This window comes from Candoia aspera, chromosome 3, assembly GCF_035149785.1.
Source record: "Candoia aspera isolate rCanAsp1 chromosome 3, rCanAsp1.hap2, whole genome shotgun sequence".
Classification (NCBI taxonomy): Eukaryota; Metazoa; Chordata; class Lepidosauria; order Squamata; family Boidae; genus Candoia; species Candoia aspera.
In genome coordinates this window covers 201567583-201711761 of record NC_086155.1, presented here as the reverse complement: position 1 = coordinate 201711761, position 144179 = coordinate 201567583, and the positions used below count along the sequence as shown (strand labels likewise).

The 144179-nt window shown below is 42.0% G+C and overlaps 1 protein-coding gene across 1 annotated transcript; it reads left to right on the top strand.

Annotated features, from left to right (window-relative positions):
• Positions 1-33783: 33783 nt before the first annotated feature.
• ZFAT (zinc finger and AT-hook domain containing) lies at positions 33784-133561 on the top strand. Its single transcript, XM_063299701.1, has 16 exons — positions 33784-34109; positions 44998-45168; positions 51546-51827; positions 61283-61456; positions 67323-67476; positions 68486-69939; positions 74851-75083; positions 85879-85966; positions 87885-88034; positions 90121-90294; positions 92642-92730; positions 102479-102617; positions 111515-111633; positions 113585-113708; positions 114525-114658; positions 133089-133561. Exons 1-16 carry the CDS (start codon positions 34091-34093, stop codon positions 133332-133334), a joined length of 3750 nt encoding a protein of 1249 aa, XP_063155771.1. The 5' UTR covers positions 33784-34090; the 3' UTR covers positions 133335-133561.
• The last annotated feature ends 10618 nt before the right edge of the window (positions 133562-144179 follow it).

Below are 144179 nucleotides of genomic sequence, written 5' to 3'. Positions count from 1 at the left end.
CGCTTCGGCAGGAAGGTAACGGCGTTCCGTGAGTCGTGCTGGCCACATGACCCGGAAGTGTCTATGACAACGCCGGCTCCAAGGCTTTGAAACGGAGATGAGCACCGCCCCCTAGAGTCGGACACGACTGGACTTTACGTCAAGGGAAACCTTTACCTTTACCTTATTGGTATTGTAGATTATCATATTTCAGAATTTCAGATCTTATGGCTAACCTTTTTGGCTTCGAAGTCTGCACATAATGCAAATTGGTGGGCTGAGGATTGAACAGGTGGGAGGGTGAGTCTAGAGCCCCCTCCCCAGCCTTAAGGGCCCTCATGAGGCCCATAGCTTTCCCACCAGTCTTAAGGAGTAAGTATCCTAAGATTCACCGTTGAATAGTTGATGAAGTAGGAGTTGGATATGCTTTTTAATTTACAATAAGTTATAATTGTTTTTATCTGTCTCTTGATTTATCTGTCAGCTTGATTGATAACTGGCAAATAGAGGGAGAAAATGTAGAAGCAGTGAAAGACTTTGTATTCCTAGGTGCAAAGATTACTGCAGATGCTGACTGCAGTCAGGAAATCAGAAGACACTTAATCCTTGGGAGAAGAGCAATGACAAATCTCGATAAAATAGTTAAGAGCAGAGACATCACACTGACAACAAAGGCCTGCATAGTTAAAGCAATGGTGTTCCCCGTAGTAACATATGGCTGCGAGAGCTGGACCATAAGGAAAGCTGAGCGAAGGAAGATCAAACCAGTCCATCCTCCAGGAAATAAAGCCAGACTGCTCACTTGAGGGAATGATGTTAAAGGCAAAACTGAAATACTTTGGCCACATAATGAGAAGACAGGACAGCCTGGAGAAGATGTTGATGCTAGGGAGAGTGGAAGGCAAAAGGAAGAGGGGCCGACCAAGGGCAAGATGGATGGATGATATTCTAGAGGTGACGGACTCGTCCCTGGGGGAGCTGGGGGTGTTGACGACCGACAGGAAGCTCTGGCGTAGGCTGGTCCATGAAGTCACGAAGAGTCGGAAGCGACTAAACGAATAAACAAATCTGTCTCTCTAATGTTTGAAGCTGAGAAAATGGACTAAGGTAGATAAAACTGATTAGGAGTGAACTGGACAACTTTTTGAAAGTAGTATTACACATTAATTTTCCTTGGGTAATTTTTCAGAAACCCTGAAAAAGGAAATCTGACATTTTTTTAAAAAAAAGTTGGTGCCTAGGCTATAAGCTCTTGTATTACAGTATTTTCAAAATCACTTTCAGAATTTATAGTAGCACTGATTAGGTATATATAATTTTAAAATATATTTTAAGGTGATGTATGTTTGTTCCTTTTAGGATACATTTCAGCTTCCCTTACTAAAGATTTATCTTGCAACATGTCAAGTTCACTATATATTGATGGAGCTGCTTCTGTTATCTTAGTTCTGACCTTACAGCTTTCTAAAACTTGCCTTTGGAAGATGGCGGTGGGACGTTATTCGAAATTCAGTTTTGAACTTGCATAAGTTGTTTTACTACATCTGCTCTTACCTTAATAAAATGGTAGTTGCTTTATTGGAAACTTAAAGGAAAAAGAGAGAGAAGAACACGTGTCCAGTTGGGATGGGTGACAGAAAGAAGGAGAGATCCCCGTGGCTTCATTTATCCAGGGTTATTTGTCCTAACTTCTGGGTGATACTAGAATGTGTGTTCTCGTAAAGAGATAGAGTAGAATGTCAGTAGGTGGATCACTTTTTCCCTGTTGATAGAACAGGCATTGGGAAGAGATAGATCTTGGCATCATCTTCCCTTGGGGAAGAGAGAGACAGGTGTTTTGGTTTGTTCCACCCTTCCAGGTGTGGCCACTGCCCTGCAAGAAGTGTATGTGTACACCTTTTGCATGAAAATAATTCCTCACAGCACTTTAAGGAATCTGATCTGTAATTTGAGATATTCCAGAAAACACTTTGCTGTGCAACTCCTATAGCCTAATAGCAAGTACTGACATTTTTCCTAGGACCGTTTCTCCCTGCTGAGTTGAAGTCCTCTCCCTCCATCCTTGGAAACCTTTCTGGCATGAACTTTGCTATCCTCATTCCTGATCCGTAACCTGGCTTTGTGGTCTTTCTCTCTAGCTGCCTGACTTGCTTCCATGATAATGGGTGGCAAAGCCTAGGAGCTTTTGTAGAATAGAATAGAGTACTGTGTTTTGTTGCGGGTCTGTGATCATACACTGGAGTTTTTGTGCAGGGTGAGGCTGCCCTTACGTGGTATCAGGATAAGGAGGGGAAAGTACTGTAATATTTCAGCATCAGGGCAGCTAAAGGAGATATTAAGCCTGTCTCACTCATGGGGCAGAGACGATTCAGAGACAGCTTCATAAGAATATGGCAGAACAAATGTCTTGCCAGGGAATAATTGTTCCTTGGTTAGGTGCAAGTGGGGACATGACTATAGTAAATGCTTGAGGACTGCATCATCAAAAGTGCCTATTTCCAGCCGGAGTTGTGCAATAATGAATGCAGGGCCTAAATACGTGAGACGGGTACGTGTGTGCGGGTTCCATTGTTTCTAGTCTAGAATTTACTGTATGGCACTTTAAACTTTACAGTACGTTGCCTACTCCATAAAAAGAAAGGTTATACTAGCAGAATGACAGGGAGACTGAGAAATACCTGGAAGTCTTCTGAGAAAAGAAAGAAAAAATTGACAGTTTCAACACAATTGTTCATTATCTGTTAAATGGAAGTGCTTAGATACTGCAGCAGAACCTAGGAGTGTGGCGTCCTTGGTGCTCTCTGAGCCTTGTTGTTTTCTTGCAGACGTTTCATTGCCAGACTAGGCAACATCTTCAGTGCAAAGAGGGAGTGGGCCTTGCTCTCAGTTTACATACCGTGGCTTGCCCTGCTTGTGTTGATAGGGGTGTTGTTCTCTCCTTGGGAGTTCTTTGATTGGGCTGTTGTTTGCTGCTTGGTTGATTGCCTGAGTTAATAGTTCCTTGATTAAGGGGTATTGTGCTGTTTGGTTGTTCATCTGGTGTTAATCCTAGTGTTGATTTTTGCATATCTGGGTGTTGATTGCTGGCGAGGAGGTGTTCTGGTCTTTTGGTTTTTCTATTGTCTCTTTTGAATGGTATGTAACTCCCTAATCAATTGGGTGTGATTCTGCAGATGATGTCATGAGTACTGATGGTGAGCAGGAGGGGGCCCCTATCCAGGGGGGAAAACACATGCGTAGTAGTGAGGAGTTGAGCAGCCATTCAAAGAGACACAGAACAGACCCGCTTTGACTTTTGGGGTTTATCTGTATGGGTTTTCTCACGCTTCTTCAGTTTGTTAGGATTTTCCGTCTAATGTAGCAGTAATAAAACACTAGAGACTTATTCCTCATCTCAGCGTGGTTCCTGACTGTTAGGACAGAAATCCTGATGCCAAGACCTAAAGGTCTTTATAGGTTAAAACCAGTGCTTGAAATTACACCCAGATGCTGATACAAATATTGGAAGCTTTATTTACTTCACAAAAGTAGCCTTATGAGAGTAACATAACTGTAACTGATTTGATCCAGGTATAAGTTGCTGCAGAAGGTAACAAGGGTGGTATGAAGTTGAATGGGCATAAGTAAAGGAGCCTGTAGATAATAGGATGAAAGAGCGGTTAAGAGGAAGAACCCCAAAGTATTTTACCTATTTTCTATTTTCTAAATAAGAATCTGCCATAAAGAGTGAGCGACCTTGAAAGCTTCTAGGACAATATCTGTACAATCTTGGTTTACCAGACCTCGATGCAGTGGACAATATTCTTGTGGCATTGATGTGATTTGTGTAATGATGACATCATTGGCATAACCCCATCACTGTAAATAATTTAGTCTCCAATTTAATAGACAATTGGAAATAATGAACACCTGTCCTCCCAATTGGTCTGTTAAATCGAAGTTTCTCTTGGGCGTCTCTGTATTGTAAGTGAGATAATAGCAGTTTGAGAAACCTTATTTTACAAAGTGGTGTGGAGAAAAAAAATCTCTGCCTCAAAGAATTTACAGCCTCTGCCAAGAGTGGAGAGAGGTAATACGGGATGGTTTTGAGAAACAGACATTTTTGGTAGAAACTTTGAGATGCTGATCGGCATCTCAGTATTGTCTTCATTTACTGTTTATTAATATTTCATTAAAATCTAATATTGTTCACGTTTGTTGCAGAAGAATCAGGTTCACGTTAGCTGTAAGTGATAACAAACCTATTTGAAATACCCAATTTGCGAAATATATCAATAAAAATCAATAATTTTCCAGTTCTCCCTTCACATTGGAGTAAAATGTAGGACACATTTCAGTATTGATCAAATGTGTGTTTACCTGAGGAGCAACCCTGAATGTAATAACAAATGCTCTGAAACAGATACAGAGTGAATCAGCTAGGCCCAATATTTGTCTAAGTGGAAGTGAAAGTAAGACAATGAAAGGAAAACAAAATATTAACAAGAAGTACCCTAGGTAGCACTTTGGCTGATGAGTCTAAAATTCCCTCAGCTGTTTCTGAATCATCTGGGAGGGAAGAGTCAGTTTGTTTTTGGGTTATTTTTTAAAATCCTGTTGAAGTTTTGAAATGAAACCCAACTGAAATGAAAAAAAAATAGAAAGGAAATTGGTTATTTATTTATTCAAGTTGGAAAATAGGAAGTTTATTTGATTTATACCCTATTTTTCTCTTCTGATGAGGACTCATGATGGCTCAGACTGAACGGCTAAACTTCATTATTTTTGTCATATAGGATAATTGCTTTTCATTGTCATAAATAAGAACAGGTTTATAATAAAGATTGAGAGCATTCATTTTCAGTATGATCTTGGGTATTGTGGGTGAATCATGAACACATTCTAATGTATATAAACTTTGTCCTCTGAGCATCCTGGTTAATTTATAGTATCTATTGTGTCCTTCTCCTTGCTGCTCCTGCATGAAAGTGTGTCAAGCTGCCTTGGAGGAGATAGCAGCAGCAGACCATGACCTGGTTTGTTTGTTTTTAAAGATTGAAGGGTTGGGTGGAGCCCATTTGCCTGTAAGCTTCAAGGTAGTTACCACCTGTGACTTGACTCTGTTTATACCTCTGTAAAGACAAGATGGGTGGCATGGAAAATATTACAATGGAAGGTACAAGATCAGAGGGTTGGGATAGGATTCTTTATTCTAGTATTATTGCCATCTGCAGATATTTCAGGGGTGAAGATGCTCTCTCTGTATCCACTCCCAAAGTGGACTTCTTTTGAAACAGTTATTGGTCCATTGTTCTACTGTTCCTTATCTAATGGTGCTGTTCGGTTTGAATCCTTTCTATATTATTTAACTGTATCAAGAAAGTTTCAAGCATAATAGTTTGGGTTTCATTACTGTATAGAAACATGGGTGCACAACAGGGAACAAATGCTATTATTGATGGTGGACTGTCCCTTAAAAAGGAAAAGGCATAGCCTGTTTGCATTATCTTATACATATTGTCTTGCCTTCTGGTGACTACGTAGACGTAGTTATTCTGGCAACAAAACAAAAGTGATTTGCCATTGCCTTCTTCCATTTTTAATTGACATCCCAGTTTAATTTTAGGAATGTCCTAGTAGTAGATCAAAGTACTACCCAGATCCAGCTGCTCCTTAGCTTTTTTGGAGATTATTAAACATCATCTGAGTGCTGTCATCTGCTATGTCTTGTTAAGGTCCTTATTCCCATGTCTCAGTACTCAGTACTTTAAGTACTCCATAGCCTCCAATAATAATTTATTTCCATTTTGGCACTGCCTGACTCCAGAAGGACTCTAGGTAGCTCACTGTATAGAGCAGAATATAGATACAGCACAGGTTGACGTTGCTTACTGACCTCCTCATTCAGCAACTGTCAAAGTTACGACCGCTGAAAAAATAATGTTATGACCAATGTCTGCATTTGCGACCTGTGCAGCATCCCTCAGTAACATGATCACCATTATACTATGTGCTGTCCTGGGTCTGCCCTGTTGTTTTTCTTTTTCTCTCCCTTTGCAGAGCAGAGAGATTGGAGATGAAGAGATTACAAGAGAGTAAGCTGGCACACAATGGGGAATACACTAGCTGTTTGCATAGCGTGCTTGTGGCTCCCAGCCCCTAGCATGCTCAGTGCTGCCAGTACTAGGACATTGCTTTCAATGCGCATTCCCCATTGTGTGCCTGCTTACTCTCTTGTAATCCCTTCCTCTCCACTGAATGTAAATACAAACATTAATTCCCTTCTTGCTAATTATCCCAGCACTGGGGTGAGCATTCCAAAGGGCGGGGAGTAGGGAAGAAGAAAGCATAGTTGTGGTCACATGATTTCCCACTCAGCGACCACTTCACTTAGTGACAGAGTTGCTGGTCCCAATTGTGATTGCTAAACAAGGACTACCTGTAGCATAAATTTTAAAAATGCAATAAGAGAAATAACACAATGGCAGTCGGGACAATAATACCGACGATAGATAGATAGATAGATAGATAGATAGATCAGTTGTCTCTAACAAAGGAGGGTTGCATGTAGCCTACCCCCAAGGCCTGGGAGAACAACAAGGCCTTCTTGAATGCTATCAGGGTAGGATTTCTGTTTGGATCTCAGGGGGCTTCATTCCAGAGGGAGAGGGCCATGACAGAGAAGGCACACTTTCTGGGTCCTGAAAAATGACACTGTTTATTTGAAGGGGCCTGGAGCACACCCACTCCATTGGCTCTTACTAGCCAGGCAGAAACCACAGGTAGTCCCTCAAATAACAGGGCCCCATGCCATGTAGGGCTTTATAGGTGATAACTAGAACCTTGGATCACACCTGGAAGCAGGAGAGTCACATGGGCATGCTGAGGCAGGCCCACCACCACGTACGTCACTGCCTTCTGGCCAGTTGCAGCTTCCAAGTGGTCTTCAAGGGCAGCCCTGTTTAGGGCACATTGCAATAGTTGAGCCTTAAGATGACAAGGGCATGAGTGACTGTCCTCAGGGCTGCCATTATGTAATTATATAATAATGCCATTGTTTATATAATTATGCCATTGTTTATTGCAAATGAGCTTTATCCAACTTGATATATTGGAATGACAGTTTCAAGGATTCATGGAACATCACAGCTGCTAGCCATGCCACCTGAAATTCTGGAATTTTAGTAGTAGGCCATCAGGTTGGAGAAAGTTGCTGCATAATGCATAATGCAGTTTTCTAATTTGAGAATGTAAATTCCACATGTCATAGCAGGTGGCAGCATCCAGCTGACCTTAGTAAAACTAAGAAGAGACAGGGTTGGTTTGGACTTGGAGAGGAGGTCAACAGGTCTGTGGACAAGACTGAATTCGGAAAAAAACAAAATCCTGGAAGGCGACAAGGACAAACTACCCTCAAATTGTTGCCAAGAGAACATCATGACATCTCCATGAAGTTATTAGGAACTAAGGTTGATTCGATGGAGGTTTAGTTAACTCTTAAATTTTACAAGGCCTGATGTATCCTGCCCTGTCCTATCCATTGATTGATTGATTTTCCCCTGGTGGTAAGTCAAGTCTCTTTGGAAAAGAAAATATCCTTAGGACTTTCTATCTTAATAAGAGTTATGGAGATGAATATCACTGATGCTGAAGACTAGCAAGTTAAAGAGAATTCCACTTTTTGTTTTGTTTGTTTAGAACTGGGATAAGCAATCATTAGCTATGAAGAACATAGGAAACTGCCTTTTCCTATCAATTTGTCAATCTGTCCAGCTCAATCACATTGATTATTAGTGGCTCTTTGTTTTTAACAGCCTGAAGGGTGTATATAGCTGGGATGAGTGTAGATTGATGCTTTTTTGATGGGGCCTGGCTATTTATGAGCAATCTACTTGTGTGTCAAGGTCACTCTTTTGAACAGCTGTCTGGAGAATAGGGCAGCCCTTGAGAATTCAGATGTTGGCCACTGCTATTCAAGAACAGCCACTGTATATTTAGAAGCTACGATGAAGCTGTAGTATGAGTGCATCCTGTATTTGCTATTTCCTTTCCTCTGGCCTAGATTCTGACTGCAACACTGCAGTGTAATAGGCAGTTTGTTTCTAAATAGGACAAGGTTAGTTTTTAAGCAAGCAGTCAATTCACCTAGCCAATTCTGCAGGGATAACCGTTTACTAAGTTGTGCCTGTCTATAAAATCAACTTTTAGATTTTAGCGTCCAGTATTTGGGCTGTGCAGGTTCTAGTGTATTTATTTTTATGTATAAGATAAAACCAACTGGAATGTTGGTTAAATAGATAAACCTATCTGAGATTTTAATTCACCCATCTTCAACCTGCCTCTTTTTAGTTGATGCATCCTTCCTTCAAAGAAGACTCCGTTCACTCTTTTTGCATCACATTCTGCCTGTGTGCCTGTATGCCTGCAAAATTGTACGTGCATCAAGAAAAATGAAAAATGACATGAGCCACTCAGGACGATCTCATAAATACATAACATGTCATTTTTTTATTTGTTTAGCCTGTGTTATAAAGTTCACTTGCACCTCTGTAATAAATGCCTAACTGTTTCCTTAAGTATGTTTATATCAATTTTCAAGGCGGCCTAAATCTGGGCAAAGTAAGGGTTGGAGGACTGAATTATAAACATTTTCCCTGGCCTTTTTCTTTATCATTTCTTGGTTCTTTTAAACTTGACCATCACTGATATGAAATTACTTGGGATAGTACTGCAATGATCTTCTCAGGAGGTGATGGATGGCTTATCCTGCTTTGGCGTATGACCTTGGAGATGCAAAACAAAGATATCCTGTGTTCTCTTAGGGAGATGTTGGATTCAGTGTTGTGCACTTAATTCCCATGAGAGCATTTTTAGAAGCATACAGTCTTTAATATATTACTTTTCTTTATCTGTTCTGTAGGATGCTATTCCTGACTGATACTGTAATTGCTGCTCCCAGCAAGTTCCAGTGGAACAGTCTAATTTTAAACATGTTGCAAGGAAGTGTGTATTTTCCTCAAAGTGTTAGGGCTGCAGTAGAAGAGAAGCTAACAGAAAACATTTGAAGTTCACTGGACCAAGTGGAATTGGGTCAGGAAAGGCCATCTCTGTGCTAATAATTTAGGTCCCTGATCAAAGAATCTAGTTACGTTATCACTGTTTAGTGTCTAACATGACTAAGCACACCCAGGCTCTGGGAATGGTTTGGTCCCATTTAAAGTTTAAATATATCTTAAGAGTATTTCACAATCAGGAAATAGTATTTTAAAAAAACAAACTCTGATTGTCTATGGCAGTGATTCTCAAACTGTGATCTGGGGACCCCGGGGTCCCTGAGACCCTTTCAAGGGGTCTGCGAAGTCAAATATTTTAAAATTTCTCCATTTTAATTTCTAATACAGTAAATATCAACAGATATAACCCACATCATTTAATATATAATTTAATATAATCCACATTATTTTCATCACAGGAGACTGGAATGCTAATCTGGGCAGTCAAATGACACCTGGAATTACAGGTAAGCATGGCCTGGGAGAACAAAACAAGCAGGACATAGGCTGATAGAATTTTGCCAAGACAACTCACTCTGCATAACAAACACTCTCTTCCAACAACCTAAGAGACGGCTTTATACATGGACTTCCCCAGATGGACAACACCGAAATCAGATTGACTACATCCTTTGCAGCCAAAGGTGGCGGACATCTATACAGTCGGTAAAAACAAGACCTGGAGCTGACTGTAGTTCCGATCACGAACTTCTTCTTGCACAATTTAGGATCAGACTAAAGAGATTAGGGAAGACCCACAGATCAGCTAGATATGAGCTCACTAATATTCCTAAGTAATATGCAGTGGAGGTGAAGAATCGATTTAAGGGACTGGACTTAGTAGATAGGGTCCCGGAAGAACTATGGACAGAAGTTCGCAACATTGTTCAGGAGGCGGCAACAAAATACATCCCAAAGAAAGAGAAAACCAAGAAGGCAAAATGGCTGTCTGCTGAGACACTAGAAGTAGCCCAAGAAAGAAGGAAAGCAAAAGGCAACAGTGATAGGGGGAGATATGCCCAATTAAATGCATAATTCCAGAGGTTAGCCAGAAGAGACAAGGAATTATTTTTAAACAAGCAATGTGCGGAAGTGGAAGAAGACAATAGAATAGGAAGGACAAGAGACCTCTTCCAGAAAATTAGAACCATCGGAGGTAAATTCCAGGCCAAAATGGGTATGATCAAAAAAAAGATGGCAAGGACCTAACAGAAGAAGAAGAGATCAAGAAAACGTGGCAAGAATATACAGAAGACCTGTATAGGAAGGATAACAATATCAGGGATAGCTTTGATGGTGTGGTCAGTGAGCTAGAGCCAGACATCCTGAAGAGTGAGGTTGAATGGGCCTTAAGAAGCATTGCTAATAACAAGGCAGCAGGAGACGAAGGCATCCCAGCTGAACTGTTCAAAATCTTGTGAGATGATGCTGTCAAGGTAATGTATGCTATATGCCAGCAAATTTGGAAAGCACAAGAATGGCCATCAGACTGGAAAAAATCAACTTATATCCCCATACCAAAAAAGGGAAACACTAAAGAATGTTCAAACTATCGAACAGTGGCACTCATTTCACATGCCAGTAAGGTAATGCTCAAGATCCTGCAAGGCAGACTTCAGCAATTCATGGAGCGAGAATTGCCAGATGTACAAACTGGGTTTGGAAAAGGCAGAGGAACTAGAGACCAAATTGCCAATATCCGCTGGGTAATGGAAAAAGCCAGGGAGATTCAGAAAAACCTCTATTTCTGTTTTATTGACTATTCTAAAGCCTTTGACTGCATGGACCATAACAAATTGTGGCAAGTTCTTAGTGGTATGGGGATACCAAGTCATCTTGTCTGCCTCCTGAGGAATCTGTATAACAACCAAGTAGCAACAGTAAGAACAGACCATGGAACAATGAACTGGTTTAAGATTGGGAAAGGAGTACGGCAGGGCTGTATACTCTCACCCTGCCTATTCAACTTGTACGCAGAACACATCATGCGACATGCTGGGCTTGAGGAATCCAAGGATGGAGTTAAAATCGCTGGAGGAAACATTAACAATCTCAGATATGCAGATGATAGCACTTTGATGGCTGAAAGTGAAGAGGAACTGAGGAGCCTTATGATCAAGGTGAAAGAAGAAAGTGCAAAAGCTGGCTTGCAGCTAAACCTCAAAAAAACCAAGATTATGGCAACCAGCTTGATTGATAACTGGCAAATAAAGGGAGAAAATGTAGAGGCAGTGAAAGACTTTGTATTTCTGGGTGCAAAGATTACTGCAGATGCTTACTGCAGACAGGAAATGGGAAGATATTTATGTTGGCATTTCTTTGTTTTTGCTTGGACCAAGCCATTAGGTTACCATGGTAATTGAATACTTCCTTAAGTATCAGCAGGGTGAAGAGGTCAAACGTAATTGTCCTCAGTTTGGGTGTTAATAGCTGCATTGCCTGGGGGAGGGCAGCTTGCCTGGGCTTGTTTAGTTTTGCTTTTGTAGCCTGCCACCCCAGTTGCAGCTCAGTCCTCTCTGAGTGTGTGCGAATGCATAGCTTGAAAAATACGTTTTTGTGCTTTCTGTAAATACATTTATTTTTATAGAAATGCCTGGTGTGATCAAATTTTTCTGATCTCTTGGGCCAAACGCTTTCTAGCACTCTGACAGTTTAATCCTTGGGAGAAGAGCAATGACAAATCTTGATAAAATAGTTAAGAGCAGAGACATCACACTGACAACAAAGGTCCGCATAGTTGAAGCAATGGTGTTCCCCGTAGTAACATATGGCTGCGAGAGCTGGACCATAAGGAAGGCTGAGCGAAGGAAGATGGATGCTTTTGAACTGTGGTGCTGGAGGAAAATTCTGAGAGTGCCTTGGACTGCAAGAAGATCAAACCAGCCCATCCTCCAGGAAATCAAGCCAGACTGCTCACTTGAGGGAATGATATTAAAGGCAAAACTGAAATACTTTGGCCACATAATGAGAAGACAGGACACCCTGGAGAAGATGCTGATGCTAGGGAGAGTGGAGGGCAAAAGGAAGAGGGGCCGACCAAGGGCAAGATGGATGGATAACATTCTAGACGTGACGGACTCATCCCTGGGGGAGCTGGGGGTGGCGACGACCAACAGGAAGCTCTGGCGTGGGGGCTGATCCATGAAGTCACGAAGAGTCGGAAGCGACTAAACAAATGAACAAAATAACCCATATAAACGAAAGCTTTTTGGGGTCCTAATCATTTTTAAGAATGTACAGGGGTCCTGAGACCAAAATGTTTGAGAACAGCTGGTCTGTGGAATATTGATCAAATGTTGTTGCTGGCCAATTAGAATACATTAAGAATATGTGAGAATTCTACAGATAACATAAGGATACAAGTTTAGGCATAAGCTAAATCTAACATTGAAGTAGAGGATCTTTGAAAATCCTGAGCTAGTTGGCTACTCTCTGCAGTCACTGGACTGTAGTTGTCATCAGTTCTAACACAAATTTTATTGGTTAGGCACCAAAGGTCTCTTGTTTCCTGACACACCTAGTCCAAAATGTGGCAGTATGGACATTTGCTGTGCTGCTTGACCAAACAAAAAAACCGTACATATATTTTTTCTTCTTCATTAGCTCAAATTGAATCCATATAAGGTCGTCGTGATCTTCCAAATGCTTGGATGTTTCTAAAAATTAACTTTCCAGGCTGCACATGTACAGCTGATTCATCCATCACAGAAGACTTCAACCTCCATGTCCCGAATTGGCTCATCTCTCACCTAAGAACAATACTTGTACGCATCAACGAATTTGCCCTCTACTGTCAGGTGAGGAATCTGTTTATGCTAAATGTCAATAGCATGCAGAGCCAGTGTGGCGAACTTTCACAGCTCTTCTCTCTGAAGGTTAAAAAGAAGATGTCAGAAAACAGAACACAGGATTTTCTGCACATGAATCATCACTCCTGCACCTTGCTGCTGTTTTTCTTTTTTCCTCCTTTGAAGAAATCCTCTGAAAAGTACAGCTTTGAACATTTTAAAGAAACAGTGATTGGAATGTTTGCCAAAGGCAGGTGTGTACAGATCTCATGGCTGTTCAGCTCTTCAGATGACTCAGCGCTCATCTTTGTCAGGTGCTTTTTTTTTTATGTGTGTATGTGTGTGTATGTGTGTGTATTTCTTGTTTGTTGTATTTATATGCTGCTGGGTTCCAAGTTAACTTCCAGCAGTTTACAGGGATAATTTCAAAAATTGGAAAAATATGCAGTGGAAGTCAATTAAAATACACAAGTGAACAATATGTACCATGATGTCCATTCACCTGCCGAATGCCCACTGGAACAACTCAGTAGCTTCTGAAAGACCAACAACGAAGGTCCTTGTATCTATATTCCAGAGGAAATTTCCAGTTGGAAAGGTTTTTTTCCCCTCATTCATCCATAGACATTCTTCCAGTAGCCTTCTGGCTTATCCACATGGTCTTTTACAAACTGTAGATGAGTAGCAATGTCCTTTTTGGAGAGTACTGGCTTTCTCCTTGCAGTCCTGCCATGCACACTATTGTTCAGTGTTCTCCTGATGGTAGCCTGACACTAACATTTGCCAATGCAAGTGGGGCCTTTAGTTCCTCAGATGTTGCCCTGGGGTTCTTTGAGACCTCCTGGAGTATTACACAGCTTCCTCTTGATATGATCTTGTTGGCCGACCACTACTGGGGAGGGTAACAATGCTGTTGAATTGCCTCAATTTGTACCCAATTTGCTTGACAGTGGACCAGTGGAGTCCAAACTCCTTGGAAATAGTTTTGTGACTTTTTCCAGCCTGCTGAGCATCAACACCTGTTTTTTGGAGTTCCTCAGAAATCTCTTTTGTTCAAGCCGTGACACACTCCCACATATCTGTATTGTGAAAATCAGACTTTGATAGTGAATACCCAGAATTCTGTCCTTTGAAAAGACAGGACCTGCCACACTCAACCTGATTATCATCCCATTGATTAAAACACCTGACTCTAATTTCCCCTTCAAATGAACTGATAATCCTAGAGGTTCACATGCTTTTGCCACACACCGATATGTACCTTTGGACCATTTTCCTCAATAAATAAGTGAACAAGTAGAATGTTTTTGACTCATTTCTTTAATTGGGTTCTTTTTGTCTAGTTTAGGACTTGTGTGGAGAACAGATCATGTTTTTGGTCCCAGTTAGGGCTGTAACCTGAGGACCACCTCTATTTTTCATACTAAAGTTTTTATAGTTACCCTGATTTGGCAAAATGCAATAAACTAGAATAAATAAGTATATATTTAAGTTGTATATAATAAATATTTCCACTTGGTGATTTGAAAGGATCTGTGGTCCATTAAGATAATTCAGGAAATACTATTCATCCCCCCCCCCATCCTAGTACACACTAACTGTGTTATCTTATTTCTCAGCTCTTAAATTTTTGCCTAATTGCCGACAAAAAATAGAGACTTAGTTGAAATTTTGCATGAGAAACACAAATGCTTCTGTGGAAAGACTGAAACACATGATCATGACTTGGTTCCTCCTTAGAACTCAGTATCTTTAGAAACAAATAGAATTTTAATTAATATGTTGGGTTATTGTAATATTTTCAACACGTGTACCATGGTATCTCATAGCTCCATATGTATTGATTTTTTTAGAACTTGCATATACATGGTTTATGATGTTGAATTATTAGAAGATTGACCTCTGCTCTATGTTATTTTACTGTTAAGAATTGCTTTTTGACCTGCCAGAATACACAGTTGTTGAGTTATTGCTCAGCTACTACTGGATCAATATCCAGTAAGTGGAACACATTTAACTTGTTCACTTCTAGGACAATTTGAATACTAGTATGTCCTGGCTTTGTCCGAATGATTACTGTTATCTGGTACAGTTATTTTTCCTTCCACAGCTTTGCTAATAAAATCTCAAATCCCATCAAGGGAAACGTTAGCAGATGAGGGACAGCATTCTGACAAAGAGTTCTCCGGTGCTTGAAAACTCAACCAAACTGGTAGAATTCTAGAAATAACTTTCTAGAATAGAAGAGAAAAAATAACTTTCCAGATTTGGATATAAAGAATAAAAACATCATTATTGTTGTTATTATCGTTGTTGTTGTCATTGTCATCATCATCCTCAAGTTGCAGACACTTTTGTTGCCAGCAATCCTTTGGTGGTAGTAAATTATTAGCATTAATTGCAATAATACATCTTTATTAGAAACCAGGACTATGCAGTGCTTTGGGTTCAATGAAGAAGAGGTAGTTGGGAATGCAGAAAAGGGTGAACACAGCCACTCTCTTAACTTATTAAAGCAGCTGTGTCTGTTTCTGGGTTTATGCAGCTGCTTCAAGGAGACTTCTACTACAGCAGTGTAATCCCGGAAACTGACATGGAACTGAACCTGAAGCGTTGCATGGCCCTGTTAAAGATGCTGTCCTCTGCTGGTTCGGGGTCTGTATTGTACTCCAAAGTGGGGTTAGGGTTGCAGTTTATGTAACAAACTTACCCCTTTATGTATAACCAAGTTTTGTTAGAACGTCCTACTGTTACTACCCTGGAGAAGATGCTGATGGTAGGGAGAGTGGAAGGCAAAAGGAAGAGGGGCCGACCAAGGGCAAGATGGATGGATGATATTCTAGAGGTGACGGACTTGTCCCTGGGGGAGCTGGGGGTGTTGACGACCGACAGGAAGCTCTGGCGTGGGCTGGTCCATGAAGTCACGAAGAGTCGGAAGCGACTAAACGAATAAACAACAACAACTGTTACTAAGGGCTTCAAGCTGCAAAGTATATGCAGCTCGGCAATATCTGCAAATATAAACGTGCACTTTTACCTTTAAAAGCACTTTAACATTTAAAGTTGGAATATTTGTTTCTCAAGTTGGCATCTTTTTTTCCCCTTTCTCGGTCAATTAAACTATGATTTTTACTATAACTCGGTTAAAATTGCTTAGTGCTTCCGGCGCTCACATAAAATTGCAACGCTTAATTCTACACTTATTAATATATTTTCTAATCTGAATATTACCGGGCACAATTACTTGTTCCCATTATGTATTAATTTCTGTTCCCAGGAAAATCTTACTCTAAAGCAAAGTTACAGCTATTCAGATCTTTCTGTGAGCCACACGCTTTTACCAGCCAAATCACTCGATGGTGTAACCAGTTCATATATTGTTTCAATTAGTGTGCTAGTGATCCCCAAACACCTGTGGAACAGTAGCTAATTAAATATGGGAGCAAAATGGTATTCTGTTGCCTTAGTGCAATATCCTATATGCTGAATATTGACTGAAGAATGCCCGTAAGCTTCAATTGGTGTAAGTGTGGTGGCTTTGTTACAAGCTGTTCTACAGCCTCTTATTTTGTCCGTGGTGAAAGAATTGCACTGATTACCAGTTGTGTTCCAGGCCGGCGTCAAGGTGTTGTTTTTAATTTTGGAAGACCTGAAGAACTAAATACAGGTAGTCCCTGTTTAGCGACCACAGTTGGGACTGGCAACTCAGTCATTAAGCAAAGCAGTTGCTAAATGAAATGGTGACTGTGCTTATGTTATGCTCAGCTTTCCTTTGCTTTACAGACTTGCAAAGGCTGTAAATGCAAGGACTGGTTGCAAAGTTACTTTCAGCGCTGTTGTAACTGTGAATGGTCTCTAAATGAGGCAATTGGTAAACGAGGACTGCCTGTATGTTACTTTGACCTCACACGGCACTGAAAGATGTACAGAGGAGACCCCCTCAAAGCCATCTTCATTTTCTGAAACTCGTTCAGCAAGCATGTGGGAGGGTCTTCATTTGTTCCCTCAATTTAATATTCCTCCTTATTCTACCTTTGAAACAGAACTAATATGCTTTACTTCAGCCCACCCTTTCGGACTGTTTTTAAGATGATATCAATATCCACCTATGCATGACATTTGAGTTTTACTTCTATTTTATTTCTCTGTCTTGAAATGTGTCCTGTCACCTTCTTTTGTATGTTTGCCTTTGTTAGCTATCTTACCCTACAGTTTAGACCTGAGCACCCTCTCCAAGCACTCATAGCCCATAAAGTATAAAGCATGCTTCATTTTACAAGTGTTCAGTGAGTATGTTCTCCTGTTCAGGTTTCTTATCCTCAGACAGGGAGACCTTAAAAGAATTTGCTGTAGTTACTTGGGTGCGAATTCATTCTTCAGAGCTTGAGCACCGTGCGGTCCTAGAGTTTGATGGGGACTCTATGCCTGTCTGTCATTCTCAGCATGCCCTCTGCTTGTAGAACCAGATGCCTAGAAGTGACTGTCTTTCCCTATTTTTGTACCAGTTTTTTTTTTAAAGAAAAAGAACATTGATTTTTGGAACTCCACTGGAATTGCTTGCCAGTGATCAAAAGCATTTGTCGCCTTGCAACTATCCTTTGAAAGAGTATCTTTGGTTTCTGCCTCACCTCACTTTGTCTGCTGCAGCTGCTCTTGCTGGCTGTCCTAAGCTTTGTCCGTCAGCCTCAGCTGTTTGCGTTGGCATCTTTGTGACCTCCATACGATCCCTTCAGTACATGAATTCAGTTGTAAGAAGACCGCTTGGGTGAACATAACACTGGCCTGAGATATTCAGCTTGGCTCCTTGTAGCTCAGGAGTTTGCCTATATATCAACAATCCTATTGGGGATCTGAGTACCCTTGGAAGCCCTACCTTGGTATCCTCTGTACATAGCTATCATACACTCTCCATGCACTGTGTGCAAAGGTCAGATGTGCTGGGGTGATTAGACTGGTTTCCCCAAGCAGGAAGTTTTACAGCTGTATTTGTCAAGTTTTCCACGGTCGCCAGCCACTCATAGCTGTTGCAGTTGGCCCAACAGGATGTCATGGTCGGTGGGGTCAAAGGCAACCGAGAGATTCAGTGGGACCTGGAGAATTGTATTTCCCCTATCTTGATCTGTCCCAAGAGCGACTAGGGTGGCTTTCCCCTCATCCTGAGCTTGAAATCCAATGAAAAAGGCTCATATTTCCTATTTCCATTTTGGGGGTTGGGGGAGGTTACTTGGCAAGATCTCAGATCCATTTAGCAGAGCACATATGACTTTCTACTTGTCTTGTTAGTACATTTCAAGAAACCGGCTTGCAGCCCCTGGTGGTGCGAACGGAGAGGCAGGGGCTGAGATAATGAGTGGGCCGTGGCCTTTTAATCTGCAGTGGATCGCTTGGTGTGTTTCAGAATCCCTGTTTTGCAGCTGAAATACATTCCCTGAAAAGGCTCTCCCTCCTTTGCAAACTAATTTAGCACATTTGAAATGATGGTAGAACACGGAAGAGACCACCTCCTCCAGTTTATAAGGCATGGGCAGTTTTGTTTGGCAAAGTCTTTGGTGTTACCTGGTCCTGAGTTATTTATGGCTATAATGGTTCAACCATTGGTTTGAACTGGAAACTAATACAGCTAATACAGTATAATAAAAGAATTCCTGTTACCAGGTTCCAGGCAACATTCTACTGTAGATGCAACATTCAGTGATGCTTTAGAAGCAGCCAAATTGGTACCTTCAATAGCCTGCAAAAATAGCAGCTGGTGGGCAGAAAATACAAAGAAGTTTGAACTCTCTGTGCTCGGTTATTTTACAGGGCAACCTTGTGTGTATTTACTCAGACCTAAGAGCTTACTTTCATGTATACATGCAAATATCGCAGACATGGCAACTGGTAGTTCTGTCATTGCTTCTTTTCAATAATATTTTGGTTTTGCAGAAAAAAGTGAAAAGTCTTGTTATAAAAACCCACTAAAGCTTCGTGTTCGGCTGATTTGTTCAATACCATGTGCTTACTCCTACATGAAAAACCCCTTTACTTCCCAGTTTTCCAGTTCTAAAATAGCTTAGGGTTTCTTTTGCAAATCACCATTCTTTGTCCCGAAAAGCAATAAATGTCAGTTTGTTATCCATACTGTGTTCAGTTTCCTCCTTCTAACCACAGCATGGTTTGTTATAAGAACTACATGTGGGAAATGCTTTTAATACAAATGTGTCTTTTTATTAACGGAATGATGTTCTAGGTGACGTCATGTGAGACAATGAAGATGGCTAGCAAAATCTCAGCTTATGTTTCCTGTCTCACATGGCATTACACAGAACACTATTCTACCAATAAATAGAATCTACATTCTATGAGTAAAATCCTTGTTTAAATATACTACCACTCTTTATTATTTATGAAAGAAGGACAAATAATGGTTCTATTCCATAATAATTTCATTCCAGTTTTTAAAATACCAATACCCCTTGTTAGTAAGCGTCCTGTCAATGGAGACGTGTAATGTCACCTCCAAAATGTTTAACCTTCTGTTTTGTTTTTTTAGAGATGTCCTTATGCAAAGTCTCAGCCAACAAGAGCATCTGGCTGATACTGTCTGCAACTTGGAAGCTAAGTAGGGTTGGGCCTGATTAGTAATTGGATGACGACCTCCAGGGAATTTTAGGGCTAAGGGGCAAGACAGGGCAGTCAAAACACATTCCAGAAGAAGGTTGTAACAAACCAGTTCCATATTGTTGCCAAGAAAACTATATGGACATGTTCATGCTGTCACCAGGAGTCAGTCTTGACTCAGAGGAGATGTGTTTTATTAAGTGGTACAGTTTTACAGTAAATGTTGAAAATACGTTTACCATCATGCTTGGAGATGCTGTAAATTGAGCTGAGGACCCCTCACAAGTAGGGCACCAATTACATGATCCTCTCCTGACAACATTTGCTCAGATATTGGGATCCAAGATTTCAAGGTGTAGGTATACCATAGATCTTTGTGCATTGCCTTGCATGTTCCCACATCCTCTACTCCAAGATTGGAGTTGCAGATACAGTTGACCTGGTGCACTCTTAGGTATTTTTCTGAGTGAATAACCTTAGGTATCCTACATATTATATCTGCTTGCTTGATATATTTAGTGTTCCTTCTTCTGACTTATTTAAGACATGGGCCCTTTTCCGATATCAGCTTATTATGTTATTTTAAATTGTTGTGATAAAAGAGTATTGATAACAGCATTCTGTAGAAATAACTTCAGTTGATCAGGGCTTCTGATAGCCAGAAGATCTCTTCAGCTCGCTCTCTCCAGAGTATCCTTTCTCCTCTTGTGCTTTATCTGAAGATTTTGAATAACTATTGGGTGGTTCCTCCAGAAACCTGGGAATAAAATTATATATAGCCATTTATCTCTTCTTGTTTCCTGATGGGAAGGTTCTTACTTCATAGATTTAACTTAAACTTTTTTTATTTTAAACTAATACAGCTCTCCCATTCTTTTTTTTTTTTAAATAACCTCATCTCAAGTACTAAACTTTTGTGAAAACAGCGCACCAGCCAATAATAATTCTACTTGCTTCCAGCTGGAATTTGGGAAGTGTGAAAACCTTTGCAAATTCTCTTGATTCTTGCTTATGCTTTTGACCATGTTACTGCTGGTGCTTGGGAGTCAAAATCCTTTCTGATTGTAATCCCCCAGGTGTTATTTTTGATGGTTCTGGATTATCAGCATTCCTTCCTTTTCTCCCTCTCCCCCCTCCCCCCGAATAAGCAATACGTTCCCAGTAGCTAGAGGTTTCTTGTAAAATTTGGCTGTTTTGGAATATATTTTGGCATTTGTTATGTAAGGGAAGTTGAGTTTTTACATTGGAAAATTAATACATCTAATCTGAGTTCCACCTCTCTTCTTGCATTGGTTTTGTAAGGTACTTACTGGCTCAAGACAGCAGCGGCAACTCATTGAAATTTATTTATTCGATTCAATTTAGGCATCGCCTGACTCCAACCGACACTGGGTGGGTCAAAATATAATACCATAAAACCAATACAAGATGGAATCCAGTCACCAGATGCAGGCAGAAATGGCAGGGTTAAGGTATTTGCAATCATATAGTCCTGATAAAAGCTTTCCAGAAAATATTGAATTTGATTTTTTTTTTCTTGCTCTTCTAAATCATCTGGTGTTATTTGTCTTGTATGTATGAGTTAGTAACAGCAAAGCCTATTGAACGTAATATTGATTTAATGTGCACCATAAAAATCTAATTTAACTGCAATAGTTAAACAGAAACTTTTGATAATGTATCTTTTAATCAAATGTTTTCATTAGCTCAGAGTGAGTGTACTTCTGGTTTTTTGTTTGCCCCAGCTGGAAGGAACTTGGTATTCTATAAAGTACACTGTATGTGGGCTTTAGGAAATGGCAACTCTGAAACTGCTACGTTTGGTCTCTGTTCACTATTTTTCTAACTCTTTTTATGAATCAATGCATGTTGAGTGATAGGGAACAGAAATTTATATTCACCATCTTGACTTCAGTTTGTAGGCAAACAAACCGACAGTCAGTGGATGTATTCAGACGGACAGGCTGGTTGGTAACCAGATTAATGAAGGCCTTATTGTAACCAGTCCAAAGATTGTCCCAAGTCAGTTAAACATTGCCACTGAGGCAAGGCATAAAAATGAGCCCAACTGCTTTCTGTTTGCTGCTGTTGATTCCTGCCTATGTATTCAAATGCATATGCATCCCCGGCAAGTGAGTTGGTTTAGCATGAGCCAGTTCCTTCTCTTCTCCCATGGGGAGCACACCTGTCTTTGAAATGTTCTCCCTGAGTTGCTCTTAGGCAGTGTTTCTCAACCTTGGCAATTTTAAGCTGTGTGGACTTCAACTCCCTGGCTGGGGAATTCTGAGAATTGAAGTCGGCACAGCTTAAAGTTGCCAGGGTTGAGAAACACTGCTCTTAGGCAAGGCCTTTTTTTAAAATCCCTTTGGTTGACATAAGTATATTGGGTGAAATTTTGTAAATTAAATATCAAGCATATCAGCCAAGTCCATGAATTGGTTGATATGGTCAATATCCTATCAATATCAACCAATTTCATGAATTACATATCAACCGCTATGTTCTCTCCTATATAGGGTAGCTGTGTTATATTGTTATGAAAATTTATACTGTAAAATAAAGGAGACGTAGAAACGTGTTTTTTACCAACTTTTAATTTTCTGTCTTTTTCCAGATTGGCCTTCTCTGTTCCCAAAGGATGGTAGTCTGTTGTTGTAAACATCCCCGACTGGAAGCTGGAACATGTAGCTTTCAGTCCGATGTTTGCTGCTGCTGGCTATTCATAAACAACGCTGGAAGGAAAAGATCCATTATAAAGAGACTTTGTTTTAAAGCTGGCAGGTACTGAGGTCTAGCTGTTGCCTCTACAATCTGTAACAAAGGCTTTGGTTGAGATGGAAAAAAAAAATCTGGCAGTAGGGATGATAAAATTCTCAAGTTGACCTTAGAAGGAATGCCACTTTTCTCTGGACAAGTGCCTGAGTGATCAATTTCTAGGGGTGGATTCATTTTGCTTCCCCTGCATTTGCCAATATCAATAAATGAGGTTAACATATATAGAGTCAGATCATTGATCATTATGGGCAGCAATGGCCAACAGCAGTGCTACAAGACTTGAGGCAGAGGTTACTGTAATGTCTATCCACTTGTTTTTTGCTTTAATATATACCCTCTAGGGCTGAACAGGGACGCGGTGGTGCTGCGGGTTAAACCGCTGAGCTGCTGAGCTTGCCGATCGGAAGGTCGGAGGTTCAAATCCGCATGACGGGGTGAGCTCCCGTTGCTAGTCCCAGCTCCTGCCAACCTAGCAGTTCGAAAACATGCAAACGTGAGTAGATTAATAGGTACCACTTCGGCAGGCAGGTAATGGCGTTCCATTTAGTCATGCCGGCCACATGACCATGGAGGAAGTGTCTACGGACAAACGCCGGCTCTTCGGCTTTGAAACGGAGATGAGCACCGCCCCCTAGAGTCCGACACGACTGGACTTAAAGTCAAGGGAAACCTTTACCTTTACCTTTAGGGCTGAATAGTGCTATCTGTTTATTTTCTTAAATAGGAGCTTCTCAGCATTTCTACTTCTTAAGACTAGAGTTTTGGACAACATGAGAAGTGCATACATACATACATACAGTACATTAAGCTTCTTAGAATTCCATTGAGAGCTAAATGATTAAGGACAACAAGTCATAAAAGGGAAAAGATGTCAAGGTGCTTCACTGGCATCTGAAACTTAGAGTAACACTATATGCTACTGAATGTTTGAGTGTGTACTATATTTTGTTCTATTTGTTTTATCAAATTTGTATGCCACCAAATCGTTTATAGATTGACTTTAGTCAACTGTGTTATTGCCAAAATCAGACTAAAGGGATATCGCCTTTGAATCAGTCTCGGCTCAACTTACCCCATTGAGTTTTTGTTGTGGGGAAAAAAAAAAGGTGGCGGCTGCTGTGAGCTCATGGGGGAAAGGTGGGGTATAAATGAACAGATAAACAATGAGCCCTTTGCACACATGTCTGAAGACAACATGTTCTGGTACTAGAAAGGTGAAACTAAGAGGGTCTGAAATCCAGATCTAGGATAAGAGCTTGTAATGACCAATTACAAATCAGATTTTAGTAATTCAACAGGACAATATTTTGGGGCTCCTCCAACATAAGGTAAAGGTAAAGGTTTCCCTTGACATTGAGTCCAGTCGGACTCTAGGGGGCGGTGCTCATCTCCGTTTCAAAGCTGAAGAGCCGGCGTTTGTCCGTAGACACTTCCAGGGTCATGTGGTTGGCATGACTAAACGGAATACCGTTACCTGCCCGCCGAAGAGGTACCTATTAATCTACTCACATTTGCATGTTTTCAAACTGCTAGGTTGGCAGGAGCTGGGACTAGCAACGGGAGCTCACCTTGTCATGCGGATTCGAACCGCCAACCTTCCGATCAGCAGCTCAGCTGTTTAACCCACAGCGCCACCGCGTCCCCTACTCCTCCAACATAGCCTTGCTTAAATACCTTAAGCAAGATTATATTGGAGGGGCCATTACCATTATCATCATCTAGATTGGAAGAACCCCAAATATCATTAATATTATTACTATTATTTAGATTTATAGCCCATCTTTCTGTCTACTGGATACTCATGGTAGCCCAAGGAAGGATCCACTGAGTTACTCATGGCTTGGCTTTTCCTCATGATTTTAGTAGATCTATTATATGTTTGGTTTTCAGGATCCAACTCGTCTGTTTTTATTACCTGAATGCGATTTTTATTCCTTTGTTGTTGCGTTGCTGTTGTTGTTTAAATGTGTTCCTCAGCATTAAAGAATTAATAAATATACAAAAGGGAAAAAAAAGAAGAAAAGGGTTTTCTGTTTTTTCACTGTTTACAAAAATGCATGTTGTTCTAAATGTATTCTGAATGTTACGGTAGCTTGTTAATTGCATTTATGGGAAAGTCCAGGTTTGAAAACGGAGCCTTCATTTTACTTCTATCCATTGTGTTTGGTGTCTCAAAATAGTGAGGCCTAGGCACTGGCTGCCACTGATTCTTAGTTCATGTAAACATCCTACACTCAGCTTTATCACTTGAAATGGCTGGGAGATGGAAGTTTACTTCAACTGATTTGGAAAGACAGCCTTCCTGAACATCCGGTGTTAGGGGCAAGGGAAGCCAATCATCTGCTTGACTCCATTCCATTTAAATGAGGGTAACCCTTCTACAAAAACCAGTGGAAGTGACGTCTCTGGACTGGTTTACCTGGACTGCAGCAATTTTGGTTCTATGGATATCTTTTCTCTATCAACTGAGAGAGTATTATGAAGGGCTTGAAACACTCCCGCTCAATGCAACAGGAAGTTTAGCACGGAATACAGTATTCTGCAGAGCTGCAGAAAGTGACCTTAGGGCTACTGTAACTGGGCTGCAACAACTCAGATGGCCGCTAGATGGCAGTGAAGAGATACAAACATCTCTATACTTTGCTGTGCTTGGTGGCCACCTGAGGTGTTACAGCCCAGATGGTAACCCTTGTCTACCATATCATGAATTTTCATAGTGAAAACATCATGGTCTTCCAGTATTAAGTTTCCATTAATGCTTTGGTATTTTTCCATCTCTTCAAAGATGGAAAAAAATGGATATAGCCTGGATTCTCAAAAGTGTTCCAGTAAGGGGGAAAAAAAAGAAGCTCAAGTCTAGCTTTTATTGAAAGTCAAACAATACAAAGTATGTTCAGAACACTTGTTGAGTAATCTATGGACAATTCTTCCTGCCACTGACCTACCATACTGGTCAGTTTGTCCCCTTTAAAGCTTTTCAAGTAGAATAGATATATTGTCCTTAAAACTTTCAAGTTTTGGCTGAAATAGATGGTGATGGATGATGAATAGCTGAGGGCTGAGTTAGGAGTCAACAGCCACATCCGTGACTGTCTGCATGCTCTGTCTGTGTCAGCAACATGAGCGCTGGTTAATCAGTTATCTACCCTGCATTGAACAAAATGGGGGAGGACTTGGTGGTGCAAAAATATTGGGGTGCACATTTGCAGGCTGTTAATATTTGTATTCCAAAATGGCTTCCCTGGTAATTTCACAGTCATTGAGATGGGTGTGGGAAGTGGTTTGAAATTATGCAAAACATCTTTCCAGCTGAGATTCCTATAAAAATATGACATAATGTCAACCATAATGATAATAACCATAATGTCCTTCACTTGTCTTTGATAAATATAAATAGCCTTGGGTATAAATCCAGTATCGTAGCTTGGTCAGTAAACCAAGGTTAAGCAGACCATGATTCTGGTGATTCAGATAGTCTCTGATGGTGTGTCCTGCTGTGCCAAAGTAGGATCGCAAAGAAGAGATACTTAGTGCTGTGGGAAGGGGGACGTCTGCCCTGCTTGTTGGAGGTGTCTTCTAGAAGCTGTGTAGATCTGCCTAATAAAGGCAAGTGTCTGTACTGACTTCCAGGGAGCAGAGATGTTGTGCAAAGTCCAAGACGCTGAAGAAAAGCCGAGGTAGTTCTCTGCCAAGTACCTTAATCCCAACAGCATGCTTATATTCTTAACACAGGTAATGTGAAGCTCATGATTAAAGTTACACGGGCAGTACAAGCTGAGCAGGGAGGACAAGATAGATCCCTGGAGAGGAAGAAATAATAGCACGGTGAAGGTTAATTAGTGATGTTTGGAATCAGCCGTGGGGGAAAAATGCAAAGGAAGCAAGTCCTGAAAGTCTGCTGAAAAAGCTGCACTTAACCCCATGATGGGTAGACTCCGATGCATCAGAATATAGTTGAGTCTTTGTGAAAGTGGACTCCTGGTAATGTCCCATTTGTCCTAGCACACAGGGCTCGCTCTGCATGGTAGCTAAAGCAACCGAAGAGCTGCCCTCTGGAAGTTAATTACAGCTTGGGGTTGGCTCTAGTATTTCAGGAGCCAGCCTTAATCTCTGCAGACTGAACCTGGGGTGCTTGACACACCACCCTCTGTGCTAAGAGGTGGGACTTGTCAGCTCCAAAGGGTTTTTAACTCTTCACTGTCCTGCTTTCAGCAATATTAGTACACTCGAGTAAAATACCTAGGGATGGGCAAAATGTCGCAGGCACCGACCCTTCTGATTTGGGGGGTGGATTTTGGCCTGAACTAAAGCACACCTCTTTCATAAATGTAATGAAATGAAACTTAAGAAAAAAAACCAAAATCTATTTCATGTAACTTTAAACTGACGAGAGGTAGGTGTCATCTGTTTGGTACTGTGGTTTATCAGCATTGTCACAACAGGCCATTGGTGTATTGCTCCATTTTCCTTGGCAAAGGAGAAATCATGCTGATTTACAGGGAGGCATTGAGAGCAAATGAAAGCATGCTACGTTATCAAATGGTCCTGTATCAGTGATTGCTTGCTCTAAACCCTTGTTTTTTGCTCTTATCTGAGCAGGGGTTTCTCCTGGAACGTGAGAACTGTTTGTCTTGCAGCCTGAAGAGTTTCTTCATCCGCAGGCCTTTTGGTCAGCAGAAACCAGAACCTCCGTGTCTGTGGAGTCCGAAGTCCCTATGAAGTCCGAAGTCCCTATGAAGTCCAAGGGCATACAGTGTATTTTAAGCTGCCTTCCAGCTGTAAGCTCTTACTGGAAGGTTCCTAAACTTGCAGAACAAGTTTAGTCAAACTCTAGAGCAGTGTTTCTCAACCTTGGCAACTTTAAGATGTGTGGACTTCAACTCCCAGTATTCCCCAGCCAGTGTGCTGGGAGTTGAAGTCCGGTCATCTAAAAGTTGCCAGGTTTTAAAAAAACAGCTCTAGAGGAAGGAGCAAAAAGCTCAACCAGCTGACAGTGCTGTTCAGAATTGGGTTTTGTTACTAACGTACAACCTCTATTGCATTCACTGTCCTGATTCTTTGGTGACATTGCAGGTTTCCGTATTCTTAGTGGTATAGAAGTAGCCGCAGTTTGCCGTGGTGGAGCGGTCTGGTTTTGTGATGGTAGAGGCAAAAGTAGATGGCACCCCTCCTCCCTTGAAAAAGATGTGTGTTTATATGTGGTGGTGCCTGTGAGGTCTTGTTTTTTAATCCTGTGCTATTTAGTTTAAATAAATATACAGTACTTTGTGTCATATCATATGGCAATTAAGGGCCTTGAGCAACATGGCAGAGGAGACAATGTTGTAAATGCCTTCTGTGAGATCCAAGACAGTTGGCAAGCTGGCTGGTGAAAGTCTGGGAAAATTTGATAAATTGGGCCTATCTTCGGAATATTTCCTCTATGAAAGGTACATCAACTGCTGCCTTTAATGTTGGCATTTATTTGCTCCAGTGATGCAAGGGAAACCAGCTCTACGTGACAAGTCATACCTAAGATCTCCAAATCCTGCAGTCGTTATCAGCAAAGCCTGTATGGGGAGGTACTGAAATAAATTAATGTTTTATTTTTCCAGTAGAAGAGAATCTCTGTAGCTCAAGGTTGAACTGTAGGGTCCTTGGTGCTTTCTGAGCTTGGTTGTTTCCTTGCAGCTGTTTCATTACCCAACTAGGTAATCCTAGATAGAGTCCCCTTTTCGGGAGAGATGGGCAATGGTAGAAATTTGAAAAACAAATAAATAAATCAGTGCAATGGAGTCCTTGTTTTATCTTTCATAGGGATTTGGGAGTTTCACAAAAATTCAACATCACTTGTGGCAGACGAGTTGTAAGTTGGTGATCCTTGCTTTTAAAGTGTTGGGAGGATAGTCTTTTTAAAAAGAATAAACAATGTGGCCATTTGAATCTGGGAGTAGGTGCTTAGGTAAGGGAGCTTTAGTGAGGTATTAAACTTTTGGGTTTTTGTCATTGGAAGTCATTATTTACTGTTCAGAATCATCTGTAACAGCGACCCAGTTTATAAAGAGGTTCAGACTTGTGAAGGTGGGTGTGCAGTAGATGTGTTAAAGAACAGGGAAGGCCAAGATAATTAATGCTAATTTTGAAAGGTATTATGGAAATGTGAGCTTTATCTAATGTTTCTCTGTGCTCATCACCACTTTGTAAAATATAGTTTCTATCCTCTTTATACCTTTAACTGTAATATCATGTCATTTATGGAAGATACCATCAATGGTGGCTTTTGGTGTGATGGCCTCATCCTACTATAAGTAACTTAATATATGTAGTCCTCGCATTCCTCGAGCTAGTCACTAAGCTGAAAAGACTGGATTTTGAAAACATGGTTCTATGAAATGAAGTGAGATGTGTTTTAAGAAAACTGCACAGGTTGAGGGAGGAGCAGTTTGATCTGGTTTGGAGAAGTGTATGCCATCTATCAAAGCTCGTTTTAATGGGACTTATATATTGTATAGAGAAGGACAATAAAATAAGGTGAGGTAGATTCCTGGAAAGAATCTAAGCTTGAGGACTAAACAGTCACAACCCCAAGGCACTGAAAATGCATGCATTTACAGGAATTCTTTGTAAAACCTTGAGCTTCAGTCTCCGTTATGGTGCTTTGCATTAATATCTGTTGATGGCAGCTGCATATTCTAAACTATTTTCTGAGGCTAATGAAGATCAGGGGTTAAAATTCCCAACTCGACATAGTGAATTTGGAGCCTACAGCCTGTTAAGGAGGAACGTATAATAACGAATGGTGGCGTGATCCTTAAAATGTAGTACAGCGTTTCATTCATGAATGTACAGAAGAACCTGGGATGACACGAGATACCTAAGATTTAGAGATTTGTCATTGCCTGATCCTGCCCTGAAGTAGAGAATCTAATTGGATTTTTAGCCCTTTCTATACAGAAAGCAATTCCACTGCTGGTGGCATGAATTTACTTGGCGTTTTATCTAATCTGAAAAGGTTTCATTAGCTGTCTACCCAATTCGGTCACAACTGCTACTAAGTTTGGAAACCCAAAAATCATCTAGCTCCAGCAAGTGATTGGAACAGACTTCCCCAACCTGGACATCTTCCAGATGTGTAGAGTTTGACTTCTGGAATTCCCAGCTGGCTTGGCCATTATGAAGAATTCTTGGAGTTGAAGGTGCTATCTGAAGGACACACCAGTGGAGGAAAGCTGGAGTTTATTTTAGACCTCCTCTAGGGAATAGGGCAATATTGAGAGCTATTTATTATAAATCTGCTAATTTTAGTGGGGTTATTTAGACCTGAGTCCAATTCCCATTTAGCCACTAAACTCAATAGGTGAACTTGGGCTAGTCAGCAACTCTGACCAGGTAAGATGTAGACCTAAGAAATTCATGAAAATAAATAAATGCAGCTCTAAAGAAATACATGTTAAACCTGGTCTTGTTCGTTTGTACATTGGAATGAGCACTTGTTTACAAAGGAGAAATATACTTCAGATGCTTGGGGCATGATACAATTCTGAACTGCATTTTCTCAAGGCAAATTGACTTTGTATACAGCAAATAGAATTCAAGCAACATAATTTCTAGACATGTACACGTTATCTTAATCAAATTTCCTTCTCAGGTGGATTGTGATGATGTCCATTCCTATAAATACTTGTGACTAAAGCAGAAGCTAGTGCAAGCTTTTAAACTGGCTATTCAGGCAGGTTTCAAGTTGCTGCATTTAGGATCTCATGTGGCAGCGGCATCACACAGGCTGGGAGAGCCTCCTGTAAATTCGTCAGATACCTTGTTAGTAGATCAGCAGGAGCCACAATGGGTTGCTTGGACTTTAATGAAGAAAACTTCATGGTCCTTAACTCCTAGGAGGAAGATTTCCACAATGCTGATAGTTAAGCTTTGGAAAGAGATATGCCTCAGCTGAGAAAGAAGAGCAAACTATCTGGAGGTAGCCTTTGAATCAAGAATAAGAATAGCATGAATCCATGGGAACCTGATACAGGATTTAAAACTACTGAGTCTGTGGGAAAAGCATACCTATTTTTACTAGATTCTTGGGTATTTTTTAATGAAAAAGAAAACAAATACTAAAGAAGCTATCGAAAAATGTCTGAAAGAAAAGGATAGTGCGAACATATACATTACTTGTTTACACACAAGTAAATTAGAACTTCTTGCCAGGTAGGTAAAGTTTAATAGCTCGTGCCTTGTACCACGTGCTCATTTAGGAATTGGCTTCTCAAAATGTGTAGGATTTCCCAAGTACGTCACCCCAAAGACTGAGTGGTTCACAACATAGATGAAAACCAATTATAAAAACCATAAAATCAAGATAATCTTGGGGGGTTTTTTTAGTTGTAAGCTGCTGGGAGTTAGGCGGCCAATAAAATAAGCAAGTAAAACCCATAAAATAGTATATAGAGCAGCATCCTAGCCAAGCACTTGTTCTCCATAAGTCTTCTCTCTTTCCTAAAGGATATTGGTGAAGGGGCCATCCTGACTTGGGAGAAGACAGTATTCCCTAGGTCAGGGCAACCACAGAAAATAACCCTTCTGGCCCTTGACTTCAAGAGTTGGAATCACAACCTTTGCCGCACGGACTCTGGCTGGGGAAGATTGTTCGGTAGGTGGTTGAGGAGCACCACCTACTGAATCTCAACAGCTCAACTTCACTGTGCATAAGGGTGCCTTCTGCTATATGCAACAGTGATACTAGTACGTATTTTCTTAACATGGTTTTTTTGTGGCATGTTTCTTTTCAAGAGGGGGGGGAAAAGTCACTTTTGGAAGCATGCAAACTGTAGGGTTAAATTGAGAGTCTTTACTGGTAGCATGACTTGGGTTGTTGCAAATTAAGCTTACAAGAAGGAAGTTACTGGATCCCATGGGGGAGCCTCTTGAACGGCTTTGCATATTGCTCTTTGTTCCGCAGTGTCAACAGTTTCCATGAGGCGTAGACAGTGTTAAAAGAAGCCACGCTATCAGGAGCAACGGAAGTGTGCCAGAAACCTCCTCTTCTGATTGGTCAAGGGACTGCAGGTGGATTTTGGATAGCACATAAAGGTGAAGATTGTTCTCAGGCACCCAAGAGTCTCCAGGGTAGAATTGGAAGAGAGGTGGTGAGCTGCAGAAGCTTGCAGCAGATACAGGATGGGGACAACATAAGTTCAGCTGAAACTTGCTCTGCAAATGGTCTTAGTTCAGATGAGCTTTAAATTTATTTTCCTATTTTTTGCATCCTGTTTATATCTCCGCTACTAACTGTTCTAAAATCTCTTGTTCCTAAGAAAGCTCCTGGCCAATTTTCAATTTATTTTTTAGCAACAAGGAAATATGGCAGTTCAGTGGTTTGATTTGCTTTACTCTGTACCTCTCTTCACAGGGAATTAGGTTAGTACAAACATCTAGAAAAGAAAACAGCATCAAATGGGGAAAAAGGTCCACTAAACAGAGAAGAGTGTGAAGGGAAGAATAAATGAAATTATGTTGGTATCCTCTCCTCCCCTCCTGCTTCCTCAGCATGATCTGCATCGGACTGTAATTTCCATCATGGCATTGTGGTTTTGCATGTCTGGAAGATACAAAACTCAGCATGTGTGTAATGTAGCACATCTGTTGTGGCAGCCCCATATTCAACTTTTTTTTTTTTTAAAGAGCACATCTTACTTAAACTAGGGAGTGTGGGATGTTAATGCTTACGCATGTGACCTCAATGTAAGGTACTTTGAACACATCTGTCTTCTTACGAGACCCTGCTCTACAACCTAGTAGATGGAACGGTTCATCTTCTTCCTTGCATTCCATCTGCTTTTTGTGGGTCTCTTGCCCCACATCACCTCACATTTCTCATTTCAGTTGTTTTTCCAGTTCTCTTCTAATGGGCTGAGGGTTTCACATAATACAGGTACTCCTCGCTTAATGACCACAATTGGGACCAGAATTTTGGTTGCTAAGCAAAGCAGTCATTAAAGTGAATCCAACCCAATTTTACCTGTTTTGCAGCGGTCTTTAAGCAAACCATGTGGTTGTTAAGCAAATCGCACGGTTCCCGTTTGAATCTGCTTGCCAGAAGCTGGCCAGAAATGATGTCATTTGAAAAATTAACTCCACTCTAAACAAACATCAGTCATGCTGCCCAATCACAGAGATGCTGCTTATGGTAAGAGATTTTGATGGAAATTGTGTTTACCATGTCATCATAGAAGAAGAAAAAAAAACAGGAGGAATTTGATTTGTATTTTGATCTTCAAGTTTCCAAATGACTTGAGCTTCTCAGAAAGCATAACTTCCTTGGTTTTACTCATGACTGATGGCCAGGCACCTGTCTTGCTGCTCACTGTGGTGTCTGCTTGCTGGATTTCCACTTCATACATACCCCATCACTTAGTGGCAAAACAGTAGTGCTGTCTGTGGGGCGTGGAGGGTCACGTCTGTGACCTCGCCTTTCTCTGGTTTTCCTTCTCTCGTAGGAAATACATCTGCCATGGCAAATATGTTTGGTTTGACAAAAGTAAGAAAGGGGAGTGATGCTCCCCTTTCTGGGCCTAGAGAAGAAAAAAATGACATAGGGCCTGCAGACTTACAGGGCTTTCCTGGCTGCTACACTGAACCTTAAGAGACCCCAGTCTTTTTATCAATCCGTAAGGCAAAGAAGCAAGAACGAGAGACTGTATTACGTTTATACTTCTTCCTTCAGCATCTGAAAATGCTAAAAACCGCAGACCCTTCAGGCTTGCACTAAAGCAACTTTGTGCTGGGATTGGCACGCCCAGAATTGCAGCTGAAGGAGCGAAGTAAATTGAATCGTCCCATGAGGCTCTCCTTCCTGCACTGTATCCATCCCATCCTGCAGGGGATTTCCCATTATTAGCCCATATGCAGGAGGATCCCCTTCACAGATTGCAAGTTGCTTTGAGCTTTTTCACTGGAAAGCATATAGGGCAAATTTCAAGTTGAGCTTGACTCCTAGAGAGACACAAGGACATACTTGTGTACATAATACATAGTGTGCTGTGTGTACATAAACCTTTCCAGGGCTGCTCAACTCCTGGAAGTTTGATGAACATGTGCATGTAGGCATTTTTGGCAATACAGAAATGTCAGAATCCAGTCCACTGTGTTTTAATTAAAAATATAGTCCATTTGAGACAAGCTTGACTCCTGATGAAGATATGGGCACTTCCATGCAGTTTTCTTGACATTATAGAAGTGGCTTGACACTGGTTTCTGGGATTTTCTGTTTTTTTCCCCTTCCTGGCCTTTGGATTTCCTGGTGGTCTCCTATCTAAGTGCAAACTAACTTTCTCCTTTTGAGAAACGTGATCAGTTAGCTGCTGCCACCTGTTGTGGTGCCTACACCGTTCCTATGCCTATACCCGTATTACACGGAGCCACATGCACTGCCCAGAGATTTGCGGAGCTCCAGTTCCCGCTCCGCGGAGATCGAGCACCGATTCCCGCCGCCGTGAAATGCTTCTTCGCAACCGCCAGGAGGCGCCATCGCCACGCAGGCGCACCCGGAGCAGGAGCTGGCTCCGCCCAACAGCGCCGGAGTGGTAGCCAAGGCCCCACCCACCCTCTCCGCGCGCAGCTCTGACGTCACTCGAGGAAGAGCAAGCCGCCGCCATGTCGGGTGCCGCAGATTCGCCATAATCCCGTCCGCCTGCTTCGCCCGCCGCCATTCCAGAGCGGCAGTAATTAATATTCACACGGGCCGGGGCTGGCTTCTTTGTCTTCTTTCTTTTTTTAAAGGCGCTTCCTGCCTCTCCAGAGACTCCGGACAGGCGCATCGGCGGACGGCGCTTTCCTGAGGAGACGGAAGTGCGCCGATCTTTTTTTTTTCCCTTCCCCCTTTTCACAATTTAAAAGAAAGTACCCGGATTTTCTTCCCGCTCCGCAGCCCGGGCCGTCATGGAGGCTCCTTCGGCCGGTGAGTGGGGAGGGGGCGGCTCGGGCCCACCTTCGCGGAGAGCCGAGGGAGGAAGGCGCGCGGCGGAGGGATCCCGCGCGGGCCAGTGGGCCATTCTCCACTTCCGGTTCCTTGTCGACCTTGCGGGCAATTGAGTGGCAGGCGAGAAGGTGGCTCGGCCCGCGCCCCGCACGTGTCGAAGGGGAACCGGAAGTCTCGGTGGTGCGCCTCCTTCCGGGTCTCTTTGGGAGGGTAAAACGACTCCCTGAGATTGGGGGGTTCCTCCCCTCGGAAAAGTAGCGCCGGGACTCCCGCCCCCATCATTCCCAGCCTGGGGGCCGGGGGCTGCCCGCCATATTCAGGAGTCCGCCTGCTCCTGCAGACATCCCATGCTCGCCAGGTGGCTGATCGCGCAACGCTTTCCCCTTTAATCCCTGCCTGTTTTATGCAGGACGATACGCGGATAGGTGCCCGTCTGCGTGTGTTTATGTGTTGGTGTGCGTAAACGTGCTTCCACCCCACGCCCAGACGACGCGCAGCAGACGTGCCTTAAGCCCGCCTCCCTCCACCTGCCGCCCTCCTTCGGTGGTCTGGGAGCGCAGCTCGTTCCCCTCGAAGGGGATCCCCACCTGCGGCGCGTGGCCTGCTGGGAGTTGAAGTCCAGCTCACCTGGAGCCACAGGATGCACCGTTCCCTCCCTCCCTCCCTCTGCGATGCCCCTTGGAAAAGTTCAGTCTGCAGCCCTGCGCGACTGTTAGCTCATCTGTTATTACTGTTACTATTATTATTATTATTATCATTATTATTATTATCTGTTACTGTTATTATTTTATCCCACTTTTTAATATATTTTGTTTTATCCCATATCTGTTCAATTGTTCAATCAATCTGTTCAATCGATTCTCGGGGATTACCTGGACGAATCCTTGCAGTTTTCCTAGCAAGGTTTTTCAGAAGTGGTTTGCCATTGCCCCCTTCCTGGGGCTGATGGAGACTGACTGGCCCAAGGTCACCCGGCTGGCGTTGTGCCCCGGGTGGGACTAGAACCCATGGCCTCCTGGTTTCTAGCCTGATGCCTTAACCACTGCACCAAACTGGCTCTCATTCATTCGTATGTATGTACGTACGTCAAGTCCACTGTGTTGAACATACCTAATACTTCCTCCTCCCCCTATTGTTGCCCATCAAACTCAGGCACCCTAGCTGGAAAGACCCTAGTTCCTGAATTTGAGAGAACAATACCCAATGCTTTTGCAAAGTGGCTTTTTGCACCCCCACCATCCCTACCCCCAATACGAACCACAAGTGCTTCAGGCAAAGCAAAAAAGGGTTTATTAAGGGGGTGGTCAAGGAGGGACGCGGTGGCGCTGCGCGTTAAACCGCTGAGCTGCTGAGCTTGCCGATCGGAAGGTCGGCGGTTCGAATCCGCGTGATGGGGTGAGCTCCCATTGCTAGTCCCAGCTCCTGCCAACCTAGCAGTTCGAAAACATGCAAATGTGAGTAGATTAATAGGTACCGCTTCGGCGGGCAGGTAACGGTGTTCCGTGTAGTCATGCCGGCCACATGACCACGGAAGTGTGTATGGACAAACGCCGGCTCTTCGGCTTTGAAACGGAGATGAGCACTGCCCCCTAGAGTCGGACACGACTGGACTTAATGTCAAGGGAAACCTTTACCAAGACTTTATATAGGGTTACGTACGTTCCATAGACGTGAGAAAAGGCAGACACCCTTAAAATACATTGCATCTCCTCCTTTCCCACCTGGGTTGGTTCTTTTTTTCTTAACACTTGCAACTTTAATTGAGGACTTGAATACAGCCTTATTGTTCCTGAAAGGGCTGTTTTTTGCACATCAAAGGAAACGGCTTTGGCTCAAAGGAAAAACATGGTTTCCTGATCTTCATTGATGCCATGCTAAAATGCTAGTATCACCTTTATTAAAATATTAATGTAGTAATAGCCTATAATTCCATGTAACACTATTTTCCCCACAGCAACACCCATCTGAGGTGGGCTGGGCTGAGAGAGAGCGACTGGCCCAAAGCCACCCAGCCGGCTTCCGTGCCTCAGAATCTCCTGGTTTCTAGGCTAGCACCTTCACCGCTGCACCAAACTGGCTCTCGGTTAAGACATAATCAAAAATAGCCAGCGAAAAAATAATAATAATTTATTAAATGTATATGCCCCCTGACTTGCAGTGACTCTGAGTGGTGTTAAAACATTTAAAAGCAAAGAATAATAGAAAACCACAAAAACAGCCCAAGACAAAAGAACAACAGTGGCAAAGAAAACAAACCCAGAAGGGAACAAAAAGGAAGAAAGGGTTGTCTCAGCCAAAGGCCTGGGTGAAGGGCCAGCTCGTTAGGGCTCTTTGAAATACCAGTAGGGTGGGGACTGTTCGAATTTCAGGCAGCTGTTTGAATTAACAATAAATGAATAATTATAATTATAATGAGAGTCAGAATTATTCTCCCTTTCTTGATCGTTTGCACAGACCAGTATTGGCATGTTGGCAAGTACCGTTGGCTTGCTGTGGATAACTTTATCTCATGAAGGGAGAGCAGGCTCATGAGGCTTTTTAGATAAAAATTTATTGAGAACAAGAAATAATTTCATGGGCTCTTGCCAGCTGCCATGGGCACACCTGGCTTTGAAGGGCAGGATGCACATTTTAAAAAGTCAACACATCTAACTTCAAAGCCAACTGTTGTTTTGTTCTAATGGACTCCCCAGAATTACTCCCACGGCTTTTTCCCCATATTGCAGAGGGAATCCTGAACTGCAGGGATGGGGTGGAACAGGCTTTGCCTGATTACGTAGGATTTTTATTTTATTTTATATAGATTGAAATTGGATAAAAATGGCAGTGCATAGGGTTGAGTTGCTTATCATAGCGGTGATAAGATTTGAATTGGGGACTGTTAACGACTTTTGAGTTCACAGGTGGTAAACCAATTGCTTGCTGAAATATGGATTGCTGAATAAACCACAATTGGCTAGTTTATACAGCAACAGCAATAAGCACACTGTTCGGTAGGTCAATCAAATCAAACCAATCAAATCACATTATGGCTTCCTGTGATGAGGAAAAAAATCTTGGAAGTGTTTCTTCAGTCAACTTCCTTTTTTTTTTTTTTTGGCCAGGACAATATGGCCTCTCTCTCTCTATATATATATATATATAAATAAATAAAAATAATCTCTTTGCATAATTCCTTTTTCCTCTAGCATGACTCTTGTATGAATCTACAAGAAAGCAAATAGTGAAATGACTGTGATGTCATCACACACAAATGCAGTGACTGACATCTGTCAGACTTCAGGGGGAAATATGTCAGGATAGCATTTGTGCAATGATGCCACCTTGTACGTGTGGTCATTTTATTACCACCATGGTTTTTTGCGGATGCTTCTGGGTTCTTTCCTGACATTTTGAAATTCAGGTGACGTTATTACTAGTATGAATTCCATACTGGGAGAATTTCCCCTGCTGAATTTCTGTTTGATACACAGTTCTTAAAGATCTGTTTCAAGGTCACATTAAGAATATAGGGTTTCCCTTGGATCCAGACTTGATAGATGCCACTAAGTCCTTGATTTTTTTTTTGTCTTTTTAAAAAATATTAATTTGGCAACATTCTTATTTCATCTGCCCTAGTTTCTTTTTCTTCACTCTGATAATCCTGTGGTTTATCCTCATCCCCACACGCTTAACATGAGCTTTGAAATTTCTTTATTGCAAAAACTCAGCCTTGAGACGTCTGACTGAAGTTATAGAATATTGTATAATGTTAACGTATGCATAAATGCATAAATAAATCCATGCTTGTTTTTTACTGTGATTAATATTGAGCATTTCAAGGAAGAAAGATAGACTCTTGTAAATACTAGTTCCTCACATTTTAGAAATTAGAAATTTTCATGCTTGTTTTTTGTATTCCCCCACATCTTTCTATCTTTTATATAACCTGCTGTCTTTGCCCTGTCTGTCTGTCTATCCACCCATCTCATACAAGTGACTCTGGATGGCTTACAAGATTAAAACAGACAAACCCACCAAACACACTCCCTGGCACCAAAGGATAAACAGTTGACCCTATTCACCTTCAGTCATAACAGCTCATCTATACACCTGACCCAAATTCCTGGGGAAACAGACCCCTTTTTTATAGCTCTTCTTTCCTTACCTTCTCCTGAGTACGTTCTGCTGCCTTGGTCCTACGTGGTATAATCTCTTTTAGATATGTTGGAGACAGTTCTTGTAATTCACACAGAGTTAGAACAAGAGTTCCTAGAAGGTCCCAGGTGCAATTCAAGATGCTGGTTGTTACCTATAACAAGCACAGGGCCAGGTGACTTGTGGGACTACCTGTCTCCAGCCATCCTACCACATCTGGCAGGATGGGCCTGCTGCAGATCCCTTCTGTGAAACAATGTCATCTAGTGGGACCCACAAGAAACATTCCCTCTGCAATTTGGATGGCCCTGACCCTGTTGGCCTTCCAGAAGACCTTCTGGCATTTTCTTCAGGCACCAGGCAAGGATGGTGGTAGAACCTGGTATGGATTGTGATAAGCTGTGAGGTAGTTTATTAGGAGCCTTATATGCCTTGTATTATTGCTTATTTGCATCGGGCTCCTATCTGTTTTATGTACAGAATCACTGGATTGAGATAGGTGGCCATATAAATTGTTCAGATAAATGTTCTCTCTCAGGCCAGTCTACGCTGCAGGGTTGTTATTGTGGGGGAAAAATGGGACGAGGGGGTACCATGGTCCTGAAGGAAAGGTGGGGCATCAATTTAATGAGCAATGCAGTCCACTAAATTACACTGACCATGAGGAGGCTCCATTTGACTGGTTTTGTCCTCTTGGGGCTCATCAGCTATGGATCTGATGACGCCAACAGGTCGCTTGGTACCTCCTGGTGGGCAGTATACCTGGAAACACCACACACTGTCTGAAAACAGAAATGTCCCTCTTCACGGGGTCATGACATCACGGTAACATCTTTGCTCTGGGAGCTTAAGTGGACCCCAAATACCGTTTGGATAGAAGCAAACCAGAGGCAGTTGTGAAAATACTTATTTATTTGTTATTCAAATGATGTTACTGCCCATCTCCCCCAAAGAGGGACGCTGGGCGGTTTACAGTAAAATTTATTTAAAAAATGTTATTTATAAAAACAAAAAGGCGGGATAAAAAACTAAATACATAAATAAAGTACCTGCCTTGAATGTGCAGCCCTTGCTTCTCCCCTCTCTCATATGATAATTCATAGAATCGGAATCCACCAAAGTTGCTTTAAGGCGAGATGCTTTTCAAAGGTTTGATCCTTTCCTCTCTTCTTCCATTTTCATGAGCTCGGTCTAGATCAGTGTTTCTCAACCTTAGTAACTTTAAGAGGTCTGGACTTCAACTCCCAGAATTCCCTAGCCAGCATTGGAGCTGAAGTCCAGACCTCTTAAAGTTTCAGTACCGAGGTTGAAAAACACTGGTCTAGATTATCATTTCCAGCATGTCCCTTTCTTGGGTATTCTGCACAGTGGCCACTAGAGGCCGCTGTTAACATTCTGAAGACAGTTACTTCAAAGGGATCTGCACCACATTTAACTTAAAAATCAAGGCTGTTTAACCAGTTACATTCTTTTAACTGTTTGTCAGCCTATAAGATAGGCCATAAAGAATTATACTTAAAATAAGTTTGCAGTATTCCAGAAATTTCAGGGTAGGTGATTTTTTTTTTTTTTTTAAATTGATGATTCTTGAGAAGGAGTGTGTGTATTCTAGCAATGGCTTCAGCCTATTGTCCAAGGTGGAAATAATCTACTTCATACTTCGGTATATTCGTATGTGTCAAAATAAATCTGCTAGCAGTTAATTGAAGAAAAGAAAGCACAAAGCTGACTTTTATTATCTGTCTGTGAGTAATACGCTAAGATAAAATGTGGTTAGCTTGTTTGTGGGTCAGTGGGCCACATGAAGACCACCAAGTTGGAACCGTGTTAACTTTTCCCCAGCCCAGGGCTAACCATCTGTTGGATGGCCGAAGATAAATTTTAATCATGGCAGGAATGCTTCCTCCATTTCCTTTTACTTTCCTCTTATCCCATAACTAAAATCATGGCTGGGCAAAAAAAAAATAATTAAAATAATTAAAAGCAGTCGGTATAAACAAAATTAAAATAAGAAGCCACAGTCAAACCATAATTCAGGAAACTCCTGTGTGTAGGAGACAGCCTTGAGGAATGCGTTCTCAAACTGGAGGGCCACCTGCCTGATTTGCAAAGCGGGTTGGAAATGGGACAGATGTCGAACAGGCCACATGCATCGCTCATCTAGAGGGTTTTTTTGTTTTTTTTTAATGAAACCTGTATTTATATCTGAATTGGAGAAACTGGAAATCATCTTTCGTTTCTTTGCTCATCTAGAGTTTGATAAGAGACGAGGGTGAAAGAAGAGCTGTACTTAAGGCCAAAAAGAGGGGGGGGCTGTCTCTTGTCTAGCCCCCTAGCCACTGTTTTCAAAGAACACCTCTTTGCCCCTTTCCTTTAGCTACAAATAGTAGAGGGCCACCTTCCAATGGGAAATGCAAAGGATGCTTAGCATTGCTCTCTCCGCTCAGTATTTTAAAAAAATGCTCCACCGTCTGAGACTCTGCGGAGAAGAAGAACTGTTTCTAGATGTAGAAATAACCCCCTTTTTCTCACACACAGTTTGGGTTCACAAAACACAACACATTCCAGCAGGCCGTGATATGTGAACCCCTCCTGGGGTCATCATCGAAGTAAATGGAAACACTTCTTGGTGCTCTGCCGAGGGGAGCTATAAAATTCCCTTCCACCAGATGTGGTCGATAGCCATCAATCTGAACCGGTGTGTGGAAGATAAGGTTGATCAGTTGTTCGATGACAAAGCATCCAAGGCTGCAGGCCCTAAATATTTGTTTATTATATTTGTATCCCACTTGTATTTTTTGTCAACTCAAGGGGGCACACGTGCCTTTCTAACACCCTTGGTTTGCTACTGAATGGTACGGTGCACTAGATTGGGTCGATCTTTGGCCTGATCCAGCAAGACTCCACCTTTTCTGATCTAGCTGTCTTGAGTAAGAATTGCTGCTTTCTGCTCTGGGAGCCACACTCAGGACCATCAGAAACAGGAAGGTCGCATTCTTGTGATTATCATTACGGTTGTTATTACTAACTGTGAAATGAGTCTGAATGATGATAGAAGTTCAGTGGATGCAGCGTCACCGAGGTATGAAATGGACAGGGTCATGGAAGCGAGTCACACTCTGTTCGTTGGCGTTCCTTCTCTACCGTACTAAGTTTGCTACAGACTGCAGCTCTGGGAAGAGAAAATGCTATGATAATACAGATATAATGATAGCAGATAATTAGATTTATTTTCCAAAAGCTTTCATGTCATAAGAAAGTTGTCTGGAATAATAAATTAGGGCTTAGGTTTATAGGGTACAAGGAGAAGATTGTGCGCAGCCAGCTAAAATATTTCACCAGTTCTATGTTCTCCTTAGCATACCTGCATACTTAATTGATTAACAGCTTCTTTGATTCTCTGCATATTTAATGCTTTGTCTAATTAATTGCTCTGTTGACTTCCCTCCTAATTAATTACGGCCCCCTCATCAATTCCGTTCATGCTTAATTTGGAATGCTGCTTATTTGATTCTTTGCCTTTAATTGGCTCTTTCAGTTATTGTCCTGAAGATTCCCAGCCTAATTATCAGCTGATTTATCCATTACATTTTGCATATTTTTTCAGATGCTACGGAGATCACAGCAGCCTTATTATTAGTAGCAGCAGTAATTATTTATACACCGTGAGTCAAGATTTCACTTTTCAGTTACTCTTCTCCCTTGTAGCACATCTTAAAGCATTTCATTTTCTTTTGGGCTTTAGAGGTAGGGCCCTGAGACTGGAGGTGGGAGAAAAATCTGTGGGATAATACGTCAAAACAATAATCTAGTTTTGGCAGGTGATGTTTCCGCATAAGGTCTTGACTCCTTTTCACGCTCTGAAACTGGCTTTCCTTCTATTATTTTTCTTCTGCTTTTTTACTCATCCCTACAGTGTTCAGAATCAGACGCCTGGCAATCAAACTGCTTTATTCTATCATTACACTCCAATAATTGAATAAATAAAGAGAATATATGGCAGCTCAAGGTGAACTGGTGGGTGCTTGGTGTTCTCTGAGCTTGGGGCACTGATGAAATGAAATAGCATGGCTATGAAACGTTTGCAAGAAGGCAGCCAGGCAGACACCAGGAACCCAACAAACCATGTCGTCATTGTCCCATTTTTCTTCCGGTTTAAGAGAGTGTATATATTTCTTTCTCACGACATTTTGTCCTCCCAGCACTATTGTAAGGACGGTTTGATGGGGAGAGAGTGTCAGATTGACGATCACCCAGTACTTTTCATGCCTAGGTAAAGATGAGAACCTGCATCTTCTCAGAGTTATTCAACGCTTGGGTCCAGTAAAGCGACACATAATTCAGCCTTTCTCAACCTTTTGACCCTGCAGGAACCCTTGAAATATTTTTCAGGCCTCGGGGAACCCCTGCACATTCAGGCTCAAATATAGGCCAGAAGTTACAAAATTAGTATGTTCGTTTCATGGGTAGGCCTGTATATATTCATTAGCAGTCTTCTTTAACTGAAAATAAAGAGTAAAACTTACCTCTTTAATGTGAAGTTGCTCGAATTTGAAATAAGTTTTTAACAAAATTGTGATCTCCCATGGAACCCCAGTACCACTCATGGAACCCTGGGGTGCCACAGAACCCTGGTTGAGAAACCCTGGTGTAATTCATATTGGTTGTGGTTTAGATTAGCTAGAAAATTCAGATGACTTTGGAAGAGCGCCTAACCCAAAATAAACATAATAAAAGGGTGTTCAGCATTGAAAGCAAGCTCCATACCCTGAAGTATAATTTTACTGTGTGAAAGGAAGGGACTTAATTATTGAGCCTCTGTATTATTAAAAAGAATGGGTTATGAAGTACATCACAGCAGATAGCAGCACCTAATTAAACTTGGCTAATTGTGAAAAGCTAAACCAGATTAGACTTGGTTAGTACTTAGATGGGAGACCATCAGGAAATCTCAGAGATGTAGGCCAGACTGGGAACTCGGGGAAAAATAAATCGCAAAAGAAGAGCAAAATACTTTCATGTTGTTGCTTTTGGGACTTTTTTCCCCAAGTTCCTAGTTTGGACTACGTCTCTGAGATTTCCTGATGGTCTCCCATCCAAGACACATGCATGGATGTGTCCAGAAAGTCATCAGTAGCTGAACAGGGACTTCCTTTATGTTTTATGGTTAATTTTTAAATTTCTTTTTAACAATTTTTGTTATTTTGGCTATTCATTTGCATGTGTTTTTGGTTTTTGTTGTTTTTAACAATGCGAGCCACCCAGAGTCATGGATGTCAGATGGATAGCTATATAAATTGAACAAATAGTATTTATTTTTTTAAAAAAAATCAAATCAATTGTAACACAATCCTAGAACCCGCAGGAATGCTCTAGTGAGGTCTAAAAAATTAAGAGTTCTATAGCAGATCAGGACAAACTCAGAGGAAATGAAACACTTTCTTCTAATCTTTCTTAGCATCTATTTGGGGAAAGAGTTTTTCTCCTTTCCCTGCTAGGGGGCAGCACTTACTCCCTTTAACTAATTTGCAAAGTGAAGGAGGGTTAGGCTGGGTGGTCTTTGGATAGGAGACTACGAAATCCCAGGGTTTTAGCCTAGACTGCAAGTTGGAAAACTTTCTGGAAGATTGAAGTGGCAAACACCTTCATACATATTCATGAAGTCACCAGGGATTGAGCTCTTTTCTTTTATTATTAAACATCTGGGGAAAGTTTTCATTTAAAAAAAAAGCCTAATGCTATTTTTGTTCTGACCTTATTCTCTTTTTGTCTTCTATCACTTCGGGGTGTGGAGACCCTGGGACACCACTCAGAGGCCCTTCCCCTCCTCCAAAGACCCCTGATGCTTTAGTTTATTTGTGAATTAGAGATCAATGCTTGAAAAGTTGAGGGAAGTCAGTAGATAAGGAGGGTGGAGAGGATCAGAGGGAGGTTCTTAGGTGGAGAAAAGATGGTAAACTTTTTTTCATATAATCACCAGGTGATGACCTCATCTTGTCTGTATCTAACTAACCAATATGTGTCTGTGTGTCCCTTTCCTAGGATGTCATCTACAGCCTGCAGCTCCAAGCGCCTTATTTTGCAGCTCTCAACAAGCCATATATTGTTTTGAGGTTTTTTGAGTCGCTGTAAGCTGAGCTTCCCCATCCTAGTACCTTCTGGATGTGATAGACTTCAGCTCCCATAATTCCTCCCTAGCTTTTGATCATGCTGATGGAAATTTCAGGAAATCCAGCATACCCCGAGGGCCCCAGGTTGGGTAGGATGTCATATAGATTTTACTTTAGTGAGTCCTGCCTGCATCTCTGCCTGACTTTCCATTGTTGGATCCCAGGTTTAATGAGCTGATTTGTTTAAGTTAATGCAACTCTTAAAGCAGCTGCAGCTTTTTTTTTTTTTCAGGCTTGCTCAAAGGCCTGAAATAACAAGACTGCTTTAATAAGTAACTGAGAGGTGCTCTATTCACACAAAGTTGAAAGCCCTCCTTCTGCATCAGTTTCAAAACACACACAGCCTGTGCAAAGATTTGTTCAAGCCTCTCTGTGCAAAAGGTCAGCTGAGCTTCAGCACTTTTCACTGGCGGTCATTCTGTGACCTTCTCAATGTTGGCCCAGTTTGTTATCCAAAAAAAAAGAAAAGAAAGTGAAGGTGAATAACTGTATGGATTTCCAAATGAACTCTCACAATAAAAAAACAATAACCAGTTTTAATTTTCTTCTATGTTTTCCAGGGAACAGATCCATCTTCATGTGCAAGCTCTGTAACTTATTTTCCCCGAACCAGTCAGAACTGCTATCTCATGTCTCCGAGAAGCATTCAGAAGATGGGACAAAGGTGGATGAAATCATCATTCTACTCAGGCCTCTAACAACACCTGCAAATCTGAATAAAAATGGAGAAGGTACCAGCAGAAGTCAGCAAAGATGCAAACCCTTATTGCTGTTGGCCTGGGTTGTCCTAAATTTATAAAACTGCTTCAGCCTTAAAACCACCGGAGCTCCTGCTTAATTCATAGCAGCAGCCAGTCTTTGCGTAATTCATGAAATCCTGAGCATCGTGATTAAATGTCTCTGTGTAAGGCAAAGGCTTTGATGTCTCCTGAGCCTGCCAGAAGATTTGTTTTGTTTCATGCATTATAAGCACGGTTTAATGTCTGCAGTTTCACAAGTTTACTACCCCCATCCTTTAAAGATAGTTGAAGAGATTTAACTATCTTTATAAATTCAGCTGTGCGATAGTGTGGAGGTAACAAAAGATGACCTTTCGTGGCTTCTCCTTTGTGAAACAGGCAGTGTATGAAATGTGCTCAGCCTCACCAGGTTTCCCCATCTCCCCCAGTCCTCTCAACTTCTCATCCATCTGGGGGGCACCACATTGGAGATGTGGGTGCTTCAAGGCCAGGGCCAGCCTTCCTAAAGTATCTCAGAAAAGCAGGGCTTCAACAACACCACTCCTTTGAAATTTGTGCTGATGAATACTCCAGTGGCCAAAAAAACCCAAAAACCCATGCATTCTCCTTTTTCTTTCTTCCTGGAGGAGTCTGTCAAATCTCCCTTTTCTTAGAGCTTGCTTTCTCTTCCCCAAATGTACGTAAATGAAAACAACTGCTTGTGTGGCTGAAATGTATTCTTTATCAATAGCATCTGAACCTTTTTTTTTTCCTCACCACATTTCTGGAAGATCTGTACTGAGTGTCATTAAGTGTCTCATTCTTCTGTGATGGGACTCAGACCACTATAGGGGTCATCTCCCAGTATAGGGTCAGGCAGTGACTAATCCAGTGTTTGTCAACCTTGGCAACTTTAAGATATGTGGACTTCAACTCCCAGAATTCCCCAGCCAGCATGCTGGCTGGGGAATTATGGGAGTTGAAGTCCGCATATCTTAAAGTTGCCAAGGTTGACAAACACTGGACTAGACCATGGAGGCAGCAGAATGTGACTGGTCTTAATTCAGGAAGGATGAAAATGTCCTGGAGGTGATGCAAACTCCATTTCTCTACTTCCAATTTACTGCAGTTTACAAGAAGGCTGTTCCAGCCTGTTCCACGTGGATTTAAGCCCCGGTATTTCTTCTTATAGAAACGCAGCCTTTGAATGTCATTGTTTCTATTATGTACATGCTATTACAGTGGAACAAGTGCACCACATTGTAACTGTACGGTACAAAACAGTGTGCCATGTGGCAGGCTTCCACTGTAGGAGCAGAGCAACATGGAGGCTTTTTTGCAACGATGGCTATCACGTCCAGGAGTGCAATATGTTCCAGAAACGGTTGCTGCTCATTGATTTTGAATATAAGCAGAGCTCTGCTTTCTTTCTAAAACCTTTATGTTGGTGCTCCATGGTTAATTAGCTCTTAGAGATTAGTGAAACTTCCTTTTGGAAAGCAGCCATTGCATCAAATAATAGGAGGCCGCTGTCGTTTGGCAAGACGATTGGCTGAATGCTAACTTGGCATTTGTCAAAAAAACAGTTCTTGTGATTCATTTGAGATAATAGCCCTCATTTTGTGCAAAGGCAGAACTGGGACCATTCAGAATTTATAAGGGAAAATTAACACCAAGGTGATCAGCCGAAAAGCCACCCAGCACAAAGATTGAACGGCTTAGCCGATGATTATTGTCCTACCGAAACAGGATGACAAGTACAAGTTTTCCTTTCATTTTGAAGAATGGGATTGACCCTGCTGCTAAAAAGTTAAGAGGCTTGATGGCACTTGCAAAGCCCTTTTCTGACACTTGGTTTTGATATTGTGGGAGCCGAGTTGAAGGGAACAACAAAACAAAAATAAAAGTTACAGAACTTACAAACAAAGCCTTCTGTGGCCCAGCAGCAGGGAGAGAAACGATCAACTTTGCAAATCGAGCCCTCTGTTATTGTAATAGGCCACATTGTAGGAAGTGGAAAAACAGCATCTAGTATCTATCCTGCCAGTTTTCTAGACTGGCAGAGAGTCATAGGCTTGGGAGGGACCTTGGAGGACTTCTAGCCCAACCCCCTGCCCGGTGCAGAAATCTTCACACTTATCTAAGCAAATTTTATTTGCCGTTTATTGCTAACTTACCACACATTTAGGATATGGATATTTCTAATCTCTAACGACACTTAAACTGGGAGAGGGTGCGGATCACAGGCGCTGTTCCTTATGTCTTCCACACACTGAAGGTTACAGCATTGCTGGGTTCGCACGATATGTAAGATTAGGCTAAAACTGAAACGTTAAAATTGATTAAAAGTGAGAGAAAACAAAACATGTGGAGATATGAGCACTGTTTCTTGCTATTTTCATGACAGCTGAAACACCAGCTTTGCCAATGAACTTTATGCACCATGCGCAGGAGTTGATGCAATAAATCTGGCTGGTCATAGCTATGTTCAGTAGATTAGCTGTTGGGGGACTCATTAATGTATTATAAAACTCTCTGTGGTTTTCTGTATCATTGCACAAATCAAATTGAAATTTCTATACTGAGACCATCCTGGCTGGGCCAAGGCTAGGCTGTGGAAGTGTTTTCAACTTCCGTTCAGTCTTTCTTCATATCTGGTTCCATGTACTCTACACTCATATGCCGAGTGCTGTCCCAGTATGAAAAGCTGTTACTGCTGCCACAAAAAAGTCACATGCTTTCTGTGCGTTCTGACTGCAAAACTTTGCATACGTGATATGTCTTGGACAAGAGTGCATACCAAATAAAAATACTAATAAAATGGGGTGGGGCAATTTAGCTCATTATGTATAGGCTTAAGGCTTGGATACTTATGGGACTGCCCCTCTCTAGTTGGTTCTGCCCAACCATCAAGATGGCATGGTTGGCTCACTTCACTGGTTAAGCTCTGCCATCTTGTGCAGTCTTGGGGACACACCTTTTCTGTGGCCCCTTCAGCCTTTTGGGATAGCATCCCTCTGAAATCCATACAGCCCCAGCCCTGTTGCGTTTTTGTAAAGCCTTGAATGTGGCTTTTTCAGCATGGCCTGGGATGATTGGTTTGTGATCACTCTGTGATGGCTGCTTTGTATCATTTTATAACTAGATATGTCATTTTTCCTGATATGGGTGTTTTATAACTCTTACTGTTATCACTATACTTGTGTGTGTGTGTGTGTGTGTGTACATACATACATACATACATACATACATACATAGTCTGTTTTAATTATTTATACTCTGTAAGCTGTCTAGAGTTGCAAAAGTGATTGAGGCAGCCTCTAAGTTTGATTTAATACATAAATAAAATGAAATCTAGGCATTGTCTAAGTAGGTTGTGTGAACCAGGCCATCACACAAATATGACACATTTGTTTGAGCATATCATGTTATGCGATCACAGCAATTGTGTTTTGCTAATTAGGATTTAGGATTTAGTGTATAGGATCTGTTCTGGCCTACAAAGAAATTGTTAGGTTCATACAACACTCTATCTCTTAAATCCTTAATAACAAAGTACTGTTTCTGTATTTACACAGTTATGCTCCAAGGAATAAATGATATGGTTTAATGCAGTGAGCTTGATTTATACCATATGTTAATTCAATGGGTATCAGCTTCCTTTTAGCCTAGTCTACTGTCTTGTGCAAATTCAGCCAATATGTACCTTCCCAGTCGTAAAGTCAATTCCTGCGAAGTGGCTGCATTAATATGCAACAGTAACATCTTCAGCCAAAACCTTTCTTGATTAGTTTGAAAAAATGAAAAACATGCCTTCCTTTCAGCTGAGAACTGGGGAGACCCACATTCTAATTCACCCTCAGCCATGGAAGTCGCTGAGTTACTTTAGGCTTGGGATGTCGCTGTAGGGAGAAATAGAAGGAAGGATTGCTAGGTAACGTTGCCTGGGCTCTGAGAGGAAATATGGGATGAAAATTGGAACTGGGTTTGGAACTAGCCATCATTGGCTGCAGCCCACAAGTCTGTTGAGCATTCATAAAAACAGCTGAATCTGGTGGGGTTAAGTGTGATTCTCTCTGAAGGGTAACCTCAGAATGGCTCTGGGATGCTCTGAAAGAGCAGCTGGCTAGGCAAACTTCCCTGTTAGAAGGGAATCCAACTGGTTTGCTGTAGCAGCCTTCCCCTGTGTAGCAGCCCTCTCCTGTGTGAGGTCCAGGGGTTGGATGGAACCAAAATTTCCAGCTAAAGGTTGTGCTGCATCAATTCTGGAAGTTGTAGTTCCTGTTCCTCTGGGAATTTCCCAGTTTGTGAAAGTTTTTTAAAGTGTCATCTTGAACCATATGTTTTTCCTCCATATATGTAAATATGTAGTCTTCAGATTATATATGTGGTTAAATCATGTTCCTTAGATTATCATGATTTTGTGTGATGCTTATTCAGGGTAGCATACTACATGTAGTCCTCACTTAACGTCCATTTGTTCAGTGACGGTTCAGACTTACAACAGTGCTGAAAAACTGACTTGAGACCAGTCCTTGCACTTACAACCATTGCAGCATCCCGTGGTCACATAATCGCCATTTTCGACCTTCCCAGCTGGCTTCTGGCAAGCAGAATCAATGGGAACCATGTGAATTGCTTAACGACCACACAGTTCACTTAATGACTGCAGTCATTTGCTTACCGACCGCCACAAAAAAGGTCATAAAATCAGGTTGGATTTGCTTCACTTAGCAACCAAAATTCTGGTCCCAACTGTGGTCATTAAGCAAGGACTACCTGTACTAAGTGTTATAAAAATTACAATCGGTACGCTTACAAACCTAGATGTTAACAAAGCAGGTAAAGTTTTAGTTAGAAGCACAGTCTGCCAGTAATTCAGAAAAACCTGCTATTCTCTGTGAGGGTGTGTGTCTGTATACACACACACACTTCACTCATATATTTTCCCTTATGCTTTCTGAATAAATTGTTAATGAAGTTCAGTATTATAAAAAACAAGCATGTATTAGATAAATCACAAGGGAATAATAAAAGCATAGATAATGCAACCTCCATTATTTTGCAATAACAGCATTTTAATTCCTCACCCTCCCCATCCCTTATCAGTGTGTGCATGCTAAAATAATGTAAGTTATTACAAAATGATTAGATGATGCTTGTATGAAAAAGCGTACTTAGGGTGACTCATTCATTTCTCTGATCCCTTCATAAAAATGTCCTCTCTGTGGGAAGCCCAGTGGGCAGGATGGAATGTTTCCCCCACAGTTGCATTGCTTGGAGCAAGAAGAATAAGTCAGTCAGTTTCCCTAGCAAGGCAGACCAGCTTTGGATGATGGTCCTTACTCATCTTCTAAACCTAGTCATGGACATCAAAAATATTTTTTTAAAAAATGAGGGAGTCAGCTCACATAGTCTTAACTTGCCTGATACTCAAGGGAAGACTGTAGCTCTCTTGAGTTCCAGCCAGGGAAGACATAGGTTGGGATGGAGAAATAGAAAGGCTGAGGCCTCCCTTTTCCATGCACTGGTGGGTTTCATGCAGTGCACCAAGCCTAGCTTTTGGGGGGGGGTTATTTTGCAAGCTCAGTTGGTGTGGTTCACACATAAGTCAAGCTCACAGTTATAGACCGTAGGCTCGGTTAACTCAAGATGCTTAAGCCAACACCAAATAAACCATATTTTGGCTTCCTGCAGTGTGTGTGAATCCAGTTGGTTTGGCTCCCAATTGTAAGACTAAGTTTCTCCATTGAGAAATCCATCCCCTAAAAGAACCTTTAGATGTGTAACTTTGGATTTCGATACTTACCCATCAGAGGAAATGCCAGCCAGCGCCCCAATTCACTCACCGGTCCGTATCGAGTCCGATGATCATTTCTGACCGCGTTTTTCACCCTCTTACAAATCTTCATTCCTTCTGCTATGAGTACCATATTTTTCTTAGCCCCTTTCCGTGTCCACTAGCATTCGAGTCCCCATTCTCTGTTTTCTTTCAAAGTGGTAATTGCTAAACATAACACTGACTCATAAGGGAGAAGCTCAGTTGCTTAGACTTCACTGTGGGTTGCCACTAACACATTGAATGCCTAGAAGGCGCACTGTGCCTTTGAGTTAAGCTGGGAAATGGGTTGGCTGCCCTCGTAATTTAATTGACCGCCCTGTAATAAATACCTCTGAAGATACTTGGATGTATAAAATCATTTGTAGTGAGGATCTCTTGGAAAGCCTTTGCTCTCAGTTTATCCCACGGATACTAAATAAAGCCCAGAATTGTTGAAAACCGCCCAGGGTCCCTCCTTGTGGGGGGAGATGGGCGGTGTTAAAAAACTGATGAAAGAAAGAATAACTCTCTAAAGTTGTCAATGTCTCTCCCATCCCTACCCTGATAGAACTGCTTGTAGTGAAGAGGAAGAGGGGGAGGCCCAAAGGATCCACCAAGAAATGTTACCCCGATGAGGAATCGGCTGAGAACAGTGCCTGTGCTCCAAGTGAAGGTGCTCAGCCAGGGCCTGGAGAAGGAGGAGGAGGAGGAGGAGGGGAGCTGGTGGAAGTTCCAGCAGACAACTTGGAATGCCAGAAGTGCAGCCGGACGTTCTCCAACTCCCGACAGCTGCGGAAGCACATCTGCATTATCGTTAAGCACGAACACTTAGAAGAAGACGGCGACTCAGGTGAGCAGAGGTGTTACTGGGCGTTCTCGAACAAATGGCCAGCGATTCAAAGAAGAGTGAAAAATACACAGATAGAAAGCTGCACAGTTGGAGTTCTTTCTGGTGCGTCAGAGCCGTCATCTGTGCCCGTGCGTGTAGATCTTCTCCCCACTCCTTTGTTTTTTGTTTCACCCCAGAAAGGGGGGGGGGCAGGGGGCGGAGCAGTAGGAAAACTCCAGCTGCAGCGGCCCCTGTTGTGGTCATCTCTATTCCTGTTACCTGGAAGGGCAAATACGTCTTTGATGCACCAGCATCCCCTCTGGGTTTGGATAAAGCCTGGCACTGTGACTTAAAGGAAACGTCGCAGTACGAATTAAACTGCCCTCACCTAAGGTGGAAGCAATCAAGTTGGGCCAGGAGGAGTGTCCTCCCCCATCAGAATCCCACCACAGGATATCGCAAGAACAACCAGTGCTGTTTCCATCCATGCCCCAGGCTTGAACCCAGGGGGAAGGGATCCAGAGAATCCTCACCCAGGGCTCTCTTGAACTGCTGTCCCGCCACCTTCTTAACTATCTTCCCCCAAAAGTAAAAATGAGGACAGGATGGTAATTATCTGCAACAACTGGGTTGAGGGGGGGAGTGTGAGTTCCTTTTTCAAAACTGGCAGCATTTCCCCTCTCTCAAAGAGGTACTCGTTACATCCCTCGTCCAGACCCTTGCCTCCTCCTGGGCAGCCTAAATTGATGGGGGGGGGGAGGATCAAAGGTCCAGCTTCCATGTGGTCAAGCTTCTCTCCCAGGGAACCTAATACTGTTTTCTATAGACTGAAGGATGGGTAGATCTTACTTCAATCCAGCAGCGGGGGAAGGCTCCAAGTTCTCTTTCACTGTCAGTCACTCCAGCCTGCATCCTGTTAACGTATACTTGAAGTTTTGATTTTGTGCATGTCTGTATTAACATAGATCGCTTTGCTGTGTTTATACTAGGCGGCATTTGCCCCTTTGAAGCCCATTCACCTGTTTCAGAGAGATCCTTTTGGAAGTCTCCACAGTTCATTCACACACACACCCCCCATGAACATTTCGGCATAATCAGCAAACGTGGCCACTTCACTGCTTAGTCCTACCTCTAAGCTGCCTTTATGGAAGTTAAAAAGGAGAAGTCTGAATACAGAACTGTGCGGGGAACCCACTGTGCTTCTCTTGCCAGCGTGAGAGTTGCCCATTTCTACTCTTGTTTTTAAACCATTGACAGTCTCCAAGGCCACCGTTTCTCTTATTCTGCTGCATCTGAGTTTGTTCAGGAGCTTTTGGAGACAGACTTTGTCCAAATAGAGGTAGTCCTTGCTTATTGACTGCCTTGTTTAGCGACTGTTCGAAGTTACGACGGTGTAAAAAAACCCCGAACTTTGTGACCCATCCTCGCATTGACGACCAGCGTGGCATCTCACGGTCACGTGATTGCCATTTGTGTGCTTCACAGCCAGCTTCTGACAACAGGGATAATGTAGAATGCAGAAGTAGTAAGTTGCAGTCTTGTGATGATTCGCTTAACAACTGCAGCAGAAATGACATAAGTCCATTGTGGTCACATGATGTCTCACTTAGTGATGGAGTTGCTGCTCCCAATTGTGGTCGCTAAGTGAGGACTACCTGTATGCCATAGCCCTTCGAAATCCCAATGTACAATACAGGATATTGCAGCGCATATATAGTATAGGGTACTGGATATAGTAAGCCATGCTTTGGGTTGATTTCTAAAAGATGCTTTGGAGCATGTGGGTGCATGGATATAATACCAGTCTCCAACTCTTCAGCTACCTCTTTGTCTGGGGTCACCTGGCAGCACAAAGGCAGTCATGTGCCATATTCCTGCCCCCTGTGTGCTCTGAGCACTTTGGGGGAATCAATTCCGAAGCGCCATGCAGCCTCAGTGTATACCGTGTCATCTGGCTTTTTCATCTGTGACAGCTAAGATGCTGTGCCCCTTGTCACTTCTGAATGTTTCCCAGCAGTAACATTTATAATGCTTTAGCTCTAATTGGGCTTAGTACATTCGTTTTAAAAATATTCTCTGCATTACTGGAATTAGGGGTACCTTGTCCTAAGTGCTTGTTAAAAACATAAAATGTGTAAAGTAGTTGCAGGGGGGGGGGTTGTGGGCATTTTGTTTTGTTTTGTTTTTCCTTTGTTTATGTTTTGTTTCAAACATAGATTGTTAGCAGGCTTCTCCAGCCAAAATGACTTTCTCCTTTGCTAAAGGAATCAGCCTCTCTGTTCACTAGTGAAACAGGGAAAACTGTCCATCTGATAAAAGCTTGCCAATCCATTCCGTGCAGGATAGGAAATGATTTTTTTTTGTTCTCTGCAACCCAAAAGAATGTTTTGGCAAGGGACTGAAGGTTGGAAAGAACTGATGTAAAGGGGCTTGGGACTCTGTCCATCAGCAAGATAAACCTCCAGCAACTGAACAGAATGGGGTCAAATTGGGTGTGGGTGGAGAAGCTGACAAAACAAAGATCAGGAGTGAAAATGGGCCAGACCCAGCTGGTTATTGTGGAGAAAGAAAAGAATCCGGGAAAAAAGACATCCCTACAGGGCAGCGGCTTGGAAGGCTGCTGAACCCTCCACTCTAAATCCCTTGTCTTTTCTTCCTGGCCACATGATCCAGAATAGGGCACTTGTTGCTCACTCAGGGCCTCCCAGTGCACTCATACAGATGAACGCACACAGATGTATCCCCAGGGGAGAACAGAAGTACACACAGGGGTGTGTTCCCTTGTAATAATAGAATTCAAGCTGCCATGCTCGGCATGCCTTCCCATATGGTGTTTGGTGCAAACCCCTGGATTTACCTGGTGTTCCAGTCTTAATAACATGGAAGAGCATGCAAAGCATTGGACATTTCATGGGGAAACCAGTGCGGCTGAACTCTCACAATGCCTAGTTAGTGCTTTACGGCTAGGTAGGAAAATCATGCAGAATCTGGCTTCTGAAATTCTTTCCATCCCCTTTACCAGCAGTGGCTATAGGAGGCTGTGTAGTTGCTTCTGCATAACAAAGAACACACACACACACAAACACATACACTTTCTCCCCAGGGACTAATCAGTATGCTAATATGTTGGCTGTGTCTACACATGTGTCTGTGAGAATATAATCAGGGTGAGTGCTGTGTGTGTGTGTGTGTGTGTGTGTGTGTCTTCAGCCAAGTTCTATCCAGGGAGCCTGATGAATAGTATCTCTGGGGAAGAAATGTTCCAGGGAATGCTGAGATTGGTGGCAATAAAAAATGAGAAAATGACAGAGACTGTAGTTCTGCTGGGTGGTCATGCCTTGAGGAAAACGACAAGGCCCTCTTTTCTGACCTGGGGGTGGTGTGTGTGTGTGTTCTGAATATTGTATTCTGGTGTTTTCCTCATCGTTTCCTCATCTGAGTCTGATGCTACATCTGCAAGGTCATGAAAGTGGGTGTGTACATACAGACATTGGCGATGGGGACAGAAAATCTCTGGAAACAATGCGGGATTTAGTGATGAGCTCCCTGCGTTGTAGACTGTTACCTTCAGGAGCATCTTCTTCATGTGGAATCTACCTGACCTCTGAGGTCTGACAGAGAGAGGGCGCTCTGACCACACACCCAGAAGAGATGGAGGGGTGGACTCCAGTGATTAATCTCCTTCCTCTGGAAGAGCTTGCCCCCTAAAACTGGGTGTGCCGCATCTTGATGATATTTTGGAAGATGGCAAAAACAATCCTCTTTAAGCGTTTGGACTTGTTTGATGCCAGCTACAGGTTTATAGTTTTTAAGAGCTTTGTTTTAATTTATTGGTTTTATGTGTGGATTTTGTGATTTTATTGACGTTTTATTTCATATGTTGTAAGCTGCCTAGAATCAGAAGAGTAGGTGGCTTACAAACTTTGCCAAATAAATGAAATAAACACTGTTCACGACTTGTATGTTCCATTACTGAAATCTAAATGAACTATCTTCTCTGATCCAGCAAAGGGCTTCCTACGTTCTCATGACAAGCATAAGTTTTTGCAGTTGTAGATTGAAAGCTGGCATGACTATAGGGTAGAGCAGGAGAACTACCCTTCCCTTAAAGATCTGTAGAACTGTAACTCATTTGTGTTTCATTACTAATTTCCTAGTTGCAAGATTCTGTTGTTATAGCCTATCTCAGTCAAGTATAATTTGGGTCTTCCTGTGAGTCGGTTTCCTGATCTGCTCTGCTTTGTAGGGCAGACATCAATCTTTCAAGTCTGACTGTGCTTCTTTTTCCCTCCCTCTTACATCCCAGGTAGCCAGGGAGGAGCCTGCCTGACTCTCTTCCTATCCATCCATCCATCTCCCTCCCTCCATGGATGGCTGCCCATCTCACAAAAAGGAATATTCTCTCCTTTACCAGGACTTAAGGAATGTTTCTGTCTCCTTTGTTTTGTTGTTGTTCAGTTGTTAAGTCATGTCCGACTCTTCGTGACCCCATGGACCAAAGCATGCCAGGCCTTCCTGTCCTCACCTGTCTCCCGGAGTTTACTCAAATTCATGTTCATTGCATCAGTGATGCCATCTAACCATCTCATCCTCTGCCTCTGCCATCCTCTTTGTTTACATAATGGTTTTCTGAATACTTGCCTCAAGGCCATCTCCCTGGCTCTCTTAAGCGAGTGCCATGCTGTTACCACTTGCATGAATTGAAATGTAATGCATCAGAGTTTAAGGTTCAGAAATGATTGTCTTGAAATACAAAGTTTTTACCACTCATAAAACTCAGTCATGTGTAAAGTGCTTTACGTTCTCATGCCAGTTAGATTTCAGGCACGGTATGAGCATACATGCCGATTTTATAAGTGTGTTATTGGAATTCATAAGCCTTGACCTCCAGAAGCTGACAGCACTTTTCATTCACCTGCAGATGTTGATTACTTTGAAGTTGTTCTTGAATGAAAATGCAGAAATTTAAAAATGGGTTTTATTAATGGACTTTTATTTACTTCTGGGCAATCGTTTGGCTGAGGAGTATTATGTACAATCTGTGTTTGGCTGTGGGAAAGATATGGAGTTAATATATACTTCCTTGACTCTGTTGCTATCAAGCCGTTTCTTTAGAAATACTTGAAATATTCTTTTGAGTCAGGAGTGATTACAGAGAGACATACCTACCTACACTACCCATGGAATGAATTTTTGGGGTGGGAAACCCTCATGTCCAGCCTACAATTCCCTAGCAACATTGAGAACATTGATCTGTTTACAGTCTGGCCAGGCAATTTTAATCTCTTTTCAAAATGTATTGCTTCATTTTTCCTTAATATTTGACAATGATGCTTAGAATTTGCAATCCAATTACGGTTAGAGCCTGGGGAATTTGCACATCACTACTCCAGATTAATTTGGAATATTACGTTTGAACTCTTGATGTTATATTGACTCTCAAGGTGAGCATTTAAAACTTAGGTTTGGAACCTGAGTTTGCTTTTTTGTTCTTTTTTGTCAGCGTTACATTTGGAGCAGGACTGATGCATGTCTGAACTGAAGCTGGGAATATACCTGCATGTAAGATAACATATACAATGGATCCTATATAAGAACTTCTGGGTGAGGGCAGTGCATATCTGTCTGTCCACTCTATGTGCACCATCTCCTAAGTGCAAGCCCACTCTTTCTTCTGGTCACCCACCACTTCCCTTCATGGGATATGTTTTGTTGATTCTAGGCCCCTAATGACTGCTCCCTTTGAACACATCAGAGAGATACCCATTAACATTACCTGGAAGACAGACTTTTTGTGGTAACCATAATTTTGGCTAGATGGTTTGGGAAGTAAGGGTTCTCTCCATGAGAGGTGGTCTGTGAAGTAGGCACTAATATCGGATCCTTGTTCTATGCCCGAGGTCAATTCCAAATTCCACCAAGCATGGGTTTGTGTTCCCCAGTTTTTGCCCTGATCTCCCCTCCAAAACCCACATAGCACAAGATAATGATAATTTAGCAGAGTGCCAAGAATATATATTATCCCTTTCCTGTCAGCTCCATCTTTGGTGACCAAGAATGATAATTGGACTTACCATGAGGTGTCTTTTCAGTCACTGAAAGTTGAACTTGAGAGTCTCACCATACCGAAGGGAACAAAATCAGTTCATGTGCCTAATGGTCAAATCGTTAATACTCTTTCAGTGTTTGCAAACAGTTATACAGGTAGTCCTCGCTTAACGACCCTGATTGGGACTGGGATTTCCATCACTAAGTGAAACAGTTGTTAGGCAAAACATCACATGACCGCATTGCTTAACAATGGAAGTTCCTGTAATGCTGGTCGCGGTTGTTAGGTGAGCACCACACCGTTGTTAGGCAAGGACTTCACGCTTCTCCTGCGAAGGAGCTGGCAGAGGAGGCAGGGTGGTGGTGCAGACAGGTGGCAGCATCCCCGGTGAAGGTGGTGGCTGTTGGCGCTGTACAAGGCCTCGCTGTGGTTGTAAATGCAGGCCAGTTGCCAAGCGCCCAAATTTTGATCATGTGACTGCTAGGGTGCTGCAACAGCCATAACTTTGAGAACTGGTCGTAACTACCATTCATTCAGCACTGTCATAATTTTGAATGGTCGCTGAACAAACACATTATTTTTCCATTATCCTATGTTTTCTTACTTCTGCAAGCTGTTTTGCTGTAGCAATGAATTATTCAAGAAGTTGAACTGCACATTTACCTGAATACCATAGAAGGTGCTGATTTCCACTACTGTACAGGACAAGTAGTAGACTTAAAAGCCACCTTATAGCTAGGCGACGGGAAGTTAACCCTTTCTTCCCAGGTGAACTTTTAATGTCCAGAAAATGTTAGCATTGCAGCAAAAGTTTCAAGATCAAAATATCTTATTCCAACTGCGGGACAGACAGTTCCAAAGTCAGAACAGGCTTTCCAAGTTCAGCGGGTCAATATCAGATTAGACAGTTCCATCTTTATTGGAGGTAGTCCAACCTCAAAACAGGCTCTTCTGTGTTTTGATTTGTAATCTGAATCACACATGTAGAGGTCAAACCACTTCCGATAAGGTTGGAACCTTTTTAATGCGACATCAGACCAATTCTCAAGGTAGGAAAATTTCAGCCTCTAACGTTTTGCACTAAACATCTTAGACAACAGATTTGCAGTTGTTTAGCTATTATACTCTACCCCATGTTCTTTGCTTGCAGGGTCAGCAAAATGATTGAGTTGTCTGATCAGAGTTGAAGCTAGAACAGGAAAAACAGCAACTGTGATCTAGTGCCCAATACCTAGGCAAAAGGTCCATTTAAACCAAACGTCTTGAGTCGTCACTGTGCGTTTAAAGAATCTTTGGGTTTGTGCAAAAATTATCCAAGAACGTTCCCATTTTTAAATTGAGATGATGATCACTATTAAAGCCACTGCCATTTTTTTTTTAAAAATGAAAAACAACAAATGCACCAAGGAAGAGAGAGTTCAAAGCATGACAATTAAGAAACCTACACACACAAACACACACATACACACTAAACATTCACCCAGGACCTTCTCCAATTAAGAATGCACGCTAAGCAGCTGAGTCTCTAATTAGGAACCCCAAAGAGAAAATCTTGATGGCTCGAACAGACTAGCTTGAGATGCTGTTGATCATAGTGATTCATATGTCTTTGACAGCCGCCTTCATCATCAGCAGAGATGCAAACATCCCGTAAATGCCATCTGAATACAGACGCAGCGCAGCATCAAATTACTTTGTGCATGCTGCATTGGATTTAAATCACATAAATCTGGGTACATGAGGTCAGTTTATTAGTTTGCCAAATCAAAGTGCCAGCTGTTCAAACTGATTGCTTAATGTTCCTTTGCAAGAGAGAGCCGAAGTGAAGACTATTCATCTCAATCAGGCCGTTGCAAGAAGAGGAATAAAATGTGACTGCAAAACATTTGTTTTAGTCCAACCTTCCCCATCCCGATGCTGTACAAATGTATTGGGATTTTCCTGGCCATGCTAGCTGGAAATTAGGGGAGTTTAGGACTGTCATAGCCTGTTATCCCAAACAGTTTGCCAGGGAGATGGAAGATAGTAAGGGTACAGTTTTTGATCAACGGTGCTCATTTTCTGGGACGTGGCAATATATGCACATCAGCACCATGATGTTAGATGCGCCTTTCAGCCCAGAGTTCAAGCTGGTTAATAATAGAATAGAAGAACTCTACTTACTACTGAGAATCAATTTTATACTCCCAAAGCTAATCAGACTGCTGAATGCTCATTGTCCAGACTGTAGCCTGATCAGATCGTAACTTGTTGAATGCACAGTAATTCATAATGATAGAATATTCAGATACGCTAAACTATCCCAATACTATTTTTTTCTAGATCAAAAGTTTGTCCAGCTAACTGACAATGGAGATAACAGTTGCAAAGCACTTGCAAATTATTTAGCTTAAATTCTCCTACCTGTAGACCACAGCAACTGGGAGATGGGGCTTTCCTTCCAGCCTCACATATATCTACTCTGTTGTTTGCTTATGAACAGGTTGTTGTTGGGAAAAGCATGCGTTGTTTGATGGTGGGAAAGGGACTCCTGCATTGCTGAACCTTCTGGTGGGATAGGTTGTCCTCAGTTTGTGGACCATTTGTTTCTGAGATGCGTCTTTTCTGCCTCTGAAAGAAGGACATGTCTGTCATTTCGTAAAACCAAACAAATAAGTCACTTGCTTCTGTGCTTAATCTGTACATTTTTTTTTCCTTTCAACCACACTTATTTGGCCCACGCAGAACTATCATGTTGTGAACACCTTCCTGAATCCTGGCAGACTGCGCTTGTTAATTTTCACTTCTGTGAGCTCCATAGCCAAATAGATTTGTTCCATATCTTAAATGAAACCAATTTCTTTACACTTGCACAGCTGATAGACATTTCCTTGGTCTGCCTAAAAAAGCTGCATCTCAGCTCTAGAATGCAGCTTAATATACAAATAACCAATTACTCATCAGAGGTGTCAGGATTCAGCGCTCTCCATTCTGGCCCATTTGTTTCACTTCTCTTAGAAGTACTTAATTAAAAAAGAGTTCAGCAAAGGAATTATGAGAACAACCAGTGAAACCCTTAGCAAAGTAATTGGTTTAATATTGTTGCTTGTTGCAAATAAATGCATTCCACACATTAATGAATTAACATTGTTGACCTTAGTGTCGCTGCAGCATGAACATCTGGGAAGCAAAGAGGGATCGTGTATGTGTTGCTTGTGTATGTGGTGGGCGATCAGAAATGATAGGATGGTCATGTGCATCATGCTCAGAACCTTCTGGCTCCTCCCCTCTCTTGATTTGTCGTAGCAAATGGCTTCTGTGTTCTGCAAGTGTTTTTTTTTTCTTTTTCATCCAAACAATAGTGAACCTCACCATCCTGTGGATGGTAAACATGAAAGAAAACTACTCATCATTCTCTTATGTTCTTTTTTTGATATTTGCTCTTTAGGTAATGATTCTGATGTTGACCTTGACAGGAGGGAAGATGAACAAGAAAAACCAGCCAAGAGGCAGCGGGTACAAAGGACTGAGAAAAGCCTTTTCTCAAAAGAAGCAGACCAGGCCTCGGGAGCTAAGAATCCTATTATAAGTGTGGTTTTGACAGCCCACGAAGCAATTCCAGGTAACCATAACTGTTTATTTCCGGGGGGAAGAAAAAGAGATTTTACCTAAGATAATGGAGCATGGAGCATGGATGTAAAGGACTCTGTATTCCTACAGTTGCCTTTCAGAATACAACATAGCAGGCTTTTGACCCAAGAGTTGGAAGATTTTGCAGAATCATGGAAAAACCGGGGTTCACTTTCCTCTCTGCTCCTTAGAATTGCAAGGTGGAAAATTTGAAATTATGGATGGCAAACTTAGTTGCCTGTAGATAAATAATACAGAATTCTAGATTGCTGAACCTCGGAGCTCACTGTGAGTTGTGAAATAATGGTGTGAAGAACTGAAAGGGTTTTCTAACCCACACAAGCTTCATTTCCCAGATGGCAAAGGTTTATTTTTATTTGTACCTCCAGACCTCCTCCATCATCCTAACCGTCTATGGCATTCACTTGCATAAATATTTGTAGTTCCTTTTCCAAAAGGGTATGTCCTACTGTTGTAACAATAGTATTATTATAATGAATTACTTATTTAGCACCTTTTTCGTTGTCATAGCGGCAAGCAGCTTTCAGGCTTCCTGATGCTTAATCAGAATCAACTTACTTCTACTAATGTGCTCATATGCATTTAGGTTAATTGCGCAGAGCACAGGAAGTCTGCATGGGTGATCTGGGCTAGGCACGGTCTTAAACCTTAGCCAAACTGGAAGGACGGAGTCTGATGCTGCAGCAAATCCTTTCTTTCTGCGTTGTGCAAACTTTGCCTTTTGACTACATGAAATTTATTTACTTATTTATTATTCAAATTTATATCATCGCCCATCTCCCCCAAAAAAGGGAGACTCTGGGCGGTTCACAATAAAATCAACAATTAAAACCACAAAAATATAATTACAATATCAACAACCAATATAAATAAAAAATAAAATAAATACAGAATCCAAGGAGCGAAGATGCCATTCTTGGGGAGGGCTCTGTGATACCAACCAGCCCCAGGAGGAACTATTGCCTCTCCCACCCCAAGTGAGGCAGCAGAACCAGATCTTCAAGTTCTTCTGGAAGGCCGGGAGCGAAGGGGCCTGCCTGCCTCCAGGGGCAGAATGTTCAGAGGGCGGAAAGTGGAATTCCCTTACCGGTGGGATCCACAGCATGCCCTCCCTGCATGACCAGGTGGGACAGGTCGATGTTCTGGGGATGAGACGGTTCCTCAGGTAACCTGGCCCCATGCCATGTAGGGCTTTAAAGGTCATGACCAACACCTTAAATTGGACCCAGAGGCAAACTGGCACCTAGTGCAGCTCGCACAGCAGTGGTGTTACATGTGCTGATCTTGAAATAATAATAATATTTCAGTGCTAGGAACTAAGGTATACTCTGGATTTACTCAGAGTATACCTTAGTTCCTTAGTCAGGTGTACTCTGAATACCGCTCAGAGTCCCTCTGGGGGAAGATGGGCGGTAGTATAAATTTGAGAAATAAATAAATAAAATTGGATTATAGAAATGGGCTTCTTTTTATCAACCATTATTCTACGGATGCAATGGAAAGATCGATGAATATTATTTCATGCGGTCAATGTATAATGATAAAAACTAGGCTGAATGATATTTTTGTATTTGTAATATGTCTGTTGTGGTCCCCCCCCCACCTTCTTTCTCTTTTTATAATAAGAACACATTAAAATACTTCCTTCCATTGGGTTTTGTGCAGTGGCGGGCATTGAGCCTGTTGGTCTGATGCTTGTCGTTTCACCCCAGCAAATTTTTAGCCGACTTTTAGACACATTTTGCTTCCCCTCATGCTGGTCATAGCCTCATAGAGACGTTGCTTAAGTAACTGTTTTCTCTATGGAGCTTCACTAGGTTGCGGGAAGGAAGAACAAGGTTTATTTTATTTCATGTGATTTGGCTGTTAGCCTATATAACTTAAACTCTTGCCTTGCCTTGCCTTTTCCTAGTGTAGGTCATCAGTGCCGCGCGTTGAATAGAAAAGCAGTTCACAGTTATGATGCATGTTTTGCCTTCACATTCAGCAACAACCTTTCAGCGACGTTGGACATACCTCACAAAAGTCACTTCCTTCTGCAGGTCTTCTGTAATAAAATTTTAGTGGAAGATGCCGGGGAGGCTTTTTAGTAGCTGGGAGAACAGGAAAGACACCCATATTAGGAGTATTCAGGGTATTGAGAGGACTGTCTTGCACAGATATCGTGTCTCTTTTTTAAGCGCGATGCTTGAAAAACGCGGACATCGGCTCCTTTGCGTTGGGGTCGCTTCTCTTTCTTGCACCGATTCTTTCCAACAGATGTGGCTGCTTCCCGGGTGGAGAAGTGAGAGGCGCTTTTTTTGTTTTTATTTATTTGTATTTCAAGTTTAGGCAGCGCCCGTCTCACTCAAAGATTTCCACCCGTGAAAGTGAAGCAACCCTTTATTAACAGGGATTCCTCTTAAACTACCTACCTCTGTTGATGTGGAAAGTAGCAGCAGCTAGCCACCCCCCCAAAAAAGCCCCAAACCATGGAAGCATTCTGCACTGAAAGCCATCTATAATGAAGGTAACGGCAGATTGCTGGGAAAGCCTTTGGCCCAGGAGAGATCAGAAAAGTCACACACCAGGCATTTCTATAAAAATAATTTTATTTACAGAAAGCAAAACATATTTAAAAGGTTCTGCATTCTTGCAGGCTCTCAGTGAGAGCAGCTACATGCCTACACAGAAGGGAAACAGAAACTAAAACAAGTCCAGGCAAGTTGTTCCCCCCAGGTGCAAAAAAATGAACATTTGAAAAGGGGACAGTTGAATTCAACCTCTGCACCCGGCCAAAATGATTAGTTACCATAGAAACCTTAATCTGTAGTAGAAAACAATATATTAACAACGTCTCGCTCTTCCCATGTGACACACGATCAACGTTTTATGTGCATCCCATAAGAAATACAGTCCTCCTTTCCTGGGCTTATCTACCCCAGTCCAAAATTCCTGTTTGAGTTGACTTCTTCTGTGGCCTGCCCCAAAATCCATGAACAAAGTTCATCTGTCTCTGGAATTAGAATAACTTTCTGAAATAGATGGGCTATATGAGTGAAGAGGAGGAGGAGGAGGAGGAAGACGTGTTGGTTTGTAACAACTCTGCAAATACATAGTTCAAGCTGCCTAATCCTGCCTTTGCGGCCATTGTACACAACTGACTTCGTTGTGCTGCTCCTTATTTGAGTTGTGCTTTGGGGCTCATGGAAAGTTTCCCCTTTTTTGGGTACAGCAGTGTGATGTTTGCAGGCTTTTAGAATTCTATTTAGCGGGCCTGCAGGTAGGTAAACCTGGCTAGTTTATCCTCCGAACAGAGACCTGGAAAAAGGAAAAAAAATGCACAAGTCCAAGAACACAACAGCAAAAAAAGTTTACCTTTTGGGCCTTAGGTCTGGGTTATGCTGAAGCTTGCAAATGCAACCTCAACGTTCTTCCTGTTGCAAGAAGGAATGTTTTTCCTTCTGTGTATGATTGCTTTAATTTCATACATCTGTACCTTCTTCATTCATGTATCCCAGTGTTTCTCAACCTTGGCCGCTTGAAGATGTGTGGACTTCAGCTCCCAGAATTCCCCAGCCAGCGTGGATCTCCTGATATGCTAATAAGGCTCCCTGATGGAAGGGATTTCTGAAAATTGCATTTCATAGCAACTCCATGCATTAAGAACAGTTCAGTTAGTGGAATACCTTTTAGCAGTGTTTTTTTTTTTTTAATTAGGGACACAGTTACAGAGGAATGTAAGTAAACTATGGCCAGACGAGGTTGCTTTCTTTCAGGAAATACCCAGAATTCTGGGAGTTGAAGTCCTCACGTCTTCAAGAGGCCATGGTCGAGAAACACTGATGTATCCTGTTGTCTGTTTCTTTCTGCATCTAGTTCTCAGCTTGGTGCTTCTCTGGAACAGAAGGTATTCCTTTTTCTCCAGACTCACATTCCCTTTTAACCAGTCCTGTGCTGCTGCTGCTTTCTCTCCAACCAGCCAAGTATCCTCCACTGATTTTTAAAATCTCTAATTTTCAATTTTTTTTTAGTGTGTTAAACAAAAGAAACAACCATTCCCCATATCTGCCCTATACTTCATTGATAACATTGAAAAATTAAATATATGTTCCTTCTCTGAACACATATGGGTGAAGCTAGTGGATGGACAGAAAAGGAAGAAAAAGATGAGATGACCTACAGAGAGAAAGCACTTGCTATTGTTTATCAAACAGCTTCCTATTCTGGTCTAAATGTCAGCTTTCAGCTTTATCTTTTTTTTCCAGGTAGTCTCTTTTTCTCACGTTGACTTCTTAATTGTTTGCTGCTCATTTCTCTCTGCTCTGTTTCTTCTCTGTGGCCTTTGTAGATAAGCTCTGATGCTGAAATTAAAATATGATGCGGTATTGTTCACATTTCAAGATTGATAACCTACTGCAGCCCAAAAATGGCGTTATTCTTCAAGAAAAACGTTGCTCATTAACTAAGATAAGTTGTTACTTGAGCTGAGCTAAAATTCAGCAAAGGCATATTCCAGAATTTGGGTGATAATGTAGAGATGGGACATTAGCAAGAAAGAATTAGCAAACGGATGAAAAGGAGTAACATTTAATCATTCCTTGGCCTGCCATTTCTCACCAGCAAATGTCCTCAAGATTGTCCCTGCATTCTATCTAAGTTAGGTTTGCTTCTAGATTCAGAGTAGGGCTATTTGTAGGGGAGGTGTTAGGGATCAGTCTAGGTCTTCAGATTCAGAAACTGAAGAGTTTGACCAGTTTGAGCCTCAGCTTACACACAGGAATTAGCTAAAGACAGTGTCCTTGAGGAGACGCAGCCATCAGTCAAGCTGATGGGCTATATGAAGAGATGGCTTTTGTGACTGGCTTTTTGTGGCAAACGATGTTCAAATTTCCTCCTTATGGCTCTGTCTCTGTGCTGTTGGATTGCCTGGAACCTTGGACTGGAAGGGGACTATGCTTGGATCTCGACGATCTTGAGATTTGTCTCTTCAGATTCTTTTCCCAAAGTAAGTTTGGGAGCAAGCTTTGAGGGTAGCCTTCAAAAATCAAGTGTGATGAATAGAGTAGAGAGGCCACAGTAGTGAATATAGAGGATGGCCTTGAAGGACAGAGGGAAGATCCATTGCCAAGGCAACAGTCAGATAAACAAGGCTTGAGCCCAGGCCAAGAAAGTGGTTTATGAAAATGCCTTAATTCGCATTAAGGTAAAAGGGGGAGGAAGGGAAGCACATTCAGACTTGCAAGATTTTTTACTATAGTTGATCTAATAAAAGAAGCTTTACGTCTACGTGATGTCTGTTTCTTAGTTTGGTCTATCTGATAGGACTGACACCAATCTTGCAAGTGTGAATGTGCTTCCCTTCCTCCCTCTTTTATCTTAATGTGAATTCTCATAAACCACTTTCTTGGGCTGGTCTCAAGCCTCATTTATCTGATTGTTGCCTTGGCAGTAGATCTTCCCTCTGTCCTTCAAGGCCATCCTCTATACTCCCTGCAGCCTCTGTTTGGCTCTAAATATTGGACAGTGGAAGAGTTCAAATCCTTCATGTACCCATGAGTTACAAAGAAAATTTAGAGTTGGGAACCCCTGTCCAGCAATGGAACAAGTAAAGGAAAAAGTATTTTTGTTTGTGGATACTGCAGTTCTGAAGGCTTAAAAGAGCCTAATAGATTTTGTTGATTTTTTTTTTACTCTTTTTAAAAATAAATACAGTAGACCAGCCAACTGTTATTCAGTAAGACTGTTAGTCAATGATTAATCACTACTTCTTCAACATTACCATATTGTATTTATCCTGTATAGTATTTTAGAGCTTGTTGGCTTTTATGTGATTTGCATTTCTGCTTTTGCTGCAGGAGCTACGAAAATAGTTCCTGTGGAGGCAGCTTCTCCCAAAACTGAGCAGCCAATCAACTCAGAAACCTCTGTGTCAGACTCATCTCAGCGAAGAGGCTATCAGGAATATGCCATTCAGCAAACTCCTTATGAACAGCCAATGAAATCAAGCAGGTAATCTCCATTTACAAACATAAGCTGGGGAGCTTTCTGGGTAGAAACATAACATAACATAAATGACTGAGAAGGAGCAAACACCAGGTTTTTAGAAAGATGCTTTGAGGCTTGTGTTGATGCCAAATATAATACAGGCATCCTTTTAAAATTCCAGGAATTTTGGTACATGTTAGGGATGTTTCACCATCCAGGGGAGTTGCAGCTTTCCTGATCGGTAGCAATTAGCACATGAGAAAGCTGGTATTTGGAACGTTGCATTGCTGTTTTTCCCTAATTAGCTAATGAGGTGTATAAAATGGTGTGCTTGTCATGTGACCCAGCTTATAAGCAATTAGCATGATTGAGGGGAAGCATGATGATGATCTCTGCTGATGTAGTTTGCAGGTAGAAGGCAATGAGGAAGCAAAAGGAAAGAAAGGGATACAAAATAGGGTAGAATGCAGTGGGTAAGTCAGCCATGGCCAGGTGGCATCAAAATGCCAGTTAGATCTCCAGAACACTTTTACCTGTACAAGGAAGGATCGTATAAAGCTCTCAATCAGACGTCTACTGGGGATTTAATTAGGATATCGCTGTGTATATTCTGTCCTTGAATCCATTCCATATTGCCTGAATACCTCTTATTTCTGTTTTAGCCAGTAGGGAGATTTATTGAAAAATGTTGCCTTTAGTGCTTCACTGGCGATGGACCATATTTGAGAAACATCAATATACTATACCCTCTGCAATCACATGTCCATAACTTGAAAGGATGATCTTGATGCTAACATTGTCAGTATTCTATATAATATATTGAGTTCAGCCTGACAATAGATGTTGCCCCCTTGTTTCTTTCCTGTTTCTCAGCTAAGCAGCAGCAGAGCATCAGCCAGCCTGCTGCACTGCTGGAAAGCATGGTCCAGGATAGGCTGGGAGAGTAGCCCTCAGGACCAACCTGGTCTTGCTGGATGGTTCTCATACTCATGTCTGCTTTAGTGATTTATGACTTGATTCTTTTTCTCCTTAGGTTGGGTGCAACTCAGTTGAAAATTTTCACCTGTGAGTATTGCAACAAGGTGTTCAAATTCAAGCACTCGCTTCAGGCCCACCTGAGGATCCACACCAAGGAGAAGCCATACAAATGCTCCTCCTGCAACTACGCCAGTGCCATCAAAGCCAACCTGAATGTCCACCTGAGGAAGCACACGGGAGAGAAGTTCTCTTGTGACTACTGCTCTTTCACCTGCTTGAGCAAAGGCCACCTTAAAGTCCACGTGGAGAGAGTCCACAAGAAAATCAAGCAGCATTGTCGCTTCTGCAAGAAGAAGTATGCTGATGTCAAAAACCTGATCAAGCATATCAAGGAAGCCCATGACTTGCAAGACAAAAAGGTGAAGAATGTCTTTGATGAGCTTCGCTTGATGACCCGGGAAGGCAAGAGGCAGCTTTTATATGACTGTCAAATCTGCGAACGCAAGTTCAAAAATGAATTGGATCGGGACAGGCATATGCTTGTCCATGGGGATGAGAGGCCCTTTGCTTGCGAGCTCTGTGGCCACGGAGCCACCAAGTACCAAGCTCTGGAGCTTCATGTCCGAAAGCACCCATTTGTGTACATTTGCAGCGAGTGTTCAAAGAAATTTGTCAGCTCCATCAGGCTCCGCTCACATATCAAAGATGCACATGGGGAATTGCCAGAGACATCTGTTTTTAATGATTCCATCAATCAGAGCTTTTGTCTACTGGAACCTGGAGGAGATGTCCAGCAGGAAGCCCTTGGAGAGGAACTGTTGCAGACTGCAGCTGAACTGTCACTCTTAAACTCTAAGGCACTTTGTATAGTGAAGTCTGCTTGCACCGGAGAAGTAAATACCACAGAGGGAAACAATAGCCACAACCTTGCTGACAGTTTGGAAACATCTCCTGCTCCACTTTTGGATTTTGAAAGTCCATCAGCAGCAACTGCAACAGATCTGGCTTGTGAGCCGTTAACAGGATTACCGTCCCCACGTGCAAGCCCGGTTAGTGCTTCAGATAGCTTTCTACAGAAAAATGCTTCACCGGGTTCAGATGGAGAAAAGATCCATTCGGTAAAAGCGGCGGCGTCACTCAACTGTTCGGTTAATGTCCAGGGGGAAGTAGAACAGCTTTTGGGAGATGGAAACTCCAGTTTAAACCAGAATTGCGAAGGTCCACAGAGGGTTCTGGATCCTGAAGAAGAGAGCCAGACCATTTGTCTTAATCAGGAGGTAGTCAACAAATCAACACCTGAAAAGACAGGGTCCTCCAGCTCATGCCCCCTTCTAGGATCCAGTACAGTGTCTGACCAGAATTCAGAGTCATGTCCTCCACCTTCAGAGGATCGAACTGGAACTGCAGCCTTTATGCAGATTTTGGACAGTTTACAAAAACAACAAATGAGTACAGCCTTGCGTGAAAAGATCAGGAAGGTCTACGGAGGCTTGGAATGCGAATACTGTGGTGAGCAGGGTGTTGGTGGGTTGTTTTTATTTTGGACCGGGAAGAGCAAAAGTTTGTTTCCATAGTAATCATCAGAACAACAGAATTGAGGATAGGTTTCTTAAGGCCACCCGCAGGAGGGAGTGTTACCCTCCTTTGAGATGAATTACTTTACAGCTTTCTTGACATCAGCTGAAAAAGCAGAATTTTGGCTTTGGCTCTTTCCCAAGTGAGATCATCATCTGCCCTGTGAGAGGAACCTAGAGCGGGATCTTGGACTTAACCCTGACAGTGTTCCTAGTCCTCTCTTAAGTAAGGGGTGAGGGTGTCATGTCTAGAATAAGGGCCAAAAATGCAGGAGCAGGGAAGGTCAGATAGGTAAAGAAAAGTAGGCAGCAAACCTGGCTAGACCGACAGAGCTTAGGAAAAGTATACAGAGCCGAGAAGTGGCAGAAGAGACAAGTGGGGCCTGTAAAGTCATACTCCAAAGGATCTCACTGCATAGCTGAAGACAGGCCATGAGAGATGACTAGCCATGCAGGAGATGACTAACATTCTGAATGGGGTTTGGAAGAAGATTAGTAGTGAATGCAATTACTGAAACAAAGGTGTTATACTGCTAAATTTGCTGCCCTAAGGTAGCAGTTGGACCGCTGCATTTTGGATCAACTATAGCTTCCTAGTCTTGTACAACAGCAACCTGAAACCTAAGGTGATAAGGGCATATGTCACTTGTCTCAGAGCTCCTCGGTTTGGAAAGTTCAGCAACTGCAGTTTCTGCACTTAGAACACCAGTCAAAGTTAGATAAAACATCTGCCCCTCCCCAGGCACAGCCTGCACCTGCTGCTCTGGCAGGGGGGGGTGTGAATTTGAAGGACTCCCAAATTACAGGCCTGCCTCAGAGAAAATGTGCTGCTCCCCAGGGCTGACATTAGAGCAGGAATCAGTCCAGATCAACTAACAGCAGCTCCCATCTTGCAGGGATTTAACCTGAGTTTGTTTGGACACAGCAGCCCAGGTCCTCAGTCTTCAGACTTCCACAGCATCCCTGGCTTGGGGTGGTGACATGCAGCTGAGTATCATTAGCATATTGATGATACCTCACCCCATATTGACAACCCTCACCATTCATGTAGTTGTTAAATAGTGGGGCACGGGGTGAGGTTCATCTATTCCTGCTCTATGCACACTGATAGGAACTGCCCACTCAGGAAGGAGCAGAAGCAGCATAACACACTGCTTCCAATCGCTAAGCTTTGCAAGCAGTGTTAAAGGGTACTATCATCTATGGTAAGCCAAGAAATCTAGTAGAACCTGGAAGGACACACCCCCTCCCTCCAAATACCAACAAAGATCATCATCAGCCAGAATGACCAGTGCTATTTCCACCCTGAACCAGCCCTGAATCCTGGCTTAAAAGGCTCCAGATAATCCAATTCTTTTAGGACACTCTGTAGTTGAAGTGCCACCATTTTTCCAGAACCTCCTCCCAAAAAGAAGGTTAGAGATCTGGTAGAAGTTGTCTAGAATGGCTGGATTGAGAGATCACCTCTTTAGGTAGGGGTGCACCATTGCCTCCTTTCACGCTGACAGCAAGAACTCCTTTCTCAATGGGGCATTAATCATCTGCTGAATCTACTCCCACTCTGCCCCACCACATCCAGTGCACAGATGGAAAGCTCATACATCTGGGAGAACCTCTCTTCAGAAGCTCAAAAGAATCCCCAATAGTCTTGCAAGATGTTGCTGAGTTATCTTGCAAAACTGCCTGGCCCTAAGCAAATGTGAGTGATTTTATTTGTGAAGAAAGTTGCAGATGGATCACAACAGTCTGCAGGACACTCTTCTCTGATTATAGATACTTAAATGTCTTTGGTCACATTCACTCAATGTTTTCTGCTACCTTCATTCTGGGCATCTTTTCACTAGCTTCATCTGGATGTGCAAGAGAAGAGATGCTGCTTGGGAGGATAGTTTCATCCAGTGCTCTTACCATCTCCAAATTCCAGAGACTGACAAGGGATGTGGCAGAGCTGCCTGCAAGAACACCAGAAAATTCCACTAGAACCCTCAAAAACCCTAGTAGATCCATCAGGTGCCTGGGGCTGACCATTCTAATTGATTTTCCTCTGCTGTGGAGATCAGCCATTAAAAATAATGTACGTATGAACCAGAAAGTGATCTGACAACAGCAAAGGACTGATGAGAATGTCTTCCACATTTAGATCATATTGGTTGGGCTCAGAGATAAAAGGCAAGATCTGGTATTTGCCCAGCTCTATGGGCCAGATTGAATATCATCTGGGCAAGCCTATAGCTGCCATGTAGGACATGAACTTCCAAACCCATCCACTTCCCACTGCCAGAAGATTGAGAATGAAACCCCCTTCTGACAGTAGGATGGGAATTTAGACATAGAAATAGCTATATATACATGTACTCAACACCTCAGGCTGCATATATATAGTAGGAAAGTAGTTAACTTTCAAATGCCTAGCAAGCCCCTAGTTTTTACTTCACTGCTAGCTCCCTGCTGTTTGTCACTCAATAGGTTGGAGGAAGGCAGGAATGCAGAGGAGAGGAATTTGATTTATCCAAGTGTAAATAAATCTTGTCTCACTGCTTGCATGCCAGAAAGTGAAGTTAAACTAAACTTCCCTTCCTGTACTAATAAAATCTTGCACATGTATCACCAGCATTCCAGGGGATTCCATCCCCAGTCACCATCCTAGCAATGGAACTCAGGAATTCAGGTGGGGTTGTTGCATGGCAGCAGACAGGTTAGGGCAGACCCAACTTGGCCCTAAGGCCTATAGGAACATATGGTCAATTACACTCAGCCATTTGCATGCAGAGCATCTGGCCATTGTCAAAGTTCCTATACTTTCCAACCACTTACTTGCCCTGGCTCCAACTAAGCCATCCAGATACGTTCACCATGTTGGTGCGTCTGTATATATCTATCATTCGATAGATTGATAGATAGATACCACAAACACAATCAGCCATAAAGGAAGACCTTGGAAAAGATATTCAGATGCCATGATATGTTTGCAGATACAAAGATCAGAATAGTGCCAGCAATGGTATTCTCTGTGGCACTCTGTGGAAGTGAAAACTGGACTTTGAAGAAGCAAGATGGGAAGAGTATTGATGCTTTTGAACTTTGGGGTTGGAGGAGACACATGAGAATACATGGACAGTCAAGATAATTAACAGAAATCTACCTGGACTTGGTAAATTCACCAAGCCCAACAGAAGAGTGCTGTTCCCAGCTACCACTACTGCCTCTGTTCCTGGCAAGACCATGGTTTAAATCCATTCTTACCTTTTATGGGTTCCCCCAGAATCTTTCATTTCTTCAACAGAAGACTCATATGAATAAAGAAAAAAAATGGCAAGATAAAAGTTTCAGGAGGCTGGAAGGACAACCATTCAACCAACCAAAGAATGAAAAGTCTGGCTCTTGATTCCTAAACTTGTGTACATTGTCCTATTCCAGTGCATTGGCTGGGACAGCTTATCTTTGACTGGCATTAGCTGTCAGATGGAGACCCCAAGCTGCTCTGATACCTTTGTTTTGACTGAAGAAGGCAAAATTTCAGCTTTGGGAAATTGTGTTTCTGCTTGTGGCAAACAGTTGAGGAAGCTAGCTAAGAAACTGAACCTACAGATGTTCAATCTTAATATTAAACATCTGTTTGTCCACTAGCCCTGAAATCTTGCTGGCCCTGTCTTGGCATCGCTTGTCTGTTTTCAACTTGCAATGTGCCAGGGAAGACCTGCACGCCCACCTTTCTCATCATATCAGTTTCTTCAACAGTAAACCATGTTTTGTCCCCATTCTTTAACTTCTCATAATGAGTCCAGCATACTACTTTAATTTATCCATTCCCCCTTATATTTAAATCTGAGCCAACTGGACTCCTTGCTCCCTGTAGCCGCTATGGCAAAAATGCTTTCTTGTGGAGCAGTGTTTCTCAACCATGGCAACTTTTAAGATGTGTGGACTTCAACTCCCAGAATTCCCCAGCCAGCATGGATCTCCTGATATGCTAATAAGGCTCCCTGATGGAAGGGCTTTCTGAAAATTGCATTTCATAGCAACTCCATGCATTAGGAATAGTTCAATTAGTGGAATACCTTTTAGCAGTGTTTTTTTTTTTTTAATTAGGGACACCATTATAGAGGAATGTAAGTTAACTATGGCCAGATGCGGTTCCTGTCTTTCAGGAAATACCAATTAAATCCATTTCATCAAGTGTTCTAAATTCATTTACTGCAGAAAAATTATATTTGAAAGGAGTTTTTATACTTTACTTCCAACTGAGCACCCTTAGAGGTTGTGTTCTCTAAACTAGTAGAGCTGCTCTCCAAACCAAATCTCCTTACTAATAGTTCTGGTAGAGCATCTCCCTGTTTTGGGGAATCCAAGAGTCCCTGTCTCTTTTCTCTAGAAAACCACCCTGTTACCTTATAAAGGAGCACTGGCAAGGCTTCACAATGTCACAACCCCCTTTCTCTTTGGCCAGAAATGTAGCAGTATCATGGTTTGGTCACTATAACCAATCAGCATTTGGGAGGTATGTGCTGGGAGCTCAGGCCTTAATCATGAATTCTTGAATGAAGAAGCTTGTTTTTTCAAGCAGTTTTTTTTTAATTCCCAACTTTTTTTGTGGTGGGGAGGACTAGGTATGCCAACACAGGTCAATTCATTGGGATTAGATATTTTAATGATGTGATTAGATGGCATTAGTCTAACCCTGTGTGTGATTAATCTGTTTGGGGCCAATTTAACTCCATGGGGGTTAATGGACTGGGTCTGTTGACACTTACTGGTGTTCTTACAACACGTCAGCCTTATTGTTGAACCACGTTACCGTGTTGTGGGAACAGGGCCATCTACTTAGTTTTTTCTGTATTGTTTTCAGGCAAGTTGTTTTGGTACGAGGCGCATTATGACATGCACGTCCGCACTCACACACGAGAGCATCTTCATTACTGCTCTCAGTGCAGCTATTCCTCCATCACCAAAAACTGTCTTAAACGCCATGTCATCCAGAAGCATAGCAACATTTTGCTGAAATGTCCCACAGCAGACTGCGATTATTCTACCCCGGATAAGTACAAACTCCAGGCCCATCTGAAAGTGCACTCGGAGCTGGTAAGTCTGGAATCCAACAGTACTTTTGTTTAAGCTTCAGTTTGCCACATTTTCTTCAGGGTGAGGCTCAAATTGAAAGGACTACCCTTATTTCTCATTATACCATTTGTATTTGCTCTATAAGTAGATGTTACCAAGCCTTCTAAAATTCTCCAGCTAAATAGTACTCCCAATTTCCAGCTTGGTGTCTTTACCACCACGCCCTACTAGCCCTCTTGTCCTTGCTTGCCTCCCTGAAGTTCCTTGGCTTGTAGGACACACATTCTGCCAACTGCAAGATTCACCAAAACAAAATGGTAGCTTTAGAGCCAAGCAATTGATGAAATAACAGCTTATGGGAAAAAGCTACTCACTGTTAATATCTGCATGCCCTAATGAGCTTTACGCTAGGTGAGATGCCTGTATGGAAATACAAATGATATCTCAGTTATATGCATTAAATTCTACAAAAATGCAGAAAGGTCATGAAAATGAGTCATCTTTTCCTTCCTTCCTTCCTTCCTTCCTTCCTTCCTTCCTTCCTTCCTTCCTTCCTTCCTTCCTTCCTTCCTTCCTTCCTTCCTTCCTTCCTTCCCTCCCAGAAGGAAGCAGTTGAGTTGAGGGGACTTTATTCAGTAATACATATGACCTTCCTCACCTCATTTTCAGAAGGAGAAATGTATATAAAATTGCCTCCTTTGACTGCTAATTTTCTTGCCTGATCTAGGAGCAGAGTGCCTCAAGCCATATCCCCCAGCATCCTTGACTAAATCTCTTCTCCCTCTTGGCACACCAGCCGTGCAGTTCAGTAGTGCTTACTGATGTTCCTCCCCTCCCAGCCTTAATTACCTTTTCACCTTCTCTCCTTGATGCATTGGCCAAAGTCTCAGCAAGCCAATAGACAAAGAAAGGCCTGGAAAATAATGTTTTCTACTGACCTTTGTTGTCTCAAGATGGTCCTTCTCCACTCAGCACATGAGTCTTGTTTGGGATTTGAGCAGAGGGCAAGGTGGCTGGGGGAGCAATGTGTTTGTGCTCTTTGTTTGCAGGGTGAGACACAATCAGTGAAGGAGAGGTGGGAGTCCTGGAAAGTACACTAACACATCCTCTTGCTGCATATATCAAGTGGGGAAAAGCAGAACAGTCATGTCCAAAGGCAGTCAACTGGGAATTTGCAAGAAATATTCTGCCCCCTCCACCTGTCATGTGTTATAGAGAAAAGTCAATTTGGGAGTCTTTTAATCTACTTTACTAGACTGTGTTTTAGTTCTGTCGTATTTTAAAATGGCTGGCTTCTGTTCCAAGGCCTCAAAACAAGGCTGGATCCATATGTTTCCCAATGCTGGCAACTTTAAGAGGTGGCTGGGGAATTCTGGGAGTTGAAGTCCACACCTCTTGGTTGCCAAGATGAGAAACACTGCACTAAGCCAGCATGAGTTCCCTCCTTGTTAGAATTTTTGATGTCTGTATCATAGAAGTGCATGAGGAAACTTCGTCAATATTACTTTTCCCCTCCCTGATTCCTGGCTGTGTTTATGCACTTTTCTTAAAAGGAAGAGTTCAGCATGATGCATCTGCTGTTTTTAGATCTCTTGTATGCTAACAGGAAGTTGGCTATTGGCCAATACCTCCAGCAGGTGGAATTCCTTTGAAAAAATGGGAAAGATCAGAATAGCCGGCTTCCTCCTCTGACTAAGTACCATGTGGTTTTTGAAAACCACAGGGTGGTTTTTCAGAAAGCAGCATGAAACTCCGAGAAAATGGGGCATCCTTCTATAAATGCACAATAGTGTTTACTGGTATTTATTAGGATCGTTGTACCCTGAATTAGGAAAGAACGCTCAGCCAAATTCATTTTGCATCAAAAATCTGGGCTTATTTTTAGATCACTGCCTTGATTTTTGTTTGTAGCAGTTGATTTCTTACAAAGTGCTGTGTTGTGTGTGCGTTTGTGTCTGTCAGAAAGGTACCTACAGTTTTTGCATTACTTAAAAGCTTAGCACATTGGTTGAATAGCAGGTTTTCAACAGATGCCCTAGGAAGAAGAGAAAAAAAACTTAAGTAAAATTTCCAGTTACCTTTTGCCTGAAATGGATGCCACTCACCATCTTCTCTTTCCGCCTGTCTTTTTTCCTTAAAATAAAGTACAATAACTAATTGTGTTTGGAATGACAGCTATTACATGTCATTCTGCTTTTGACAGAAAATGAACTTTTCACACAAAGTCTATGTGGCAACAGCCTCGGGTTGCCACAGGGCTGAGCCTATAGGGTGAAAGGTTGGAGGTCCCAGAATCCTGTGGTCTACTCATCTCCCAGAATCCCTCTGGTTTACTTATCCTAGCCCCACTTTGTTGCCTTGTTGTAATGGCTTGATACTGCTGCTACGATCTATCTTATAGGGAGATGGCTTTAGCACAGTGTTTTTCAAACTTGGCAACTTTAAGATGTGCGGACTTCAACTCCCAGAATTCCCCAGCCAGCCATGGATGGCTGGGGAATTCTGGGAGTTGGTCCACACATCTTAAAAGTTGCCAAGTTTGAAAAACACTGCTTTAGCTGGTGTCTTCTCTCTGATGCCAGGATGTGAGACAGACTGGTATAATACAGCCTGTGCACCTTATTGCAAATAAAAGGAAGCTGATAAAAATAAAATAAATTCTATAGCAGTATATTCAAAGGGAAATCAGGCTCTCGCTCCTTTGGGAGTAAGATCAGACTCATAATTTATAGACAAAATTGTATTTATTATTTTCTTTATAAAACAGGTAAAAGATAAAAGGCAAACTCCTTTTTCACTTTTTTTAATAAGAATTTTATTAAGTTTCAAAAAGAGGTAAAAGCTACAGAAAAACAAAAAAACTACAAAGAAAAAAAGAACTAAAAACCTGTGGAAACACAAGAGAATTTTTTTTAAAAAAAAGTTACAGAAAGAGGTGGCTTCTGATTTTTAACAGAAAGGATATACAACAAGTCCATAATCAATCCCTTATTCAATATTAAACCAAGATCACATTATTTCTATAAATCATACCATTGGCACATTATAAAAATCACTAAGTATAGTTGCTCCCTCCCCTTATATTAAAAGAAAAAATTGTGTGTTTGTGTGTGTGTGTGTGTGTGTATGTGTGTGTGTGTGTATTCCTTCTCACTCCTATGGGTGGTGTGTGTCTTCCTCAACCTCGGGTCCTCTACCTGGGAGTTTGAGGGTTCTGTGCAGTATCTTCGCTGTTCCCAGCACTGCACTCTTCTGGACAGAGAGCTCGGATGTTGCTCCTGGGATCTGCTGGAGCCACTCTCCCAGCTTGGGAGTCACAGCCCCAAGTGCTCCTACCACCACTGGGACCACTTTGGCCTTCACCTTCCACATCCTCTCTAGTTCCTCCTTCAGGCCCTGGGACTTCCCCAGCTTCTCATCCTCCTTCTTCCTGTTGTTGCTGTCACTTGGCACCATATATCTATCACCACCGCTACCTTCTGGTCCTTGTCTGGTTGATTGGCCAGTACCAGCCTGTGTATCCCCTCAATACACACAAAGCTTTTTTCTTAAAGAAATCCAACAGCCCAACTGCCCCCCTCAAATACTCCAACTTCTCTTCAGGAAACCTCCCATACATAGTAACCCCTTCTTTTCCAAGGCATTCTGTCAGAAAGTCAGTTTCACTTATGGCTTATAACTCGATCTCTCCCTTTAATTTCTTCAACTCAACTATCCAATCTTCCTCCAGCATCTCAGTGGAAGTAGAAGAAACATCCCTGAAGCTGTTAAATTCCTCAGTTTCTTCCACAACATCCCTAACCAGATGAGGCATTTTAAAGCTCATATTTTCCACAATATCTTGAATGGCTTGCATAAAAACTTGGTAAGACTCAGAAAAAATCTTCTTGAAGTCTCATTGGAAATCAGACAGTCTGTTTGAGGTCCTCCATGTCTCACGCAGTAGATTATGGCGCTCCCTAGAAGCTTAGCCAGCAAAAGACAAAGATAGGAAGGAATGTATCTACTTAAGAGAGAGAGAGATTGCAGACAATTCCCCAGGGAAAGTAGAAGCAGAAAAATGAAAGTTCAAAACAGCTGATTCAACATGTAGGAAAATGCTAATATCTTCAAATTTAGTACAAAATTAATAACAGGGAGACAATTATTTACTCTCAATCTTCCTTAATATTTGGCTGGAAAACAAGCCAAAACTTAAAAAGAATTTTAAAAAATAATCCCAAAAATAACAATAAGCACCAAGAGAACTGCTTCTCCTTGCTATAGAAAGCCTCTCTTAGGATACATATACTTAAAAAAGAAATAAATTGGGTGATTTAGAAATGGGGTGGCCAGTCTTAATGTCCCTTTAAGGCTACAGCATGGCTTGGAAACGGTGATGCCCCAGCCTCCTGGCAGCTCTTACCAGTTGAGCGCAAACACTGTTTACAATCTTCTAGCTGCAAGCCGCTGTCCTGGAGGACAAATGGGGTGATTCCGAGCATTTTGCTTTCCCGGTAAAATGCTCCTGGGCTTCAGGAAAAACCTGCCTGAGCCCCAAAAAACTGCCACATTGTCAGTTCTGCCTGCTGAGCCTGCAAGCACAGCTGTTCAGTCTGCCATGTCCCCACTGGAAGTCCAAACTCCTTTTTCACTTTAAGTATGTCCATGCAAAACAATCGGTAGAGGAGATAAAAACAGAGCTATAAAATCAGACATTGTCTCAAGAGAATTTCCAGTGGGGGAAAAATACTTTGAGCATAGCATTAGATGGTCTTAGTCCGTTTTCTAAACACCCAGTCACTGAGTTTGCATAGAGAAAAAGCACATCAGAGGCCCTAAAGCTCCATGTTATTCAAATACAAGTAATCTTAAGCAATATCTCTAGCTCAGACTTGTGACATATTCCTTAGAGATAAACAGACCCCAGGAGCAAAGTTTTCTGCTTCCTTCCCCTGGATTTTCCAGATTCCAGTCTTTAATCTTTAAATAATGGTTACTTATTTGGTCAATTTCTAAGGCCACCTGTTGGCCAATGACTGGGTGGTTTACAGAGGATTAAAAACAATAAGTAAGAAATCCAGAATAACAATGACAGACAGCGGCCTTTGGAAAGCAACCAACCGCCATTGCACCACAACTGCAATACCATTAGAGCAGTGTTTCTCAACCTTGGCAACTTTAAGATGTGTGGACTTCAACTCCCAGAATTCCCCAGTCAGCATGGATGGCTGAGGAATTCTGGGAGTTGAAGTCCACACAGCTTAAAGTTGCCAAGGTTGAGAAACACTGCATTAGAGGATCACGCTCCCCGCTTAACCTGTGGGAAAAGCCAGGTCTTTACTGCCCTCCTAAAAACCAGCCGGGGTGGAGTTCCTTAGCTTCTCTTCCTAGCCATAGTATTTTGGTTCTCTTCTGGATTTTTTTTTTAAAAATAAGCTGTACCTCTACAGGAGGGGAAGTCTCGGGGGGTGGGGGATCTATTTTTGCAATGTGCTAAAGTAGACATCTTTCCTCTGGAGGATCTAACTCGGGACTGACAGTTGTCTATCAGGGCGCCTGCAGTCTATATGACATGCGACTAACCATCTGGAATATTGAGAAGACAGGCTGGCATCACATCTGTTTGATTTGCACAGTTTTGTTCCTCAGATACTTCCTAGAGAAAGTGAGTTGTGGAATACCCTAAGTGTTCAAGCCTTGTTTCTTGTGGCTTGGAATTTCTTAAGTATAAGCATCAGTCTTCCCTCCCAGAAGGCCATATCTGAACCTCAGCCTTTCTGGATTGCTTTGTAGTGCATCGTGTTCAGGGATAGATAGCAGGGGTTCTTCCCCCCTAGTTCCACCAAGACCCACACCAGAGAACAATTAGCAGTTAATGCATTTCTGAGCTGCTGAGAGTCCAAACTGAACAACTGGAAGAATTGTGTAGCATGCTTGTATCTGGACTGAACTGTCCTGAACAACCAGGAAGCACCTATCAGGAGGTATGGTGGGAAGTGATGGTCCATCAGCGGAATTTTCTCTAGTATACTCCCCCTCCCCCCCCTTGGAATAGCTTGTCCCTGAGGCAAGGATGCCCCCCTCCCTCGTGAGCTTCGGAAAACAGGCCAAAGCATGGCTGTACCAGAAGGTTGACAGGGCTGAATTATAAGCAGTGGCACCATATTCAAAGAGTTGTTTTTTTTTTTTTTTTAACTTTTAGGATCAGTTGAAACCAAAACTCATTTGGATTATTAAATTCATTATTATACCAACCTGGGTTGCATTTTACGTGTAAGCTAAGGTACGTAAGCCACCTAGAGTCCTTTTTGTTTCAGGCAGTAGCAAATTTTGCATGTGAGTAAGTAAAAAAAAGTTGGGATGAAAAGCTAGTAAACAAAAGAGAAACAGCGACCTGTTCATTTGGTATGCTTCATATTTCTAGTCTCACAGTCTGAAGTGCTAGAGCCCAATAACGCTCTACTCTTATTTTCTTCGGTGTGAGTGTTAATAGGGAAATGCTCATTTCAATTGCTCGGTTTTGCAATCTCATGCAAGAAACTACAGGGCGTATTGGCTGCAGAGCTTCCTTTGTAATGTGAAATGTTTCACATAAGGCATTACTAAATTATATTTTTAATACGGGTGGCATTTGTAAGTGACACTCTGAGCCTCAAAGGCGGTTGTTAGTGTTGCCTGTGTTCAAATATATGGAGGCAAATTTGTTACAGAGAGCTGCAAAACTTGCATCTGCGACATTCCTCATTAGAGTGGCTTATATTGATTTTCTGCTCTGCATTTTCAGAATGCGAAGCGGGAAATATAAAGTCCAAAGTGAGCCTCATTACCACTTTCAGCTTTGTTCCAATGCTGGAGCAACACATTTGCAGAACTGCAAGGCATGTTAGCATTGGCAGAAAGGCATAGAAACCTTGTTCAACCAAACCCAGTAAATGGAGATGCTTCAATAGGTTGGCATGTCTGCCTTTTTTTCTTTTTAGGCTCCTAAGGAACAAACAGAATATTTCAACCCAGAAGAGAAATACATGTGGCAATCAAAGTGAAGGATATTGGATATATAACAGGAGAAACCAGAGTTGGTTTATTCATTTACTTACAGTTCTGCTAGACCAGTCAGCTGACTCTGAGCAATATACGACTCCCCTATATGTAATCGGAAGTAAAAACAGTACAAATCAAATCTAAGAACAAAATTATATGGGACAATAACATAAAACCGGGAGACATTTTCAGAAGATTGAAAGCACTCCATCCTTAGGAGGGAGAGTTACAGTGAACTGGCTCCTATGGCTTGATGAGATGAGGAGGAGGAGGAAGAGGAGGATGGCAATTGCAAATGGAGTTATTTGTTTCTGTCTGAGAGGCTTACTGAAACTAGCGTCTTGGCACCGGCTCAATCCCCTCTTATATGACCATTGCCCTCTTATCTGACTGTTGCCTTGGTGGCGGTTCATCCTCCTGTCCTTCAAGGCCATTCCCTATTCCCTCTACAGCTACAAGGTGCACCACAGCATCTTGAGCCACTGCATTCTGGATCTGTTGTAGCTTCCAAATGCTCTTCAAAAGGACCTCTTTGTTGAGCGCATTGCTGTAGTCCAGGCCTCAGAGACAACTCAAATAGATACGCAACTGATGATATCAAAAGCCACTAAGATCAAATAGGACTAGGAGGGTCACAGTACCACATCAGTTTGATCAGTGCTGTCATTGTGCTAAACCCAGGCCTGAAACCTGACTGAAATGGTCCAGATAATTCATTTATTCCAAGGCTGTTGCAGTTGTAGCCCAACCACTTTATAGAACGTATGACATTCCAGGAGGACTTGTGCCAGAAAGTGTCCAAGCAGGCCGGGTTGGTGGAGTATGCTAAACTCCAAAGAACAGAGTTTTAGAATTGCTATTTGTACTGGAAAATGTGTTCATGTTATGCTTTTTTTTCCTTATAAAAATTCTATCTAATTCTTTTGTATTTGAGCCACATGTCTGGAGGTGCTGAGAGTCAGGTTCCAAATCCTAATCTCCTCTTGACAAAAGGATTGCAGACCCAGAGATACTTTGAAAATGACTGGTTGTCACTGAGATTTGCTCTTGTTAAAGTTCAGCACTGAAATCTTTTTCTAATAAGCGCATATCCCATCAAGATATAAAATTTAAACGCATTCATATTGTACTTATTAACTTGGCACAGTGAAGATCCCACATACAGCCGATAAGAATTTCCTGATTTCTATTTGTGGCAAGAACTTTCCTTTGCACACACCCCTTTCTCTGCAAGAGGGTCTCATTTTTATCTCTGAGCCTCATGTGGCATTTTGCTTTTTCAGAAAGCAAATCTTGGCATTTGTAGAAGTGCAGCGGCTATGTCTCTTCCACTCTGCGGAAGTTCCCAGGAGCCTTTATGGAGCTGGCTGCATATGTTCAGAATTGAGTTAGTGTCTCCAACTCATCGACTTGGCTTCGAAATTATTAGCTTTGGAACGATAATGTACTTGAGGTTCCGCTTATTTATTTTCTGGTTTCTGAACCATTCAATTCCCATTGAGCAGATATTCAAACATAAATAGAAATAATAGTTACGAGGCTTGGAATCCATTCCCATTTAGCTTCTCCTTATTCTCCAAGTGGGATGAAATGGTCCCAAATACCATTTATGCAAAACATTTGCTGGAAGGAAACAATTTCAGTGTAGCACAGGTCGTGCCAGTCCTCTTAAGACCCTCCATTTCTAAAGCCAGTTTTAATTTTGAATCCTATGATCTGTTAAATTCAGCAAGCTCAGTCTGCCACTTTGCGAGGGCTGGTTCGTAATGTTTCTTTTCAGCATTGGTCTCCAAATTTGTGCTCACCAGATGATTCTGAACTCCCAGAATTTCCAGCTTGGCCATGCTTGATTAGAAATATGGGAGTTTATTTGTTTACTTACTTACTAAAGTGTACATGGGCTGCCTCAATCTTTGGACTCTAGGCATGCAGTGCACACAATAAATATAGTGCAAGTAGAATAGATAATGTAACAATGAATATAATACTCCATTGGATCGTTGCAAACTATCCATAACAGTCTAGTACTCATAACAGTCACACCCTCTTTTCAATTACCAAGAAAAGCATTATTCACCTAACCCCCTCTTCTGTCCTGGAGGGCTCACAGAAAAATAGCATTTTAACAGCTTTCCTAAATATTTCCAAGCAAGGTGCCATCCTCATCTCAGAGGACAAGCTGTTCCAAAGAAGGGGAGCCTTGAGAAAGAAAGCTGCTTTCCAGGCTCAGCTTGTTTAATCTTCTTGCAACTGGGAAGTTGTTGGAAGGGTACCTTGGATACATAGAAACCAAGGGCTAGCTGAACCAGAGAGAATCCATGTTTTAAATGGAATGTAACCTCTTTGCGGGCTTCAGCAAATGACCTTTCTAGTGAGCACAATGGATAATGAGCTTAATGAAGCCTACAATGAATATTCAAGCCTGATGAAGTACATACAGTCCATCTAAACACACACAGATGCATGGAAATGCTAGGGTGGACTAAAACAATGATATGCCAAAGACCAGGAGAAGATCAAAGTATGACTGATGGAGAAAAATACCGAGAGTCAGGACATGAACTTCCATGATCAAGAACTGCCGAAGAACAGCTAGACCCCTCTCCCAATTATCTTCTAACTTGTAACAATAGGCCACAGCAAGATTGATGAAAACCAACTGGGAGAAGAATGTGAAGTGCATAAGCATGTGCCTGTAGACAAGAGTGTAAGATCTTCTGTGTTCTACAGCTATTTTATTTGCTGCTTTTTATCTGCCATTTTGCTTTGTGTCTTTTCCACATTGGGAAATCTATCTGGAATCAAGGAGCTACAAGACAACTTTTGGCAAGTGCCTGATTAGTAATTTAGATAACCTGTCTTACATTAACTGGGAAAACAGTATTGATCAACAATGTCCATCTCTTAATTAGGTGTGTTGGAATTGAGAAATGCACTGAAGAGACAAAAGTATCCAAGCCTTGATTCAGGAAACCTGTGCAATTCTGGTACTGCTGGGTGCTGTTGCCTTCTATGAGGATTGTGCCTACTGATGACAAAAATCCCAAGCCAAGAGAAAAAAAGGTCTCTGCTTTCCCCTCCCAAGGTTGGCAGCATGCCCATTCTGCTCATTCGTTACAAGCAGGCAGATTCTACCTGGAGCAGGCAGTCCCGAAGATACTCAGGCCTCAAGTCTTGCAGGGTTTTACAGTTGACCTCCAGCACCTTGAATTGCCTACAGGAACACGCTGGTCATGCAGCTCCCACAAGCAAGGCATTACATGACCTGAATGCAATCAGCTGGTCATAGAAAACTTGCCTATGCATGACTTGCTTCATGACCCTGTGAGCTAGCTTTCAGTTGGTAGTTCCTGCAAGGCTGTTGCCAGTGGACCTGAAGAGCAGAGCCGTTGACATCACTCCCAATCCATCTTATCCATTGGTCCTTCCATCAGTCCCGGCTTCAAGCTCATTGCCCCAGTCCTGCCTGTGAGACCTGGAAGCTGAATCTTGCTGGACACTTCCACTACTGTTCTAAACCAAAGCTGTGAATTTTTCTGAAATCACCTATGTGCTTACAATTCTATTATTATTATTATTATTATTATTATTATTATTATTATTATTTCCTTCTTTATGGCTCATCATGATAATGATAGCTGTTCTGTCTTTTCATACACCAACTAAAATCTTCATCTGAGCCTGCCAGTTATCACTTTGTGGGGAGCCATTATTATTCACTGTGTAATGAGTTTAGCAATCAGTTCAATGAACTGATAACATAATCTTCCTCTCCCTTTTCTTTCCTTTAAAGGACAAAAAGAGTTATTCCTGCCCTGTGTGTGAGAAATCATTTTCTGAAGACCGACTTATAAAAGCTCATATAAAGACAAACCATCCAGGTAAGATAAGCCAGGCTAATGAACGCGGCGTAATAGCAGAGGCAAGGCCCCAGCTAAATAACATACTGCAGTTATATTGTGCCTTATTATTGTTAGGGTTTCATTGTTATTATTATTATCATGATCATCATGGGAAAGATAAAATTTTAAATATCACTTGGATGGTTAAATTGTTTACTGTCCTAGCACCTGTGCTGTTTGTAGCAATTTGCCATGCTGACATCAAGGAGGCATTTTTTTTCTTCTAGGATGGAAGCGGTAGAACATTTCCATATGAGTAGATAACAGTGGCTTGTAAGCGCTTCTGTGGCCTTTCCCTCTCCTACCTGCCAGATTGCTCAGATTACTTCTGGCTTCCAGCAAACAACTGGATAGATTGTGGAGGTGTCAGAAGAGGGGGAAGGAAATCATGACCTGTCAGCTCCTGTCTGCAGAGGGATGATGGCTGCATGAACACATATATTCTCCATGCTCACCTCTCCGGCTGTTCAGAGAACTTTCTGATGAACAGGCATATCTAACAAGTCATGAGGATCCACTCATTGGTCTAGTTGAAATCGTGACACAGAGCTTAGGATGTCAAGCAAATCATACAGGCACGTCATCCCTGAATTATTTGTGTTCCAAGCAGCTACAGCCAGGTCTGCATGGCATACAAAGACATATCTGTGGAAAGGGCTGTAGTATGGTGGAAGGAGGACCTGGACAAGGTCTTCTAAAGTTTAAGGGCCCAATGTCTCACAGTACCTTCAAAGAGCCTGGCCCTCTGCTTCTGCGACCTGTGGCTAACTCAACACTGTGTTGCAGGAACGGTGCTTTCTTAGCAGTCCCCACAGTTTAATCATGTTTTGCCCAAGCTATAAAATGCTACTCCCACCAGCCTCCACACTTCATAGCTATTAACACCAGCATCGACATTTTGGAGGTGTATCTCAGTTGCTGATTGTTGGTGTTTTTTCCCTTGGAACTCAGCCTTTTTTCCCCTGCCTCTTTCCCCTGTCTTCTGATGTGCATGCTTCAGTGTTAGCACTGCTAACAACAATGGAGAAAAAGCTAGCTAATTTGGAGGCTTTGTACCCCTTGCCAACAGCGGGAGCTGACGTTGCCTAGTCTTGTTTCCTTTTATGCCTGTTAATCTCTGAATCCTGGTCACGTACAACTGTCTCTTAGTCCCTGCAGTTCTTCAGTTCAAGTCCTTGTGAGAATTTCCATGCCTTGTATGATATCCCTTAGATTGAAGATGCTCAGTATATGCATTTTTGAAAAGATATGTGCTTATGGTTGGTTATTATACCTGGCTGAGACTGAACAATGCATCCTTCTATTATTTCTAGCAATTATATCATCACATCTGGGTTCTTGGGCCTTCTGCAGTTGTTAACAAGCTGTCTACTTGGAATTCCCAGCTCTTCTGGAAATCCTGGGTGAAGCCTTAAACAAATGTTAGCAGCTCTCAGAGGGTATTAAAGCTCATAAATATTTGGTTAGCGAAGCTGCCCTGTTTAGGTATTCACTGTTTGAGAAGGCTTCCTGTGAGAAAAACACACACAAGCAAAAACCAATTTCTGCACCAACGGCCCAACTGGTCTCTAATTTGTCGCTAAAAGAGTAAGTCCCAGTGAAAGTAGCATAATACACAAATGGAATGACCAGTGCTGGAAAAGCCATAAATTAATGAGGCTATTTCTTTCAGCTGCAAATCTTACCTGGGGGAAAGAAAACATTTGAAAGGAGGACTCCTTAAAAGATTCAAGAACCAGCAGTCAAAACAATCTATATTTTATTGGTTTTTGAAATGTCTTCCCTATAGGCCAGTGCTTAATTTTCTTTTCTTTTCTTTTCATTTTCCTCCCTCCCTCCCTCCCTTCTTTCCTTCCTTCCCCATCCCCACCCCCTCAATCTTACCTCTCAATCTTAGAGGTTTCTATGCACACAATTTCCAAGATTGTTGGCAGGAGAGTTCAGCTAAAAGGACTTATAGGAAAACGAGCTGTGAAGTGCCCTTATTGCAATTTTTATTTCATGAAGAATGGATCGGATCTCCAGCGTCACATTTGGGCTCATGAAGGTAAATGGGGTGTAGGAAAACCTGTCTTTCCATAATTGCGGTAATTTGCTGGTGAGAAAAAAGAAGAAGACAAAAACTCAGGAGGCAAAAATGGCCTCATCTGATACAAATGCGTGTAATGAGCTGTTCATATTTCAGCCCTTTCATTAAAAGGCCTTCTTCAGCACCGATACATAAATGATAAAACAAAACCATATCAACACACAACAGAAAAAGACATGTAACCACACAATTAGAAAAAGCCATTGGACAGGACGGGGGGCTGTCAATTTTGGGAGGGAGGTGAGCAGCCACTGTTTTGCCCTGAGAGAAGATGGAAGCTAGAGAAAAGGTCATTTTTCTCTGTCACAGCATCAGCTTTAGTTAGGTCTCCCCAGCCATTTTTATTTGTGTGTGCACGTGATGTGCAAATTGTTTTGAACTGAACCAGTTCAAGTGCAAAACGCCCCATGTTCATCACTTGAGCTATCGTAATCAGCTGTAATAGCCTGCCATGAACTCATCCATGGGTACTGCTCCGTAGGAAGCATAACTCCTTGGCTAAGGCAGACAGAAGCTTTCCAGTGCCAGAAAACCAATTGGAGCAGGGGGGACTGAATGCACAATTTGGGATTTACTCCGCATCAAGTTTCACTGGGCAACTGTATCATCAGCTGAATTTATTTTACCTTTTCAGTCATATCTTTGGTAAATACCAACACCCCACTTGTAGAGAATGCTTTACTGCAATTAGAATATTTAACCACAACAACACTTCCAAATCATTTGAAAGGCTGTCTCACCTGATCCAAAATCCAGCAGGGAGCCCAGTGGCATAGGGTTATTTTTTTAATTCTTGCTGTTGATGTTGTGTAATGCATTCCTCATTTATAGTGTCTATAATATAACCTCTCCCCTAGTCCCATTTTGTTGCTTTAGTATGTAAAATCAACAATTTTCAGAACTCCCTTCCTGTACCTTATTTTGAAATTAACACTACATAAATCAGTTGTTTGTGCCTCATCTGGTTCAAAGCTATATGTTTTGTGATTTTCTGCCTCAGCAGCTGAAGGCCATAGTTACTCAGTAATCAATATGCTGAATCCCTTTTATTGCTAAATTAATCAGGATTAGTACAGCAAGGAATTCTTTCTTACCTACATGCAAAATGTTATTACTTTATTATTACCATCAGTACCGTTTAGGAAGGATTTTTAATATTCACAAATTTCCAAAGCTACCGGCCACACAAAAAAGGCAACAAAATTCAGTGTGCTATACTATTACCTGTCTCCCTCCCTCCATAAAACTGCATGACATACTACAAGCCTCAAGATGACATACTCCTGCCCGGGGAACTCAAATTCTATAATTAAAGCTCAGAGAAAAAGAGTTAGATGAGTAAGAAAGAACAGTGAACAGGGAAAGAATCACTTGGATTGACACAACATTTAAACTCTAAGCCCAGGTTAACAAAGCAAATTATTTGTTTATTTATTTATCCAATTTATACGGCTGCCCGTGTGAACAAGTGACTCTGGGCGACAAGCAGAATTAAAGTAAAATAAAACTTCCCAGTTCCAGTGTTGACATAAGTTCTGTCCAGAAAAATAAGCCATGGTTGTTAGCTTATGCATTGAGATTTTAGGATGCACCGAACCGTTCAGCCAACTCTAGGGTGTTGTGCAAACCCAGCCATTAAGCATTACTCCAGAATCATTAAAGACTGGCATGACTGGGAGAGAATTGAGCCAGATCAAGATTGTCAAATGAGTGGGTATATATCCCTTGTTTTCGAACAGAATTTTTCCTCCCCTCTTTATCTGCTATTTGCAGTAGTGGGAACATGACCTTATAAATGGCTTATAAACATAACAGACACATGCATACACTAACCTAGAGTTCTACTCTACTATTTTCTTTGTTTGCTTTTTGTAGGGAATTAAGTCCTAAAATAGCCCTCCCCAATTTTGTGTCCCCCAAATGCCTTGTAAGTACGGTCCCAAAATTCTCAACCAGCCTGGGGGAAAGTCATTGGAAACATTCCCCCACCCTGATACGGTTGGACAGGCCAACTGCATAAAATTTTTTGCTTCCCTTTCTGTAGGTATCAAGCCATTCAAATGTTCTCTCTGTGAATATGCTACTCGCAGCAAAAGCAACCTCAAAGCTCACATGAATCGCCATAGTACTGAGAAGACACACCTGTGTGACAGGTGTGGGAAGAAGTTCAAATCTAAAGGCACCTTGAAGAGCCATAAACTCCTCCACACTGCTGATGGTGAGTAGCTCTGGGTAAGGGCTGGCAACATTGTTCCAGATGGCAAATGAAGCTGCAATTGAAGCGTGTGATTGGAAACAGAGTGCCCATATCTTGTTTAATATTATTTAGCAGATGGACCAACGTATAGGGGCCAACCCCCCAGGTGTACAGTGTTCTCAGTGGGAAATGCTGTCACGTTTTGTACTTCCATTCCTCTGACTTGCTTGAAAGGTCCCTGTGCTACACTGGTAGTTTCTCAGAAAGCTTATGTGACGATGTACACACACCACTTCCAAAATTTGACTGAAGCAGGCAGGGTCTCGCAAGTTCCAGAGTTGTTCTTTTTATTCAATTTACAGAGACAGAAAAGAGAAGCTGGACTATCAGCCAAGCCTTATCGGAGCAGGCAGGCACTTTCACTTGTTCAGCTTCAGCATTGCTTATTAGTTTTCATTCTTTTGTATGGGCAGTTTGCCCCCCCCCCTTCTCTAACCAAATATAGCACTTTCCCCTTCTTTTTCCCATAGACTAGTCTTTGTTCTCAAATGCATCCCGAGTAAGGGTATCTTAACACATCGTGATCTGAACCCAACATATAAGTGATCCTAGCATGTAAGCACCCTTCTGTGTCACTGATTACTATTTATCCTATTATCCTACTCCTATTTATCTGTCTAGGTTTAAGGAAAGGGCTTACTAAATTATTACAGTACTATCCCTCGCAGTCCATCAAGCTGGCAGGTGACTTGGGATTGACCGGTGATCCTCAGACAGATAAACCTTTGATCTTCTGTTCTTCCATCTATCTTCTGGCCCACGGCCTTCTAGAAGAGTGTTCAATGGCTCTTTTCCTCTTCAGCACTCTTCTGCTACAGATTGTACCTTTGAACACTTTGGTGAGTCTTCTCCAGTTCCACTCAGCATGCCATAAGTTCTTATTAATGTAAACTGCTCAGTCCATTTTAGGTTTAGCAGCCAGCCTTATCCTGGATAGAAACCAACAGATCAACAATCCATCTTCAACAGCCCTTGGAACTATTTAATCCATGTTAGCCATTATAGTACCTTTAGCTGCCAGCCAGATTCTCCATTGCTCAGCTTCTTCTCCCCAGAATTCTTTCTGAGCGTGTAATCACTTCCTGGATGATTCTTTTGGAAAGAAACCATGTGAGCTCCATACCGGTGTCTACCACTGCTCGCTTCTGTATTCTTCCCCAGAAGAGCACCCCAGCATAAAACCTCACTGCCTGGGTTCATTATGGCTCACGGCAACAGTGACGTTCATCAGAATCTGACTTTTTCTTTCTTCAGGAGGGTAGAGAACATTTCAAGCGTCAGATATTTTTGGTGTCTGTTACAGAAAACCTGTCATCTTCTGCATAAGCTGCTCCCAACTTTCTGCAAGAATTTTGATTTTAGAGGAAGAAACTAACTTTCTTCACATTAGTGGAAATTTGCCTTTTCCACTTGCACATTGGGGTATCTTTTCAAGTTCTTGACAGCTCTTTCTGAAAGGATTTCAAACAGCATCCTTCTGTCCTGGTTATATAGGAAGAGTGGGAGTAGAACAGATCTCTGCATGGGTGTAAATATGCTCTCTAAATATTAAGCTACTAACACTTATTTTGAAAAAAAAATATATGCTGAAAATGAGGAGGGAAGGGGAACCAATATAGTCTGTGTATGCTAGTATTGGAAGCTGCTATGCAGTCTAGGACTTTTGGGCATAAAATTTAACAAATAAATACATGCTGGAGGCAAGAATATTAAAAAGATCAGGGTGGTAGAGAATCAACCTTAAGACTTGTGGACTTGTACTTTGGTGTACATTTCTCTTCTGTCCCTCATAGTGCAGCTTCTGACAAATAGATCCCTTTTTTGTGTGAAAAGTTGTATGCAAAATAGCAATTAAGCAGTTCAGTCTTCTCCCTGTTGTCCACCACCATCTGGCCATGTTTCCCAAGCAGCAGGTCAGTCATTTCCTTGACTTTCCTCTTGTTTTGCACATATCTGAGCTTTTTTGTTGGCATTTATTGCAAACCTCGGCCTTTGCTACATATATTCTCTACCACTGAAGCTGCGGCTCATTCTGAGCCTTACTCTCCTGAACACGTCCTTACAGATACAGGCTGTTTTCTGATACTCTGTTTTTGATATATGTCCCTCTTTCCATTGTTTAACTTATCTTTTTTGTTTCTCAGTTTATGGAAAACTCTTTATGCAACTAACTCTTGAAGCTTGAGAGAAATGGCTCATCAACAGCCAGTTCTCTTCGCCTCTGTTTATTATATTCTTTCTTCACCATTTTTCCTTCTTTCTAATATGCTCCTCCATTTGGATCTGAGTCAGTCCCCTTCTGTTTCAGGAAAACAGTTCAAGTGCACTGTGTGTGATTATACTGCTGCCCAGAAGCCACAACTTCTAAGGCACATGGAACAACATGCTTCATTCAAGGTAAGAAGCCAGCCACCGGTCTTGTTCTGTGTGATTCATTGGCTGTTGCCGTGCCTGACAGCCCAAAGTTTCAGAACTGCAGTTTATCAACCTCTAAATCAATTCCGGAACTGAAGCAGGATGGTTTTAACATTTACTGTAGCAAATCTGATGGGATGAAGTAGGAATTTACATTTTTTCATTTTGATACAGTCTTCACATTATGTTCTATATTTTAAAAAAGCAAATCTGGATCCAGGCTATGATGCAGGAGAGTCTGAAATACTCATAGAATTCAGAATCCAAGAAATGCTCTTTAGTAAGAAAGAGAACTTATGGGATGGAATTAGGAAACTCCCTTATGCCTTATGTGATCATCTGTCTGTTGACTGTAGTATTGTTGTTAGCCACCTTTACTATCTAGTGGAATTAAGAGTTCTGTTTTTTTTTTTAATAGTCTGTCTTCTTTGATTGACATCAGCTCTCCAAAGGTTCAGATGAGATCTTCACATCTACCTTCTAACTGGGAGTGTTAGAAACTGAGCTGCTTGCTCATTCTGCTAGATACACATCTCTGGAGGTTTAGCCCTTCACCAGTAGATGGTGGAGAGGAAGAACATAGTGAAAACTAGTTTTACGAAGGGAACAGAGAGTAACAAAGCAGTTATTTTATCTGGTAAATAAATCAAAGAACGTCTACCTCACAAGCTGATCTATGATACATTGAAGTGCCCTTACAAAGTTACAGAGCTATACAAGAAGAAGTTAAACTGCATCAAGGAAAGGTATAGAAAGAGTGTGGGTGGCTACTTCTACCAAAAAGATCCTTGTTTGCAGTTATCACTTAAATCTTTTAGCGGGGGGGGAAGGTAGGGCTTTGGCTGCTACTCTCAGCCTTTGAGCAGGGCTTCATTTATAATCTATTACATATTACTTATTTATTTTAAAATTTTACATGCTTTCCTTCAAACCCAGAGTTTCCCAGGGTAGGTTGCCACATGTTAATATCACCAAATAAAATTATGAAAAATTAAATAGAACATTAAAACGCAATAATTAAAGTACATGACCATAAAACGATAAAGGCAACAGCCGGCATAGTTAATACATTTCCAAGCAGCAAATATGTTTCATGGATTAAACATTCATGGATTAAGCATTAAACATTAATTGATTAAGATGCCTGAGAGAATAAAAACATCTTTGCATAATGCTGGAAAGATGGTAAAGTTCAATACTAGGTGCACCTCACTATGAAGAATACTCCAGGCTCAGGGGCTGTCAGTGAAAAGTCCTATGCTCAGGTGGCCATTCAGTACACCAGAATGCTGTTCCCCTACACCTAACCTGGACAGTCTGTCCATAGGGATACCATGTTTTGATGTTCTCAAAGGTTGCTGAGAAGTCTACAGCAATCAACATGGTCCCTGTATTTCTGTCCTAGCAAAAATCATCCCTCAGTGTAACCATGGGAGGTTAAGTGTCATACTGTTATGGACATTGCTGATGAAGGAGAGGGGGGCCCTTTCCAGGGGAAAAATGCACGCGCAGTACTGATTCTCTTCACCTCCCTATCAAGAAATCCAGAAGAGAATCACCTTAGCCTTCTGGGCTTTTCTGGTAGGAATTGCTGGTGCTTTCTCAATTTAGCAGGATTCTGTACTGTAGAGCAGAACAACAAACACTAGAGCTAAAGCTTCTGATCTCAGCGTGGTTCTTCGCTCTATATCTACATACCCACAGTTGAAATGGATGCAGAAAATTAATTTCATCCAATATTGTTTGGATTTAATCAGCCCTGACTCCCTCGGGCAGCTTGTTCAGCAAGGGGGTGTTGGCCAGAGGCCTGTACAAGTTTTCAGATCATCTGGGTCTAGCAATGGCTTTTTTTAAGGAGTGGACTCACTAAGGTCTCCTTTAATAAGGCCGAGACCAGTCTTTTTCATAAGCAAAAATGTATACCTGGATCCATCTGAGCATCGTTTCCCTACTAGGTAGAGTCAGGAAGGAGAGAAGCAAATAGTTGATTTGCTCTTAACAAACACTGTCCTTACCGAAGAGAATATCTGTAGCTCAGGGTTGAACTGTGGAGTCCTTGGTGCTCTCTGAGCCTTGGTGTTTTCTTGCAGACGTTTCATTGCCAGACTTAGCACTAGCACTGCCAGCCTTGCACTGAAGATGTTGCCTAGTCTGGCAATGAAACGTCTGCAAGAAAACACCAAGGCTCAGAGAGCACCAAGGACTTCACTGTCCTTACCTTCAGACTTTAAAAACTGAAAGTCACCAAAAGGAATCTGACCAGCCAATGTCCTGGTTATCTCTATAGATTGAACTACCCAAATATTGGCATCACCAGAAGGTGTGTGGAATGTTGGGAGTTGGGGTTCACTAAAACAAGATAAACTACTAAGTTTTAAAAGGGGAAGAAATAGGCACATTGCTTGCTAATGCAAGTTACAGCTTCTCCATGGTGGCAGCCAGTGTTGGAATGCCCTTGTTCCAGTTTTATTGGTGTTTCAGAGTTTTGCCAAAACCTGTTTATTCACCTGGGCATTTAAGAATGGGTGATGGCCACTTCAAGTCTGCCTGTTTTTTTGTTGAATTAGAATGTTTAGGTTTTTTATAACTATTACTTCGCTTGAAGATTTTTTTTAAATAAAAGAGATGTTGAATAAATGTTAATTTGTTCATTGGAATTTACAGTTCTGCCTTTTCTTCAAGAATACAGCTGGGGGCAGTTTTGCCTCCAGTTTTTTTCTCTCTCACACACACACACACAAAACCTACTGTGAGATAAACGAGTCCAAAAGAGTGAGATTCTATAACTAAAGCCAGACTCCAACCTGGGTCTTCCGGGTCCTACTCCAACATTTAACCACTGTGCCAAACTGGCACATTAATCATTCTGTTAATTTCTCTAAAGTTCATCTTACTAAACGAAGAAGTCTGTCACTAATGGGAACAGTTTTAAATTTATTTTGTACGTTCCAGCATAAGTATGTTTAGTATCATTTATGGAATATTGCATTCTTTTTGCATGATGAAACCATTTTTCTGAAGAAGGTTCATACAGAACTCCTGCAGCTTTTGTTAAATGCCCACTGGATAGGCAAGGTGATTTTTTGAATCATTTAAACAGGGACGCGGTGGCGCTGCGGGTTAAACCGCTGAGCTGTCGATCGGAAGGTCGGCGGTTCGAAACCGCGCGGCGGGGTGAGCTCCCGTTGCTCGTCCCAGCTCCTGCACACCAAGCAGTTCGAAAACATGCAAATGTGAGTAGATTAATTGGTACCGCTTCGGCGGGAAGGTAACGGCGTTCCGTGAGTCATGCTGGCCACATGACCCGGAAGTGTCCTATGGACAACGCCGGCTCCAAGGCTTTGAAACGGAGATGAGCACCGCCCCCTAGAGTCGGACACGACTGGACTTTACGTCAAGGGAAACCTTTACCTTTACCTAAACAGGCTACTGTTGTTGTGAACCTTGGCTGAGAGAGGCCATACTGGTTAATAGTATAAGAGTTGTATGACATTTGATGAATGAAAACAATGGGCAACCTGCTAAGTGAAGTGAGCTTATTTCAGATTTTATGTTTTGTTCACAGTGAAGTATCGCCAAGGGATTTACATCTCACATTTTGTTCAGGGCCTCGAGATAGTCCCGCTTCCATTTTTCCTCACAATGGGTTGGCCTGAGAGAGAGTGCCTGGCCCAGAGTCATCCAATGGACTTCTGTAGCTGAGGGCGGACTTTAACTGGGTACCCTGGTGCCAGTTAAATGCTTTAACCATGACATGGTTCTATTAAGATAGTTGGAAAAATTACCAGGAGATGTGAGGAATATAGCAGAAGAGCCATGGCTGTGGTTAGTAGGCAACAATCCCTGGCAACAATCATGACTGCAGAAGAACAGGAGAGAGACAAGTCTGCCACCTCGCCTGGGGCAGGAAAGTGGGCGACCATTCTTGGGGGTGGCTCGCACTCTAGAGTCCCTCCCACCAGCTTGGAATTTTATAGCCTCTTGGATTTTATATATATTTATTGCATTTTATAATACTTGTAATGTATCTGGTTTTTTATGAGATCTTAATGTTTATGACCGTAGTCTGATTTTACTGTAAACCGCCCAGAGTCCCTCTTTTGGGGGAGATGGGCGGTAATTAAATTTGAATAATACATAAATAATAAATAAATCTCTGGGCTAGGATTTAATAAGACTTATTAGGAAAAAGGGTGAAGTGACAACACAAGAACTCGAGTGAATGCATCGCTTTCAAAAGTGGAGCCTATTTATATGCCGTTCAAAGCCTTAGACAGTCCGTAACGGAAGGGAAAAAAGAGTAGGTGGGTCAAGAATTAGGGACAGAGAAGCCTAAAGTTTGTTTTGAATTTCCTTACCAAGAAAGTATTGTCTTGTGAGGCCCACTGCCTGCCTTCTTATGGGATACACTGGGAAAAGTTTCTTCACATGTTACAGAGCCTGTCATATTTCTGATGCACCTTCCTTCAGAGAAGACCATTGGTTGCTCCAGGCAGTTGTATACCAGCTGTCTGTGTTCAAGTTAACTTTTCGAACACAACATCTAACCAAGGCGCACACAAACTACTTTTCTAATAGCCAAAACAGTTGCCTACCTCTTTTGGGAAGGAGAAATACTACTCACAATGCATACTGTGCTCCAAGCCATTATGCCTACTAAATAGGAGGAGGAAGGAGTATTAGGTATGTTTGCTGCCTTGAGTTATACATACAAAGGTGGGAAATAACAATAACAATAATAATAATAGCTTTGCCCTGAAAGAAAGAAATCCTCCTAGGACCAACCTAGGCAATAATATTGCTTGACTGTCTGCTCTGATTCACCTTTTACAGAAAAAGATGGAAGTACGATGGGCAGAAATGTCCCTCTGCTCTGTGGTCCTTGCTTCTGCTCTCTTACTTCAAGCTTAGCTCTACCCATTTTGAGTCATTACTGATACTGGGGCTTGGCTAAAAAAAAAAAAAAAACTGCTTGCAAGAATTGAAGGGCCAGCCAAGCATGCTCAATCTGTTGACCATTGTAGCCTTGCTGGAAAAAGTAGATCTATCAGCCCTGTAGGGTAGATCAGACTAAGAAACCAATGCCAGCTACAGGTAGTCCTCATTTAGCGACCACAGTTGGGACTGGTAACTTGGTCACTAAGTGAAACCGCAACTGTGCTTACTGTCTTATTTCAGCTTTCCTTTGCTTTACAGCATCAGAAGGCTATGACCCCAAATAGCTGGGTGAGCCCAAATGGCTGGGAAGTTTACGGAACTTGACTCACGAGGAAGCTGGGTAAAAGGGCAAATCTTATAGCCCTTTTCCCCTACTGTCCCATCCTTGGGAATGCTCATTCCAGTGCTTGGGATAATTAGCAGGAAGGAATTGCTTATATTTACATTCACTGGGGAGAAAGGGATTACAAGAGAGTAAGCAGGCACGCAATGAGGAATACGCACTGAAGGGAATGCACTGGCCCCGGCTTGGGATCCCCAAGCCACTTAGGGAGCAAAAGAAAGCCCTTAGTGTGAAACTGATTACTGTGTCCTCAGTTTCGGAGAGCAGCACCGGCCAGTGGGAGGATTCTACTGAGCTAATTAGGGTAACAGAGCTGAGCTCGTTAACTTGCGGATAGCACTTTTTAGGGACTCACCAAGCTGCAGAGAAAAGCACCTCAGGAAGAGATTGCTTGTTTAGGCAATCTCTCTGCTCCGCAAGGAGGAAAAAGGAAAAAAAAAATGGGTCAGGCACGGGATGTATGCTGACTGACTGTAATGGCGAACACATGACACAGAGAGAGACTGCGAAGGTTGTAAATGCACACATTGGTCGCAAAGTTACTTTTTCATCACCGTCGTGTTGCTGTCCGAGGCAGTCGCTAAACAAGGACTACCTGTTCGGTCTAAAACTACTTTTATTAGAACAGCTAAGGTAACAGAACCTTGCAAGTCTGAATGTGCTTCCCGCCTGTCTGAGACTTTTGTCACATCAGTTTCTTGGAATGGACTTAAGTTACCCTCGTATGATCACTGCGTTGGTAGCGGCTTTTCCTCCTGTCCTTCAAAGCCATTCCCTGTGCCCTGTATAAGGCCATACCTCATCATTTAATGAAGCAAATAGGTTGAGCATAAAAATGTGGCTCGTACTCTCCTGGCCACTTTTCCTCGAAGACACCTCCAAAACTCCAAGCAATTTTTGTGTTCTTCGGGGATTTGAGTAAAGGGCATGCACGCACAGCCAAAGTTTCACTTGGGTTCAGCTTCTAAAATGCTAATTACTGGAACATTTAATTACGGTGGCTACCCAAATTGTAAACACTTATTTGTTGCTCTAGTTGAAGACTGGTCATTGTTTCTAATAGCAGTTCAGAATCATTAGCTGGCACACAAGATATTAAACAATTAACTCTGAGATTGTTTTAAAACCCTTTGACTTCTAAGAGTCTTCAGAGATTATAACGTCTCTTAAGAAACAAGCCTATCTTTCATCGGTTTTATTTCTTCATATGAATTCTGAACAGGTAGAAGAAGCACTTTCTAACACAATCTAGAGTGCTTCAATTATTTTGCCATCTTTTTAAATATACAAATATATGAAATTAAATACATTAATGTTCAATGAAATTAAACGCTTAGCTGGAAGACACACTTCCGGTGCTGTGAGTTATCATAAATAAATGAACCTGCCCAGAGTCGCTCTTTGAGTGAGATGGGTGGGGAATAAAATAGATAGATAGATAGATAGATAGATAGATAGATAGATAGATAGATAGATAGATAGATAGATAACCCTCCCTATTCAAAAGGGACATGTCCATTTTTGGGGGGAGATGGACGGTAACAAAATTTGAAAAATTTATCTATCTATCTATCTATCTATCTATCTATCTATCTATCTATCTCCAGGTGGGAACTACTATGAGAGTTTGGTTGTATGACATCTTGAGAACAGATGAGTCACTGAAGTTGGGTTACATTGACTCTAATGGATCTGGGCTATAAGGTTAGCATAGAATCTCTGGAATCATCTGAGCAGCACCCTCCAGTAAAACTAGAATCTCAAGATGTATCTCGGTATTAGAAGTTCTAATGATAACACATTTGGAGGGCGCCGCTATAGAGATTTACCTACCATCTTGTGTACATACTCTATATCTCTGGGAGCTTTCTTTTCTGGACTGATTTTATCTGGGTGTACAGATGAGTATGATCTATGCAACACAGTCTGTTCATAAACCTTGGATATAAGTCTGCAAACTCATCCACCCTTTGGGCCAATGTCCTCCTTCCCTCCGAGGATTCCTGCTGTACCTCATTTCCTTTCTAAGGTGACTTTTGTCACTGCAATTTATTTTTATTTAATTTTTTAATCCCGCCTTTATTATTTTTATAAATAGCTCAAGGCGGCGAACATACCTAGTACTCCTTCCTCCTCCTATTTTCCCCACAACAACAACCCTATGAGGTGAGTTGGGCTGAGAGAGAGCGACTGGCCCAAGGTCGCCCAGATGTTATGATTTAACATCTCGAATCAGTAAGGTTATCTACATGGGGCAGACACTGGAGAGAGTGTCAGAATCTCAGCTACATGGTGATTAAACTTTTGGTCAGGGGTACATGACAAAGGCCAGATTACCTATACTTAGATTTTCACTGACTTCCACAATTCAAAGTGGCAATTTTGCTATGCAAAGACCTGATTCTTTGGAGGTTGTGTAAAGGCCACCTCCTTCCATTATGAACTTGTCTGTTAGTTATGATAATGAACAGAGTCTACTATTAGATTGGTGAGATATAAGTAGTCCTCGACTTACGATTGTTCATTTAACGATGGTCCAAAGTTACAACAGCCTTGGAATTGGTGCTTTACAGCCTATAAAGCACTTCCGAGCATTGCAAAATGTCTCACCACCTCCCACAGTCACGTGATCACATTTCAGGTGCTTGGCAACTGGCTCACATTTATGACCGGTTGTAGCATCCCACAGTCATGTGATTGCGTTCTATGATGTTTTTTGCTGTTTTCCCGCAAAAAACGCCCATTGGGTAGCTGGATTTGCTTAACAACCATGGTGATTCGCTTAACGGCTGCTGTAAAAATGGTCATAAAATCGGGTCCGGTCATGTGGTGACTCAACTTATGACCGCAACGACTTACAATGGAAATTCCAGTTCCAGTTATGGTTGTAAGTCGAGGACTACCTGTAGATTTCTTTCAAATAGCAAGAACCAAGTGGAGAAACGCCTTGCTGGAGAGAGTGTTTCGGTTCCTTTTTTTTACTTGTTTTAGACAGGCAACAAAAACACTTTTATTTCATCAGACATTCATTGCTGCGTGATACTTTATGTGTCTCCATTTTGATGATGATCTATGCTCAGATTTTATTGGATAGTACAGTTTTTTGCTGATGGATGTCTGTATTTTATGATAAGTTTTATTTAGTTTTTTCTTTTTAAATTATATAGGATGTTCTGTAATTTGTGGGTCAGTCAATCTCTTTCAAGCCAGAGGTGGTGTTATGGGGATAAAATGCTCTGGGAGAAAAGCAGGAGGATTGCAATATTCGTAGTAATAACAACAGCAATAACAATAACAATCTGTATTAAGTCTTTAATTTGTTATTATGACACTCGTCTTCACATCTTGAACAGGCTTAAATAGGTCCATGCCTTCTAAGTATAAATCTTGGATGCAAACTGCATTAAACTCTAGGCATACATTATCTGAGAGTAGAAACCTGTGAGCTTTCCTGTTTATTGGTCTTTTCTGGGCTTTGTGACAGTGCAGTTCTGCGGCCTAAGACTTCTTGGAATAAATGCCGTTTTTGTGGGCAGTTTTGCGTCTCTGTTGCACTCCCCAACGCATTAGTCTTTTTATAGAAGCCATTTTTGAACAGGGTTTAAAAAATCTGCTTTCCTGTCTATTTGCATCTGGCAGTATGCCACTGAATTAGCACAGGGCATTAATTTTATTGAGCAGTAATTTATTTAGTCAATAAAAAGGTTGCGCTTGTTTTTGTAATTTCATTTGCTCTGGCAATCTATCTCTTTATGAAAGAGAGCAGAATTTAGCAGTCATGGCAAATAAATAGTTCACTGAATTGTTCAGGGCTGGTAGTTTTCTACCATGTTGTAAAACTTTGCAGGGTGTAAAAAGGTAATAAAATCGAAGATGTGTTGCCGTGATACGTTTTGCTTTCAGAGCGTGGCTGTCATGTTCACTGTTTCAATGTACTTTATACATGGTAACGTTTCCCATGCCATGGCGCTGACGCGCGTTTCTGTTTGGGAGGGAGCTGCTGTGAAACCTCGTGCCAAGCTCTGTATCTCTGTTCATTTCAATGGAATGTGTTTGGGTTATGTGCTCTGCTCAAGGCCTTTTCCCGCAGACCATCAGAAGCCGTTAGGAGCACCTGGGATTGTGAGCTTGGGAAGATTCTACGGGGGCAGGGATCTCATTTGCACCGAGGGTTTTTAGTTTGCGTTTGGCGTGCTTTTATCATTCTCAGCTTTCTCTGTGATCCTGCATGCTGTCCTTTAATAAATCAGATATCCTTGAATCTTGCCTGTGAGTCTGATACTGTTTTAGAATAGGCAATCATTACAGTGACATAATGGGACAAGTTTACTTGTTAACATATGGAGCAAGACAGATCTCAATCTTATTATAGTAAGCTAGCAATAAGATGGGCAGCGTCTGAAGACTGAATACAGCTATAACTAATTCATTTCCTCTTCCTTTCTCTAGCCTTTCCGCTGCGCACACTGCCATTATTCCTGCAACATATCTGGTTCTCTCAAAAGACATTATAATAGGAAACATCCCAGTGAGGAGTATGTTAATGCAGGCTCTGGTGAATTTGCAGCTGAAGCCCTTCTCCAGCAAGGTAACCTGTCCGTTTTGAAAACACAGAGACTTTTCCTTCCATTAATTTACAGTTCCTTTTCTCACAGAGAGAATATTTTGCAGCTGTTGTCTTAATTTTTTTTTTCCCCCTGTGGTGGATGGTGGTTTCCTTTCGCCTTCCTTCTCCTTCATGGATTGACTTTTGAGCATCCTTTCCAAGAAAGAAAAATGGTTGAGTTGGAACGGATAAATCACATAAATAAGAAGTCCAATATTTCCTTCTTGTTCACTTTGGAAAAATAATCCAAGTTTAATCTTATGTATCATCTGAAACATCTGAGGGGAGCAATGTTCAAATCAGCCTATGTAGGTTTGTTCTGATTTGGTCTGAGATCTCCACACCTGAACATGGAAATAGTTCCCATCAATCTCTGCCCTGCCCATCTCACCACCTGGTAAGCTTTGCTTTGATAAATGCTTTGGGGTTGTGCAAAAGCTTGGAGAGACATTTTGCTTCAACCATCCCCTTTGCGATATCTCTCACCACTGCAGTGGAGTCAGCAAATCTTGTTAAAGCAGCTGCTTCCTGGCCTTCAGCTGTCTGCTGCAGAGGCAGAGGTCATTTCTATCAAAGTGAAGCAGCCTGCCTAAAACGCACCTGATTGAGTAAGTCTGACATGCGATTCATTGCGAGGATTACCAACAAGGTCCCTATGAATCTGACCTGGAGGTGTAATCCCAGTCAGTTACTCTTTCTTGAAGCTCCCTGTGGCACATTCACTTGACACTTCATTCCAACACCTATTTATTTGCTAGAGATGTGAAATTAGCTGGACCTGCTTCCAAGTAGTAAATTCAGCACCAGAAGATTGGCCAGGCAGGCAGCAAATTAAAAAGGAATATTTCTTTTTTGGACCTCAAAATGAGTTTTCTTTTTCTTTTTTTGGAATCCTTGGCGCTCTCTGAGCTTGGTTGTTTGCTTGCACTCGTTTCATCAGTGCGAGGGAGTGTGGGGTTTGCTTCCTGTTTACATATAGTAGCTTGCCCTGCCGGTGTTGGTGGGGCATGGTTTTCTCCTTGGTAGTTCCTTGATTGGGGTATTGTTTTCTGCTTGATTGTTTGTCTGGTGTTAATACCTGTTTATCTGAGTGTTGGCTGCTGGAGAGAATGTGTTCTGGTCTTTTTGTTTCCTTCTTACCTTTTTCTTGTCTCTTTTGAATGGTGTATAAATGTGGTTTATCTCTATGTATGTATTGATGGCTGATTCATCTGAATGCCAAGCTTCCAGGAATTTCCTAGCTTTTTTGGATTTGGCCTGGTCTAGGATGCTCACAGTTTCCCCGTTGAAACTGTGGTTGAGTCTGTCCGTGTGTTGTGAGATGAAGGAGTTCTCATCGTGTCTTCTGACTGCTAGTTGGTGTTCGTGGATGCGCTCTGCTAGTCTTCTGCCTGTCTGTCCTACAAAGTGGCAGCTACAGTCCTTACCCTGAATGTTGCAGATGACTCCTGTTGTTTTCTTCTTGGGCTACTGGGTCGTTCGGTTTGCTTAAGATGTCCTGGAGGGCTTTCGTTGGTTTGTGTACTTCGGTGATGCCGTGTAGTTGTAATAGTCTGTTGGTTGTTTCTGAGATGTTTCTGATGCATGGCAGCGTTATGCTTTTCATAGCTTGTGCTGGTTGTGCTGTAGTGGGTTGAGTGGTCAGTTTGATAAAGTTGCGTGGGTATCCATTTTGCTGGAAGATGCTGTATGGGCGGTCCCTTTCCTTTTGATGGTGTTCTGGGTTGCTGCAGTGCATTTGTGCCCATTGAAATCATGTTCTTACACAGCTCCTCCTATGGGAGGTTGAGTTTGGTAATGGAGCCCTTGGCGAGCGTGGCTTGTTTTTCGATAGACTTGCGTTTCTAATTTGCTGTTGTCTCCTCTGCTGCTGAGGATATCCAGGGAGGGTAGTGTGTTGTTGTTTCCTTCTTCCCTTGTGAACTTTATTCCTTTGAAGATGTTGATTGTCTCATGGGTCTTCTCTAGTTGTCCCTTTTTTATTATGATGAAGGTGCCGTCTACATACCTGACCCACACTTTGGGTTGCACGTGTGGGAGTGCTAGAGTTTCTGGACGCTGCATTATGGTCTCTGCTATGAGTCCTGAGAGAGGTGATCCCATGCGTGTTCCTCTGATTTGTTGGTATACTTGTCCATCAAACTGAAAGTAACGTTGGAAGGAAATCTTATCAGGTCCGTTCCAAGCCAGGAATGAAAGTTCTTAGGCGATTGCGTGAACAGAGATAATTTTATTTTCCAAGAGCGTGGTGCAGACTCTGCTGGTTGGAGGTGGCCACGCTTGTATTCTCCCCACAAGCTCTTTATATAGGAGAGCTTGGCTACTGTTATGCAAAGTGTTCCTGCCTTCTAGGAACTTCTGAGAGGGTGCACTTGGCCGGTTTCTTGGCAGGGGGCGCTCTCTAGGAATTCCGGGAAAGTGCAGTTTACCGGAGTTCAGAGAGGAGGCGCTCTGTGGTCAGGCTCCCTGCTGTTTGCGTTCTCTGCTGGGCTGTGGCTTTGTCTACTAGTGTGGCTTTGTCACCTTGGAAGGAATCTTTTGTGATTGGCTTAGGGAGATCTGTTTGGCTGGGGAGGATGGTCTACTGAATGGGCTCTGCTAAGTTCTGTGAATGGGCGACCTTTTGTCTTGCAAGGTCTCTGATTAAGTCTGAAGGGAATCTTTTGTCTAAACAGCTGGAGTTTCCTGTCACATTTTAACCTCTGGCATCCTCTTTGTATGAACCCACTCGATTTTGTAACTGTTAACCTTTTACCTGGAGGGACGCGGTGGCGCTGCGGGTTAAACCGCTGAGCTGTCGATCGAAAGGTCGGCGGTTCGAAACCGCGCGGCGGGGTGAGCTCCCGTTGCTCGTCCCAGCTCCTGCACACCAAGCAGTTCGAAAACATGCAAATGTGAGTAGATTAATTGGTACCGCTTTGGCGGGAAGGTAACGGCGTTCCGTGAGTCATGCTGGCCACATGACCCGGAAGTGTCCTATGGACAACGCCGGCTCCAAGGCTTTGAAACGGAGATGAGCACCGCCCCCTAGAGTCGGACACGACTGGACTTTACGTCAAGGGAAACCTTTACCTTTACCTTTAACCTTTTACCTTGCTCAAGGGAAAGGCAGTATTGGGGGAAGCAGGGTTTGGGGAAGACCATATGGCAGCAAAAGGGAGGGGGGGGTCTTGAATTCTTCTCACAGTAGGTAGTGAGGCAGGGGTTGATGAGGTCCATCATTCTGGGTATTTCAATCTTAGTGTATTTGGCTAGGTCGGATGTGTTGTGTAGTACTGCTGCCATAGATTGTTTCGGTAGTTCAGGATTATGGACGTAAAGAGTGCTGTGACATCGAATGAAATAAATTCAAATAAGCTTTTTTTTTTTTTTTTGAAAGGGTTTGGAGGACAGTAGAGGATTCAAATGTAATCTCTCAGGAGACTGTCTTTCATCTCCCAGGGGACACTCCGCTGCTGCGCAGTTTGACAATCTGGCAGTTCAATCAAATAGCTTGCGGGGTACGAAATGGATTTAAAAGATCCAGGACATCACAAAAGGATGTAATTGGGGAAATAAAGGTCCCCAGTTTAGATTGTGGTGTATTTTAAAATGCTGAGCTGGTTGAATGAGATGACTTTCTTACTTTATTTCTGATGGTTTCCACGTTATCTTCCAACGCTGAATGACGTTATTTAAAACTCTTCCCCCATTTCAAAGCAGTTTGTGGGGATTTAAAATTTTCCCTGTTTCGTTACACTAGAATAGATGCCAGAATAATGCTGCAGCTCTAGGTAATGAATAAAACGTAATTTTCCCAAGCATGGCATTTTAAAGCATTGCTAAATTATTCTTTTTCTTTACCATTCTTTTTCTTCAAAGAATTCATGTCTGTAAGAAGCATGCGTCCATGTTTCAGCAGCATGGAAATGGTGGCCCAAGACAAATGCGTTAAAGAATCTGTGCTGAGTTTTCCCTTCCAGTGTCACAGAAATTTGAACAGGGCAGATTAGCATAAAATATATGGGGGCTATTTAGAGTCCTGACCATGGCTGAAAATATAAGAGTTTGTGATAAGATAAAGATGGATCTGTTTATCCCAGCATGTACTAGGAGAGGAGGCAGCTCAGGGCTACAGCGTGCATAATCCAGCTTGGGACTGCGTTACAGTTCCACCTTTGAGAAGACTGGGGTGGAGGAGCGTGCCTTATTGATGCCTTCTTATTTGCAGGGGGAAAGCCAGTTTGGTGTAGTGGTTAAGGCATCAGGCTAGAATTTTTGCTAGGTGCAAAATGTAGCAGCGCAAGCAGCCTTAGGAGCCCCTAGAAGGGCGCACGTAACACCTTTGCTACACAAGCTGCATGGATACCAGTCTGCTTCCGGGTCCAATTCAAGGTGTTGGTTATCACCTTTAAAGCCCTACATGGCATGGCGCCAGGTTACCTGCGGGACCGCCTCACCCCCGTTACATCGACCCATCCCACCTGGTCAGGCAGAGAGGGCATGCTGCGGACCCTGTCCATGTGGGATTGCCAATTGGCAGGGTCCAGGAAGAGGGCCTTCTCTGCCGTAGCACCCGCCCTTTGGAATAAGCTACCCCCAGAGATAAGGCAAGCCCCCACTCTCCCGGCCTTCCGAAAGGGAGTAAAAACTTGGTTATGCCAGCTGCCCTGGGATGGGAGGAGGGACAGTTATTCCTGGGGGTGGTTGGCCCCATGAGGGTGCCAAGGTTAATATCTTCCCATCTGGAATTTTATATTGTATATTGTATATGTGGTATATGTATTTGTATTTTTAGGTATTTATATTGAACTGTTTTAGTGATTTGCTATTTTTACTATTTGTAAGCCACCCAGATTAACATAGTTGTATTCATTTTGGCTAAGTTATGTTGTGTGAAGCAAACTACTGTGGCTTAATATGTTGTGTAGAGCCAATGGTGGTATACTCAACAATCCTTGGTTAAAGAAATCACAGATTAGCATAATGTATGAACCCAGCTACTGGCTGTTATGATCCTGAATGCTACCATTAACGTCAGAGGCAGCGCACCTAGGAATATCAGTAAGAGAGAAATATTTCTTTCCTGTACCCCTTCCTCCATCCATGGAGGTTGGCCATGCGGGAAAGAGGAATTGCTTTAAATGGCTTTTTGGTTTGGCCTAGTAAGGCCATTGTCATGTGCAATCATTACAGCCATTCTTTCCTAGTTGACTGTTCTAGACAAGACAAGCCAATGGGCTAATTTACTGTAAGACAGTTCCCTCAAGGCAAAGACAGGGGCCAAATTCATTAGCCACATGGAAGGTTGAGATATCAGTGCAAGTCAAGAATCCAGTATTGGAAGAGAATAACCCTTGCCTGCAACAGTCTAGAGCAGCATACCAGATCAGAAATTAAAACTGAGAAAGGTTAAAATGGTTGTTTGTTTGTTTGTTTGTTTGTTTGACTTTGCAGACCCCCTGAAAGGGGGAGAACCTCTGGTCTAGAGGGATATAAATAAGTGTTCCTTGATCAACTACATTTGGGGAGGGGTGGGGAGAAACTTCAAGTGGTAGCTGGGAATGTACCCATGCTGCACTTCTATGTCATATGCTGATGTTGGTTTTCTGGTAAGAGACAGTTGTTTGAGAGGCTGAGATTTAAATGGAAAAAGAGCACATTTTGAGAGTGCAGATATGATAAACTGGGGAAGGGCACTCCAATCTCTTTAAAAGTCTCCCAACTTGTGTTTTGCTTGCCCCCAAAAGAAAACACGACTGTGTGGCCAGAATATTGGTTGCAATGTGTAGATAAGTTTGTATAGTGAAACTCAATCGGTTTAAGTTTGAGCTGCTCCATGTAGCAAACCTGTAAACTCTCTTGGGTTTAAGCTACAGATAAAGGCATAACTACCGTATTGTTTTCAGTCGATTTCTCTGTGGACACCTTCGTATTCCCCTCTTCCCAAATTTGAGCAGCCATATGGAGATTTATTGCAGGAGCTGCTAATCAGGGCAGGGGTTTGTAAGAACCCTCCCTGCATTAATCCTCAGAATATATATTCATTCAATCCTGCACAACACAAATGAAATCATTTCCAAAGGACCATTTATAGGGGGGAGGGCGGGAGAAAAGTGGTCTGTCTCGCTGTTTCAGAAATGAGAAATGCTTCAATTTAATGTGTACGCTGGTGTCAAAAGCAGATAAGGTGTGCCATGCAGTGACCTTTTGCCTCATATTGCCACAGTAGTTAATGAATTGGAGAGAAATTAATTTTCTTCAGCTGCAATGTCAATTAACTACCACACAGTTTTATGCTACTGGCGCAATTGCATACTTTCATTTGTTGTTCCTTAATTAAAGTCACGGTGACAGAGGTGGCTACTTTAATTAACAGAGTGTTATTGTTGCAGTAATTTTAATTTAAAAGAAATAAGGGAAGGTCTTTCTTCTAATTGAGTTTTTATTAAGAGGGGAATATGGAACAAATATTTCAGTTCAGGTTTGGTAACTGATAATGTCTTTGTCCTATACTGTTCCAGAACTGAGAGTCATGCACTGTTGCATATTAAGGCATTTAATTGAGAAGCAACTCTAGCTTAGAATGAAGCCAGGGAGCTGCCTTGTCTAACATGTTTAAAGACAGTCATGGTGGAGTCTTAGAAAATCCTTGAAGACTAATAAAAGTCAGCAAAGAACATAAATTTTATTTAATGTTCCAAGTGAATTAGCAGAAGTAATTCATTCCAATTTACCAGCCACCTTGCTGGTGAAATTCCATCTTCTGAAAAGTTGGCTGAACTTCGTGGGGGGGGCATTAAAATACTGTTGTTGGAGCTGTCGTAACAACAGCCAATTTTCCATTATGTTGCTTGGACTTTTAAAAATGCCTTGCCCCAGGGACAGCCTTCTGCATTGCCAAGGTGGCAACTGCTCCAGGTCCATGCTGATCTGATGCCATTATTGGTCGTTGCTAAATATTAGCAGAGAAAGAAAGCGATTACTAATTTATTTATCAAATTTCATCACTGCCCATCTCCCCCTAAAGAGGGACTCCTGCGTTCAGGTGTTTGTTCTGGTTTCTTCCCCCCCACCCCCCGACCCCCCACTACCAACCCGAAGATCCAGCAAACTTTTTTGGGTTCATTGTCCTGGATTTTTTGTTTTTACCATTGAACAGGACCTACTATAAATGTGTTTTTCCACTAGTGCCTTGTGGTAAGACCTGATAAAAACAGGTAACATTCACCTGCAATTCTAATTTCTTTTAAAACACAGAGGTAAATAACATTCTTCCACTTCTGCTCTTTGAACTCTGTTATTTCCCTGTTCAATTTCAGGATGTCATATCCAGGCAGCAATTAAAAAAAAAAATCCCAAAGTGAAATTGGCAAACTTTTTGGGACAGGCCACTTCTATTACACACACACCCCCCCCCCGACTTTTATATTGTCTCTGACAGGGCAGAATAACAAAATATTTATTGGTATATATGTTAGGTTTGTATCCCACCTTTCCTCCAGGAATAAAAGGTGGATTCCTTTCTCCATTTTCCCCCTGCAACATCAGTCCTATGTGGTAAGTTGATCAGAGAAGAACTGGCCTAAAGCTCCAAGGAGCTTTCATAGCTCAGGATGAATCTGGGTCTCCCCAGCCCTAGTCCAGAAACTTAACCATATAAAATATAAGCAACTAAAACCTTACAAAAATACATTGCTACTCACAGGGGAAATTGGTAATGGTAGTAACAGTTTTGTCTCATGTCTAGGTTCTGTTAGAGCCATGGTTCTTATACCCTATTGGTCACAAATAATACCATTACCCCCCCCCCCAAAAAAACCCCAATCCATAGACTCTTGTTTTACGTAAGCATCTTGGCACTGGATCCTCAACTGACAAAAAGGTAATTAGAGGCAGAGCCGATCAAGTGGCTGATTTGATTGTGTTGGTGGCTGCCGGGGGTGGGGGGGGGTCGATGGGATTTTTATACTGTGGATTTTAATTTTGTAAGCCACCTGGAGTCACCGTGTGTGAGTTGGGTGGCCATATACATTTATTAAATAAATAAATTACAAATCGCTCCATTACCACAAGGATATGCCTAAATTGCCCTGTGGGAGTAATGACCCCCCACTCCCCCAGTTTAAGAATCATGGTGTTAGAGACTTTAAAAATAGATGTAGGTAGTATGTATTCCCATTAATGTACAGGTAGTCCTCATTTAACGACTGCCCTGTTTAGTGACCAAAGTTACGACAGCACTGGAAAAGTCATTTTACAACCAGTCCTTGCACTCACAACCGTTGCAGCATCCCCATGGTCACGTGATTGAGATTCAGATGCTTCACAACCAGTGGGTATTTATGACTGTCACAGCATCCTGCAGTCACGTGATGGCCATTTGTGCACTTCACAGCTAGCTTGCAACAAGCAAAGTCAATGGAGAAGCCAGTAGCAAATTGCAGTCATGATCTCTCACTTAACAACTGTGGGTGACCTGCTTAATGACCACAGCGGGAGTGAGGTCATGAGTCTGCCACAGTCATGTGATGTTTTGCCTAATGGTTGCATCACTTAGCAACCAAGTTGCCGGTCCCAATTGTGGTTGTTAAGCGAGGACTACCTGTATATTCTTGGCATATTCATACAGGTAAGCAATATTCATCTGAAATATAGTTTGCCTAAAATCCCTCTATGAAATGGTAAAAGGCTGTATAATATGGGGAAGAAAGAAATATAGAACCTATGAAAAGGTTAGTGGGGGTTAGCCAGGTTAGGACCTAATGAAGGAATGAACTTTATTTGTATCCTGCTATGTTTACAGTATGTTTTTATTATTTAATATCTGTGCATGGATTCTAATAGCTGATCAGGGTTCAAATATGTGACTTGCTCTTTTTATTTTTTTCCTCTCCCAGGTGGTATGAAGTGTCCTGTATGCAGCTTTGTGTACGGGACAAAATGGGAATTCAACAGACACCTCAAAAACAAACATGGACTTAAATTAATGGAGCATGATGGGGAAGTCAAGTGGGAGGTAAATTCAAGTAGCAGCAGCTGTTCTAAAATATTGCCTTTTCCCCAAACTTTATGGGAATCGAGGGAAAATTGGAATAACTTTGTCCTATAAAATGAAAAAAAAAAAGTGCTGCTTCTATTTGCTGTTATTATAGGTAGAGTTGTCTAGTGCAAATGAATTGTTCAATGTCATTTTTTTTTAATAATGAAACCTCATTTGGGGATGAAATTATACATAAGAAATTGATGGCAATATGCAAGAATGTGTAGCTAAATTCCATCACAAGTGCCAACATTAGCCCATGCATTTCTCTCTTTAATCTGAACCCTAAGCCAAGACATATACTTTTGACCGGGCCAAGTGCTTCTCAACTGAAGAAGGCAGACCTCACTTCACCGGGACACTGAATTCAGGTTGGATCGGTATCATGCCCATCCAACCTGAATTGGATTGGCATGATATGGGGACTACTCTTGAAAGATGATTAGATGTTTTCTTTGGTGCAAAATACACCAGTAAGAACTCATATAAGAGGCAGGCATTTCGATTACCTATTTTGTCCCAGTTACCTTTCTGGGCCCAGTTGATTCTAAGCCCACTATAAGGTGTTTCAAACAGTCTGGGTTCAGAGATGGATCAAATAAGTATCTGTCCAGACATTCAGATCAGAATCCCTCTGTCCATTGTGGAATGTGGTTTGGTTGCTCAGAACAAGGGGCAGAGTCTTCTGTGTAATGCTTTTATTATTGCTATTATTTCTATTACTCTTTTTTTTTTAACATTTCAGAATTCTGATGATTTTTATTTTTTGCCTGTAAGCAATTTGGGAAGTGGAATATATTCCTTAAAAGGCAGTCTGTAATAGCATAAAATCCCCTAGGTTAGTTCAGCTGCTCTAAAGTTCGCCTTGGCAACATGTCCCTTTTGAATCCATAATGTTCTATTCAGTACCTCCACCCCAATAAATTCCATTCTTAGTGGCAGTTGATCCAAATGCAGAACATGATGTTTCACTTTGGACGCTTATATGAATTGCTGCCTCTCCGTGTCGTTCCGTAGCAATTAGCATTATACAGAAAAATTTATGGCAAGTTTCTTTAGATTTTAGACCCTCTAAACTAGACCTTCAAGCTTTATCTGAGTAGTTATTATAGTGGGGACAAGAGGTAAAATGGAAGCAGGAAATTCATTTATATCCAAACGCAGTGCAGAAATGAATGTGCCTATTGTAAAATATTAAATTGGAGCCTTGATTGACAAGACAGCTGAACCTTGGATTCTTAAAAAGGCCTTGGAAATGTGCTATATATTAATTATGTAGTGCAATGATGTTATGCAATGGAGTCTTCTTATGCATATTTATTTAGAAAGGAGCCCCTTGCGTTCTGTGGGGATTATTCTTAGGAATGTGTGCACAAGACTGCAGCCTCAATTTCCCCCTTGAAAAACGATGGACAAAAAAAATCTAAATGACTCTTGTTGACGTAAAAATTAGAACCTCAATTGTTGGTATTTTCAGGCAAAGTCTGGATTGAAAGTAATGTGGTATGTTATAGTTTTCTTCTAATCAAAAGGATTACTTTCATGCCTATAATCCCACTGATTTTTTTATGGCCTTGCACATATCCTTATGCACCCACTAGTAAAATTAATTAGATTGGTAAGGATGAAAGATAGGACTTATTTGATAACGGTCTTCCAGTTGTGGAACTGGCTTATACATGACCTTGACAAGTCATTTCCAGATTACTTTCCTGTAAAAAAATTTTTTTGTTGTTGTTGCTGAATCTTTTCTTCCTTCATACATCAAATGATTCTAACTTGTTTCATTGTCAAGGGCCATTTTGTGAAGTTGTGCAGTTCAAAGGTATATACTTAAGCCTGAACTGTAGGTAAGTATTTGTGCAACTCTGGGATGTGCTTGTGTCCGCTAACTCCGTTTCTTCTCCAATTGCATTCTGTCTTGCAGCAAACTATAGAAATTTCTGAAGAAACCTCTACACAGTATCTTCATATCACCGAGGCTGAAGATCTGCAAGGAACTCAGGCTGCTGTTGCTGCTCTACAGGACCTAAGATATACCTCAGAGAATGGTAAAATGCTCTCCTTAAGGCCAAATGAATACTTTGAAAAATGATGTCTAAATATTGTGCTTGACATCCCACGTAACATCTCAGGGATCCTTGAAGCCTTTCAGTGCTGCATCTGCCTTTTGTTAGTGCAGCAGCAGCATCCACCTGAGACCTAGCAGGTGTCTGCTCCTTGGCTTTTTAAAATCGGATCTGGAGCGGTTTGGGAAAAAAAAGGAAAAGCTTGCTGAGGCATGGAACTACCAATTCTGGATCCTACCCAGTCACTGAATGGCTTCAGGTGTTTTGAAGAAGCACTAGAATTGCCTTTTGCAAGTCTGCTTCTTGGTCTCCTGTTCACTGTTTGGGGCCTCCCCGTGACATCTGGTTGATCACTGTGGAACAGAACGCTAGACTAGATGGGCCTTTACTTGGATCCAGCAGGGTTTTTTTTAACACTCCTAATCTAGTGCCACAGTAGCTGGGAAGTGATTGGAACTGTGGTTTAACACATCTGGAAGATAACAAGTGGAAAAGACAGCATCAGCATCCAACTAATATTGAAGAGAAAATAAGTGAGAGGGGAGATTTGCACAGGCTGTTGGGGAAAATTGGAATGAAGTGCAATCAAGCCCCCAAGGAGGAGGAAATAAGCATGAAAGGAGGGTGGTGAGGCATCTGAATCAGAGGACGAGAGGGACTTCCTGCCTGGTGTGTAGAGTGGGTGTGTAGAGTGCGCAGTGCAGAAAGGTGAACCAAGGGAAGGAGCTTTGGTGGGAGCGACACCATTAAGTGTGTATCATCATAACAGTGTTAATCTTCATGCTTCTTCCTGATCAGGAGGAAGGCTTGATGCCACCACGGCAGTCAACATCCTTCAGCAAATCATGGAGCTGGGCACAGAGCCCCACGATGGCGCTGCTCTGGCTTCTGTCGTTGCTGTGGCCCCAGGAACCGTTACTGTTGTCAAGCAGGTAACACGTCTGTCCACTTCCATTGGAATGCTCTCTCTGGAGCCATGATCTTGTGGAACTTGGTTTGGGTTCTTTTGCACACAAGTATATTTCTGAGATCTGGAGTAAGCCGAGGTGATCGTTCCTCAGCCAGGCAACTCACTCCTGGGCCAAAACTGCAGCTGCATTTTCTTATCAAAGATTTCCTTTGCAGATGTAGGAATTGTGTAGCTCAGTGTCCGCATAACTGGTTTCTTGGAAGGCTTGAAGTGAAGAGGTTGTGCTCACTACCTGATGTCAAACTATTTATGGCAGGTGACGGGCAGCCAGTCTAAATCAGGGTTTCTCTACCAGGGTTCTGTGGCACCCTCGGGTTCCGCAGGAGGTCACTAGGGGTCTCCTGGGAGATCACAATTTATTTAAAAAATTATTTCAAATTTGGGCAACTTCACATTAAAGAGGCAAGTTTCATTCTTTATTGTATATAGGCCTACCCATGAAACAAATATAATAATTTTGTGACTTCTGGCCTATCTTTGAGAACTGACTGTGCAGGGGTTCCCCGAGGCCTGGAAAATATTTCAAGGGTTCCTCCAGGGTCAAGAGGTTGAGCAAGGCTGGTCTAAATAGCGAGTAGGTACCTCATTCACATTTTGTTATTTATTTATTTTACTTAGACACTTACATGGGCACCTCTCTTATACAAGGTAATCCTAGGCAGCCCACAATAATATTAATTAAAAGCAGAATAAATAAAACAGACCAAATCCCACGACAGCACCATGTATCCCAACCACAGCACTGCAACGTCACCTTAACTTTTCATATTCTTACATTTTATTTATTTATTTGATTGATTGATTGATTGATTTCTATAGCCGTCCATCTCAACAATTTGCTGGGTTCACTTCTGTTGTAGCCCAAAGCCTGGGCGAAGAGCCATCTGGGTGATCTTATTATTATTTTATCCCTTCCTGCTAGGTCAGCATGCTAGCTATACAATACTATCCTTGAGAGCCGGTTAATAAATATAAGAAACGTGTTTTCTTGGGCTGCTGGTTCCTGTCTGGTCCTTCCCACTGTCGCCACTCAGGGCCAGCTTGCTGTAAATGTTTTATTACAAGAGCACTTTAAGCAATTCACATGTCTGGGGTGGTGCCTTATGGGGTTGGTAGTGAACACAGCTCACACATGTGGCGGGTAGTCAATGCAGCTCACCCTGCAAAGGTGGATAACTCTTCTGGATTGATAACAAAGAGCAAGGGAGTTTTGCCTCCTGAGATAGATTTGTCTAAACGAGAACAACTGATTATAAGAGCACCAAATGTTGATCAAAGGTTCATTGATTTGAGACTCAGGGAAAGATGAAGCCATCTCCCTTCACTTCTAAAATTGTTGACCGGTATGATCTGCCCAGTAACGGGAACATTCAAGGTGGAGTTATTTTTTTCCCAAAGGGCCAGAGCAAACAGACACAATAACCGCTTCTAAAGATGCTTTAAAGCTTAATGCTGATGAAGTTTAAGGGTAGACTGATTTGCAGTGCTTCCAGTTGATTGACCTTCTTAAGCATTTTGTTTCCTTACACTGTTCCCAGATCCCCTTTTTATTCCTTCCTGGTGATGGAGAACTGAATGTGCACTCTACATATAAAAATAGTGTAAGAGCAACAGCAACTAAAACGGCATGAAATTACTATATGGTTGTTTAAAGCAACAGGGAACTAAGCAGGCATATCAGGGTCCAATTTCCTGGGTAGAAAAAGAGTCCAGATATAACAGGGGAGGGAAAGGTTGTCTTAAAGGCCAAGCTTACTCGGTGTAAAGCCTGTTCGGCCATCACTGCTGTGGCTTTGGCAAGCCTTTCTCTCTTTCTTCTATGGGATTTTGACTTGGTCCTTTTAATCCTTTTCCACTCCTTTATTTCTTTTGGTGCCCTGTTTCCCTTTTCCTTCACCCTCCCTCAAAGTGATGGTTGGCCTCCAGCTGCTGTGAGAATTGCCTTGCCTCTCCTCTCAGCTGCTGTCCGTATCAGCCTTCTCTCTGTAATTCCTGTCCTCCTGTAAGACTTCCTTCTTTCCCTCAGTCAGACTGGCTACATCAGCTTCATTCATTGTTCAAATGCAGCCACCAGGGAGAATGGGTAAGTACATACATACATACATACATACATACATGTATACATACTGCTGTTTGAATCAGCCTAGAAACAAGTATTGCTGAAAAAGGAGGCCTGTGTCCTACATGCCTCCCATATCAGGCTTAATGAAGAAGCTAGCTGCAATTCAGCGAAGGCACTGTTGTTGTGGAGCACGTACCTGATCTGTGACTGGACCACCAGAAAATGGGCCTTTCACATAAGTGTTAAAAGGTTTTCCCCATCCTCTTGTGCTGATTGGTTGCAAAGGAACAAAAAAGCTTTCATTGCTCATACATTTAATTAAAAAAAAACAAAAAACTGGAAGATTGTAGCTTGCACATAAAGTACACTTTTGAATCAAATATGTGTTTGTAGATCCCACAACCCTGAGGCAATACCATAAGCTGGCCCTGCTATAAAACATTGGCTTTTCTTCAGGTTAGACCAGCATTTCTCAACCTTAGCAGCTTGAAGATGTGTGGACTTCAACTCCCAGAATTACTCAGTCAGCCTGGCTGGCTGGGGAATTCTGGGCATTGGAGCCCCCACATCTTCAAGCTGCCAAGGTTGAGAAACACTGGGTTAGACCATTGTGAAAAAGATCCTTCTATTAATTGTCAAATTACTTCCTCTGCCTTTATGACTTTAAACCATATATTGCTGCCGTCATGCTTATTTATTTATTTAATATTTATTTTAATATTCATTCAATTTAATTAATTAGTTAATTATTAATTATCAGTCAATTAATAATTAATAAATATTAAATAATATGTGTTTAAATTTATCAAAAGTTGTTTTAAACTGCCCAGTAGCCAAGTTCTCTGGGCAGTTTACAATAAAACACATTAAAGGATATAATGCGAAACCATACCACGTAGGCAGCAGCAAAGTGGTTACAGGCAGTCCTCACTTAATGACCATACATTTAGTGACAGTTCAGACTTAATATGGTGCTGAAAAAACTGATGACCGGTCCACACACTTACAACAGTCACAGTGTCCCCGCAGTCAGGTGATCACAATTTGGGCGCTTGGCAACTGGTTCTCATTTATGACCATTGCAGCATCTCATGGTCAGGTGATCACCGTTTTTGCCTTCCTGGATGGCTTCTGGCAAGCAAAATCAATAAAGAACCGCATGATTTGTTTAATGTCCACGTGGTTCACTTAACACCAGCAGAGATTCGCTTAACGACTGCTGCAAATAGGGTTGTAAAATTGGGTCGGATTCATTTAATTATTGTTTTGCTTAGCAACTGAAATTCTGGTCCCAGTTTGGTCATTTAAGTGAGGACTACCTGTATTAAAAATCAAAACAGTACAAATTAAAATGCAATTAAAAGCTTGGGAGAATAGAAAGGTCTTCACTTGGCACCTAAATGATGCTAATGTGAGCAGCTGTCAAGCCTTGCTGATGCCCACATGAGCCCATAAACGGGGTGCCACCACAGAAAAAAGCATTCTCCCTTGCTGAGGCCCACCTCGCTGCCTTTGGTGTGTGGACCTGGAGGTGGGCCTCATTAGAAGATCCTAATGTCTAGTAGGTGCTTCCGGGAGAAGGTGCTCCTTCAGGTAATCTTCCTGGAATCTTTTTTTTAAAGAATTTAAAAAAATGAATTATTGATATGCATAAAATTAAACATGGAAAAGTATTTCAGTACTTAGGAACTATAATCAAAATATAGAGAAACCAGCAAAGTATAAGTTCAGGATGTCTGATGCTGTGTCATTCGATAGGGATGTTTTGCCATTCCCAGCAGCTTCTTCAGCTTCAACAGTGCCAGGCCTACTTTCCATCTAGAGAGCTAGCAGCTACCAGTTCATGTGAAAATGATGGGTGAAAGAGCTCACAGTCTCTAATGAACATCCATAAACCTATAGTATCCCCTAATTAGTGTAGCCTTCCAGCTCCAGCACTGACAGCTTTACCTGAGTTCATTTAGTTGCTGTTGAGAGGAACTTTGCTTCTTTGTATTCTTAATACCCTGCCATGCTCTTGCTCTGACTGCCTTTTACTATTAACCCCACTCATTTGATAGGCTGGTACTCCTGTCCTAGCTGTCCCCACAAGCAGTTGGAGACTTCCCTCCAGGACGGTTGCACAAGGAGCAGAGAAGGCTGGCCTGCTTCCCGCTTTCTCTGAGTGACCATGATAAATCCTTTCAGGATGACCACCTCACCTTTGCAGCCTTTGCCTGCCATTCTCTGCCCTTCCCCAGTTCTCAGCGCTGGCTTCTGTTTTTGTTTATATCTTGCAGAGTTTCTTGGCTGTCTGCTGAAAGAAGTGATGAGTCAAGGAACTGAGTTGGCAAGCCGCGAGAGCCAAATTACCTGAGATGAAGGACTTGAGCAATTCCTTAGCTAGCCTTGCAGAAACTCAATTAAGTTGAGCTAAATAAATGCCTAGGCTATTCTCTGTGTTCTGAAGCTGCTTCACAATATTGCTGAAGAGGAAATGTGCCTTCTCTGTAGCTACCCCAGCCCTTTGGAACAGCCTCCCACCCGAGATCTGGCAGGTCCCTACCCTTTTAGCCTTCCAGAAGGCAGTGAAGACCTGGCTTTTCCCCCAGGCTACAAGGGGGAAGTGGATGTAGAGCTGATGGATGTCACAGCACCCTAGGGGGTAGAATGATGCTCCTTGTATGGGTGGTATGATGGTTTTGTTGTTGTTTTGGTTTTGTTGTGCTTTACTTTGATTTTCTTTCCAAACCCCTACCATTCCACACAGTCTTTATCAGTGATTAAAAATGAAGGTAAAGAAATTTCTTTGGATAATACCACCTTGAGGAAGAAATCCATTGGGGAGTGGATGCTTTTTAAATCTCTAATCATTCTAGATTCTTCATGGCTCGATATATGATTTTAAAGGTGGGTGGTGGTGGTGGTGGTGTGCTGTTGGGTTGATATTGTGGCATTCTCTTAGCCCCGTGACTTTCAGCTGTGGGAGAGGTAGCAAGAGGGAAAAGACGTGAGGTTCTGTCATACTTTGGTGCCATGAGTCCCTTTGTCTCCACCTTTGTCATCTAACAGTCTCTGCAAGCAGAAAGGGAGCTCAGAGTGGTAAGGCAGAAGAAGGGGGGCAGGTGTCATTCCCCCTCCTGCATTCTGTAACCCATTTAGCCCTAAGTCCTAATCACTTGGGATTGGTAAACCCATCTTGAAATACTGTAACTTCTTTCAGGAGTTTTTGAAGGAGGACCTGAGTTTCCCTTTTTCCAGAAAATTTTATCTATAAAATAAGTGTGTGTATTTGTATACACAGGTGTGTGATATTACTCAAATCCCACTCTTTCAGCCCTGTTGGGACTCTATTCTTTTCTTAAAATCCTCATGGCTAGTCCGCTCATGTGCTCTTTTTTACAAAGCCATTTTTCTTCTCTATGTAGCGTGGATTTGCTCTCCCTGATAAAAAATTTCCTATCAGTGGGGTGCAGCAGAAGGGAGAAAGTTTTAAAAGTTCTGCCGAGCCACAAATGTAGAATGGTGCAGCGCACTATTTCCATAGTCATTAGAATGCGATAGTTGAAAAGGAGCAAAGGTGCAACTATCACGCTGAGAGTCGGGCAGTTTACAAACTTAATAATAAATTTTAAATTAAAACCAAATAAAGAATAACGACTGCTTAATCTCCTACTGTTTAGCAAAGTGGGGTTTTTTATATAGATGCTACCAAGAAATTAAAATGGAAGGGCATCTCCATGTGGCTTGGCAGCAGCTGTCAACCTGTTTTCTCTTTTGTTGGAGAGAGATAAAAATAAAATTTTGGATAGATGGCATTCAGTGGTTCAGTTCAACAGGAGCCACCTAGAAGGAGTTTAAACACTGATCTGATCTGACTTGAGCATTCCCGGAGAAACACAGCCATTTGTCATGGTAAGAGGATGCAGATAGACGTCCACCACCGGAGACAAAGAGCGGAGAAGTCATAGCAGTTAATCATTTTTCTTTGAACAACAAAGCTAGTAGAAACATATGGATAAGAGCAGGTAGGAAAGCTGTTATATTTCTTTATTGGCCATTTTCATTTCAGGAGAACATAAAATTGAATAAGCATTCAGCCTGGCGTCTTCGTACCAAATGAGATTTTGGTTTCCGCTCACTTTTGCATCAACCCCATTCGCATTCATCTTTGTTGCCGTGTTATTTATTTGCGCACCTCAGCTGCATTTAAAATTATGCATGGCTTTCAAGTAAAAAAAAAAAAGAAAAGGCCAGTTTGAGCACCCCATTCAGGCCACATTATCCTAGCTTGCAGGACTCACAGCACCTAATATCCCTCTATCCCAAACAATCAGATTTGTTGCCACGGGGATTGTGTGCGCTGCAGAGTGTCGTTTGCAGGATAAATTGCAGGTCTGTTCTGTGATGTGGTAACATTAAGCACCTCCATGGCTGCCATATAACAGCAGTGTTGACAATTCGCTGCCAGTGAGTAATCTGTTTGTACCAAGCCAAGGGCAGGTGAGGGGGGAGGACTGTCCTCTAATTTCAGTGGCCCATCTGTTACTGTTTGGTTACCGGTTTAGATCCTGTGCTATAAATGATTACAAATGTGTTACTTGCAAATTCTAAATAGTGAAGCCTGTTGATGGAGCAACTTGCAGGCCCATTGCTTCTTTGGATTTTTCTCTTATTTTACCCCCATTTCTTGGTTAAGGATGGCCTGCCAAAAACAAGATTGTCAGCTGAACGTCTTTATGTTACACAGTGCAGAAATGCTGAAATTACTATGTATGTCTTTCACAGATGATTAAAAAGAGTGTTGAAGGCAAACTTTGGGCCTCCTTTAGCTGAGCATTAGGTTTTTGTGAAAGAATCATTTGATTCACTTAACCCAAAACTAATCAGTGGCCAACATTTGCCAACATTCATGGCTGGATGCTGTCTTCTGAATTACCCTCTAAGGCAGTGTTTCTCAACCTTAGCAACTTGAAGATGTCTGGACTTCAACTCCCAGAATAGAACTGGGAGCTAGCTGGGGAATTCTGGGAGTTGAAGTCCAGACATCTTCAAGTTGCTAAGGTTGAGAAACACTCATCTAAGGAGCAGCTGTAGAAAAGGAGGACTTTCCCTCTCCCCAGGCTAATGAGCACCCGAAATGCCAGGGATTGTCTCCTGTCTTTAACATGGAATTCTGGGACTAAGTGAAGTTTTATCTTGATCCAGTAAGGTACTTATTGTACAGGCTTATGGTAGCCCGAGGTGACCAGATCACGCATCATGTGACTATTGGCATAATGTCATTGTATGTACTGGAAACTAAACTGCCCAAAAAATCACAACCAAAGATACAATTACTGAGCGTAACTTGACATCTTCAGCAAAAAGACTCAATCATCCTATCTTTTGGTGCCGGTAGATCTGGAATCTTTCGCAGTGAGCTCAGAACAAGGCTTCGGTGCTGGAACTGGCAATTCTGGGAATGATTCATTGGGGAGTCTGAATTCTTCAATTAACACAATTGGAGCTGAGTGGCTTAGACGGTTTTTCTTTGCTCACTCATTTAATTTCTCCTTTGCCTAAGCCACTGATACTATTTTTTATCAGAGGCAGCATATACAGATGCAGGCCACTATCACTGCTTTCCTGTAATGCATTCAAATATTTGTGATGTTAGCAAAGAGATGGGGAAAAATCAGTTGAGTTCCCATACGCATGCAAAATTAGAAGTTCTATAATGACAAATGTGTGGACCAAAGTGCAGCTGTCCCTCAAAATTTGCATTTCTCTGGGTATTAAAAATGCAGTTCTCTAAGTTCCCAAACGTTCTTGGTTCATGCCTAGGCTGACCATACGTCCCGTTTTGGATGGGACAATCCCATTTTTTTTACATTTCCAGACCGTCCCATCGTTTTAATATAAATGTCCATTTTGTCCCGTTTTCTTAAAAACCTTACTTAAAACTTTGAAAGTTCCCACAAACCTGTCAGAATGCAGTCTGACTTTGAGTGGAAGGAGGGGGAACTCAGCAGAAACGGGGAAAAAGCCGCAGAGCTCAACCCGGCAGGAAACCTAAAAAGAAAAAAACAGGATCGGCTGATAGGCAGTGATCAAAGGGCGAGCTGATTGGCTCCTGCCTTGAAAGGGCGGGAAGAAAAGAATGTAAAAGCACGGCCAGAGGAGGAACGGCTTGTCGGGGACAACCGTTCACTGGACTCTCCAGCCCAGCCTTGCCTCTCGCAAACGAAGGAATCCGAAGATTCCCAGCCCGAGAAAACCGGAGAAGTTCCTGCCTGCCGATCCAGCCCGTCGCCCAGCCCTGCCCCGTTTGGCCATCCCAATGTCCAGTTTTTGTCTCAAGAAAATGTGGTCAGCCTATTCATGCCACTCTTAGTGTCTCAGCTATTTTTTTCACTGCTCCCCTAGTGTCCCCAAACTGTTTACCAAGGCACCCCAGGGCACCTCAGTGAACTTACTAACAGTTCCATTTATTAAATACATGAGTCAAATACCCCACAGTGCCCCTGTGAGTTGGCTGCAGCAGCCCAGGATGCCATGGTGCATAGTTTGGGAGCCATATTTCTAAACAAACAATGCAAATAAAATGTTTCTATAAAATAACAAAAATGCATTATATTAGGCGACATTTCTTGCAGACATGTATATGAGGCAAAATTGTATTTCTGAGGAGTAATTTACACAGTGTGAATGATTTTTTTTAAGAAACTTGAAACTAAAGCAGTCATACAATGAGTCTACTGAAAAATCAAAAGTTGCAAGAAACTATAATGCAGTTGTCTGTCCACAGCAGCAAACCAATATATTAAGTTCAACAAGAAATGTTGGAATTCTAATAACTATATTCACAAAAGATCAATCAAACCCTTTGATTTATTTATTTATTTATTTATTTCTCATAGTTCTACACCACCCATCTCGCAAGCAACTCTGGGCAGTTATAGTTGTATTTATTTCTTCATTACTGCCTTATGGGTAGAGATGCACTGGCTTTAATAGCCTCAAACTGATTATCCTTCTCTGAGTTTAATCTACCCACCCAGCAAGATCTGGGAGAGAGGATTGCTGAGAGCCCCACCACCAAGAGAAGGCCACCTGCAGGGATTTTGGGCTTCTTGCTGATGTCTCCCCCCCCCCCTTTGGAACAGATAATCCCTGGATATTGAGTCACTCCCTCCTTACTATACTTTTGGGGAGCTGTAAAAACATAGCTTTTCAAAAAAGCATTTGCAGAAGAGTCGGATCATGCTACCCTTGTCTAGTGGTGCTTCAGACTGATTGATTATATTGATCGACTGATCAATTGATAGATTTTGTGCCATCAAGTCATTTTCGACTCCTAGCAACCTCATAGATAGATTATCTCCATGATGATCTATCCCTAACCTGGTCTTTCAGAACTTCCAACGGTGCACTCATCAGCACTATAACATCCCCCTCGCTGCTGGTCATCCTCTTCTTCTCTTTCCTTCCACCCTTCCCAGCATCAGAGCCTTTCCCAGAGAGCTGGGCCTTCGCATAACATGTCCAAAGTAGGGTAAGTTGAGCCTGGTCATTGGTGCCTCCAGGGAGAACTCCAGGTTGATTTGTTCTATTACCCAACGGTTTGTTTTCTTGACTGTCCACGGTATTCTCAGGAGTCTTCTCCAACCCCAAAGTTCAAAGGCATTGATAGTCTTTCTATTCTGCTTCTTTAAATGTTTGTTTTAATCTTGTTGCGTTAATACTATAATCTATTCAGCATAGATGAATGTTTGTTTTAATCTTTTGCATTAATACTATAATCTATTCAGCATCCAGAAATGGGGCAGTATCTAAGTTGTACAGCTAGCTAGATAGCTAGACAGACAGACAGATCTTTATTGTCAGTCATGCCAGGAGTTGGGTGCCTGTTCTCATTATGAAGCTCCATACCCCCCTAGTCTTGGCATTATTGCCTCCTCAGCAAGAGCCTTTGGCCTCACTGACTTTCAGAGGATGCTCAATGTCAAGCTTAAAACCTTGAGGCAAGTTGAACTGCCTGAGCAGGTCACACCAGACCATGTTTCCTCCCTTCCTCCCTCCCTCCCTCCCTCCCTTCCTTAGTTTTTATGGCCGGGTGACTCTGGGCTACTTACTGGGGGTTAAAACATTAGAGTACAAGTTAATCAGTAGAAACATACCACACTGGTGGCAAATAATTCACATAACATGCAGCCAAAAAGGGGCTCATGTAACATCTTGGCCCAGTGCTTGGGGGAATAATAATCTCTGCAAGGCCTTCCTAAAGATCAGCAGGGTCAGGGCCATCTGAATCTCAGCAGAGTGTTCATAAATGTAAAGAGTCTATTGATCTAGATGACCAGGCTTGGAACACGTAGAAGAGCAAACTGGAGTTAGCATTGCTGTCAATCCCAGTCCTGCTAGTATTGTCATCATCCATCAGGAGACCATCCTGCCGTAAGTTGGCTTTGGTAGAAAGTATCAGCACCACTTTCAGTTTTCTGATTCCAGTACTTCATAGAGAGATTCCTAATATAAGATAATCATCCCTGATGGACAAGTAGATTGAATCCCTTTCACAAATTCAGGGAAATTTGGGGAGTATTTGCCAACATGTCTTTTTCCCCAGTGTTTGGGTATAGGCATTCTTCTGTGTCTGGGCATTTTATAGCCTCTTCTCCAATGCTACACAGCAGCAGTATTTTTCAAGACGAGACTGTAGGAGACATGGATCCCCACAGAAGTAATGACGGTCCGGCTTTCATAAACAAGCTCCTATCTGCATGTAAAAAGTACGGAAGACGACTTTGAGCTGTTGCTTAGGCAAAAGGGGCTATAGCATGTATTAAGTCCAGAACTGCCAGATAACGTTTAAAAGCAGCTCAGACAGATACCTCCCCAATTCACTGAACTGTAAGGAGGAGGAGGAGGCACAGCACAATCAGACTTGCAAGATTCTGTTATAATAGCCAATCTCAAGAAAAATAGTATTAGCCTTTTTATGGGGTTGATTTCCTGGTGTGATCCATCTGGTGGGGCTGACACGGCAAGAGTGCTTCTCAAATTAGAGGCTGTCTGGTTGACTCTTGGGTTGCTTCAGTTGTGTCAGTCGATTCTAGGGCCAGCACCATTCACAGGCAATAACACTTTCCTGATTGATCTACCAGTTTAGTAAAATCCCATAAGCCCTGTGATTCTGCCACCGAGTCCATTTAAAGAAGGTACAATTGGATTCGGCAGTAGTTCTAGCTCAATTTACTCAGCTTTCCTCAGATGACAATGATTATAAGTTGGTGTCCTTCTTAGCATCACAGTCTCCCTCCAGCTGGTTTTTGAATGTGGTAGGATACCAGATTCTATTCTTGCCTTCAGAAGGCATCATGGCCTATAGGTCCCCTGCTGAAGATCAACAATTAAAATAGCTGTAGATGCAGATGCAGTTATAAATACAGGCATAGAATTAGCAAGTTCAGATATTTGTTTCATCACATCATTGGACTGACTTCAGTATGCAAGCCCTGATCTGATGATAGAAGCTTGTTGTCACAATAATTTGCTCATTCATTCATACATATGATTTATACAGTTGCCCATCTCACACAAGTGACTCTGGGACACTTAATAGGATTAAAATACACAAACCCACCACACATAATCCCCCAGCACCCAAGGATAAACAATGACCCCACTCGCCATTAATGGTAACAGAGCTCATCTATCCACCTGTCCCAAATGCCTGGGAAAACAGCCAGGTCTTCAATGCCTGGTAAAAGGCTAACTGGGTTGGGGACATTTGAATCTCTGGGGGGATGCTGTTCCATAGGGCAGGTGCTGCCACTGAGAAGGCACAACTCCAGGGTCCAACAAGAAGGCATTGTTTGATAGAAGGGACCCAGAACATGCCCTCTCTAGATTTGGTGGGGCAAGCAGAAACAGTAGGAGAAAGGCAGCCCTTCACGTAGCCTGGCCCTATAGCATGGAGGGCTTTATAGGTGATGACCAGCACCCTGAATTGCGTCCGGAAGCCTACTGGGAGCCACTGAAGCTTGCAGACCAGCAATGTTACATGGGCGTAACAAGGAACACCAAAACCTGCCTTTGCCACTGCATTCTGGACTAGCTGCAGCTTCTGAGTGCTCTTCAAGGGCAGCCCCATGTAGAGAGCATTACAGTAATCCAAACAGGAAGTGACCAAGGCATGAGTTACCATGAGCAAGGCCTCCCAGTGTGTTATATACAAACATTTGCTTACTAGTACAGGCTTTGCAGGCAGGCCTGTGTCAACAGACATCCATCTTATGTAGAATCTGAAACCTTTTCATGCTGTCCATAAATGATTGCAACAGAGTCATAGGAAACATGGTAAAGAATTATGGACATTTGGCAGCAGTAGATGCCCTAATGTAAAAAGTACTTTTCACTCCCATCTAGTTACAGACACAGTACAGGGACAATTTATTGTGTCTTTACCTTAACTGCATACCTGAAAATTCCCATTACTGCCTGACCAAGGTTCTTTCTTCAGCCTTGCCAAATCCACTTAGTGGAAACTGCAAAAGGGAGCCCAGGAGAGCTTCCACTTCCTACAAAATCAGTTTCATCATGGAGGTGGTGCGTTGCTTTTAAAAATATAAGGGAGATGTAGAGAGGAGAGTGCATGCCTTGTCTAATCAAGGAAATTAGAAATTTTAGCGGGATACTTTCACTATAGCTATGAAGTGCTGAAGAGGGTGGGTTAATTTTCAGACTTTTTAAATTATATTTTTTTTTCATTTTTAAATTTACTTTTGTTGCTATAACATACCAAAAGAAAAAGAAAAAAAAACTACAGCAAGTAGTGCAGTGATGCAGAATGCAGTGGCCAGAGTGCTGGTGGGACAACCTCACCATAGCAAAAGAGCGCCAGTTCTAAAGTCAGTGTACTGGTTTCTGCACCGTACTGGTAACCAGGAGGCTTCCAGGCCCAATTAAAAGTGCCAGTTACCACCTGCAAAGCCTCATATAGCACAGAATCTATAGGGAATATTAGGCGAGGCCTTGTCTGAATTGTATCTGCCTGTCCAATCCAAACATCTTGTGTGAGACTTAGAATCTCCATCCCTCAAGAAGTTCATGGGGTGAGAGCTAAGGAATGGGTCTTCCCAGTCATCACCCCTATGCCTTAGAACTTGGCCTTACCTTTTCTTGCATGTGGCAAGCTTGTTAAAATTGTACTATTCCAGCACATCTTTGGCCCTAGTTTAATCACAAGTAGCATTGTTATGTGTCGTCGATAGTTTTCCTTAGTGTATTTACCTTATCATTTCTGCGTTGCTGGCCAGCACCCAAAATCTACAAATACTGTAAAATAAAGTACAAAACTGCAGAAAGAGAGACACACACAATCACATACACACACAAGCACATTCACAAGAGGCCTAAACCAGCTAAATGGCAGCATTTTCAGTTACAACGTTGCTTGGCTTCTTAATTTGGAACTGACACACTGGCAGATTCTGAAACTCCCAAATTACTTGTTGTATTGAAAAGTGTCTTAGAAGAGTTTAAATCTTTGATTGATTTCTGTAGACAGTTGAAAATGATTACTAAGATAGATATTTGTCATGCACTGCCTACCGCTGAGTAAGACACAGACGCTGATTCATAGGAGAGCAGGTTCTGGTTTATTCATACGTAGAGTCAGTTGCGAAAAAAGCTGAGAGTGAGGGGAGCGCGCCGGTGCGGGGTTTAAATACCCCGCGCCGGTCAGCGCCCCCTCACCCTGGGTTACGTCATCCCCCCTTTGTCCTGTATACTGTCGTGCCGGTAGGTGAAGGGTTGCGGGGCCCCAGCTGTTGCCCCGGGATCGCCCATCATCGGTTTCCTCCTTCAGCCGGTGATTGCTGTCAGCTGGGCGATCTCCGTTGCGCTTTTGCTAACAGCTTGGGTGTGCCTCGTGATCCGCCTTGTCTTTGTCTTTCCTTCTTTCTCTTTTGTGTCCTGATGGCTGAATCATCCGCCCAGGGTCTGTGTCTGTTGTTGTGCGTGCTATGCTTATCTTGAGTCCCTTCCTCTGCTTCCTCGTTATTGTCATGTGTGCCGTTGTGCTGATGTCTTCAGCTCAACGGCACTCATGACATAATTATTAATTTTACAAGGGGTTTGGAAGAAAGAGTTGGACTGCTGTATTTTAACAAATCAACACTCTTGCCTTTTAACAAATGTTAAATATGTTTCTTCAGATGACAGTCTCATCTTCATCAAAATATTCTTTTTCATCATGCTTACTGAGTAAATCAATAGATGTTTAAGAAGGATTGAGTGTCAGTATTTTCATGCTAGAAATAAAATGTGTTTGAAGGAATGCTGACATACATAATTTGGGTTTGCTCTGTGGTTGTCACATTTTGGTTTAATATTCACATTATTATTAATGGGATTTTTGAGAAGAGAAATAAGGTTTAAAGATGTGGATGTGATGCTGAATTACATGTCAAAAAAATGGAATGCATCAATTTATGAATTACTTTGCACTTACAGAGTTAGAGGGTAGATGATAATTTTGCCCTGGTAGGAAAAAAAATACTCCAGACTTAAAATCCTGGATTTTAAATATGTTCACTCTCAGCTTTAGATTGGCTCTCTATTGATGTAATGGAAAGAAGAATCAATATGATTCAATGTGGACAAGTTTTAAGTTGTTGTTTCAGAGTAACTGAACTTTTACATATCTGTTTGTTGAGTCCTTGTATGTATACAGAGGGAGAAAAATGGCCCAAAAGGAAATAGTTGTTGTTGTTAAAGTTGTATGCCACCTGACTCTCAGCAACTCTAGGTGGCTCAATAATCAAACAGAGAAATTACAATCAAATCAATGAAACTTAAAGATAAAAGAATGTAAGAGTGATGACATGAGGGGTCTCACTTTCCCTCGCCAAAGGCCTAGGTGAAGAGCCAGGAGTTAGTGGCTCTTCTAACCAGCAACAGAGTGGGGGTCATCCAGATCTACATGGAGGGGCCTAGGGAGTGATGTCTTCCCCTCAACTAACACTGACTGGAACCAGCCATGGAGAAAGGAAGAGAGCCACCGTAAAACAGTGCCCCAATCCCCAACCCATGGAACTGGCTCAGAATGATACCATGGTCAACAGTATCAAAAGCAGCTAAGGGATCAGGGAGCACAAGGGTGCATGCACCACTGCCATCCCATTTCTGCCACAGGTCATCAACAAGCACGACCAACGCTGTCTCAGTACTAAATCCTGGTCTGAAACCTGACTGAAATAGGTCTAGACCAGTGTTTCTCAACCTTGGCAATTTTAAGATGTGTGGACTTCAACTTCAACATGGCTGGCTGGGGAATTCTGGGAGTTGAATTCCACACATCTTAAAATTGCCAAGGTTGAGAAACACTGGTCTAGATAATCTGTTTCCTGTGGCTTGATTGATCTTGGCTTAGTGTGTTGCATAAGTTGTGATGTTTAAGTGTTGGTTTGTGGCTTAATGTGTTGTGAAAATTGAGCCAGATATGGCTTATTTGTTAAACTATGATACCATAGCTTAGTTAATATGGGAAACCCAACATGATAGAACTGTGATTTGAGCTGAGGATGTTCTCTACTGTTGAACTGCACATTTTAATTATGTTTTTTATTACTGGTTTTTAAGAGTTGCCTTAGCTCTTTAGGAGAAATGGACATTGAATAAGGCTTGTCCAACTGGATCCTTCCAAATATGCTGGATTCATTTCTCTGAATTTTGAGCTGGGCAAGACTAAGGTAGATCAATTACCATTAGTCATGGTTTCAATTCTGGTTTCAATTCTGGATATACAATTGAAACCAGAAAATATGGGACTTTGCTTTTGTATATAATAACAGCAGCAAGACTTTTGTAGGCACAAAGATGGAAAGATGTACAAATTCCCACACTAGAAGAATGGATAGTGAAATTAATGGAGTTGGTGAAGATGGCAAAACTGATAGCACTCATAAGAGACCACACTGTGACTGGATTTGTTTCTACTTGGAAACCGCTTTTGGACTATTTGCTTGTAACTGAAAAAAATGAAGTATTGATTTTGGCTTTTGATGATTAACTGGTCAGTTTCTATAGAAATAATGTTGATTAAGGTTTAATTAAGAGTAAGAGGTTAAGATAGTTTAATAAGTACTTATATCTATGTTGGAGAAGGTCAGAAGTCACCTTCTTACTTTCCTTGCTATTCTTGCACTTTTTATGTTTTTCGTTGTCTTTTTTCTTTAATTCTGTATTCTAACTTTTCTGTGTTCCGTATTTTAACTTTTCTTTGAAACTTTAATAAAATGCTTATTTTTTAAAAAATGACCATTCACCATGGTAGAGAAATTACTAGGGTTCAAAATATTAATTCCTGAAGAAGTCTGAAGGTCAGTTAGGAAAAGGGGGAGATGGTACTTGATGGACCTTCCATTTGATCTAGCAGGACAGCTTTTACATCCTTCAGAAAACAAAAATAAAGCAATTTGGGCCAGGATGACTAGTGAATCCCTCACGCAAAGCTACCACATTGACAATTCCTTTTATCTGTCTGCTTATGTGAATATTTATCGAGATTAATATATGCCATTTTTTATCCTGTAATCTAACTAGCTTCCAGTTCTCAGTGTTTCATATTGAACTGAGAAACAGGACATCTCAGAGTGAGTTGATATAATGAACAGGAATGTCCAAGAGGGGTAGAATTCCTTCTCCTGTGCAGCTTGTCTGTTGATGTCTATCACTGTGACATGTTGTGTTAGATTTTCTGGAGCATGATGCTCCCATGTTTCTACCCCTCTTTCAGATTAAATAAAACTGAATCTGGGCCTCAATAAAAGATATGTATTCTCTGAACCCCCAAAGAAGCCAGCCTAAATCAATGTTATGGTGCATGTTCACATAAAATGGTCTTTTGTTGAATATAGGCATATCATATAACAACCTTTTTGGCACAAAATGATTACATTTGTCTTCTGAAAATAAAGTGAACAACTGTTCTCTTCCTTTCCATACTCAGAAAGAAGGGAGCCTTGGACCATCCAGTATTTTCATTATTAGTCTGTGGATGCTTAACTTATGTAGTTTATAAGTGCATTGCTGGGGCAGCTGTGTTTTAAGAGATAATCTGTTTTGGGAATTACACATCTGTGGGGGGGGGGGAATCCATAGTATAAACTGGTTGAAACTTTTTGAGTTGCCTGGTTGTATCAAGTGTTTTAGTTATCTTTGAAAATTGCTGTTCCCTTCTGGCAGGTGGTCATGGGAGATGAGATCTCTCAAACACCAGCTGTTTAATACAAAGTAGTGGAGAGAGAAATGGTGTCACAGCATGTGTTTGGAAGAATCTGTGGTATAGTCCAGGGGTTGGGAACTTACTCTACATGCAACAGAAGATACAAAGTCATCAGTAGATTGGAATCTGGGCAGAAGCTTTATCCTCTTAACCTTGTCTTTTTGCACGTTAAAGGAGGGAGTCAACAGTATCTCCCCTCCTTCTCCTACATGAAGAAAAACATGGATCTGCAACAGAGCCATGGGTGATGGAGGAGGAGGAGGAGTTTTGAGGAGAGGGAAGCGTCTTTCCAGAAGCCCCAAGGACTGTACAGTATGGACCTGTAGTTCCTCATCTTTGATCTAGGGCCATTTAATCCTTAGTTGTAGGGTTGGTTTTAGTACTAAAATGGTTTGGGTTGCTCCAGTTACTAATTAATGACAAGGGGACTAAAGGTTTGTTCAATATTTTGGTAGAAACCCTTATATAGATGCTTAAATACAGACTGGCCTAAACTCTGGTCGATATGGATACATTCCCTTGTGCTTGGTGAGGAGTAGTGAATTGTGAGCAGGATCCAGATACGCAGAGGCTCATCACAAATGGCGTAAACCAGTAGTTTCTGGTCCAGAGAGGGCAATGCGTAAAGAAACAGAACCCTTCTACTGTTGTCTGGAATCTGCAGAGCTGTCCGATTCCACAGTGACCTGTGGAACCTTTGAGAATGTGTTTCTCTTTGGTCTTTTATGGCTCATCTTTTACCATAAGCTGGTACCATCTAGGACACACTGAACCACTCCAGCTCAAGTGCCATGTAATAAAGCTCAACTAGGGAACCAAGTAAACTTCTTTTTGGGATGGATTGCCCATACATGGCAGTTCCAGCACTTAACCCACCATCAGTCAAGCAGGCAATTCTGGTCTATCATTACCCTAAAGTGTACACTACTGAAATCTGAAGTCATTAATCGATAAATTATGGGGTTTGGGCATCTGGGCTTACCAGTTTTGTTCCTCTTAACTGTCACGCTTATGCTCACTTGGGCAACCGGAGTTCAAGCTAAGAAGCTTTTTATAACTTTTCCATTGTTCTGACAGGTGACCGAAGAGGAACAGTCAGCTAATCACACAGTGATGATTCAGGAAACTTTGCAGCAGGCTTCGGTGGAGTTGGCTGAGCAGCATCACTTGGTCGTCTCCTCAGATGATATGGAAGGAATTGGGACTGTGACAGTTTATACTCAGGGGGGAGAAGCCGCAGAACTGATTGTTTATGTTCAGGAAGCCATGCAGCCTGTGGAAGAGCAGGCAGAGGAGCAGGAACAATCTGGACAGAAAATCTAGATAAAATCCTCCAGGCAGGTAAGCCTTCTGGCACTGCTAAATCAAAACACATGTTATTTCCCAATGTATATTTGACAGCAAGCCTAAAAAGTGCTTCCTGCAGCTGCTAGTCCCTTGTATGTTTCACTACTGGTAGATGTGAGGGTGGCAGTTGATTGGACTAATGGCTTTTTGCCAGGAGATGTTTTGATACATACTGAGCCATAATCAATTTCTTTTTTTAAAAATTGCCTTTTTACACGAACCCCCTTTCCATTTCTCCCAAGGAACTCAAGAAATCACAACCTATTGTTACACCGATACAGATACAGATGTATGTCGTCAGGGATAAAATAAACATACTGAACAATACCAGCGTGAGAAGACCCGAGCCAAGAAACCAGGAGGAGTGATCGTTGGTGAATTTCCACAGGGCTCGATAAAGCTATCTGAGTGTGCTATATGCACTTTAAGGAAATGGTAGAGGTTAAAAGACTCTTTTAATCACTGTTTGGAAAGCTTATTGAGAAAGTGAAAGGACAACAAGGCCGTGCAGTGAAGCTGCTTCTAAGAGTAAGCCCCATATTGAATTTCCTTGAAGATATCCATGCAACAATTGGAAAAACAACTATCCATTGACTAACCACGATCATTTGTTCCCCAGCTTGCTTCTAGATGGGATTAGAAAGAGTCCACATTTTAATCTTCTAAAGGAGTTTTGCTTTGTGAGCTTTCAAAAGCCCGAGAACATTATTGAGTTTTCAAAGACTCAAGAACGTTATCTAAAGAAAATGTGTTCTCTTTTAGATCATGCATCTTTTAATTTCACCCCCACCCCCCAATTTTCCAAGCATGCCAGATGCAAAACTCCTGCCATTGTCCTTTCAGATGGGCGGAGGAGGTCCTGACAATCCATGAAGCTTTATTTTGTTTTTCCTCCCTGTTTCCCTTTGCAAGTTTACAACAATATTTTCAGAAATATAAAACATGTGGACTTTTTTAGAGCTTGGCCACTGCATTGTAGATTAATGTCCATGCTACAGGGTTATGTTTCTCATAATATATAATGAATGCAATTTTGAGGCATAGAGAAGTAATTTAACATCAAGAAAGCTGTGAAAGCCAGAGTGATAAAATGATATTTGGGGTCCTGTTTTCCTTGTATGAAAAACATTGAACATTTTCTTCACTAAAAGCACAGCTCAGTAGCCAAAGCTCACATCCATTATTGTTAATCTGTCTTTATAAAACTGGCCATCCTGGCAGCGTCTTATGAGAGTTAGGGTCATATCACATCAAGAGGCCACCAGGGCTGGTATACAGAAAGCCTAATTTTTCCTATGCATTCTTTATGAATGGAGTAAATACTGAGTAAGTTAGGAGGCTAAAGCAAATTTACGGTGATAAAAATCTTGTTAGAAAAACATCTCACAAGAGGTGGCCCCCAATGGGGTAAATATTCTGCTGTTGATGAAGAAAAGGGAAAATGATTTTGAGCAAGATCATTTCCATATGGCCAGTCATTCTCACAGGGCTAACTAATGGGATGTTGCTTCTCAATTTGCTTTGGGGAGGAGAGAGAAGGTGTGTTGTGATTGGCATCCAATCGGAGCCCTCGTAGGAAGAGCTTGCCCTTCAGAATCTAAAGAACAATGCCCGCTTAATGAAGAGGTCATGGTTAAATCCATCGAGATGGATTATTTTTATTCCGAAGGGGAGAGAAGAAAAAAAGAAAAGGAATAACCTGTCTTCCTCTTTTCTCTCATGAATTTTTACATTATCAAAGCACATATTTGTGATTATGAACAGAAATTATATCATCTGATACATGAAACAGCTTAGAGTTTAACTTTTGTGATCTATTAAGTCTAAGGACTTGAATAAACTTATATCAAATCAAATGGAATTTTAAAATATACATAATACAAGTTTTAAAACCTGGTGGGCAATCTTTTTGCGGGGGGGGGGGTGCGTCCCCAGACCCCGTGTCCAAGCATACTGCTGACTGTCGGTGACACAGTTGATTTCTGTATGGCTTTGGTGGAAACACAGACTAAAACAGTTGGCTAAGCCCTCAGATGTTAGTTGTTTTTTTAAAGAAAAACGGCATCAATAAACAAGAATTTAAATAAATTCTTAATACCTCCACATTATTTATTAAATTAAATTATTAAATTTATTGTATGCCTATGCCACTGAATCATTCAGACTCCCGGTGGCTTACAAGAAGAGACAATAAATAAAACATACCTGGTAAAAATAAAAATACAATAAAACCTGCACAATAAAAAAAGAAAAATAACGCACAACTCCCAGAACACCAGAATATGCAGCAACTCCTAAGAAGTCATAAACAGAATTACCAGGTGCAATACCAATTAGAAGCATAACCATCGTGGCTAAAAGGTAAGCCTTCGCCGATTTCCAAAAAAGGCCGTAACCCCATTGTGTCCGTTATCTCTCCCCAAAATATTCAGTACAGCTCTCGGCATCCAAGCTTCCCACTGCCTTAAATCCTTAATATTCAGAAGAGACCTTCTGGCCATCAAAATCCATGTTTTGCTACAACTGAAATCTGTATATCTGTGCATTGTTGCATCAGGTGTTGCTATATAATAAGTCATGCAAAATAAATTGGCTTTAAGTGAGGCATTACTGGATGTCCACCTTACAGCTAGATTCTGGGAAGAGGAAAAGGAAGTGGAAAGGGATGTCACTGGGAGCAAAAGTGGTTTGTAACTATAATTTAGTTAAAAAAAAACGTCGGAGAGTCACCCTTTATTCACCGCAGCATATATGAAATAAAACTAATATTACAGGCTTATAAATATCCAGATATATGCTTTAAAAATAACTAGCTTCTCTTGGAAGCTAAAAATTGTTTTCCTGTGCCTGCATTTAGTAACTTGAATTTGTATCAAATACTGCTGGATTAAATTAATTCTGCAAGAGAGATGAATGATGGATTCTGAATAAAAACACATACCTCCAAATATATGGATTGATAGTGCCATTCCCTGGAACACTTTGAGTTAAAAATTAAAATCTGTTCATTAGCGATCTTAAAAGAGAAGTAATGTTCATGGCTTACTAAAAATTCTGCCATAAGTGGTTATCATTGCAAAATCTACTCTGTGGATCCTAAGGGCTGTCTGGTTAATATGTAAAAAAAATGTTTCATGGCTTTAACTATAAATGATTTCTGGCTCAGATAACTGCACATGCAGGAAATAGAAAGCAAGAAGAGATTTGTAATATCTGTAGCAGCAGCGCCCCCCCCCCCCAATTGTGCATGATTTCAGTTGGTTGGAGCACGCCTGGGAGATTATCAGAGATGTGCATATAACAGGGACTTCATCATGTACATCTCCCTTACCTTGGGAGGGGGGTGTCCAAAATAAATAAGAAAGAAAGAAAGAATCTATAAATCTTTGATTTTTTCCCCTCCCTCTAAAATCCAACAAGCCAATACATTCTTTTCAAAGTCTCCTGTGGCTTGGATATTAGTCAAAATGCAATTGTGAACTCAACTGTTCTTGCACTGGGGGGAAGGTGGTAGAGAGTGGTCAAGAATGTGAAGCACTCGAAAGGTGAACCAGCAGTTAAAAGAGTCTCGGTGTGCTATGGACACTAATGCAAAGCATAACAGTGAACTGATCAAAGTCACATTGGAAAGGAACATCATGCTTTCATCCATGACTGGTTACACTCCCTGGGTTCCAGATGGCGTGGAGTTGACAGGAACGCTAAAAGTATTTTAGGAGATGGGCTTAATAGTCAAAGAAATTCTTCATCGTTGCTTAAGTGGTTTTCAGACTTTATTCTTCAATGACATTTTCTCAGAGAGAAGAATAGATGCAGGGAAAAAGGGGAATTTAGGGAAAGAGGGGTACAAAGTAGCATCCGTACCTAGCATGCTTACAGTGCTCCAATTAAATGTCCATTGCGCAAAGTCTGAGCTTGTTAATAAGCATCAATTATCCCATTCCAGGTAAATTCACGCTAGTGTCAGCAACCTGTTGAATGTTGAAAACATTTTTGCATAAGCTGATGGATAGGTTTTCCTGTGTGACCGTTCAGGATCCAGAACTGGCTACATCACGTTGGATGTTTCCGTGTGATTTGGAGTTTCTCCTTATTGACTGCATGACTGTTTTTTTTTTTTTATCTTTTCCAAAAGCCAATTATGAAAGTGTAGAAAAGATAAAGTGAGCTTTTGTGAGCAGGAAATTGGATGCCTATTAAATGGAACTAGATGGGGATTTTTCATTATCATTTATGCTCACTGCGGAGACAAGTGAGGCTAATACAGCAAATGAATTTGTATTGTGATTTCCAATTAAAGTTCATTGTTCATTTGAAAAGATTACTCTTTGACCTAATCACAAAACTAGGAGCAACAATTGCAGAATGTATGTTTTTCCCCCACTGAAAACCCCCTCAAAACAGCTATTCTATCTGTAGCCCATTTGCCATTAAAGTGGCATTTGGAACAGTGTAGTAAATGGTCACAAGACTCACACTATTAGCAGGGAAACCTTTCTGAATCAATTAAACAATTGTCTGCGTTAATATCTGGTTACAAGGGTGGGAATGTGAAAACTAATTTGCCATGCATCACTTACACATTTTCAAGTAAATTATTTTCAAATTGGCTCTGCATTTCCACTGTCCATGACAGGTGTAATTTAAAAGAAAAGTTCCAATATATCACTGTCACACACACCTCTTGCAATTTAAGGCTTGGCTTATTTAGCCCGATAACAGCAGCTGCACTTCCTGCCGATTGTATATGGAAATTACTGCCCTTTTCGGTTTAAATATGATGCATTCTGCAAAAGCGTAGCCAAAAAATAAGTCTATGCAAATCTTACTTTTACGACTGAACCCAGGAATAATATTTGTTTTTTTCAAGTGTTATATTCCCATAATACTTCCTGTATTTCCTGTTTTATTTGCTCAGTGTCTGTCCACATAGATCTGTTGCAATCAAGGGACTGATCGTTTTAGCAAAACGAACAAGGTGTTCCTTGTTATCTCAGTCTTGTCATAATACGAATCTACATCCTTCTGTGCTGGTTGGGCTGAGTGGATAATTAGCCAATGAGCTTCATAACTAATTAGGAATTGAACTCCATTCTCTTCATTTCCAGATCATCTCCCTAACCACTACATAATAATAATATTCCTGTGTATTAAGCATTTTAAGAGACATGGGTTTTTTTTAATGTTTTTATTCATTCATTCAGCATTCATTCATATGCTGTTTTGTTACTATCAAACTCGTGCGATGACCTGACAGTAGGAACAAAAGTGAATTCTTCATTCCGACAAAACAGAAAGTGGTCTTGCCTATTGGTCCAACTTTTCAAGCTGCAACCTCAGCATTTTTAATAGCTGTGAGCATGTACTTGTAAGAGGGGGAAACCAAAGAAACTTAAAATACCCAAGCAAAGGAAAGAAAGATCAAGAAAGCAGACATTTTTCACTAGTTTAGGTAGAGCAGATGTTTTCATACAAAAGGTCCCAGATAGGCAGAGAAATGGGACCAGGGTACCTGAGGGACCGTCTCGTCCCCATAACATTGACCCATCCCACCTGGTCAGGCAGGGAGGGCATGCTACAGACCCCATCAGTAAAGGAATTTCATCTAGCGGGGTCCAGGAGGTGAGCCTGCTCTGCAGTGGCGCCCGCCCTTTGGAACTTCTTGCCCCCGGAGCTGAGAAAGGTTTCCTCGCTCTCGGACTTCCGGAAGAAACTGAAGACCTGGTCTGCCACCTTGCTTGGAGGGGGAGAGTGATAGCTCCACCTGGGGATGTCTGGCGCCATAGCACCTCTTAGTGATTGTGTTCCATCTCCACTTGGATTTTACAGTTGTTTTTATGTATATTTTAATGGTAATTTTAGGTGGTTATGTTTTTAGTGTTATTTTATTGTAAACTGCCCAGAGTCCCCCATTGGGGGAGATGGGCGGTGATATAAATTTAATAAATAATAATAATAAATAATAAATGTTCTGAAGGTTGGGAACGTAGGAAATCAGTGAAGTAGATCTGTTCTTTGTAGTGAGTGAGCTCTGAATTATCCATATCAGAAGCTGGCAAGTTCTGGGTTTCATGCTGCCCTGATCTCTTCCTGTGCCCTGGATGGATGCGATAACTGATGTATCAAATTTCTCAGATTTCTTTGGAGACATTGTCCCTTGGTTGTATTCCTACGAGCCCTACTAGGTAGACCAGACCAGGATATCAACTCCACAGGAAGGCTACAACTACTTTTATTGAGACTAGCTATAATAACAGAATCTTGCAAGTCCAATTGGGTTGTATGCCCCCTTCCTTCTTACACTCCAGTGAATTAGGGAAGCTTCTGAGCTGCTTCCAAATGTTATCTGGATATTTTGAACTTAAAAAATGTTTTTCTCCTTGGCAACAGAGCTCGCATATCTCCATCAAGGTTATCTTCTATACTCTCTACAGTTTTTCTGACTGATAGCTTCAAACAGAAATTAAGGATTTTCTCCCCCCTCCCCCCCGCAAAAAAAGGTTGTTGCATTCTCTATACTTGCATGTCAAGATGTTTAAAGGTTAATTTACCATTGCTTATTCATTCTTCCAGACTTGTGGAAGAATTCTAAGTATTCCTAACCCAGCAGGCCATTGCTGAGGATTCTGGAAGTTGATGACCAACATCTGGAGGCCACCATGATTAGAGAATGCAGAATCTTGGAATTGGAAAGGCCCATTCAGACCATTGAATGAGATTACCTTCTTAGTGCAAGAATCCAGAACAAGGCATGTAAGATAGACCATTACAGATTCTGGTTAAATGGTAGTAACAATAATTTTGCTTGATGTTCCTTCAGTAACTAAGTGCAGTACAGGTAAATCAATAAAATACAAAATGTTGTGGGGATCTCTGGCGAAGAAGGAGGGGGCCATCTCCAGGGGGAAAAATGCATGCACAGTGTGGAAAGCCTTGGGCTTCCAGCCAAGAAGATCAGAAAGGAACCACCTTAGTGTTCTGGAGTTTTTGTTTAGAGTTTGGTAGTTTGATTTCAGTTTGACAGGATTCTCTCTCTAGGGTAGAACAATAAATACTAGAGTTCAATTTCTGGCTCAGCGTGGTTCTTCATCCCTAATTCCTGACACAAAGCCATGTCAGCTAATATAAACAATAAAACAGTAAAATAATCAATGCAAAATATTTCCTAATTCTAGGTAAAGGTAAAGGTTTCCCTTGACGTAAAGTCCAGTTGTGTCCAACTCTAGGGGGTGGTGCACATCTCCGTTTCTAAGCCTTAGAGCCGGCGTTGTCCGTAGACACTTCCGGGTCATGTGGCCAGCATGACGACACGGAACGCCGTTACCTGCCCGCCGAAGCGGTACCTATTGATCTACTCACATTTGCATGTTTTCGAACTGCTAGGTGAGCAGGAGCTGGGACTAGCAACGGGAGCTCACCCCGCCGCGCGGTTTCGAACCGCCGACCTTCCGATCGGCAGCTCAGCGGTTTAACCCGCAGCGCCACCGCGTCCCCTCCTAATGCTAGAACAACCCTAATATAAATCTGTGTTGAATAAGGAGAAAGTTGTTCCTGGCTTCATACAAGTCCTGGAAAGAGAAGAAATCAGAGCCATTTTAAACTTCAAGAAATCAGACTTCAGAAGTAATTCAAGGGGGAATTGATTCCAAAGGGTAGGAAGCTAGATGGGGGACAAACCCCTAAAAAATGAGATAGCTATACTAACATAAGGAGGTAAAACTAATCAACCTTGATTTCAGGATCAAGCTGCAACCAAGCAGTTCACAGGACCAGGAACCATAATCAAGTTATTTAAATAACTAGGTATTCCTGTAGAAGGTCCAGAAGGTCAGTACCAGCAATTTGAACTGATAGTGCTCAATGAATGTAGGAATTGTGGGGGGAAAAGGAAAAAGAAATAGAAGTGAAGCAGGAGTGATCAAGGACCATGGGAATTGTGCTCTCCTGGACCTGAACCAGTGGGTGGAGAGCAGAATCAGGAAGGCCTGCCAACAATGATAGCTTGCTTAGCCATTTCCAAAGTAAGTTATGACCCAATTCTCTGGGGATTCAGTAGATTAAACTTACAGCTTGTAGTTTATTGCTGAAAGGTTTTAAAGGAAGTTTCTCATTGATAAGAATGCCCAAATTAGAGAAGATGCCTGCAACTGGCAGTCCAGAAGTGTCAAAAAGACCAAGAGAAGGTGAGAAAGAATGACCTTCAAGATGGCCATCACAACAGGAAGCTCTGTCTTCTCCAAATACACCTATGGACTCAACAGTGGAATTGTTCTTAGAAAGTTTTTTCTAACACTCAACTGGAATAGTTCTGTTGGACTTGAGTTGGAGGCCCATTCCTTCAATTAGCTCGGCAACAGCCTGGTAGAGCCCATGTCCTTTTCTCAGAGGAAACAGCCAAAACAGTAATTTATTTCCTGTCCTTCAACCATTTAGCCACCATCTACCATACAGATGCTTTTTTTTCTCCCCTTTACTTTGAACATAACCAAAGGTGGCCTTTTGTTCCTAACATCCTCAGCTCATTATAATTTTTAGCTTTCCTGACACCACCTCTTCAAAACCTGAGCTACCTGTATGACCTTTCTTGCTGACTTCACCTTGTTTGTCCCTTTCATATGCATCCATTTGGGTCTTCACATTTTTACCCATTTTACCCATACTGCCCCCCCAAAATAAAGAATACGTCAAGCAGCAGGCTTCAAAGGATAAGCAAGGTGGAAACGGTTAACTAAATCAGGAGCGTTAACATGGTGAACAGACACCCATTCAGGATGAGGAAAGTGTTTCCATCGGACCAGATACTGCAGGGTGCCTCAAAGTTTGCGAGAATCAATGATGTCCTTGACTTCAAAGTGTTGTTGGCCGTCAATCATAATCAGAGCAGGAGGAGGAGGTTGAGGGGGCCAGCGTGGTGAGTGGTGCACAGGCTTAAGCAAGCTCCAATGGAAAACAGGGTGCAAGCATTTCAAATTGTGAGGCAGGTCCAATTTAACAGTAACTGGATTGACAAGCTGAACAATAGGAAAAGGACCAATGAATTTGGGAGCAAGTTTTTTTAGAGGGTTGAGGTGATTTGATAAATTTAGTAGATAGATACACCTGATCCCCAACTTTGAAGTCATGTTGTAAAGAGTGATGCTTATCAGCTTGGGATTTGTAAGCAGCCTGGGCGTCAGCCAAAGCTTGTTGAATTACTGGCCAGGAATCAGACAATTTAACAGCCCAGTCAGATGCAGAACATGTTTGGGAAGGGGGCCGTGGCAGTTCAGGGATGGGAACAAAGTCGTGACCAGAAACCATGCGAAAAGGGGTTTGTCCAGTACTTTGATGGACAGCATTGTTGTAAGCAACTTCAGCAAAAGGTAACAACTCCACCCAATCATCCTGATGGTAGTTAATGTATGCTCTAAGAAACTGTTCAAGAGTGGAATTTAAAATCTCAGTAGAACCATCAGTCTGGGGATGGGATGATGTGGACAGTGCTTGTTTAGTGCCAATTAATTTTAAAAATGATTTCCAAAACTGGGAAGTAAACTGTGTGCCATGATCAGAGATCAAACGGGAGGGTCTACCATGGAGGTGGTAGATGTGGTGGAAAAATAGGCACACTAATTGTGGGGCTGACGGGATGGATGCACATGGAATGAAATGAGCTTGCTTGGAGAAAAAATATTTTACAACCCAAATGACAGTTTTCTTCTGACTGGGAGGTAGGTCCACAATAAAATCCATAGAAATCTTGTCCCAGGGATGGGATGGGCTGGCCACTGGCTGTAAAAGCCCCTGTGGTTTCCCTCCTTTTTGTTTTGACATGGCACAAACAGGACAGGAAGCAACATAGTCTTTTATGTCATGTGGTAAGGTTAGCCACCAAAATTGACAGCGAACCAAATACAAGGTTTTGACAAAATCAAAGTTTCCAACAAGTTTATCATCATGGGAATGTTGTAAAACAGCAGCTCTTAAAGTTTCAGGCACATAAAGGCGATGTTCCACCCACACCAGACTGTTTTCAAAAGAAATATTGTCTCTATTAGCTAGCAACCAAGTGTCAGATTTCAATGCCTGGAGAAAGTCCTTCTGTAATTGACAAAGAACTTGCACTTTCCACTTCCCAGACTGGGCTGGGGGCAGGGTTGCCTGCGCACGGGTCTGGCTCCAAGTGACAGCAACCAAGCCCAGTTGTGGTTCAGTGAGAACAGTCACAACCACATCTGCTACCTGGTCAAGGTCCTGAGGTAACCATGACAAAGCATCAGCGTTCTGTTTCAGAAAATTTCCTGGATAGATAATCTCAGTGATTTTCTGAATTCCTCTGCAACAAAATAGCCCCAATAGAGGAGTCAGAAGCATCAACTTGGACCACAAAGGGGCATTCAGGATCAGGGTGCTGTAGAATAGGCTCAGCAGTGAAAAGGGTTTTTAATTTCTCAAATGCTGCCTGGCATTCAGGTGTCCAATTCAGCACTGCCCCAGGGTTTTTTACTTTGATTGTCTCCTCCAAGCCCTTGGTACGGAGTAAATCAGTGAGGGGCAGAGCAATCTCAGCAAACCCCTGGATAAATTGCCGATAGTAATTACTGAACCCTAGGAAACTTTGTAATTGCCTCCGGGTGTGGGGACATTCCCAACTTAAAATCGCCTGAATTTTTGCAGGGTCCATTTCTATACCCCTGTCAGACACTCGATAACCCAGATAGTCAAGCTGGGTTTTGTGAAACTCACATTTGGAAAGTTTGGCATAGAGTTTGGCAGCTCTAAGATTGCGTAACACCTGTCTGAGGAGGCGTTTGTGTTCCTCCTTGGTTTCAGTGTAAATGA

Bases quoted from the DNA above. Each gene is read 5' to 3' on its own strand.
- ZFAT (XM_063299701.1), top strand. The intron at 45,169-51,545 runs GTACCAGCAGAA...CTACCCTGATAG, and splicing joins TCTGAATAAAAATGGAGAAG to AACTGCTTGTAGTGAAGAGG. The intron at 67,477-68,485 runs GTAATCTCCATT...TTTTCTCCTTAG, and splicing joins CAGCCAATGAAATCAAGCAG to GTTGGGTGCAACTCAGTTGA.